We start from the raw sequence: 101,651 nt of genomic DNA, 5'->3' as shown, positions 1-101,651 counted from the left end.
GCATATACAAAGCAAGCTGAGTTCCCTAAATGGCTCAAAATCTTCTAGCACAACCTTTGAGTGTTATAAGTTGAGCAAAATATCCAGTAATGATAGTTTCTGTGTTTGAGTCATTCAAAAAAATGTATGTTCCACATAAACAGGTCTGGACTGGGTTTCAAAGTACGCCCTGGCATTTCATTTACATGAAGGCCCAAACAATTCCCAACCAGTACGATTTAAAGTGGACTGGATTCTACTTGGACTCCAGTCCACACGGTCATGCTGGCTCCCAAGGAGCAAAATTACTGTTGGCATAGAGAAGCAGCCTTATTTCATTTTTTTTTTTCTAAGAAAAAAATGTTTTTTTAAGCAGAGGTCTTAATGTTTTAAACACACATTCACACTATTGTGTGCATAAACAAGGTTTGCTCCATGTGAATAATTTATGGAAAGAGAGGAAAAGAGCAAATGTTTAATATCTAGGTATAAATACATATTACATCTGGAAACACTGTTTATAATTGCCAATATTAACTGACACATCTGTCCTTTGTTTCAACTACAGATGAATATAAGTCAGAGACAATTCACAAATAACAATTTATGTGAAGGATACTTTTATTTAACCTTAGATTATTTTGTGATCCTACACTCCAAGTACTGAGTTCTAAGCCAACTGCCTTTCAAGAAATGTTATATTTCCACCAGGACAAGAATTCCAGATGTGAAATTTCCCATGCAATTCCCCTCTTCATTCTCATGAACCTTGTCAATTCCCTCTTGAATGGTAAATGCAAAAAAGTGTAATTCAAAATGGCTGAGAGAACAAGTGTGGTTCACAGATGTCAATGACATGTTTCATTTTGTTTTCAAGATGCAGATAACGTCATGATTTGGTTCTGTTTTTTATATTCTGTAGACTACAAAAATTACACAATAACTCAGTTGATGAATAAATGAATCAAACCTTCATACATTATTTGAATCATTCTCAGGGTAGGAGGCTTAACTTGGGGGGAGCTTATAAATGGATATACAGTATAGCAGTTGGACCATTGTTGGACATTTGCCTTTTTTATCTTGAGCCATTCTTGTTACTCTGCTTTGTGTTTAGGGATATCGTCCAGTTAAAGGTACCTTTCTGTACTTTTACTTTACCAGCGCTACAAGGCAACACTTCTAGCCATTATACCACTGAATTACCCTTTTTTTGATGCAACTATTGTCAGAGTTATATTGGGGTCACATATACAGCAAGAAGAAAGAGAGTAAGTCCAGTGAAACACATTGAAGGCATTTTTCAAGACTTTTTCCAATCCCCTTTGACTCTATTCTATGGTCGTTTTTTTCATTGAAACCTGACGAAAAATGTTGCTCATCACTAAAGGTGGCCATATACGCACAGATATTATTGTATGAAATGAAGTTCGCCTTTGAAGATACCAGGACATGCTAATGCTAAATAGTCAGATAGGGGTAAAGAATTCCTTTGTTTTTACCTGCATATCTGACGATTCAGCTCTTAACGTTAGTAGAGTGGAAAATTATCTTTCCTATGACCAATGGTCGTGGGAAAGATTGTAATTGTAGCTTGTATGCCCACCTTAAGAGCAATCCCAATGCTAAGAAACCCCCTCACTATTCCCCCAGTGCTTACATCACATCCTCTATGAGTGCAGACTCAGGAGTAAATTTATAATGGTGTGTAAAACAACACCTTTAAAACACACAACAATGCTATACTCACACCACATTACACTGTGTAAAATTCCTCATGTTTATAAAGCCATGTAGAGATTTTGTGGACAGCCATTGCTGAGTGTAACAGTTCTGGCATAAAAAGGACTGTTAACTTTTTAAACCACTTTTTATGTCAGAATTTCTTTACCCTTTGGATTTGTTCCATTAACCTTAATGAGCTTTATCAGGTCTGAGGTGGTTTAACATAATGGCTCACAAATACTCGTATAATACTGTGATTACCTCTTGGTAATGGATGATTCTGTGATATAGGTTTTTACATATTTCTATATGCCATAAAAAATGTACACACCTTTATAAGACAGGTATGGGATCCCTTATTCAAGGGATAAGCAAGTAATTCAAATTTTAAAAAATAATTTACTTTTTCTCTGTAATAATACAAAGTACCTTGTACTTGATCTTAGCTAAGCTAAATGAAACCATATTGGGGGTAAAACAATCCTATTGGGTCTATTTAGGAACACACAATCTTGCATGTTTGGAGTGACACTACACACACTTGGGGGCACATTTACTTACTCACGAACGGGCCGAATGCATCCGATTGCGTTTTTTTCGTAATGATCGGTATTTGGCGGTTTTTCGGAAAATTGTCGCGACTTTTTCGTAGCCATTCCGAATGTTGCGCAAAATGTTGCGATTTTTTCGTAGCGTTACTACTTGCGCGAAAAGTCGCGACTTTTTCGCAGCTTTTGTGCCGAGTACGAAAGATTCGGATTCATTCAAGCTTCAGTATGGTGACTTTTCTTGGGCCAGGTTGGAGCTGCAGGGTGCCATTGAGTCCTATTGGAGTCTGAAAGTCATGCTAAGTCTGAAAGTTTCACCCGCCGCTTACGAGCGCTCAATACGAAAAAGTCGCGACAAGATACGAGTGAATCGTAATGGCTACGAAAAACTCGTGTTTTTTCGCGCAAATCGTATTGGTAACGAAAAAGTCGCGACAATTTCCGAAAAGTCGTAAAGGCGACGAAAAAAATCGCAAAAAATACGAAAAAGTCGCAAAATGTTCGTTTTCCAATTGGAATTTTTCCAATTCGGATTTGTGGGTTAGTAAATGTGCCCCTTGGTGTGCTCTAAACAGCTGTTGAGAGAAAATGAGGTTTGCCTATCATAGAAGCTGATGCTACAGGGCTGATTATTAAATTCTGATGAAGAATGCACTGGTTTCAGAGCTGTCATGTAATGTGAATCTAAATGAAATACTAATGAGCCTTATAGTGTGACATTTATATTCTGTATATACAGTATATCGGTCCCTAAGCTCAGTAAGTGACAGCAGCACAGAAAGAATCAGCAGAAAAGAAGATGGGGAGCTACTGGGGCATCTGTGGAGACACAGATCTTCCCTGCTAAAGGACTGTGCTTGCCTTGGGCTGGTACAGAATCCCAAAACATAATGTACAACATTTCTACCCTTCTTTTTTGTTAATCTTTAGTCCCATAACCGTATTTCCATTCCTCAAAACCTGTTAAAACAAGAATAGTTTCCATCTAGATACAAAATAGCCATGGGATGCATAAAATCCATAATATTTAGATTCAGCCCCAAAAAAAATAAACTTTACTTTGCATATTTAGTTTTGAGAAAAATAAAAAAATGCATCATCTATCAACAAAATATTGTCACATTCAGTTGTCCAGAACTGAAAGGTAGATGCCCTTTTTTAAATTTCTGACTTAAAGCAAGTTTTGGAAGCACAGAGACACAAGTTTACTCCTGTTTAACCTCCTGCAGGCTAGCAATCCACTAAATAGCCAATCACAGCCCTTATTTGGTAACCCCAAATAATTGTTTTCATTTTTGTGTGGCTCACCAACACTTTTTACATCTGAGTGTGGCTCATGAGTACAAAGGTTTGGGGATCCCTGAGGGGCAGGCCGAATCTGAATCCTTACCTAACCAAATCCTGAATTTAGTGCATCCATAAGTAAAAAGGTATAAGATGTTTTTTTGCATGTTTTAGGTGTACCTGCAGCATACTGTATACTGTATCTGCATCCATTCATAGGCAGACAGGCAGGATTTTTTCGTAATACCAGGATCACTTTAGCATTTTTACTATTGTAGTATCAAAGCTTAAAGTGATACTTACACAAAAAAACTTCCCTTCAAAATATTAATGTACATTTAAAGTTATCTATAGGTCATGTTGATCATTTTTCACCAATAGGCTTGCTTTTGTAAGTTATTGTTACTTGAAGTTCCTAAACCTGACTGTTTTGCCAACCTGACTGTGCCTTCTCAGCCAGTCGGTTACAGCTTCTAATGCTAACCGACAAATATGGCAGCCCCCTCATAGAGGAACATGGAGGATCTGATAGGTAATGTAAAAGCATTGGACAAATACTTTTAAGGCAAAATTATAAATAGCTTGCAAAAACAATGTTTTGATAGATGTAAAAAAGGTTTAATGTTTGGCCTCAGTATCTCTTTAATAAACATTCAATGTGTCTTCTGAAAATGCCCTGATTTTCTAATTTGGCTTTGTAAAAATAGTTTCTTGTTCTATAGAAATATTTTCTTCATTACACATGTGCTAGTTATTTAAAGCAGAGCAGCTTGAATTTAACTGTGATTTTCAGGTGGCAATAAAATATTATTTTACTTGAAATTAGTCCATCATCCCGAGGAGACTGTATGGTTTAATTAGCAAGTATAATGTGCATTCATTAACATGCATAGCGGCTTGTTAAAATAAGTTCTTGGCATGTCATGCTGTCAAATAAAGGTAAACTATCAGAACTATCAGAAATGATGAAATATATAATTGTGATATAAAGACTTGTTTTTGTTCCCATTTTACTTTAGTTTTCACAAGCTTAAAGCTGGCATTGGAAGGAGCCACACTTCTGCAAAGATCCATTTAACAAGCCCCACAAACTGATAAGATCAGTCCAATTTGGCAGTCCTTTATTTTTGGCAATAAATTTCATGTTTTCTGCCCCCTCGTGAGCTTTTGGAGATGTAGCATTGATGTGATGTGCTTGTACCAGAGTTTAAAACAGGACATGCATTATGTACACCAGGGTAATGTGGGATTTCATTACAAAATTTAATTATGTGCCAATGTTTTAGTGTCCTGAAATGTTGCCGTATTAATGTTTTCTCGTGGATTGCCAAGTTGCACTGATCTGATCAGGTCAGACTAAATGGATCTCTGCAGAAATCTGGCACCATCCTACTCCAGCTGGGAACTTAAAGGAGATGGAAAGATACTGAGTCATTTTATTGCCAATAGATTAGTCACAATAGCGCGAGCTAGAATTTATTCAGCAGAATGCTTTACTATACCTGAAGAAACAACCCTAGTAGCTCCCTCTGTTTGTTCAAGATAGCAGCAGCCATTTTAGCTTGATCTGAGTTCAGCAGCGTGCAGGCAGGGAATAGCTCTCAGCTCAGATTACAGCAGAGAGGGGGAGAGAGAAGCAAACTAAGCAGGCTTATGCCATGACCTGAAGGATTTTCCTGAGAAAAGGAAGTCTGATACAGAGGATGTGTCATGTATACAAAACAGAAAGAAAGAAATGTGGTGTTTCTTTTTAGAAGGGCTCAGTGTAACAGTTCTGTAAGTGCTTATGGCTGTATTTACATAGGCCTTTCTGATAAAGCTTACTTAGTTTTTACCTTTCCTTTTCCTTTAAACAAATTGCTGGGATTGTGTTGTCCAGAAAGCACCTGCCAATTATTGTATTTATAGAGTGCAGGTAATATTTATAGTTTCAGTTAGTATAGTTTGTTGTATAAAATCTGGTTGGCCACTAAAATCTAATATGGAGTTTTTAGGTGTAGGCTATATATATTTGTGTGTAAAGCAACATAGATAGTGAAACTACAAGAACAATTTCATTGACTTCAATGCAGTTGGCGCAAGAAAAAATGCAAGAAAATTCCCATTGACTCCAATGCATTTGGCACAATAAATATTCCAAGAAACAATGCCCATTGATTCCATACTCCTGCAGGATCAAAATCATAACCCAAGATTCTTATATTAGAGTGAGAAATGCAGAAGATTTCCTTTTGCATTTCTAGGATAAAAATTACCCATTAGCAATATATATTTTTTTCGCCAAAATATGTTTGGCGAAAATATGTTTGCGACAAAAACTGCTACAAATCTGAAAGCAAAAATATGGCATCTAAAACCTGTCGAAATAATGTAGAAGTTAATGGCAGGTGTCCTTTTTACAAGTAGAAGGTCTTTCTTTGCTTCGCGGTTTTAGACGTTGTCATTTGTTTGACAATACCAAGTTGGCATTTTTTTGTTGATTCGAGAAAAAACATGACCGCGAAAATACATTCATGTATTTTCTCGAACCTCACATAGTTGGTATTTATTAAAGAAAATATTAGCCAATAAAAATCTAAATCTTTAGAAATCAATTGGAATTGTCTCAACATTTAATGCTTGAGGGGAAAAAATGTGATTTAGGAAAAAATTGCCTTTTTTTATGTGCAATTTTTTTTCTTGCGACTTTCATGTATTACTTTCTTGATTAAATCCTGACTATTAAAAGTTTCATAAAATACTTGCACAAGTATACACACTCGTATTAATCAAAATCACCATCTTTTTTCTCGCCATCACAGGATTAAGCTGGAGGAGTGCTATTTACTGATGCATTTTGTAAAAACATGATTTCCTGTGACAAAATCCATTTAAGGAGTGATTTGCAAAAAAATGTATATTTTTTGCTAAAAGGAAAGTTACAATTACTGGCTAAAATGTTAGGTACCCCCAAGTGATTGTAAGTGCTTACCTCAAACCCCCAGCCGGTGCTCCTGTTGGAAGAAAACTGCACTGGCCGGGGTGTATGTGATGAAGCGATCCTCTTCTTCTTCTTGATTTTTAACCTTATTATTATAGGTTAAATGTTAACACCAAAAAATATTCTATAAAGATAAATATAATGAACCATACGCTGGTAAAAAATGAATGTTTGGTTAAAATGCTGAAATATATTTCCTATAATAAGCCTCTGTATAGCCATGGGGGCAGTCATTCTAGCTGAAATCGGGCACTAAGGCCAAAGTTTCCCCAGCAAATGAAAGATAAACTGGATAAAATACAATGGCTTTACAAAAAAAATTGTTTTCATATACAGTTGGGTATGTGTTTTTAAGGTATTGTTAAATGCTTAGTAAATGCTTGTTGGAAAAATACGATCTTTAAGTGTTTTATATAAACCAGGCCTTTAAAGTAGCTTGAACCTCATTTTTCTCAGCGTGTTTTTAAAATTTGCCAGAACAAGGAAGGCACTATAGCTCATGACCTCACAAACAAAATGTAATTCTGTTACATCTGAGCATGTCTGGTGCTCTAACCCACATGGCTTAATGGCAATGAGGTCATTAAAATGGTAACCATGTGTAGGTGAATCAGGTCACTAGCCCCAAAAAAAAGGAAAAGCATGCCCTTCCTGAGTCGCTAGAATGACAACCCCACCCCCAAATCATTCAGCGAAAGCCTTGCCAAAGGAAAATGTGTTGTTTTTGAACATCCTATTTCTGTTCTTTATAATCTTTATTGCATAGGAAGTGCTGCTGTTCAATAGCTTTAAAAAAAAAAAAAAAATCACATATACATCATATGTGTATATAGTACCTATGTGTACCATTGGGCTGCAGCCGGCCCTCACGTCCACATCCTAATCTTTTGCACACTAATTAACATTTTGTTCTTGCCAAAGTAACTGCAACTGGAAGCCAGGCAAGATTTCCACCATCCAACTTTTGTTGTTCTGGGTAGTTTTAGGAGCTGTGCATTATCTCCTTTTTTTCTCACCTGCTGAAGCACCATGCACTCACTGACATGCTGCGCTGGCAGACTATATTTTCAGTTTGGACAGATCATCTGTGATCCGACACAATGTCAAATGATCTGTCAAAACTGACTGTCAAGCACACGTACCTTTACAAGTAGGGTCTAAATTAGCCAAACTGCCTGACCAACCCTGTGCATGCATGGCTAGCTTATCCAATAGGGAAGCCCCCCATTCATAGGTAAAGGAAGCTGTTACAAAAACAGCACTCTTAGCCGCATGTGACTCTGGGACTAGTTTCCTTACACACAGGTTAGATTAATATCAGATGCCCCATAACATACCAACACCCAGAAACCTAATAAGATTATTCCCCTGCTGACAGATAATAGCTCATAATACACCAAACACTGCATCAAACACTCTCTTTCACTGTAGTCAGGGTTAGCTTCTACTAATTCAACAAGTACTCCAGCAGCCAAAGGGTTAAATTACATTCAAACACTGTCTCCTGCTAGCCGTACTAGTTATTAAGCATATTAATATGTAACTTCCTCTGTCCACACACACACACACACACACACACACACACACACACACACACACACACACACTCAGGGGCACATTTACTAATCCACGAATCCGAATCCCGAATGGGAAAAAATCGGATTGGAAACTAAAACTTTTTCGTCACCATCGCGTTTTTTTCGTAATTTGCGAAATTTTTCCATCGCCTTCACGACTTTATCGTATTTTGCGCAACTTTTACGACGCCGTCGCGATTTTTTCGGATTGAGCAAATGTAAACGGTGGAAAAACCAATACGATTTTTTCATGGGAAATATACGATAAAGCTGTAACGGCGACAAAAAAATCGCAGGACATACGAAAAAGTCGTGACGGCGCCGAAAAAGTCACAAAAATACAGATCATTACGAAAAAACGCATTTGGACACTTTCGGTCCGTTCGTGGATTAGTAAATGTGCCCCAAAGAGTTAATACACCTAGTCACAAGCTTTTATACAGGCAATGAGTTTTTTAGAGCACAAGGACAAAACTTATAACATTTTATATTTAATATTAGTGCATTTATAGATACAAAAAAAGATGTTACAAAGTTTGGTTGTGACCAAGTTAGGAATTTCCTTTGTGTCCTCCTGAGGCAAGTATTGGAGATTGGTTCCTCAGGTATGAGCAGCTGGTTAAAGGACATGTAAACCCCCCCACAAAAAAAATTAATCAGTGAAATATTTAAAAACCTGCCACTCTGATTGATCAAAGCTTAATAGTAAGGCTGCAGCATCCCCTTAATCATTTGGGATTCCTTCTCCTCCTTTAACCCACTTGGCCCTCTCTCTTTGGAACTGACTTTGGCTCTTGGTGACCTGAGCATGTTCAGTTCTTCTCAACTCAGGTTACCAAACATGCCCTCCAGCCTCGCAGTCAATGAAGAGATGGCTCTGCTAGTTTACATGAAGACTCTAGTTGTGCACTCTGCTGGAGAAATATGCAACACAAACGGTGTGGTTTGGGTGGGGGAGATGTGCCCAACTTATATACATGGTAGGAAAATGCAGGGTTTACATGTTCTTTAAGTCTTCCCATTTTTTATGGCCTGCTGGGACACCCTCCCTCTCCCTCATTACGTTATGTACCAGGTAGGAACCCCAGAACATGTCAGTAAGGACCCTCTATAGGTGTTTGTTGGTTGCAGGCTAGTTTTTTGTTATATAATATTGGTACTTGTTAGTATGCAATATTATAATTTAAATAGGGCCATGTGGTGATCCATATGTGTGTGATCAGAATGACACCAACCATGAGGGGTGTCTCATGTTCCATTCCCCCAAAACCCATCCTTCCTAACTGGTGATATAGGGTGGCTTTGTTTGGTATCATTAGGAAGCATGTGCTATCCTCACAGCCAATATGTGGCTGTAAACCTTATAGCAAAGGGGATATGGATCCTTTCCTATGTAATCATTCTGTTTTTCATAACTGTCCCCTGCAGCTCCTTCCTTTGAACTAACTGGCTCAGCTTCCTTGCCCAAATTGTCTCCAAAGCCAGATATATAGATATCACTTTTGCACAGCCCCATCCCCTTTGTGGACCTAAAACCAAATGTTTCCAGGTTTAACCCCTTCCAATGAAATGAAAGATTTGTTTCTTTGCATATTAAATTATATAGTTCCTTTTGTACTTGGATTATCTGTAGGTTTAGCAGTGCTGACAGAACACTCCTTCATAGCCCTGACCAATAAAGAAAATATATTTATGCTTCTTATGCCCATACTATCAATATAATGCCTCTAAGAAAGGTGGAATAAAAATGGAAACCCTGAATCCATCAGATAAAAAGAGTAGGAGATTCATTCAGCCCCCCACTTATGACAGGGCTAAAAATACTTACAATATGTCATTAATAGTCATAGTGCAATAATTTCCCAAGAATATGCATAAGAAAAAATTAGCCTTCACATCAAAGCGTATCCTAACTAGCCTTAGACTCCAATCTATTACTTGGGTTTGCCGGTTTGGAAGGGGCAGCCTCAGAGTCTAGGAACTTTTAACAAAGTCTTGCAGCAGGTCAGGACCTCCCTTCCTTTTGTCCCGCCATGTTGTTACTCTTCTGTTTTAAGTAGGGTGGCAGGTTGAGCTGCAAGTAAAGCTATTGCTGGCAGTTGGTCAGCATATCTAAAAATGTGTGTTGTGGGTGCAAGTCCTGCAAGGCCTACTCACTTCTTTATCTAAAATCGGGGGCATGAAACTACCTTCCAGTTACAACAATTACCATCCCTCCAGGCCTTAGTCTTTGGTGGGTTTGGTTTAGTCAGATGGAAATGACAATAAAATAAAGGCAATTAAATGACATAAAGACAAGAGTGTGGCAACCATTCTACATATATAACAGGTATCAACAATATCAGGTGGGTTCACTAAAACCTCTGTAATTTCCCCTTTGTGTTTGTTGTTTCTTTTTTTTATGTTAAATTGAAAAATTGTACAAATAAAAACTTTAAAAAAAAACCTCTGTACTTTCTAGACAGTGTATGAAAGCCCTGTTAACAGGTCCTACATCTATCAGACCAATACAAATAAAGAATAAAGACATCACAGAGTTTTGTTATGACTCACAACATATCGAATTTATTTTATTAATGTTTTTTTGTTTTGGTTATCTTTTGTTTACAACAGGTAATGCACATATGGAAACAGATGAACATTTGTCTATGAAGTGCTACAACCCATTATAAGGATCATGTATAAGATTATACAATGGCTTTACCATCTGTTATTCTGTACTAAAGAACTACTGATATTCCCTTTTTAGCATTGCTAGTTTCCATGTTAATATCAATACAATTGATGTTTACGGTATATGCTTAAAGGGGCAGTACACACCTTTCTCAACATGAACTCACAGAATACGGTGTGCTTTTGCAAACTGACACCTTCAATTGAAACGTCCTGCTTCAGCCCAGTCACTGTTTGCAGAGGAGTAGGTAGTAAACCAAATTGCCAGTCCACAGATAAGTCCCCTGCACAATAGCACATAGGAAATGTTGTCATCCACATGAATTTACTGGGTAACAAAGTGCCTGAAAAGTGCTTTGAATTGCAGCATGCAAATATCCAAAGCAACCCAATTCAAGTGTATAAAAATATAGCATCTTCAAGCAATTAAGTAATTGTACCTGCCATGTTTGTGGTGATTTAAACTGTCTGCGGTACAAAGGTGTTTTCTTAACTGTCCCAAAGTGGATGCCAAAAGCCCACATGCATCTTTGCCCTAAAGGATACAGCTTAGCGTTATACTGTATATAAAGGGAAGAGGGAGAGTGAGATCAGGGGAAAATATCCATTAACATTTAAGTTATCATCTGTGTTACATCATCTAACCAGGCAGTCAGAGACACAAGACTGGAAACTGATAAGGAACGCTCATAGTCTGGTACCTTTGGATTACAAAATATGTAGTACAGTCTAGATTTTAGGAATATAGACATTTTACCTTGGCATTATAATACACAAGACCCATGAATATCCTGTAAATTATATCCTTATGAACAGTGCTTAGTGATTTAATTTCAGTCACATGACTTGCAGAAACTTGTATATTAATAATAAATAATGTACCCCTTGGTTAAAAATATGTGGATATTTGAAGTCACCTTGGAGTTCCATGAGCTGTATAATAGTAATCAGCCTTTGGCCTCATGTCTTTTTATGATCACAAACCTCCTTGGTGACTTAGAATATCCCTGTATTTTACAATAGATGTAACATTATTAACTGTATATGAGAATCATTTTCCGAATACTAATACAAAATAACAAATTAACCTTTTTAATTCCCACACTATGAAACATGATGATGTAGAGTAACATAATTTACAATAACAGCCTAAATTAAGTGTCAATTTTTGGTCCAATCCATAGTACCTTATGGTAGTATTTAGGACAGGTATTTTTGCATATCATGCAAAATTGCTCTGTAAGTACATCATCTGGTGCTAAAGTATAAGCTCTCATGAGCGTGATCCTCTGACCTCAAGTCTTGTTCTGTCTGTCATCCTGTTTGTGTTGGTGCTATAAATAAATTAAAATAACTAAAATATCCTGAATGCTGTACAACAAATATTAAGCACAACTGTTTTCATTGACTATTAAAACAGTTAACATTGTTAATTTTTTTTTTTTAAGAATTAGCTATGCTGAAAAGGAATTTTGGCCCTTGGAAGTCTGTTTGCATCTTGAAAAGTAGAATTAACCAACTTATAATAACAAGCAAGTCAAAAGACACACTGGACCTTATTTACCATTTTTCTGGGGCAATGGTCAGTGTAGGCTTTACTCTGCACTTTGGGATGGATTAAAAACCCAATATAAGTTGCACAGTGCAATACTACAAGGCATAAAGGAGCCCTGGAGCTGTATACCCTTGAGTGTCTGAAAGATGCACAGACTAGTCTGGTGTCTTGTCAGATGCCTGCCTGCCTTCCACCTACACTCTGCACGCATCAATTCTGAACACAGGTAGTGCTACATTTAGAATGAAGTGCAACTATTCCAGTAGGCACTTTGCATCTGGTTAATTATGGTGATATAGCTTTTTGTCTCTGCAGAATATTAATTTTATTATACATGAATGGGCAATACTATATTGGCAGAATGCAAAATGGATGCTAATAAATTTACAGAGGATAATTGATCATATTAGTGTTTAGTTCAAGTATAATACTATTGTTTTCCTGCAGAAAAGTAATTTTGATCCCTGTAAGCTTTATAATTAAGCTATTAACATCTATTCTGATGGCCATAAACACCAGATCCATTTATTTGGCAAGGTGCATGCTGGGCCACACCAGGCTGATCTGATCATTAGTACTAGGGCCAACAATCGGATCACCTATAATGCGACCAATGGAGACCCACCAGACAAGGATCACACTAATGTGCCGATGCACTCCTTGTCAAATGAGATTTTCAAACTTGTTTCAAAGTTGGACAGACCATCGATGGGCCCCATACAGGGCAGGTAAACTGCTGACTCAGTTTGAAGGGAGCGGAACTGGCTACCTTTAGCATGTGATCATTTTTTTTTTTTTAAACGATTTTACCATAAAAAACTATTGAGAAAAAATATTTAAAAGCACTTGTAAATAGGTTTTATTTACAAACAGTAAGGCCTATAAAGTTTTAGGCAAATGCATTGTAGAGTGCAGCATGTAATGGACTTGCAGTGTAGTTAATACCTACAGCCTGGCCGCTTTAAAATAAAAATGAAACCTAAAATGAAATATTACCAAATGTGTACCAGTGAAATGTAACAATGCTTAAAAGGCTGAGATATTGTGTAGTGCAGTACAGATCTAAGTGCTACCACAAGGATTAAGGTTTCATAATAATCTGACCCTTTGTACCACAAAAGTAACATTTACAAAAGGCCAAGATGCAAAATTCTCAACCAAAAAATAGTTTTTCTACCAAATTATTTTTTTCTATTTATACATTTTTGTGCCTTTATACCAACTTTTTCTCCACTAATATATTTGAGGACACATTCAAACCAATGGTATAGAAACTTTCTTTCCACTTGCTTTATAATTCTTGTAAAGTTCTTTAAAGTCAGTGTAATACTAATCCTGGCACTATATTTGAAAAATATTCTCAATATTCTATTTTCATGCTCAAGAAAATCTAATCAACAAATGCTAATTACCCAACATTTTTAACTTGCCAGATTCAACAAAAAAAATTGATAAATCTCCCCTTTATTGAACTCAGTTACAACCACTTGGCTGTGCGCTTTTTGCTGACACAACTCACATTCCCAATGCATTCTGCTCCTCCCAAAAGCCTTCTAATCAATCTTTAGCCACTTTAACACTTTAGCCAACCCTCCTTCAACATTCTGTGGCATTAAGCAAAAGCAGTACAGGTATGGGACCTATTATTCAGAATGCTCTGGACCTGGGGTTTTCTGAATAAGGGATCTTTCCGTAATTTGGATCTCCATAACTTAAGTCTGCGAAAATTCATTTAAATATTAAATAAACCCAATAGGCTTGTTTTGCCTCCAATAAGGATAATTTATATCTTAGTTGGGAGTAAGTACAAGGTACTGTTTTATTATTACAGAGAAAAATTAAATTCTAAAAATGAAAATTATTTGCTTATAATGAAGTCTATGGGAGATGGCCGTTTCGTAATTCAGAACTTTCTGGATAACGGGTTTCTGGATAAGGGATCCCATACCTGTATTATTACTGCATATCATGAGTACTCAAGCATTTCTCAACAACATCTTAAAAATAAAAGCCACATTAGCTAGACTTAATAGGGATTTCCCAGAAATGTAGAATATGATACATTCATAATCTTTTCCATATCATGTTGTAAGCTTGTACTCATAGCAAAACTAATCGTATTGATTTAATAACTGTACCATTCGTAAATTTAAAACAATTTGATCAGAGCCAATTTCTTAGAATAAATAGAATTACTGATATGACAATAAACAATGCCAGAAAAAAATAATAAATATGGTGAAGTTACTTTACCTATAGGGTAGAGTTGGGCATTATAACAAAAACTGAAACTTACCATTTTTTAAACTCCACTTTTGTGAACCTCCCATTGTTAAATGTACTGATAATTCTGTATTATGCTACACATTCAGTTTGTAAACATAAACATATACTGGCTCATAGTGACCCTTCAAAAAGTTACAAAAAAAATCCACCATCATTATTTTAATATTTTTTCTTATATTGAACTTGCTTGAAAAAAAAAGTACTGATTAGATTTTTTTTGACAATATATTTATATTAACTGCGGCTAAATTAGATCAACATGTTTCTAGAAACCCCCTTATTTTGAAGTTACACGTATATGGGGATCTACCTTTTGGAATTATGACACGTAGACTATCTTGTTTCGGAAAAACTGTAAACATGATAAAATACACTAAAAAAAAATAAAGGAGATCTATAAATATTTCAGATATTTATGTACAAACTGTGGGTGGAATCTTAATGTTACATGTGCACCTTAATAAATATTAATGTTTATTTTTATGCTAAAAAGAATATATTTTGCAAGGGTTCTTGCCATGGTTTTGGTATATATTTATAACGTAGCAAATACATTTCAGCCTGATAATTACTATAAAACTAAAGTAGATGGGTGTGGTGCCTCTTAGCATAAATGAATACTGATAATGTATGTACTTGACCAACAATTTAATAAAGAAGACATCATTTTTTCAGTGTGTGTCTTTTTCTAAACATTTGTGCATTGGTACATGTTCTAGTTTTTGTTTTACAGATCACATAAGCCAGAAAATACTTCTTCGGTATCAATTACTTCATTCAGTACAAGATAAAGTCATTAGAGATGACCGCCAGTTACACTGAATTATGGCTAAAAACCATGCAAAAGGCTAAAATGATGAGTTGGTTGGACAAGATAGAAGAGTAACAGCTGAAGAAAAAAAAATGTTTGATATCATGATTTTTTAAAAATTCAAAAAAACGCAAATGATAGAATGAAGAAAGCCTTTCGTTTCTTGAAAAGGTCTGTAAGTGTATGTCCATGTCCCTTCCCCAGTAGACTTGGGCCACCACCATGTCTTAAATGCACTGTAAGGCAACCAGTAATATTTATTTTTTCCCACTACAGAGCTTATTTGCTGCAATCATTTCCTTTTTGAATGTAATATAATTACTTATAATGGGGAGTATATACAGAAAAGATGGAACACAATCACAATTAGAATGCCCCTTTGTGATGTTTTAATAATGACTGAAATGTGTTGGTGTTCCCCAAAGTGGATATTATTCTATTAGATTTTATTTTAATTCCCCCCCAATTTTTTTTCCCACATATCATGTTATGCAAAAAACACATGTAATGAAACCAGATTAATATTTCACCATTTCAGTGCAAAAAATCACAGTAATTAGAAAACCTAACAGAGTACATTACTAAATACAAAAGTATGTCTTGCATTTTTGTGCTTCATAAAAAAAAAATCTGTAGTATATTTTATTTTTCTAAGAAAAACAAAAAGAAGCCTGTCTGAAACCTGTCTGGCTGCTGGCTTCCAGATGAATTTTTAACCTTAAAAATGTTTAGACTGGCTTTTGCCTGAAGATCTCTAGATCATAATTTCCACGGCCTATATTGTATACATTAAAATAGGATTACTTGAAAATAATCCTATCATCTGCTGTTGTTGTAGGGAATGAAAAATCTATAGTAATGAGGATGTGACTGGCGAAATCATTTCATTTTAACCATTTGTCTGTCTCCAGCCAGTTAAGTGGTTATCAACACTAGGCTGCATGCTCATTATGAACCTGCAATGGGCCTTGTAGAGGACAAGGGAAGCTGATGAGCAGTAGAAGTGTTTTATTGTAGGAATTTATATATCATACTGTGGTGGAAAATAACACAAGGAATGAGTAGAGAATCGACCCATAGGATAATGATCTACGTGCCTCACCTAATAGTACATTTATGAAGACAACCTTATGAGATATGTCTAGGATATTTCTAAGCTCCACAGTACTTAAAAAAAAAAAAAAAAAATCCTGGCAAAGATCCCTTTAGACTAGTACGGTCACATCTCATAATTTATAGGAGCCATGTTAGGCAATCTGACACACAAAAAGTTACACAAAATTTGACTAAAGTAACAAATATGCTTTATCCTGTTTTATTGTCTATGGGTTATTAAAGGCTTTTTTGTTTCCTTCAAACTGTACAAATGCCTCTGCACTAGGAAAAGTTTAAAAAATATGAATATATAATATATATATAATAAAACTTCATATAACGGAGAAAGACTACACACAAAATTAACACATTTCTTTTGCTTATATTAGAAAAATATCAAATTTCTTATTTTTCTGTTTTTTTTTTTTTTACTTTAAGGCAGTGCAGCTACACAAGTGTTATAAAGTCACTTCAAAACAACGCCCATCACATGCATGCTGATGGGACTAAAAATGTATGGTTTATTTAATGGAATATATCTTAAAAAAAGACCTAGTCCTCTACATAAATGGCGGTTCAAAATGTAGAAGTTTGACACAGGTATCATATACAGGAAAACTGTTTTTTTTTCTCTTAGAGTCTGGCATATTTTATGTTGGTGTTATTTCCAAAAGTTCTTCAGACTTCAGCAATGGTTGAATTAGCTGGTTAGTGTTCAGGATTATTATGTATGTATTATCACAGCTCCTGTCCAAATGCTTGCTTGGCAGCTTTCAGCTATAAAGAAAAGGGGCTCATCTCGCCCCAGAATCATTGATTTCTGAAATGTATTGTTGCTTGTCAAACGACAGAATGGTCATTGCTGTGGACACCAGCCAATATAGTGTGGTTGAGAGATGAAGCTGAGCGGTCAGAACCTTCCGTGGGTCCATTTACATTCTCTGTTCGCTGACAACAAAGGATCTGTTTGAAAGTGGCACTCATTTCCTTATCACGATAGGAGTAAATAATGGGGTTCATAGCAGAGTTGAATTCAGCCAGAAGTAAAAAGAACTTCTCATAAGCGAGTATATTGCACTGAGGGCAGCATACGTCAAGTAGTAAGAGCACTAGGCCAGGAGTCCAGCAAACTATAAAAGCACCTAGAAAGAAGACAAAATGAGGTCAGATTTACTTTTTTTTGGTGTATGCATACATATGACAAGGAAACTGAACAACCAAACAAACAACATTTCAATGTACAAATTTCAACAAAATTTTTGTTTTTTTTTTGTTTTTTTTTTTATCAGTCCCAAAGGTTCATTCAATATAATATGCCACATCCTATGCTGTTTTGCTTTTACGGTGATGATATACATATTCTCTTTTCCTTTAATGTTTGACAGTATGGAAAAATGTACACAAAATAATCTCAAAAACCTTGCTACTTGTGTAGTAGCCCATAGCAACTAATCAGCGGCTAACACTCTCTTGTCAGCTGTTTGAAAATAAAAATATAATTGGTCACTATGGGTGGCAAGCTATGGGAAAACTTAATAATTTTATAACATTACCCCCTGCCCCCAAAGGTATCATGTAGTTGTAGTGCTGGGTAGCCATTCTCACCCAGAGCATGCCACATAAGGGTAAAGACACACAGAGCTTCTAGTACTAGCTACTTTTTCAGGGCTACTAAACACCAGAGCTGACCTTGAGTTTTCCGGATAAGGGATCTTTCCGGATCATAGTACTTTTAGTCTACTAAAAAATAATTTAAATATTACATAAACCTATTTCAATAGGACTGTTTTGCCTTCAATACGGATTAATTATATCTTAGTTGGGATCAAGTACAAGGAACTTTTTTATTATTACAGAGAAAAAGGAAACCATTTTTAAAAATTAAAATAATTTGATAAAATGTAGTCTATAGGAGATGGCCTTCCTGTAATTTGGGGCCTTCTAGATGACGGGTTTCCAGATATGAAAAATACTTTTTTGTTCTTTACGGCTTATTTTGTCTTTTATTGTAAATTAAAGTGGAGAGTGTAATCACATTAGTGAGTTTATGGTGCTATAATTAAATTATATATATATATATATATATATATATATATATATATATATATATATATATATATATAAATTCTGGCCAATGGGTCCCATACAGTGGAGGAAATAATTATTTGACCCCTCACTGATTTTGTAAGTTTGTCCAATGACAAAGAAATGAAAAGTCTCAGAACAGTATCATTTCAATGGTAGGTTTATTTTAACAGTGGCAGATAGCACATCAAAAGGAAAATCGAAAAAATAACTTTAAATAAAAGATAGCAACTGATTTGCATTTCATTGAGTGAAATAAGTTTTTGAACCCTCTAACAAAAAAAGACTTAATACTTAGTGGAAAAACCCTTGTTTGCAAGCACAGAGGTCAAACGTTTCTTGTAATTGATGACCAAGTTTGCGCACATTTTAGGAGGAATGTTGGTCCACTCCTCTTAGCAGATCATCTCTAAATCCCTAAGGTTTCGAGGCTGTCTCTGTGCAACTCTGAGCTTGAGCTCCCTCCATAGGTTTTCTATTGGATTAAGGTCCGGAGACTGACTAGGCCACTCCATGACCTTAATGTGCTTCTTCTTGAGCCACTCCTTTGTTGCCTTTGCTGTATGTTTTGGGTCATTGTCATGCTGGAACACCCATCCACGACCCATTTTTAGTTTCCTGGCAGAGGGAAGGAGGTTGTCGTTCAGGATTTCACGATACATGGCTCCGTCCATTTTCCCGTTAATGCGAATAAGTTGTCCTGTGCCCTTAGCAGAAAAACACCCCCAAAGCAAAATGTTTCCACCCCCATGCTTGACGGTGGGGACGGTGTTTTGGGGGTCATAGGCAGCATTTTTCTTCCTCCAAACACAGCGAGTTGAGTTAATGCCAAAGAGCTCTATTTTGGTCTCATCAGACCACAGCACCTTCTCCCAGTCACTCACAGAATCATTCAGGTGTTCATTGGCAAACTTCAGACGGGCCTGCACATGTGCCTTCTTGAGCAGGGGGACCTTGCGAGCCCTGCAGGATTTTAATCCATTGCGGTGTAATGTGTTTCCAATGGTTTTCTTGGTGACTGTGGTCCCTGCTAATTTAAGGTCATTAACTAACTCCTCCCGTGTAGTTCTAGGATGCTTTTTCACCTTTCTCAGAATCATTGACACCCCACAAGGTGAGATCTTGCGTGGAGCCCCAGAGCGAGGTCGATTCATGGTCATTTTGTGCTCCTTCCATTTTCGAACAATCGCACCAACAGTTGTCACCTTCTCTCCCAGCTTCTTGCTAATGGTTTTGTAGCCCATTCCAGCCTTGTGCAGGTCTACAATTTTGTCTCTGACATCCTTGGACAGCACTTTGGTCTTTCCCATTTTGGAGAGTTTGGAGTCTGCTTGATTGATTGATTCTGTGGACAGGTGTCTTTTATACAGGTGACTAGTTAAGACAGGTGTCCTTAATGAGGTTGACTAATTGAGTAGAAGTGTCTAACCACTCTGTGGGAGCCGGAACTCTTAATGGTTGGTAGGGGTTCAAAAACTTATTTCACTCAATGAAATGCAAATTAGTTGCTATCTTTTATTTAAAGTTATTTTTTCGATTTTCCTTTTGATGTGTTATCTGCCACTGTTAAAATAAACCTACCATTGAAATGATACTGTTCTGAGACTTTTCATTTCTTTGTCATTGGACAAACTTACAAAATCAGTGAGGGGTCAAATAATTATTTCCTCCACTGTACCTGTATTATGCAAAATTATCTTATTTGTTTTTCATGGTATTTTATTTGCATATGTTTACCTTATCCATCTAATCTTTAATATTGCAAATTCCTTTTAATACATGTTTTACATTAACATAGTGTATATTCCATGACTAATAGGAAACAGCTAAGTGTTCCATGGTTTCAGGTCTACAATAGATACCCATGAATACAGCAATATCACCAAGAAACTAGCCAGTGCATTCCAAGAATCCCCAGCACGCTATGTGTGAGGAATAACAATGAGGAATGTAGAATAGCTAATTTGTTCTGCATAGTCTGGGATACTGCAAGTCACTTTGCACACTACTCAACTCATTCTAGCCAATACAATGGCAATGCATGATTAGAAAAATTCAGTAAAGCTGAAAAGTGCTGAATACAGGATTTGGTTCAGTATTCAGATGAATCTCTGCACTCTTCGCAGAATTTGGATTAGGATTCAGCCAACTCACTTGCATTTAGCCAAACCACTAAAAGCATTAAAACCATTAAAGTAAAGGAACTTTAAGGTTAATGGCACACGTCGTTTTCTTCACTGGCGTATATAAACCAGTGTAAAAATGCTAATCCACTGCCTTGTGTGTGCACAGAGACATAGAATCAGCCTGTTAGGGTTTTAAGTAGATTGCCATCGCCAGTCATCAATATATTCCTAAACTGTGTGAAAAATAAAGATTTTACAACTTTTACCTTTACAATTTGAACTAGACAAATGATGAAGCAGCACTTAACGTATATTTCTCATCATCATTTATAGTATTTCCAGGATTTCTAGAGTAGAAGACCAAGGGAGCTGTGACTTTCCTATTAAATAGACCATATCTATCCCATAGACAGGATGTAGCACAGATATTTATTTTCTGCTTATTAGCATTCATACATGAGCTCACCCCTCACACTGAAACATCCTGCATTGCCAGCTAATCCAACACCGTCTATTGGTGACCACTAGGTGTGCTGCTCTGTTAATGTTTCTATACAAATGCTTGCAGTGAAGCAAGCCATATGGCAGCTGCCACTTATACTGTATATACACATACAGCTGCTGCAGCAAAGGGTCTGTGGAGATTAAATAAACATTTGTTTGGGGGATTATTAGACTAATTCACAAGTCCCTCCTACAGTATATTGTGCATTTGTTTAATGAATAAATTATGAAAAATCCAGCATACATTCCCTGTGTAGGGCAAGATCTCATCTTATATTGTCTACATATATTGCCTAAAAAACTGCTGAACAGACACAGGTTTCTGGGGAATTAGGTGGATTCTTCAGTCAGTTACAGGCTTAACCAGAGATGGGCTGCACCTCAATGATGATGATGATGATGGAGCAGCTGCTTTGGGGGGGGGGGATGGATAATGGGTTGGGGGAGTTTTTAAACTAGGCATTGGGGGGGGGGGACCAGTGAGTGATTCTGTGGAAGACAGGTTAGATGTTGTAGTGGGTATTGTAAGGAAAAATAGGGAAGGAGAATTGGTTGTGGGTACCGATATGACAGGGAGAACCGTAAATTGTATATGTAAAATTCTCATGCTGGTACTATAATAAATGTATGTTTACAAATGCAAGGATTCTGACTGGCAAAATAGATGAGCTGGAGGTCAGGTGATCCCAGTGGAGCCAATAAAAGGGCAAACATTTGGAGGTTTTAACCTTGAAAGCAAGCACGTTGCAGGTAAAACTCCTTTTGTTAAATGTATATTAAAGCAGTAGAAAGATGAAAGTGAGTGTAGGACTGGCCAGACCAGAGATGGCTATGACGCAGTTGGCCAGCTTGAAGTATATTGCAATATATGGCCAAACAATCCCTGTTTTGCTTAGAGGGGAGGGCATTTCTTGGTTAGGACAGTTTCTATTTGCTTTATTAAACAGGGCAAATATACAATGGTTTAATCTTAAACTGGCCATACACATGCCAATAAAAGCTTATGCTTTAACCCTCTTAGTCGCTCTCTTCCTCACAGTACATCCTTATATATAATGAACTCTTTATTCATTATGCTGGAGTGGAAACCACTGGAATCCTTTAAGGCAAGGAGAAGCTCATTACACAGCTGTTACTTTCCAACTGCATATTCTTGGAGAGAGGGAGTCAATGCAATAAATTAACTAGGAAACATTTTCTTTAAAACTGCAGAGTTCTATTTCCTTTACATAAAGGGAACAGACAGGGCACAGATACACTACAAGGCCTGTTTAATGGGCTGCCCTGTATTGTCCCTTTAATGTACCCAGACAAGTATCCAGTCATAATAAAAGCCTTTGCTGATGAAGTGACCTTTCTGTAGCAATGGGTATACTTGAAAAGCTCATCTTAAAAGCTTCAACCTTGGTGGCATTGTATTAAAAAAAAAGCAATTGAGGTTAGGAACTCTTTAGATGCAGAAACTTTAAAGAGGTGGTAAACCTTCCTTAGGGCGAACACAGATGGGGTGGTTAGTCGCTGCGATTTTTAATATCTAGTGGCAGCGACTAATTGCCACACTAAAAAGTCAAGGCAACTTGTACTGCACAGTACATTTCTCATGTGGCAACTTGTGTATATTTTAATGGAGGTATCACTGTGTTGATAAGTCACCATGACTCTTTTCATCTCTTGTATCGGTTATGGATTGCTTTATATGTTACTCTGTATGTCCTATGTATGAAACCCACTTATTGTACAGCTCTGCAGAATATGTTGGCGCTTTATAAATAAATGTTAATAATAATAATGACTGGATTTTAATTAAACCAGTCAAGGCAACTAATCGCGGTGACTTTTCTCCTATTAACTACAACTGCGCTGCTGTGACAAATCGCGCATCCACTCTTGTCGCGCGGATTAGTCGCCGCAACTTTTTAAAAAGTTGTGGCGACTAATAGCCCCGTGTGTCTTCGCCCTAACTCTAAGCATACTCCGCATAATAATAGCAAGGCTTAATGTTGTAGACCTACAAACACAGAGCTGTTTTTTTTTTAAAGCAACACTGCCCAATATAACTTTTCCAAATTCCTTTATGGCAAGTGGCCTATTCGATGCAAGAGGATTCATTCTATGGTAACCCAGACTGGCAGTCTGTGGATTCTGCCAAATGCCAGTGGGGCTGCTGTAAGATGCCATACTCACTATTTAGTTGCCTGGTGGGAGGCTGTTTGGACCTCGGTATCCTTGAAAAGCCAGGGCCTATTTTGAATCCCAATCTAGGCCTGCAGGCCGACACTGTCTGTCAATGATGCTATGGGGGTGCACATGATAGTGGATCCACTTTCCTCTGCCAGAGTTAAATAACACAGGCGGAGGAAATTTAGGCTTTAGTCTGACAGATACTAGTGGTGAAGGCCTTCTAAGTAATTCACATTCCTCATTCTTTATACATAGTTTTACCTTAAAAATAAAAATGAGGGACTTTCACTGAAGGAATTATGGGCAGAGACATGCAAATGACTCCTTAATATCCCTGTGCCCAACTATGCACCCAGAACTGCTTTTTAAAGGACAAGGAAACTCTGTAAAGCGTAACTTTGTCAAACAACTGTCCACCTTAGTGCCTTTGACAAATGTCATGAATTTTGTACAAAAAAGCTGACCTTTATTAGAGTAAGCCTGAAGAAAATGGCAATCTTTTATGATTGCGGTTGCCATATTCGTTCTGCTGACTGACTATCACTCCAGTCTCTTCACCCTGTGCATGTGCCTAACACGCAATCTCATAATCCTCACATCAGTGGATCTTACTAGTGTATGCGTTATGAGCAAAATTTGGAACAACCTTTCTGTGAAAGCATTTTATCTTGGTTTGACTCCCATTACAATTCTTGTACCCTCATTTTTAATGTGCTGTACCAGATGGCCCCAACTCCGTAAGGTTTCCATGTCCTTTAATAGCACAGATACAGTCTAATAATTCAAAGCCATATATTCAAACTTGCAGCCGGCCTGTTTCAGTCTCTTTATACTAATTTACAATGAAATACAAGGCCACATACAGATAAAAACCATTTAAGCGTTATTAGTGTTAAATCTTATTAGCAAAATGTATCACAATGGTCTACTGTGATTAGAAGCAGCATCGGCTTGCTTTGATGTTCTATTGATTGTTCCTTAAAGGGTAAGTATACCTCCTTTTTAACACTGGTTCAATGAATAAGACGTGCTCTAAATATATGTTATTAGTGAGGGGTTTAAGGCAGTGCTTTATGTGTTGCATGAGGCATGTGAATACCACCTGCTTTAACAAGAGTTTAGCAGTGTTGATACACACGGCTTTTTTGATTCGGTAATAAAAATGTCAGAAAATTCCTTAATAGTTAGTGCTGAGAAACACTTCGGGTTAAACACTACTGTTGCAGGTGGGCCATTGACTCCAAAACACATACATATAAGGATCAAAATCAGCCTGGCAGCCTGGTGTTTAGCTGAGGGCAGTCAACACTGCTGTAGTTGTTTTGTGGTCCCACACATGGACTAACTGCCAGCCCAAATCTGGTAAATTATTAAGGTGTTACCTCAGCACTGAGAATTGGGCAATCCAAAATGTGCTTTAACCAGAGAACTCGCCTAGATTCTCAGTACTTTCTTGTAGATCCAGAACCTCTCTTTGCTAAATTCCTCTAGTTATTACAAATAATTGCTAATAAAAATATTGTGCAGAAAGTAATAACAAAACTGATTTTCATTCAAATCAAGCAAAACAAAAAATATCTTTGAATAAGGAAGAGTGCTTAAAATAATGAGAATGTTTGCAGCAATTTGTCAACACAGTACAAAAGGATGGTTCCAGATAACAGCAAATTTAGAGCTTCCGACCTCCATTTCTTTGTCAGGAAGGAGACATGAAGAAAGCCAGATAACCTTTTAGGTAAGGAGCCTTCTTAATCTGTCTGCCCATTTGTTAGGAGACATTCTGATAGACCCACAGTAAGAATGGATCTCTTGGGAACGTTTATCAGAGAATGGAAGCATGCAATGCTATTGCTGTGCTATTTCAATAAAAAAACAATACGAGCAACATTGGCTTGGGTCCAAAGACTAATTTACAGTTCTAGGGAATAAAAATTATTATGATAATGCTTTTTACTTATCAGTTTCCAAGAGTAAAAATGACAGGATGTTAAAAAATATATATTATATATACACACACATACATGATGGTGGTCTTTGACCACTCAATTTTTGTGAGTATGATGGAGGCTGATTTCATAGGCTACATTAATGATTATGCAGCTTAGTTTTCATTGAGCTAACAAAGCTTCAGAGACAAAGATACTGAGCCTCTCTAGTTCCAGGGCAGCAGTAACCGAAATCTGAACTTAAATTAACCTCTGACAAACTGGAGCCAGGAATAAATATTACAGTCCTGCCATTTAACCCACAGGACAAAAAAATAAATCCCAATTTATCTCTACGGCACTGAAGTTGCGTATAAATAAATGTCAATGTGTATACCAGAAAGAATGCATAAGACTGAGCCCAGTTTATTAAATACTGACATGGTGCAAAGCACTATGTTTTTGCCCATAATGCACATTGCTTTCCCATATTTGAACCCCTCACTGTTAAACATAAATATTTACACTTGATTTCAATGTGCAAATAGTGCTGGTGATCTTTTGCGAGATCACCAACACACAAATTAGCCCAGCCTAGCCCTCCATCATTCACATCACTCCTTGCCCCATCACATTCATACATAGACTATGATCAATTTGATCATGAGACAATTAATCTGCTTTTATGATTTGGAAAGTGGGGAAAGAAGATTAGTGATCTGCACTGCACAGCATGGCACACACTGTCTGGTTCTGAAGGAATGAGGTAGGATACTTAGTTAAAGCATAGAAAATGTAATAAAAGCTTTCTTTTTGCACAGTAAATGATGTCTATGGGGTAAAAACTGTACCACCCATCCCTCACATAAAATAAAATATTTTAATTAGATGCTTGCAAGGCATTTCAAATGTCATGCCAGGTATTTAAATTGTGTTTTTCCTAACCATTGTGTTTTTCCCAGCCAAAGAACACAGTAAAAATCTAATCAGCTTAGAGGGTACTGGGAGTACTCTCTTGTATAGTAGTTGTGCATTATTGTATTGGAGTTTTTCTTCGCATTGTATGCAACAGCAGTGCTTGAATATCAAGAAACAACTGTGTTCTAATGTTGTAGCTTCATGGCAGCTGCTATAGCAGGAAATCACCCTAAGTCCCATGACCTTTATTAAAGTGTGAGGGCACAGGTCAAAATGCAACTTAACTTCAAACACAGATCACATGGAAAGCACAAAAAACAAGTTTTAAACAGAACTAAAGCTTTTTTTGTAATCATCCATATACTGTACCATTTGGGTTACATATTCCAAATGCCTTTATGTTTTTGGAGTGTGGCAGCAAACTGAGGGACCCAGAGGAAACCAGAAGGGGAGAAAATAGTAACTCATTGCAGGTACTCCCCTGTCCAGATCATTTTCTTTCATACTGGTGGCAAAAACAGCACAGCACATTTCATCTTAATTCTACTTCCTATTCCAGCAACACAAGGAAATGACTGCATACCACTGGACTTCCAGGAACAGGCAATACTTTCAGAGAAATGGCATGCCAGGCACTGTGATCACGGTTTTCCCCAGGAAAACTACACTGACGAAAAGGTAATTGCTTCCAGTTGTTCTGTATGCAAACTGCACTGTCTACGGCACATAAGAAACTATCATTGGAACAAAGCTGAGGAGGTCAAGGGGATTGGGGATTGTAGTTTTACAAGATCTGGAAAGCTGCCAGTTGCTCATCCCTGATGTAAGCAATGACGAGATACAATCTATTCAAACCAAGATACTCGCCAGTCATGTATGCACTGTGAAATTCTTCTGCACAAACCATTTGCACTTTCACAGTCTCCTCGTCTAATCCTTCAGTCCACTAAAACAGCTCTGGTTCTGACTCAGGGGGATACACTGTCATTCATGTACCTCACTGGAGATAATGCATCTTCATCATCAAGGGTTGTTTTTATTGGGCACACAGGGACCATTGCTTTGCTTTAAACAAAATCAGACAGTCATTGTTTTACAGACTTTTACACTTAATGCAGTCATATTTGTATAGCAAATAGTAAATGTAATAGTGACCATACATCAGTGGTTGTCAAACCTTTTCAGTTCAAGCCCTACTTGAAGTTTTGGCTTTTGTCAGGGTATCCATTATATCATAAAAGGAGTACATATATAGGAATATATTTGTGCATCAGTCATTCAGTCATAGTTGCAAGTATATAGCAATTAAGTTTTTGCCACAAATCCCACCCTATCAGGCTATAAAGCTGAGCTTTTATCTATATTATAGAGAGCATATATGACTGTTCTCCCTAATCATCAACCTAACAGTGCCCCCCCCCCCCCCACAGTGATTCATGCCAATCATGGGGCCAGCCCCACACTTGGAAACAATATATATATTATATTATATATATATATATATATATATATATATATATATATATATATATATATACATACATATATACATACATACATACACACAAACATACACACACGCATATACTGGCAGTTTGGTGGATTTCAACTACATTAGCATCTATTTGGATATATATAGCCTATAAGGAGGCAGTATTATGCCACTAGTCGGCCTGTCCAGACTGATGAAGTTTGTCTGCTACTGGCCCTTATTTCTCTTGTGTTGCTTTTTTCAGTTAAATAAAATGCTTAATTTTCCATGACAGTGCAACACTGAAGGTGGCAGACCCTGGTGAGCTAACTTTAATAAATCCACACATTGCCAAAGCAACATTTAACCATAGCCGTTATTTAATAACCCCTAAGGACTTTAATCACACTGGTGTGGCTCCCCATATCTTTCTGCATTTGGATGTAGCTCATGAATAAAAAAGGTTAAGGACCAATGGTATATACACTGAAAATACTTATAATCACTTAAAACCAGTAGTGCAAACCAGCTTTCCAGCTGTATTTACAGTTCTTTCAAAGCTACAATCATGGGCCTTCAAAAAGATATGAAACAAAAAGATTTGTGGCAATGGCAACAGCAACAGGTGGAAAGTGTTGGCCAGGAAATGCAAAGGAAAAGAACAGGGCTGGTTTATGGTACAACATTTTAATCTAGTTCATGTTTTAGACATTTATACTAAAATTGCTTATGGAAAGAATAGTGCAAAATTCTCCCAAAATTGTCCCTACAATTAAAAAAAAATAAAAATCTCCCACAATGACTATGTACATGGAACATAATAATAAGGTATCCAAAAAATGTAAACGCAATGGTGTAAATATGCTTCTTTTTAAGCAGAAATTTGGTCAATAAGGGGTATACACATTTACAATCCTAGCAAAGGCACAAAAATACAGAAAGTGAATACTTGTTGCCTAAGAACAGATAGTCATTGATAAGTCGTATAAACTGCACAGCACACATTCTGACTTTACAGTTACGCTTTTCAGCTACATAAATACAGAGACAGATTTACTGTACCACAGGGATGAAGCAGGGTTGGCACTGGGTTGGAGGGAAACCACTAATTTGGAAAAATGTAGTAAACGTATGAATACCTCATGCTCTCAGGCATTTAAATAGCTTAAATATTAGGCATCATATCTAAAAGAATGTACATGACCTGTACCCTGAAACTGAATTTGTATCTTTAACTACTATGATTCATTGAGTCACTCTGTGCCAAAAACAACACAACCTGAGGTACAGATCAATGTTTGGCAGCGCCAATGCATAGATTAATGTGGCACCAACAGATCCAATTTTCATTGTGGCAGTAGCATATTCCTATAAAAATATGTCCATCACTATTGCCACTTCATGCCAGTTTGTCCAATAAAACCATGTCAGCCCTGCTGTGGCTGCTCATATTAGAAAATGTGATTAGCAATGTACCTGTACCACCAACATGAGGTTCCACACTTCTAGCAAATTAATTACCCACCCAATATCATACCTGTTAATACACCAACTTGGACCAAACCAAATAACTGTCCCTTCCTCAGTACCTACAACCTGTACCCCCAAGGTTTCATGTAATCTGCTTTAAAGATGCCATATACAGTATATTTCCTTCCAAATATTAGTATCCCTTGCAGCACCATCCCAATTTCACAGAGCATGGCTGTGCACTGAATGGCGTTATCTCACCCTTGGAAGCGTTGAATAGATGACGCAAGGTGCCTTGTTCCTACTTCTCCGGGCAGCCTACTAGGTCATCTTATTCAGCAGTAAAACAATCCTGTATGTGAATGATTCTCCGCTGGAGCCGAGAAAACAAAGGCTGACATTTAATGGTTACATTTTTTTCCGGAGAGACCAGGGGATTAGAAAGTGGACAGACAGTGCTGGGCATTTATCAGAACTTACAGACACAGGCAGCCCTTTGTTTTGCTCTTCATACAGGGCATTACATATTTTACAATAACTGAAACACAAGTGGATGGCATTTATCTTCTGAAGAGCACCTAATATTTTCTGGTTGCCTGGGAGGGGAGGTGCAATTTTCTGTTTCCCAGCACTATAAATCAGGAGTTTTAATTCCCAGTTTGCCTAGTAAAATTCCTTAGCTATAAGCACATATAGTGTGGTGTTCTACTCTCATCCCAACTTCACTCAGGGTTCCCATCTGCTTCCCAACAGCTCCATTTTTATTGCAAATGGCCTCTAAAACTCATTGAAAAATGTCTATTTAATTAGTCCCGTAGGTTCCACATTGTAGTCATAGTGAAGATAAAGCAAATGCCTAAGAATCATGTACTCTTATAAAGCCTCCACTGTATTGCTTAATATGGATGTAACATGCATTCTGCATTTTAGTTCTGAGTGCCTGAAACTTATTTTAGTTCGGAGCTCTCATATTTAATTCTCATTTTAGTGCCTTTTACAGTGGTTATTTTAAAAAAATAAATAAAAATCAACAGATTGCCAGACTGATTTTGTAACAAATATTTAAAACAGAAGGTTCAATTTTAGTATGTTGCAGCCATATTCCAATGAACCTTACTTAAAGATGTGCATTTTGGAGAATTTCCTGTTGCCGCTTATTAGGTACATAATAAATGGATCCCTATCAACTTTTTACTCACTGGAGAGATTTCACACACTCTAGTACCTAGAATAAGGATTGGCATCCTCAATTTCTCCAGCAAAACTAAATTGCTCTTAGAATGTTTGTAGGTGGGGATACACACTTTGCTAGATCCTGGCTTAGACTTAGGTTGAAAAAGTAAAGCTGAATTAAATTTAAAATTACATTTTAAAATTAAATTTTAAAATAAAGCTGAATAAACTGCTCAATTAGCCCATGGACCCAAAGCAATTTGCTAAATGTAAAGATACATTACTGGACAACCTCAGATAACCTCAACGGAATGGGATCTTCTTTTACCACTGATAAACAGTAGAAAGTTTACCCTTGGACAACACATAGTATTTGGACCAAGATTTCTACTGGTCAGAAAAGTACAGATATCTGCTGCATAGAACACATGCTTTTGCAGCCACAGTGGTATACTTACCCAGATCCTACCTCCACCTACACCCTCAACATGGATCAGCAATCCTAATCTCCATTATACTAATGCCCATTCAACTAAAAATAAAGTACAAGACAAAATACACAGTGTAGGTGTGAAGACTTTCACATATCCACATTAGGACTTAAACACATAAATAAAAATGTCACATCAATTATCAGTTGTTAGATATTAACATTTATATCTTTGTATATGTTAAAATTAATTTTAAAAACAAATCATAAAAGGTTTATTAAACTTTCGAAATCTAAGGGAGAGAGCAAGTGGCTTAAAAATGCACATTTCTATTCCAAAATAAGGGCTCTGGCACACGGGGAGATTAGTTGCGACAAATCTCCCTGTTCGCGGGCGACTAATCTCCCCGAAATGCCATCCCACCGGCGAAAATGTAAATCGCCGGTGGGATGGCATATGCGGCGGCGCAATTTCAGTGAAATCGCAGAAGTTTCCTCTCAAGGCAACTTCTGCAATTTCAGTGAAATCGCGCTGAATACTGGACATACTCATAATGAAGCAACAATGTTTAAAAAGAACTCTTACCTAGAACAATGACCACGGTTTTCAGAAGGCTCATCATGGTATCACGATTCCTCCTAGGGCCAGAACTGTGCCTAGACATTCTCATAGTCCTCTGTCTTACGTATACAAAAATGTGTGCGTAGAGAACTACCATCACTACAAAAGTAACCAGGTTGAAAATAGTCCAGAAGATCAAATAGGAGTCACTGTAGAGAGGAGCCATATTCGAGCAGTGCTCAAGGTCACAGATGCAGTTCCATCCAACGCTTGGTATTGCTCCCATGACAATGGCCACAGTCCAGATAACAACAATTACTACTACCACTCTTCTGTTGCTCATCCTGGTGTGTAGTTGCATTCGAAATACTGTAATGTGCCTTTCTATGGCAATGGCTAGCAAATTGGCTACTGATGCTGTCAGACTAGTGTCAATGAGTCCCTGTCTCAACAACCACGTACTTACAGTCAATCTTCTGGTGTTGGGTCCTGTATTAAACATTAGGTAAAAATAAGCTAGTCCTGCAAAAAAGTCTGCAGCAGCCAAGTTGGCCATTAAATAATAAATAGGAAAATGAAACCGCCGGTTGACATAAATAGCCACCATTACCAGCAAGTTGGCTAACATGATGAATATACACACTGTGATTCCGAGTCCCATCACCAGCTTGCTGACTGCATTCCATTCTGTAGCTAGGTATTTTCCACTCCGGTTGTAAAAGAAGGCAATGGTTTCATTGTAGTAGCACTGGGATTCACTGGCTGCAGAAGTCTAATGAGGGGAAAAATTAAAGAAGTTTTTTTTTTTAATTTTTAGTAAACTAGAGAAGATAAGCAAATATTTCCTCTTATGGGGCAGGAAAAAGTACTCTGATAATTCAATCATTCCTTTCACACAACATAAAGATAAGCCTTCATAAAAAACATATATACTTAATGTTTATGTAAATACTTTGCTTTAAGGGCTCTGGCACACAGGGAGATTAGTCGCCCGTGAACAGGGAGTTTTGCCGCGGGCGACTAATCTCCCCGTGTGCCAGAGCCCTAAAAGAATATACAAAGTTTTTATAGAGTAATAGACATAATGTGCAAAAACGAATGCATGAGTAACACACAGCTTATATACAGTAGCAATGCCTTTCTTCTAGAACACTTTATTGCCACCCCCCATAATGGGTCTCTACCATTACTATTTCCCTTGTTCTTGGTCATGCCCCAAGAGAGGTCAGACCATACCATACCAACTTCTGGAATGTGCACTCTGTTTTCAGGACAATTTACCACTTCCAACAAAGATTACAAACATATTTATAGAGACACAAGGGTAAACCGAACATCAGGAATACCGGTGTAGATTCGGATTACCAGATTATAAAATTGCATAAGATTAATTAAAAGAATTATTAAAGCACATTTACCGGGCAACTGCAGATAAACAGAGTGAAGTACATATACATACTAGTGCAATGGATGAGAACAGTGGGTCCGATAAAGCATTATCTCAATAAGTGAAAACTGGAATCACTGCAAAATTAGTTATATAAATACTATTAACAACTACATGTAGTTCAACAACAGCTGGAGTACAGCAGATCCTTAACCAGTTCATGCTGGCACAGAGTTGACCTACTAATTGATTTTGTTCCTTTAATCTTGTTCTCCCTACAGCTACATTTCATATAACCATACAGTATTAAATTCAAAATCATTCTATGTATATTTAGAATAGTACTGAAAAAAGAGACAGAATAGCGTACTGTATAATGTAGGCTGGTACTGTAGAGGCAGAATGATGACATTGCAGCTGGAGAGAATGACTATTCTCCCTCACAGGACAACAGCTTTCAGATTTTGTAAAATTCTGAAAATTGTCACAAGAAGATTTTATGCATGCAATCAATGACCGCCCTAATCTGCATTTGCGAGATGTCCAGCAAAGGCAGCTCTACAGTACTCTGTCTTATAATACAAATGATGATGATAGCTGCTGTGTTGGTTATATAGACAAGCAAGTAACTAGAACATTTTTTTTTCTTATTGGTACAGGTATGGGACCCGTTACCCAGAATGCTCGGGACCTGGGGTTTTCCAGATAAGGGATCTTTCTGTAATTTGGATCTTCATTAAGTCTACTAAAAATCATTTAAATATTGAATAAACCCAATAGTATTGTTTTGCTTCCAGTCAGGATTAATTATATCTTAGTTGGGATCAAATACACTGTACTGTTTTATTATTACAGAGAAAAAGGAAATAATTTTTAAAAATGTAAATTATTTGCTTATAATGGAGTCTTTGGGAGATGACCTTTCTGTAATTCTAAACTTTCTGGATAATGGGTTTCCGGATAAGGGATCCCAAGCCTGTATATGGTTTTGTAACTTTGACCAAAAGCACAAAAGTGAATATAAGAACAAAATAAAGGTACTTCCGGAAATAATTGTCCAAACAAACAGAAAATACAATTGTCTTCATTTAAAAATGGAGTACGGTGCTACTAGATCACAACCAATTAATTACCCTTCACCAATATACAGATTAACGGATTCAACAGGATGCACTTTTACATCTTGAATATAGAAAAGAAAATTGCAGGTCAACCACTGTTTATTTTGTGTCTGTGTATGTGAGAAACTGTGTCCTCAGGGGTCACAGTTAACAGCTTACAAACGACTTAATTTTATTTTCAGAAGGCTACATACTATCATAAAACATAATTGGATTCAACTAACCCAACACTTTGGAGTATATTTATCAAATGGTTTCAACACAAAGAAATTACTTTTAAGGACGTTAGGTTAAGAAGATTAATGACAAATATGCTCCTATGAAGATATTTTTTATTGTTTATTTATAAAGCACCAACATATTTCACAATTCTATTTAATGGTGGAAGAAAACAATGCAGAAAGAAACATAACAATTACTAACAATATTAAGGTAACCTCTCACTGGGCAGATTGTCAACCTGCAGATTAGCGCACACCTTTTTAATTTTTATCTTTTGGTGACCTCGCCAAACAAGTATATCTTTCACTGCAGGGCCTGCTTAAATGAGAAGGCATTTCATTTTGGCATTTACTGCCAATAGATTCGCCACATTAGTGGCACCTAGAACAATATATTTATTCTGCAGAAAGCTTTACCATACCTGAGTAAAGAGCCCTAGAAGCTTTCTCAGTTTGTTTAAGATTGCAGTTGTCATTTTAGCTTGGTCTTCATAGCTTCCTGATGCAGCTCTACATTGCAGATTACACATTGCTAAGGGAGGGGGGAGTGAGTTTTATGAATTTTTAAGGGAGGGGGGAGCAGGAGAAGGGAGAGATCTTTGCAGACTCTAGCCCCGGGACTGAAGGATTTTTCTGAGAGAGGAAGTCTGATACTAAAGTACATGTTGACAAAAAATGAGACAAGAAATCCTGTGTTTCTTTAGATAGAGGATTCACTGCAGCTTTTCTGTGAGTTCTTATGGCTGTATTTACATACACCTTTCTGATAAAGCTTACTTAGTTTTTACCTTTCCTTCTGCTTTAACCTTGTGAGCACTATCTCCTCTAAACTGTGCGCTCCTGTGCATGCGCTCAAATTTTTAAACCGGCATTTATCCACAGGCCAAGAATCTGCATAGGCCTAAACTGTACTGTACATAGAGATTTGCAGATGTTGCATTTACTGATTGTAGCATGCTGTGGGAGCAGATTCTCTTTGCTCTTTGTGTCAAGGGAAAAATAAGTAATTATTGCATTATAACTATAATTAGTGAGTACAGACTGTTTATCTAGGCTTTTTAATGTAGAGATCAGGAAGACAAGCCTTTAATGCTCTCACCATGGGAAGTGCCTTGGTAGAAAGAAAAGGTCAACAGATTTACACAGTTTATTTAACAAAAAACTGTTCTAAAACGTACTGAAATGTAAGAACGTTTTCAGAATGATTAAAGCATGGAATCTGTTATCCAGAATGCTCGAGACCTGGGCTTTTCTGGATAAGGGGTTTTTCCTGTAAATTGGAGTACCATGACTTAAGACTACTAAAAATGTTTAGACCATAAAGAGGTACTCCACACAAAATCTATTCTTTGCACAGTGAAAGAATATATAGTTCCAATGTACATCAATTAGAACATTTCTAATTAATGTACAGAGTTTTTGTATCTGGAACTGCTATTGAGAGCAGCCTGGCTGCTTAAAGGGCACCTATCACAATCACATTGTTTTCTCCACCAGAGGTGTGGGCTAATAGAGCCTACAATGAAGTTTGGGGAAACAATAGCTTTTTTTGAAAAAAAACAGCCACCAACCAGCACAAAAATAAAATTAAATCAGACTGGTAATAAGTTTAGAATATACAAGTACCAAAAAAATAGTTAACATCCTAGGAGACAATGTTTGGAGTAAAGTTAGACCTTTCCCATATTAACAACTCTTTCATCACACCCTCCTATAAACAGGGTACTGTCACATTTAACTGGACACCCTGCTTAAAGTAAAACTATCTGGCTCTTGCCAGCAGATCAAGTTACTACACAATTGTGTTTATGCAGAAGAGAATGTGTGCTACACAGATGTGCAATAGTACCGCACACAATGACAATATCATGCCCAGATAATTTTAGGACTTTTTAGAACAATTTTTGACATACTATACAGCTGTGAATATGGGATTATCGGGATACCAAAACAGGGATGGTGGCCAATGAAATAAACATATGGATGGTCACTTTATAAAATTAACTTATTTACATGCAGATTTACCTAGAGACATGCAAGAATCAACACTGTAAATCCTCTATTACAATCACTTTCGTAAAACAACTACCAGAGAAGGAAAAAAAAATATTTTATTGTGCAAGCGCTTCCTTTAGAAAATGAGCAAAACAACGCTTTAATTGGAGGGGCCTTTGATCTGACATAATCAGTAGCAAGCACTACAATACGGTCTCCTTAATAAAAGGCCATCAAGCAGAAAATATACAAACTATAGATTTGGTAGCTAAAAAAATTCAGTCAGGGAAGGTAAAAGCCACAAGAGACTGAAATACTTTAGAAAGCAGCAATTAAAGTCCCCACAAATTGTTAGCATGAACCAGAAAAAGGGTGTGATCCTCTTCTGCACATTAATTGTTAGCATATATAGTAAGCAAGAGGCTGAAAATAGATTGCTCCTTTTTGAGAGAAAGCAGATATTCCAAACTGAGAAAGAACTTACATAGGGTCACTGACCCTAACTGTGCTTCTGGCAGAGACCATTAGGACACCCTCATCCCTCGTTTTCAACATGGACAGGGACTGTATCAGATATATAGGAAGCTCCAAGAAAGGGGCCATTTTTAAAGATTTTTAATATCAATTTTTATTCAAAAGTAAGTTCAGCACTATATATTATTCATTATTTCCTGCAAGATTAGGGAGGTTTTAACTTATGATATGAAAAAGGTAAAAAAAAAAATTATACGAGCTCATTCTGTTAGGCTCATATTAAAAATACTTGAAGTCCCTCTGCTTCTCATAGTGAGTGGTGCATATATTCTCTGAAAAGCAGCAGGAATTTAAGTCCCAGAAGCCATCATTCATGAAAAACTGAGGGGTGCTGCATGTTAGCCCAAGGGGGTGGGGAAATGGTATCTATGAGTCAGAGACAGACTATTATGGATTTTCTTTTAATGTGTGGAATCAGGTATGTCTGTGCAAAAAATATTCCTGTATATGGTTTTCCTGGAAATTCAGTATTTCTGTACCTTTTTCAACTGAATAGGTTGAAAAAAAGGGGGGGGGGGGGCTTTAAACTGGTAATATGTGCTACAATACAAAATAAATAAGTAATAATAATATACTATACATATATGATATGGCATCAGGTCTATCAATACTTGAAATGGAACTTGACTTTAAGTGAATGACTATTAAACATACACATGGTATTCATCAAAAGCTGAAATAATAATAATTGAGGTTTTGTCAACATAAGGGAATACAACCTCAGGAGGCAACGTTAGCTCCATAACAGAACCATCTGCACATGTCTCATGGACGTACTTTGAAATGTGCAAATGTTGCCAGTAAAAGAATACAAAGAGTAGGGTTACACAGTAAATATACCCCCACACTACCTTGTGAATATAAAAGGAGTAATAGGAGAAAATAGCTAAACCTAAAGGGCTATATAATATGCATAGGCAATAGAAAGACGCCAATTTACATAAAATGTCAAATAAGTAAATGTTATTGAGATTTTTACTTTCTTTGGAAAAACAATCAAGTATGAGGTTTATAAAGGGAAATGGTTTATCTGATTTTTCATTTTCACCTCTAAAGTCCTTATTAAGGCCTAAATGTAGCATTTACTTACATGGAAAGCATTAACAGATGTGAGTAGAAATATAATTTCTTTTAAAAGACAATGAACTAGTATATTTCTAGGTAAGCAGTCCCAGTGATTTGCATGAAGTTGCAACGTGTAGCACTTGAGTTCCCTTTATAATCTTGAGTCTCGTATTTTTATTCTTTTACAGTATAGATCCCAGTCAGTTTAAATAATTGTTTGTTGCATTGTTTCACATACAGCACTGTGTACAAAAGTAGCGATAAATAAAATATACAGTAAATACAGATTCTTTTCACAGTTTTAGTGACAATTTTGCCACCGATTTAAAAAATATCTGGCCCAATGAAGTTACGTAATGCTAGTGTTGATCTTGGTTCATAGGTAATGCCTGTAAACTGAGACTGCCCTGTTAATAGTTCTAAGCAAAAAAAATAGGTGATGACTTGAGAAAATCAATTTTCTTTACTTTATCAAGTGGAAAATTGCCTTGTGACTGCTCACCAAAGGGCCACAGTTACTCTGAACAGAGTTCAATTTTCAGGTGGATTTCTAAGTATTGCTGAGAGTACAAAGCTAAGCAGATGAATCACACAGGCTTTACATTTCTTCATGCCCTTGCCTAATTAGCTAAGGACCTTTAATGAGAACTGCATAACTACACAGCTGAAATGAAAGGAGACAAAAGGCACTATATCTGCGGCATGAAATCAGACATTGAACTAGTGTAGTAGACCATGAAGCTTTCAGTTTACTATTTAGTCAGCCTGGGAAAATGCGGACAGATTTACCACAGCATTCTATTATAGGAAGGCAGGCTAATCTATACTTGTTTCTATATAAAAGGGGCATTTTATTTGTCATGATTGTCAGGTTAGGTTTCTATGGGCAGAGCAAAAGAAATACTAATTCTGCCACTGCATTTGACTGACAAATATGGTTACTTACAAAACCATGCTGATTACCTATCATGATGTTATTCTTAGAAACACTTACTGTCTGCCCATAAACATGGAAGTTACATGGTCAGAGGGATGAGGAGGAAGGCTAGGGCCAGTAGCTTTGAGGAAAACAGAGAAGAAAAATCCATCTGATTCAACTTACAGGTCATTTAACTTTAAGTTGTAATCACAAATTTACAAAAAAAAGGAATACTTCTGCAAATATATTTAATATCATATTTAAGTTCTGAAACCTGTGAGGTTAGAATTCTAAAAAGGCATATGTGCTTTCCAAGTTTATGGGAAGACAATAAAAGTTTATTAACAAAGACACAAATGTCACAATGCAAAATCACAAGACCTATTTTTACATTTATTTTGCTCCTTATAACTATATTGTGTTTCTGATGTCGCTAATAATATTGGCTGGTTGCCTCCATTCAGATTATAACACTTGAATTTAGAATCTGCCAGCAACCTGCAGGGGTTATGCAATTAAACTCACAAAGTTTGTACTAAGTCTAGTAACCCATAGCAACCAATCAGCAAATCTCATTTGCTGATCACCTGTTGAGTTACTAGACAAGTGACTTTTTTTTTTATTACATTAACCCTGGAATTTTAATCAGCATGATAAACATATACAAGACCTGTTATCCAGAATACTAGGGACCTGGGGTTTTCCAAATAAGAGATCTTTTTGTAATTTGGATCAAATTAAATCAATAATGCAAACATTAAGGGGCACATTTACTAACCCACGAACGGGCCGAATGCGTCCGATTGCGTTTTTTTCGTAATGATCGGTATTTTGCGATTTTTTCGGAAAATTGTCGCGACTTTTTCGTTACTAATAAGATTTGTGCGAAAAAAACGCGAGTTTTTCGTAGCCATTCCGAAAGTTGCGCAAAATCTGGCGATTTTTCGTAGCGTTAAAACTTGCGCAAAAAGTTGCAATTTTTTCGTAGCGTTAAAACTTGCGCGAAACATCGCACCTTTTAAGTTTTACCGCTACGAAAAAGGCGCAACTTTTCGCGCAAGTTTTAACGCTACGAAAAAAATCGCCAGATTTTGCGCAACTTTCGGAATGGCTACGAAAAACTCGCGTTTTTTCGTGCAAATCGTATTGGTAACGAAAAAGTCACGACAATTTCCGAAAAGTCGGAAAGACGAAAAAAAACCAAAAAATACGAAAAAGTCGCAAAATGTTCGTTTTCAAATCGGAATTTTTCCAATTCGGTTCAGATTCGTGTCTTAGTAAATGTGCCCCTAAGTCTATTAAAAATAATTTGAACATGGAATCCCATTAGGATTGTTTTGTCTTCAATGTGGATTGATTATTTCTTAGTTCGAATCAGATACAAGGTACTATTTTATTATTTCAAAGAAAAAGGAAATCAAATTAAAAAATGTAATTATTTCATAAAAAATTGAGTCTATGGAAGATGGGCTTCCTGTAATTAGGAGCTTTCTGGATAACGGATCTCATACCAGTTTTAACATTTATATATTTCCCCCCATTTTAGTACATTTTCATTAGAGGGCAATTCATTCAAAGCAATTATACTAATCACAATAGTTTTTTCAGAGGCCTCAGTTGTCCAATTAATCCTGAAAAATAAAGCTTCAAGAGCTGTGGAATGCAAAGGGGAGATGGGGCCAAATGTCAAAACAGAAAGCAATGCAATCTTTAAATCTGTAAATAAACAATTTTCCAGTGATGTCAAAACTACGCATGATGGCTTCCAGGCACAGGCAACAGAGGCCTGAGAGTGTTTATCACCACTAAAAGAGCCAAAAACTCCCCCCTATCGAGAACTAAAGAGAAAAGGCCTTTTACTTGAAATGTGCCTGGAAATTCTCAATGATTGCAACTTCAAAGACTAGCTTTATGCAATTTGTGCCAAAAGTCAGCATTGTCCCTTTAGTTAGGAAATAGACTGGCATTTGTTACAGAAATAACAGTCCCTAATTAAATGGAGCAATAAAGATAATATCATAGCTGAACGAGTAGACTGTACCAGACACTGTTGTAAGTTTCCTTACCTCGGGGGGAAAACAGAGAGGATGCAAAAATGTATAGTGCACTAACAGGTGAAGAGCCACAAGCAGAAACCCCTTTTTAAAGGTTATTATAAGGTAATAAGGGTTGTACTTTTCTCTCACAAAAATATTTATGACTGGCCACTATAATGTTTATTTAATTATCAGTGATGTCCAACCTGTTAAATATAGCAGGCCAAATATTTTTCATAGAATATTCAAGGGCTGGATTAAATTAAAATGATGATGCTGTGTAGTTAAATCTATGAAGCCTTTAAGCAGACTGGGGCCATAGGCCTCCAATTGGACAGCCCTGCTCTAAAATATTAAGCCAAATAGCTTCTGAAGAAGCAAAGATTTGTGACCAGTGAATGGAAAACCTTTAGCCAATTATGAATGATACATATGGAAACAGACAGGATAAGACAGGACTGATTATAATGCCCAGATAACAATACAGTTGCACTTATTTACCGCTAAGGTGATGGCAGACTGGGTGCTTTACCATATTTGCGGAATCGCATCACCTGCAGCCAACAAAAACACCTGAAAATACCTTTCTGTCCAAATAAATTTAAATTGTTTCAAGTTAAACTGTTTACTTGCAACATGCACATTTTGGCACCATTGCGCATGTTCACCGCGTTTTACATTTGCCATTTTCAATTCATACGTATAGTAAGATATTTTTGGGATCTTTGCTGTCCCTGCATGAGGTTTATTACCTGCAGGCAATAAAGCGCTCCGTCTGCTATCACCACTGGGATGTAAAAGTGGCCATACACGTTAAGGTCGCCAAGCGAGCTGATGTTCTCCCAATATCCCCACCTATGGGTGGGCGATATCGGGCAAATGTAGGCTAATTCGATCGTTTGGCCCTGGGGCCAAACGATCGAATTACAACGGCGGCAATGGGTGCAGTCTAACTAAACTAAAAAGATCCAACTACATTTTTTAACCTGCCCGATCGATATCTGGCCCATTTCAGGGGCATGCCCCTCGTTGCTGCCCCTACACGGGCCGATAAGTTTCCGAAACGGGACCGATATCGGCAGCTACAATCGGCCCTTGTAGGCCACCTTAAGCCATTTCTTACACTGTTTGATTTTTTTGGCACTTCTCATGAAGTAAAAATGAAGGTAGTAAAACAGGTCTTATAGATACAAAAGTAATAGAAAACTATTCTACTTACACTATATACTTTTATTCTCATTTATTCACAGTTGGAAAATTAATCAGCATGAAAGATAATAAAAGTTTCCTGAATTCCTGTATACATAAAAGTTTATGACAGATACAGTAATATTTTCTTTCACCTTAACTTTATTTCTGTTCATTGCACTTCAGTTTAGCACAATGATGTTGTTTGTGCCTATTTGCTATTGTGCATACAATACTTCTGGCTGTCTAACGCATGAATGGCTTACATGCTTCTGTTAAAACTTGTGTCAATGGACTGGTAATGACTTGGTAAAAATAAACCTTTAGAAACCTTTCCCAGGCATACAGCAATCTCCTCTTCATTACAGAGGGACTATGGTGCTCTTTATTTAGTGCAGAATCAAAGTATTAATTTGTTCTCCCTTTGAAATGGTTTCCAGAGCTGCACTTTTGCTGAACACAATTTAAGGACAGAGCAAAGTAAATAGATAAAAGCTAAAAATAAAAAAAGGCTATTATGTATTTACTTTGTGAGGCTGTACATTGATAGCACCATATTAAACTATCTTTTAAAATATAAAAATATTATCCCCTCTTTCTTTTAATTTTAAAAAACAATAACCTCATTATTATTTTCCACAATTATTTGCTTAATTCAGATATTAAGACCTTAAAGTATATTTATTTGTACATTTTGGTTAATTCCAAAATTCTGTGAAAGTATTACTAGCTCAGCCTGCACTTTTAAGACTTGTCTATGTTGCCATTGTTTCACATCTAGGCTGGCTACAAGCTCCTCATCACGTTACATGGTATTCCTTTTGCATTTATGATTCAGTGAGAAGAAACCACAAGGTGGCAAGTTCATGAAGACAGTGGGCACTGGCTAGGTTTTCTTCATAACCTAAACCTGTAAACCTAAGCCAACACAAGTATCCCCTTGTAAGTAACGTTAGGCAAACAAATGTCCCGTTTACAGTCTAGTAGTTTAGGGTAGTGTTCTCCACCCCCTTTGATGTTGCTCCCAGTGGCCTCAAAGTAGGTGCCCATTTTTAAAATTTCTTGCTTGTGGCAAGTTTTGGAAGCAGTGAGACACAGTTTTACTGTAAAAAGAGCCTCCAGAAGGCTGGCAGTCCACATGTGGTTACCAAATAGCCAATCACAGTACTTATTTGACAACATCAAAGAACTTTTTAATGCTTGTGTGGCTCACAAATTGGGGATTCCTGTGTTAACTTTATTAATGCTTTTATCCAGCAAGCATTCTACATATAAGGACCAGCACATGTGGAATAATTTATTGCAAAAAAAGTCAACATGTATGAGAAAATGGCTTAAAAGTGCACTGGAACATTAGCTTTTTGTAAGATAATTTTTGTAATTGTAATCTAAATTGTTGCCCTCGCCTTCTTTTTCCAGCCTTACAGAAGGGATATTGTAGTAAAGCCCCTTGGGTGTAAATATACATGTGTCTGGTGTGTTGGTTGTTTGAGCATATTTTTAACTCTAGGCAGGACCATTGAGGGAGATGCCTAGGACACGTTGATTAAAATTGTCCTGTGGACTTTTTGGACTTTTACACTGAAGTTTACAGCCGTTTATGGCCTATATATTACATATGCTTGTATTAGAGACTAAAATTAACCCCTCAACAGCTGTTTTGATCTGATCATTGGAGTTGAGTTTATCTGGTTTCTTACACTAGCATTTCTAGGTAAGAGTCAAGCACAAGCTTCAAGAAACATGACATTTACTATACTATACCATTTACTATAATGGTAAGAAGTAGTTATTTATTTTCCAATAAACAATTATCATAAGCAAATATGAAACAAAAAGAGAGACATTTTGATCATTGCAGTCTTCTCATGCAGACTGCAGAATCTGGAACCAGAGCTGCTGTCCTTAAGAATATATGGGAATCATCTCAACAATGGCACTCAATAACGTGTATCAGAAGAGAGCACTCTCATTTGCTCAGTTATGTTACAGCAAAGACTGCCCTACAGTCTAAAGAAAAGCAGCTGTTAATGATTCCAGGTGTTCAGAGGCTATAGCTTGCTCAGAGAAGATCACAGCAATCAAAACGTCTGGTGTGCCATTAACCTCAAGCAAGTAGTTCCGACATTCGCATTCTTTTTTTCTGCAACATCTGGTTCCATATATGTTTACCTTCCCTGGCCCTTTGTTTATCTATTAACAGTATACAATTAGTAACTGGGGTCATGGCCTTATTATCACAGAACAGCAGAAAGATTTTAAATAGACAATTTCACCTGTACAGGTCTGCTCTGTTTGCACTGGTTAAAACAAATTGTGTTATGATGAGCAGAACCTTGTCCATCAAGCTCAGCTCTTAATTCATACAAATCATATATACCTTCCAACTAAATTGCAAAATATGGCACCAGTATGCCTCAGTTTAGGAAAAATTCCCCGCCCGACTTAATTCCAGTTTTTGAATCAACATTTTATTATATGTAATGATCATTAACAGTGCCAAATACACTTCTATTTCTTTAATGGATTTGCCCCTTATTTGGTTATAGAATGTTTTCCTATCACCACCACCTCTTCTGTATATTTAATTGATAGATTGATAGATTACACAGAAGTGTCGCAGTGTCAAACTCCAATATGCATCACTCTTCCAGATGATGTAGAACATACAATTGCCTTCTTCTTTAGCTAAGTTGCTGTTTATGTACAAGTAAACTTAATTTGACTATTTCCAAATATTTTGCAAAATGTAAAAAGTACCCATCTTCTTCAACACCAAGATCCAGGTCTCATGCTAATTACTACTATTATTCTCCAAAAACTTAATTCAGAACATTGTTGCTTCGACATTACAGATCAAAGTGACAGATCATTAATTATAGGGCTGAGACTATATCCTCTTTCTAAAAACCTAAATTACACAATACTAGAGAAGATGGGGTCTGAAAAGAAAAAAAAATTAGCGGTGTAGGTAAAACTGAGCTAAACTCTGTAAAGCATGGAGCCCATGTCCCCTTTGTAGGCCAACATTCAGACAGTCCCCTGCCACATAACAGGATTACAATACAGGATAACCTAAAAGGTGTAATCCAGCAGCCGCTAGAACTTTATTGATGTTAATTTTGTCTAGAGGTTTATAAGCTTTCTGCCCTATTATTAAGTGAGCATTTAAACACTTGCTTTTTTATTGTGGCCAAGAAAAAGGATGCATTCTATAGGGTCATGCTAGTTAGCTTGTTTTTATATGAGTTTAGCAGATGATTACTTGCTTTATAGTTATGTACCCATGAATAGCTGTTATGATGATGATGATGATTATTATTATTATTATTATTATTATTATTATTATTATATGTATGTGAAGTACATGTATTATTATGTATGTGAAGAATTGGCTTTAGTAGACATGCACATAAAGAGGTCAGATTTTACCAAGCAAGCAACAAGTATAGTACAGGAGTACAGGAATATAGTATAGTACAGGAAACACTGCAAACACTGTCGCCAAAGACTTTCAGTTTTCCAAAATATTTCAAAAGTTTCCTATTAAGCCCCAGCCTAGAGTGTCACTCTGTAAGTCCAGAAGAAATTTGCCATACTGCAGTGACAACCACTGCAGTGAACTGTAAACATTTTTCAATGGAAAATGCTCTCCATATGTCAAAAACCTGAACTGAAATTTAGGAGCTCCTCAGGAGCTCCACCTGTCAACGCTCAGTAAGAGGTAAGCAAGCATTTCTGACTAGTGCCCATCTGTCACCACCAGTGTGTGCCACATCTGCTAAAAGCATAATATAGCTTAGAGAATTCTGCAAGATTTTAGAGTTTACCTTCAAGAGCTTTTATTCAGTTTTCAATAGCAACATCAGAGGGTGAGCTCTTAAAACAGCTAGCTTGAAGGAGAAAACAAAACAGCCTTGTACATCTCAGCACAATTCAACTAGCTCATGTGATCTGAGCAAGAACAGAACAATGTTTGTCTGCTAGTCCAAACAGATGTTTAAATGATAGGTGGTTAATATAAAATTCAGACTACCCATACCAACAAATAATATAAATACAACCTAGTCTGGATAGAAATTGGATCCACGAGCACATAATTGCCATATTTTAAAGTGAACTTTCAATTATTTTTTTCCTCAAGACACACATGTAACCATCCAAGGGGTTTTAGAACAGGGATGCCAATACTCCCACTTCTAGCTGTCACTGACCTACAAATCCCAGAATCCCTCAGCAGCCAATGGCTGGGTGTTGTGCTTCAACAACAGCTGTCTCTTTTCTCTAGAGCAGGAATGTCAAGCATGTGGCTTTCAAGCTGTTGTGAAATAAAACTTGAATCCCCCAAAAGAGGAAAGCTAAAAGGTTGTAAGTTCTTGACATCCCTGCAAAGCTGAAAGTTTTTGAGATCCCTGGCATTCCATGTAAATATCTGTAAGGAAAAATTTGTGCAAACAGAGACATCATTCGATCATTTTCCAGCAGATATTGTCTAGCACAACAGAACACAATAATACTACTTTTTATAACAGTATACCACCTTAACTGATTTTTAATGCAGGACAAGCACTTTTCATTCCCCTTTTGAATGAGCAACTGTTTCTCTGACATTTTGTATTACATCTATTTTAAGGCCCACTGCTTTCTTAATTTAAAGTGGACAGGCACTACCTGGGTGGCCTGCTTGTTAAAAAAATGGCAAAGTAATGTACTTAAGTCAGCAGTCATGCTTTAAAAGGTAAGGTACTCAGAATATATAATGGAAAAGGAGATTTAGTTTATATACTAAATCATACAAAGTATTTACACCCATATTAGACCCTTTTCTAAAATACACTACCAAGAAACACAGAGACAAAACACTATGTACCCAACATAACCTTGGCCATACTGGGTTAATATAAGTATTAGCATACTGCATTCTTTTTTTGTCTGTTGCTATTAGACTAAGGATATATAAATAACAGGAAATATAATGCCAGGCAGGGCTGATTCTTTTACTGCAGATAAAAGCAGGGTGAGAATCAGCCCATAGGCTGGCATCAGCCTTTTCCTGTGCCCACACCCAGAGCCAATGCGTCAGCCCAGGTGAAGGCACACAAAGCGGATTTGGTGCTGAAATGCACAAGTATGCTTTTTGGGGCTGAAGTTCGCTCCATGTGACTGTGACTGTGCCTGGGCTGACACAGTGGCTCCAGGTGTGGGCACGTGGAACATTTACTTAGGGGGCAAGAATTAGTCCCATGTGGCATCAGCCTTAGGTGGCAGGCAAAAGTATTCCCAGGATGGGACACATTGCACAACTGCTCTGAAATGCTTGTGGCACCCAATGAATCCAATTAGTAGTTAAATTGTTCTGTGCACAACAAACTAACCATTACATCAAGTATTCTTATTACTAAACTTGTGCTAATTCCTGGCAACGGTTTTGTAATTTCAGCAGAGACAAATGTATGCTAGCTTTGCAAGTAATAAATTAACCATGCATTCTCTATAAACCAATTGGTTTGTATCAACGTTTTTCAAAAAAAGAATCTGCCCGAATTAGCATGTTATACTGTGCCATTCATGTCTAATCAGTCAGCACAGACACTTTATAATGTCTTTCCCCAGTGTGGCTTGCAGCATGATGTGTTCAACAAGATAACAAGTATGAGTTTGATGCCCTCTGCCTTTAAACACAGCCCCATCTGATGACCTACTCACATCAATGGAATTTCTCACAGACAAATGCTGTATAGGTCAAGGGCTTTGACCCTGAAAGAAAAAGTTGTCAGAAACAGGTTAAGAGTAACTGTGTTGAACAGGAAGTGACAAAATACAGATAATGTACTTTTACATTATCTTTACATAGCCCTAATATAATATGCATTTCCGTACAATTTTATAATTTTTTTTTTTTTTATAAAAGTATACACAAACATAAAAACTGTAATAAATATAAATGTACAGAAATAATGGGGTAGATTTATCAAAGTGTGTCATGTGGTAAAAAGCACAGAAGGAGGGAGGCTCCTTTCCTTTACAGCTTACAAACTAAGTAATAATAGAAATAATAAAGTGATATGGCCCTTCTTTGGTCTAAAACACAGGGGTGGTTACAAAAGTACTCTCAAGTGTAGCATCCCTGTCTCTGCAATCAGCAATTCCAATAACTTAAATAGGAAGTACTTTGTATAAAAGCAATATTCATCAGGACTATGTATATCCTGCCTTCCAGTGAGTGGAAAAAGTGTACCAGTTTACATCACAACAGCAATTACAAATCAAATCAGAAATCGCCCATGGGAGATAAGTCTTACAACCCTCGTCTACAAACTCTCTGTTTTAAGAGGCATTGCTAATATAGAAGATCACAGTTGAATCTTCAGCTGTCAGATAATACTGTGAACATCACTACACCAACTAATGGACATTGCATGTTCAATAGCCATATTAATATTTCTATAAATATTATCCCTTTATTTTTATTTAGGGTTATACATAATAACATAAGTGATATCACATTTCTATATCTTGTCTAAGTTCTTTGACATCATCACATCATGTACCGCAGCTATATATTCGCAAGGTGTGCAGAATCAGGGCCTTTGGCAATGCCTTTAGCAGTCAGCACAACCCACTGAGTTGTTACACAACCAAACCCATGAAATAAGGTTCCTAAGGGCTCTGGCACACAAGGAGATTTGTCGCCGGCGATTTTTAAAAGAGCGATTTGGCGACAAGACTCCAATGCTAAATCAATGGAAATCGCCAGCGTCAAAACATACGAGGCTACTTCAAGTCGCCTGCTGTTTCAAATCGCACACAGACCTTTTTCTGAGCGACTTGAGTAAACATGAGGGGGGTTAACTGTTGAGTGTACCATGGGTAGCAGATCGCCAGGAGCTCAACTCGCATGAAATCTCTTCGTGGGTATTATTGCCAAAGCGCCAGGGGGAAAAAACGAAGGCGACAAATCTCCTCGTGTGCCAGAGCTCTAAAGGGTAAAGGGGACATATAGTGTTTTGCATCTAATTTTCTTTCTAAAAGCAACTAGAAAATTACACAAAATGCTTCTCATGGTGGTTATGTAGAACTGCTGAACTTGTGGTACACATGACTATCTATGACCCAAAAAGGTTATAGTACCTTTGGCATGCCATAAACAATTTAGCCCACATTATATATGATGAGAAGTGATTAAGGACAATTCTTGGAGCTTTGCCTCTGTCTTTTGCCCTGACAAAACCAATGTGTAAATTGCCTGTACCCTACTATAGTGTAACTATAGGAAACAGTAATCCTTGCGGTCTTGTAGGCCCCATCACACAGCTGTGAATGTGTGATAAATGGTGAGGGAGGCTGTTGAGGTGTGATTTTCCTTATTATTCACAGAGCACAAGTTGCATATTGGTAATAAATGCTTCAGTGACAGAACATGTAACCCCATATTTAGCAGATAAATAAAGCAGTCATCCAAATCTATTGAGCTTAGAGGATTCACTTTCATCAACAGGATAGTATATGTCTCCCAATGAGTTTGATTAAGAGTTTATCCTACATTCTCATGTAAACGTTACAATTTTTTTTAGTCCCAAAATGAATGAAACTTTCTTGCAACTTGCTGATAAAACCAAAGCCTGAAATCTCTAGTGCGCGGAGGGAGAGATCTCAGGACTAGCCAAGTGTTCTCACTGCCCTGTGAATCTTTTACTTACACTCTCATGGTATCCAAGGGCTATTATTGATTTGTGAGGGGGAAAAACACAATTCCTACTGAGCTAATGTTCCATTAAAAGCATCCATTATCACCAGGGAAATAAGAAGAGTGGGACAGTGGAACAAAAACAGAAAGAAAGGATGGGGGAGCTCTGAATAAATCAGAGTAGAAAGGATTAGCACTAATGAAATAGGAGAAAGGGGAGTTAAAATGAGGGTGTCAGAATAAATCAGATAAAAATGGATTAGCGCTGGCAGCAAAAGGTGCTCATTGCATCTTTAACAGATTTACTTACCACTGTGTAAATGCCTGGTTAGTTAAAGGGGAAGGAAAGGCTAAGTCACTTGGGGGTGCCAAAATGTTAGGCACCCCCAAGTGACTTAGATCGCTTACCTTGTACCCTGGGCTGGTGCCCCTGTTAGGAGAAAAAAGCACCAGCCCAGGGTACCTGTGGGAAGCGCTTCCTCCTTCCTTTTTCTTCTGCCGGCGAAATCCGTCGGCCGGCGCATGCGCAGTAGAGTGAAAAGCCGACTTTCTTGTTTAAGTTCGGCTTTTCGCTCTACTGTGCATGCGCGCGCAAGCGAAAAGGAAGGAGGAAGCGCTCGCTGCTACCCTGGGCTGGTCCTGTTCTCTCCGTACAGGGGCACCAGCCCGGGGTAAAAGGTAAGCGATATAAGTCACTTGGGGGTGCCTAACATTTTGGCACCCCCAAGTGACTTAGCCTTTTCTTCTCCTTTAAATCATTTTAATCCACATTTAAAATTTGGACTCATTAAAAAAAGAAACCAAAAACATGTTCTTAAGCTGATGTCACAAGGGAGGTCCTTCAGATAGCTGAAAAGCACCCTGCTGTCTACCATAGACGTGAACTAGAAACACCTGACACCTTTACTTGTGTGCAATCAGACTTGTGAAGAGCTGCACAAAGCATATTTAGTTTCATTTAATTTGTTTGCTTATATCACTTATGTATGCACCAGAGGAAGACTGTTAAGCCGAAACATGTAGTGCTGTGATGTCTCAATAAAATTACACAAATCCACTGAGAAAATGTGTACTCTCTGGCTCATTGATATTTGAACTTGGAAATGTTGTACAGCCAGCATGGGGTCTGTAACCTGTTGAGGAGTACCTTCTGACGACATTGGAAGCTATGGCAGGACTGTTAACTTATACTGAGGTTCATATGGACTAGTACTCAGTTACAAAGGGAATAAGAAAGGAGATACTTGCATCATCAGCTGTGTGTGCCTTACCTGTGACATCATACCGATGGGTTCACTGACAAACTCTGAAAGCGAAGCCATTTTAGCCCAGGTCTTAGCAAAGGTGTCAGATAGGCGCCAGTTCACTTCAGATGTCAGTCATGCTGGCAAGTGACCCTGAAAGAAGTACAGATTAACTAGATTAATAAAGAGGGACACGGACTATAGCAAACAAAAAAAAAAAAAATACACCTAGCTTACAATCTAAGGTCCCTATCACATTCACACACAGAGTCAGTTTTATCAGGAGCTATTTAACTTGCCTCTGTGTTTTTGGTATAGGAGAGGAAACCGATGTACATTGAGTAAATATATGCTTCCAACATTTTGTGGGTGATTAAAAAAAATATAGTAGCTACTTGTAGCAGCAAGTATGTGGATTTACTCCACATGCACAGCTCTTGTCAGGAAATGTTTGGAGTTGCAGTTGAACATGCTTTCCAACTTAACACAAAAAAAAAATAAATACACACCCCTATCATCTTCTAGTAAGTTTCTGAATACGTCATATAAACGTGCTCTGTCACTTCACAAAACCCACTGCTATATTTGCATATACCTTAATGAAAGGATTCTGCATGACTACCAACACATTCCAGTTGTTTAAGAGAAGATCTTTGTAGCCTTTCAAGACTGTACAATGGGAGGATTACAGCCCATTATAGCACAGTGACAACTGCACTCATAGTACTAAGGAACCCAGAAATGATCATGTTTTTGAAAAGACAGAAATAGGTGACCTTTTAAGAGATCTCTCTAGATATTTGACAGCTGAGCAGGATGTTCTCTGCCACTTTTGTTATTGTTTTCATTTTAAAAGTGTCACCAACCTAAGCCAGTACCCTGGTCACTTCTCGTCACACCTTATAATTGTGTTCCGGTATTGATAGCAAGTTTTGTATACACATTACCCCAACAAAGAGATTGCATGCTAAAGCAGAAAAACATGATTAAATTGTGATCCACAGCCTGGGCTTGTCCTGTTGTTGCTGAACTACAATAGAAACCAGATTAGTTGTAGTTCAGCAACAGAAGAGACTACCCTTGCTGAGTAAATGATGGCTGTTAATATGGAATCAGTGTATATACACTTTCAAGAAGACAAATGTCAAATGAAGTAGGAGGCACAACGCTCCAGTCATTTACACAGTTGTATTTTACTTCTGTTCTTGAAGTTCCACACCCATACCTGCACATGGTACAGTTTAAGGTTAAGTTAACACCCAATATGAGTCCATTGCATTGAATGGTTCAGTGATTTACAGGTGTATCAGCACATTACAGGACTCAGTAACTGGATGGTTACTATGCCAAGTATTCTTTCAAATTATATGAATGCTTACAAACAGCCCCTAAACATCAAAATTCTAATTTTCCCCTTTAGTTACATACCATAAAACACACGGGACTCCAAGTTTCATGGTGACTCTAATCGTTCCCTCACTCTAATAACCGGCATAAAAGGTTCAGTGCGACTAGCAGAGTGGAAATATCCAAGCAAACATCCAAAAGTTAGCAGCAAATATCCAAAGTAGCAGGTATAAGTGCTAGAAATATAATTCCGAGGTCACAGGTCTGTAAGAAAGGGAGTTGGAATGGGGGGAGTAAGACTACACAGGTACCACAGAGGTAAGCGAGATCCGCTCATACACACACCAGCTTCTCCCAAGCGGCTGAGGGTAATGCCCCAAACCCTCTCATTCTGAGACTCAGAGCAGCGAGGCAATGAAGCGAGCCCCTAAGCCAAGGCCAATCAGAGCCAGCTTTTTCTCTGATGGGCGGGCTTGGAAGCCTATAGTAGAGTGACGGAACTCGGCGGGCGTGCAAGGGGGAGGGGCAGCGGTGCGCATATATAGTAGAAATATAGCGTGTGTGTTGTGAAGTTATAGCGGGAATGAGCTGTAGTTTAGGGAAGGTTGGAGCGGCTCCAAGTTCATTCACAGCTCGGCTGAAGTTTGGAATACGCTGGAAGGGTGGGGGAAAGTAATTGATTCTCAGGGGTAGGGGCGGGTCAGAAATGGGTTATAGTTTGTGCTAGTAATTGCACCGCAGCGTAAAATGACAACTTTAAAAATGTAGCCCTTATAATTGTTATTTTTTTCAGCAGTAGACTTTTAATTGTATGCATGTTTCATTGGCGAAGTAAAAAGTATATCGGTAGGAGAAAGTAGTGCAGACTGCACTCACGTCTTTCACGTCATACCGTCCAAAGGCCGAAAATTCAGATCGGCAAGAGTTAGTTGTAGTGAGTTGGGCAAACCAGGCAAGAATTCCCATATTTAGTTGAAGTCCAGCATTCTAGAACTACAACTGTGAGTTTTGCTTGCTACAACAACAAGAAAGCTCAGTACTAGTATAATTGGCATTAGTATTCCAGAGTTTTCCATTTTATAAGCAGCATTACCTTTGCTCTTTATTTGCTATGTTGCTTATATTTGTCACATTTGTAGACTAATCCTAAGCAACTTTACAACTAGTCTACATTGTGATTTTTTTTTTTCTTTTATTCGCCATAATTCTGTCTTTCCATATTGTAATGAGAAATGATGTCTGGCTGTTAGGATCACTGACCCAAACAACACAAAAAGTGCAGCTTCCCTATTATTGTTTGTTTTATATTTTTTTACGGCTCCCTGCTATACTTCTATTTTGATTGCATAGCTTACTGCGGGTTCCTAGGGTAATCAACTCCATTGCAAGAAGTTGGTTAAAGTTTCAAGCAAAAAATAAATCGTGACAAACCTACAAAGCAAATAAAGTTAAGACCAATTACAAATTTCCTTAGAATTTTGCTGTTTACATCATACTAAAAGTTCAATTTTTTTATGCAGATACTCCTCAAATTTTTTTTTTCCAAGGAGTTAATCTACATTGTGGTAGAGAAAAAACAATAGAACCTCTTACAAACATCCTTTCTGTTATCTTTAATGAATCCAGCATGTGCTTTTTGGAAAACCAGAGGAGAACCACAGCTGAATGGATGTTTGTTTATTTGGTCTTTTCTAAGAACTGTTTTAATTTTTAAAGCGTATGAAAATGTTTTAGAACAGAGGACTTATCATTTAGTTTGTGTCAGTAAATTCCAGTATTAGGCAGTATTTCTTCCAAACCATAATGTTCCAGATATTTGAAGCTTGTAATACTAAATACTTTAATAGTTTAAAGGTCAGTTAGGTTTCTGAGCTGCTTATTTATTATATTATTTACATATTCTTTTATCATCAAGCTCACCCTCCCATAGCAGTATATAGGCTTTTATTATGTTAATAACATAATAATAACATCAAGAGGCCGATTCATTAAAGTCCAAATTCGAGTACGATTTTCGACAATTCGCATTAAATACGAAAATTTCTGATGTGCATTAAGTCGCGTCATGCTTGTACGAAAATATTGTGGTATGTTCCGTAAGTTACAAAATTTTAGTATCCGTACGATCATAAACAGCGCAAAAACCTTTCTGACTTTGGTAAATGGGCCCCTAAAACTCAGCTTGTGACTGAGGCAACACATGGCTATAGCTAAAGCTACTGTCTTTGAAAACACTAGTTTAACAAAAGCTTGTGAGTGAGTTGCAGTGCACTAATTTTTTTTAAATGAAACCAATGTGTCAAATATGAAACCCCAGGGGCTAGTCTGATAAATGAACCCCTTCATACCTAGTTAGAAACAATGCTATAACAGTGCATCTTGAGTAAGGTGCATATGCATGTCAGCTAACTAGCTGACAACAACGGGCTGAAGGGAGGAATGCAAGACTACAGGACAAGTTGACTACACATGGCTGACCAATTTGCTGTAATCCAGCCCAAAAGGCCAATGAGTGAACACATGCAAAAAAACAGTCAATTGTACTGATAAGCTCCATCCTGTATTTATTTAGGTTATGGTTCAATTGCATATCCTGCTTTGCACTTTAATTGTTGCTAAATGCATAATTTGAAGGTAGTGCACCATGAAGAGTGATTGGGCAAATGATCGTAATTTCCACCTAACATCCACATATCACTCAGTGACCACATCCCATTTTACATACACTATTACAGTCCACACACTACAAACAAAGCATAGAAAATGTTAAAACACAGCCCCAAGCACTGTCTGGGATAACTTGCAAGTATTAATAGATAGATGCAAAGCAACTTGTGGCTTAAAAGAGCTTTAGATGCAACCATTATAAGAGTAATCTTATATCTCTATAGCCATGGTTTTCACTTTATAAACTGGATTTGACAAGAGCACAAAAGTAATATAACTCTACAGGATAATTGTGTTTCAAAATAGGCCAATTTTGAAATCATTCAGATAAAGTCACAATTAACCAAATGTATGAAATAATGGCGCCAGCCAGCATTAGTGCTGTGGGCTGGGGATGTTTGAAGAAATTCAAACAATATATGGCTGATTGGAGTGCTGTATGGTGATTCATTTTGACCTTTAGAATTATTCAAGGTGGCTCTTATCTGCAATTAAAATGCTATCTGCCCTTAAATTTAATGCAGCCAGCCCACCAGGTATATAACTTGACTTGCAAGTGGAATAGACATATAGGGGCCGATTCACTAAAGTGCGTTTTAACGTGCGCTATTTATAGCATGCGTTAAAAATGTTATCGCTTCTAAATTTTCGCGACTTAACGCACGATTCACTAATAGCACACTTGCGCTAATTTACGTGCGATACTGCGTGCGATATATTTGTCGCGGTAAATAACGCGCTGTATTTTTCGCATGCACGCTAATTATCGCAAGCGCTAGAGAGGTGCTGTATAAATGTTTATTTGCAACAAAAAACCCCCAAAAAACAATAAAAATATAAGTAACAAAAAAAAGTGCAAGAGATAATAAAATAGGGGGGGGCATTTAAGAATATTTAGCAAAATACTTAGGGGTCCGTTTGCTAAAGTGGCTTAAATTAAGTGGGAGATTTTAGACACAGAATAAATGGCAAATATGTTATGGGCACTTTATTAAACGGGGACAAATATAATATTGCAATTATTCTGGCAACAAAACATTTGATACGCTACGTACTAATTAACGCAAGCTTTACTATTCAGCAAAATGGCCTAAAGACGAAATTGTTGCCAGAATATTTGCAAACATTTAAACCATATGGCATTTTAATGCTGTTACTGCTAAATGTAAGAGTGGAGGAGAAACTACATGAAAGTATAGAATACCATATCAATGAAGGATAAATAATTAGACATTACTCAGTTCAAAAGTACAAAAATAAAACAACTTTTATTACAACAATAAAATTTTAAAAAATTGATAAAAACTTAGGGCTTGCTGCCCATAAATGTGTCCACTTTCTGCTCCATTCTGGCCAACTGGGCCTTCATGGAGGCAAGGTCCTCTTATATGGACCGAAGAGTGAGGTCTCTCCGGGATGGTGATGTCTGGGCCTCCACTTCTTCGGTCGGAGGACTTGCCTCTTCCCAGTCTTTGGCCAGGGGAGCAGAACTGGCATCTGGTGCCTCGGGGGCCTCAGGTGGCTCGAGTGCCTGTGGGGCCTGGAGAGCCTCTGCAGCCTGGTGTGCCTGGGGTTGGGCCTCTGGATGAGGCACTACATCCAGCTGAAGTTCTGTGAGATAGTATTGCAAGATGTTATTTAAATATATTATACATATATATATATATATACATTCATACCACCATCATAAATAACGGGGCCCCTCACAACAACATTTTTGGGGCCCCCCTCCTCCCACGCCCCCAATGGCCCCTCCCCCTGTGAACCCTCACATCAATACAAAGGACACACAGACATTGTTATATATATATATAACAGACATTGTTATATATATATATATATATATATATATATATATATATATATATATATATATATATATATAGAATATACATTTCTTCAATTTTTGAAAGTACAATAATTACCTTCCACTATTTCAGCTATTAATTCTGGACTCCTGCGCTTCATATCATATCTGCTGGAGAGTCCTGAGGTCCATTCGGAGGGCAAAGCGGTGTTGTAACCTCCGCATCAGCCTATGGAGGATTGCCCTCTTTCTTGCGTGGATGCCTACCATCCCCAGCGGCTGCCTATCATAGGATGAGCGCAGGAGATAGCGGCAGATGTAGCGCCTCTCCACCAGTCATAGCTCCGATACCCCAGGCATGTTGACTCTCTGAATCACTGCAGGCTCTGACACAAAATGGCCACAAGTCGCGCCTATCACGAGATTACAAACAGCGAATAGTCGCCAAAATATAACGTGTAGTGTATTTGTCGTGACAAAACGCGATATAGTAGCAAATATTGTGGCTACTAGATATATTTATCGCCTGCCTGAAGTAGGTGTTAATTTTCGCATAGACCAATGCGATATTTAGCGCGCCTAAGTGTTTGTGAATCATGCGATCGTATTCTTTTCAGCGCGAAAATTAACACATGCGTTAAAACTAGTGCATGCAGTCGCGCAAAAATTAACGCATGCGATATGGCGACTTAACGCACGCGATAATACTATAGTGAATCGCGCGCTAATTATCGTGTCTATTTTAACGCAAAAAAGCATGCGATAAATTTTAGCGCACTTTAGTGAATCAGCCCTATATTGTGCTAATTGGTGATCCACACAAATGACCAATTGCATTATTCTATGTGTTTGAACTGATTGTAAATGAGCAGCATTTGATAATGCCCCTTACAGGTGTCAAGAATTGGTATTAGAATTTGGGAAGATCGATCACCATAAAAGTTAAAACTAGATTACATAAATTATATCAATTGTTCATAGCAAATAAATAAGGGACAGGGTTATAAGAAATGGATTGTTGCAGTATTATGGGGCATTTACTAATGGCCCAGACAAAAGCTCAGGGGGCACATGACTTTTATCTTTTGCAATGTTTGTTTCAAAAGCATTTTAACAGGCAACTTTAGTATTCTGTACAACTGGGGTCCCCAACCGCTGGGCCGTGGGATTGGGCCGCCGGTGTTCCCCCGAGCGGCAAGCGACGACCAATGCAGGATGTGAATGAGACGCGGCGTGCAACTGAAAACATAAAACGAACGCGCTGCACATAGAGACGCAATTGAACGCGCCGTACACACATCCGTGCCTTCAATTTGTACTGCACCTGCACTAACGCCCCCCCCCTCCCCGTCCGGTCCGGTCTGGTCCGTGGAAAAATTTTCCTGTTAGTAACCAGTCCGTGGCGCGAAAAAGGTTGGGGACCCCTGCTCTACAAGAACGGCAGCATGGAGGTTTAGATATTTGAGTGCCATTACTAAATTGAATGCATCAGTGTAGGTACATGTGTAAAACAAATGCTGATTTGTAGTCAATATAAGGAAATGTTACACTGGCACTAGATTGAAAAAAAAAATCCATTTATTTGAATTTTCCTTAATGATAATCCCTATTTTGAATCTTTCAAATTGTAGTTTTACTTTCCCAGCTAGAGAACAGCCTATTAGTCTTGGTAATGCTGGTCAGGGGACAGCAGTTTTAACAAATTTCTCTGGTGGAATTCCATGCTAGACCTCTCTGTGACCCTGATCTCCCGTGCAAGTGACAGTAACAGACAGATGCAGCAGCAAGACAAAAATATACAAAAAAACATTTCTGTACAGATAGATGAGCATGCCTCAAAACTGGGTCTGACCTTCAATCAAGTATTTGTTTAATACAATAAATCACTTGTTACCTAAATTGGAAGACTAAGGTGTGCTACTTTTTTAGATTTAAAGTTCTTCAGTTTTAGTCTGAGAGTATATGTGTCAGTGTGTTTGTTATTCATCTGTCTGTCTACCTATATAGTGGTGTGTGTTAAAAAAACAAAACAAAACTTGAATTCACCAGAATAGCATTACACTGATCAGAAGCTAGTCAATACATGAAAGGGGAGGTTCACATTTAAATCAACTTTGAGTATGTTATAGAATGGGCAATTCTAAGCAACTTTTAAATTGGGCTTCATTATTTATTTGTTATAGCTTTTTAATTGCTCTGTGAACCTACAATTTTATTTTTATTGTTATTTTTTATTACATATTTTCCAATTCAGGTATGCTCCTATTCATATACCAGTCTCTCAATCAAACCACTCCTTGGTTGCTAAGGTAATGTGAACCCTAAAGCAACCAAATAACTGCTGAAATTCCAAACTGGAGAGTTGCTGCACAAAAAGTGAAATAAAAAAAACACAAGTAATAAAAAAATGAAGGCCAGTTGCAGTCTTAGAATATTACATCATACTAAAAGCCAACTCAAAGATGAACAACACCTTTAATGCTATAACATTTCTGTTCACCAAACTTTACATTCATTAAAGAATCCTCTGGCATTCTAGCAGTCGGTTCTTGAAAATATTTGAAGGAGATTCAAATCTGTCTAAAGGACTCGAATCTGCAGCTTAAATCTGCCCATGTATGGCCACCTTTACTTTGTGACCCAAGTAACATATAGTTCGGGCAAGATTATTTCAATATCCCCTTCCCCTTTTCTAGTAGGCAAAGTTAGGTCATTGAATATCCAACACAAAATGCAGCTTTAAGTGGCTGTACCATACTGCCAAAATGTGTTTTTTCTTTTTTTCAAATATGTTTGAAAATGGCGATAATAGTACATTTAATATCAGCCTAAAGTACATATACCTCATTCCTTCCTGCTCTTACCCAAGAAAAGGAGTGGGAAATTCATAATAAATATCTGAAATTTGTGGTCTTTAGAAATATGACCTGATTTCATTTTCCAAGCATTTTGTTTTTCATTTTAATGTAGTTCTGTTTTGCTGTTAATAATAGGGCGGTGCCTCCAGATTATGTAATTACATTTGCAAGAGAAAGCAGTGCTCTGCAATATTTCATATGAAAAACTCAAAACTACTAGGTTAAACTTAAGTCTAATAAAGTACCGTAATTCAATAGAAGTGCTGTATTGTATTATACTGAATTTGTAAGTAGTGGGATAAGAGAGGGAAAATATGCAAGCCAGTCCTTGTCTTGTTGCTAATTTCCTCCTATTGCTGCTTGCAAACAATGGTTCAGTATTTCAAAAATGTGTTATGTTTTTCCACCATAGCGCCCACACCCTTTTTCTTGTGATATGCACTTGTGAGAAAAGAGCACCTTAAAATAGAATCAGAATTATGTATTATTTCAATAACATGCTAAGTATTCCCTCTTTTTTCTAAAACAGTTAAATTATCTCCAGACTAATCCAGGATATTCTGAAATGGAATAACTGTGCTACCTGATCCTGCCCTTATCTACTTTATTATCTGCTCTGTCTTGTAGGGAAGTCCGCTGCAAGGCACCACTTCCATTTCTGAACTGAACCGTCAGGTTAAAATTGGATGATCAGTTTAAGGCCTTTGGAACATATGGCAAATTTTAAGCATTTTGCCCATCACACTTTAACCCTCCTTATGAGAAGTTGATGAAAATCACTGCATAGAACTGCATATATATTTCTAATGCTGGAGGTTTTGTCTAGTTCACAAAGCTGTGACAGGAGGGGGTGATTTGAGGCATTTTGTATCTGGTAAAATGAAATGGGTACAATGGGTACTATGTTTTAATGTTACTTGCTAAACTGTGAGGAATGTCACACAGACCGCAGATTTTAGGCCTTTTGACAAATTTTGGTGAGAGAAACACTGGAGGCAAAAAGTAAAAATAGACAGCACAATGTTTGTCCAGACGTATTAATCCATAGCAACAAATCAGATGTTTGCTTTCAAACAGCAGACCAGTAAATACTACCTGCCTATTAGTCTTTATGGTTTTTATATTACCCTCTACTAGTGCCACTTGCTTTTGGCTACATTTTGGGCCTTGTGCCTTAGGCTACTAGGCTCTATATTTCAACCCTGTAAAAATCTCTTTTCCTGAAGAGACAGTAGTGAGATGTCATCACATTGAGCTGTCAGAGGGAGGTGAGACAAGCATTGTATTATCAGCCCGGGACCCAAGGATACAGACCCACAGCCACTACTTTATATTTAAAATGGACCCAACCAAACCAGACTATAGTATTCATTAGTACATCAATAAGAATCTGTTATGGAAACAAGGTAATGGACTGCTGAATCCAACAGCAGTGTACATAAGACCATTATAACATTAGAATTTCAGGATATTGTCAATGGATTACTGTCTTGACTTCGTATGAGTCCGTGAACATGACTGTTTTCTAAATAAAAATGATTTACTTTTCCCCATGGATTTGTAAAGGAAAAAACACAATGGAAGGTCATCACAAGATAACTGCCCACTCTGCCAACAGCAAAAAGTGAAAATCTGGATGTCAGCCCAGTGTCCTGTGATAACTGTAGCATAGCTAACCTTGATTGTTTTTTTTTTTCAAAGCTTCAGCCATTTGAATTTAATTTAATAATTTATAAAGGCCTCTGATCACAGCATTGTCATTAGCTGAATGTTACTTCTGCCAAATAGAGTTGGTGCCTTGCCTCCTTACTAAGGTATGCAAAAACCTTGGCTAGACTTAAAACCAGTTTCTAATATACATTTAATGGTTTCAGACCTCTTTTATTGTTTTATCATGAGCTGCATTCAGAATATTGTTTTATACTAATTGCAAACTAATGCAAATGTGCATTTAGTGGTAAAAGCTATTGTGGTATTTGGGGTTAAGTATTGCAGATTTGTGCACTGCCTTTGCATTAATGTTCCAAAATCTGTGAAGACTTTTCTATTCAGACAAAAATAAAAAAGTCTATCAATTGATTTTTATAAAATCGAAAACATTGTTTATTCTATTTTAATTGCAAGGAAAGTTCAGTTTTACCCCTGAATGAAAAAAAAAATATTTTATATAAAAGAGTACAATGTAAACTAAAATATGTGCCTTCACCCTGCTGAATGCAGTTTTAAAAAGGTACAGTATATAACACAGCTTTGATGAGCAGCCTTTACAGCAGATTTTTGCACAGTGGACATGCCAGTCTAAAGGTCACAGGAGGCAGGGACCTTGAGTTTAAGATTTAAGTTGTGTGCTTTGAAGTCCACATCCCCCCTCTTTGGGCCTTAAGTTTGTCTACACATCTTGACATCTGTTCACAATTGTATGGGATCATCCATGTAATGACAATCGCTGATTAGTTACTTGATGTCTGTTTAAAAATGGGTCACTTTCCCAGGATGTAAGGCTAATGGATAGACCTCTGCTGCCCACGCTAAGGCTAATGCCACACGGAGTGTATTCTCAGCAAGCCGGGAAAGCTTGCAGAGAATACGCTCCTATGCTTGAAAATCCTCTTACCTGTGCCTGCCCCCAAAAGCATTGTATATGCTCGGGTGCAGGCACATGTAGCCAATATCCACCAATAATGCATAGTCTCGCGGTTTTTGGTGGATATCAGCTACACATGTAGGAGCGTACTCTCCCCAAGCAGTTTTCAGGCATGTCGAGAATACGCTCCGTTTGGCATTAGCCTAAAATGTGAGATAAGTGTCTGAGCAGTTTCAGAACAGCGAGTAAACACAGACTGAGAATCAGACCCTATGCTCTGATCAGCTTCAGATTTACCTACACCCGGAGCCACAGCAGACAGAGCACGGACAGAGCAGATTCCCGCTTTGAAGTATGCAGGTATGCATTTTGGTGCCAAAGTTTGTTCTGTGTGCCTACACCTGGGCCGATGCAGGTGCTCCATGCGCAGGCACAAGGAAAGGCTGTGTTTATTCACATGGGGAGAATTAGATCCGTATGGCCATATCCTGTTTAATATAAATCAACACCTAAACATGGTATATGGATACAGTGAGTACTTGACAAAGGTTTCAAGGGAGACTAAAACTATCTATCTATCTATATCTATCCATCTATCTATCATCTATCTATCTATCTATCTATCTATCTATCTATCATCATCATCACCTAGAAACATGTAAATTTGAATAATTTTAATATTACAATACATTACTATTTCCAGCATGCACTGGTATTATCTCATGCTGGGAGGTAGATGCTTAAAAAGTAAAAGTTCCCATGAAATGATATAGCTATCAGAAGATATTAATTGCTTGCAGTTTCCCATAGTAAAGTACATAATTTAAGGGCCTACACAGTTCAGGACTGTTTTCCTTCCTACATCAGTATATTGTTTTTACAGCAACAACTGAAGACCACCACATATTTTTCTGTCTACCCTGTCAAATTCAGTCTGTGGATACAATGATACTATTGTGTGCTAACTTTCCTGTCTCAAAAGGAATGTGTTGATAAAATCCCTCAGAAGTCATTCACAGCAAGATTTAGGAAGTTCATTTCAAAAGAGTTAGCAAGTCAATGAGACTGATTTCCCATAATCTTTATATTCATTGTATTGGATCATAGCTAGTTCATGGTCCTGGTGTAAAGTACACAGTATGACTAATTCTGTCACAGTGAAGTTGTTAGCACTCAAACACTAAAGTTGACACATTTAACAGTTATCTAGGAGGACACTTGAAAGGATTTATTTTACAGAATGAGACAATAGCATTTTGTCAGATGGAACTCCCATGTTGTAGAGAAACATGGGTAATAACACACAAAATATTGTCTATATTGTTACAACATTTGTTTGGTAGAATAGAGAGTAAAAAGTCACTTTAGTGCAAGGGTGGGCAAAGTTTTTGGCTCGGGGGCCACATTTACTCACAGGCGGGCCGGACTGGGCCGGGCCAATGTCCTCCCACCAGCTCCCCCTCCACTAGCATCCTCCATCTCTCCGACTTGCAGCTCCCTCCATCGTTCCGCTGCGTCTGTTCCCCGGCTCCCCGCTGCATCCTTTTTTATGGTTGCGCTCCCTGCGTATTGACATCACGAGCACGCACGAAGCGCAACCAATCAGGGCCCAGAAATTATTTAAAGGGACCTGGAGTCGGCGGGCCGGATTAAAAAGGCCAATGGGCCGGATGTGGCCCGCGGGCCGTAGTTTGCCCACCCCTGCTTTAGTGTAAGAGCCCACGGAACGGTTGATTTTCTCACGATAGATCTCTGCTATCGTGGGTGACTAACCATTCCGACTTCGGAAAGCAATGTGAAAGGCTTTCATCTGGCAGTGGAAAGCCATTTTGGAGCAGTTAGTCGCCCGCGATAGCAGAGATCTATTGGGGGCGACTCAACCACTCCATGGGTTCTTACCCTTTACATTACATTACATTAACATTTATTTATAAAGCGCCAACATATTCCGCAGCGCTGTACAATAAGTGGGTTACATACATGGACATACAGAGTAATATATAAAGCAATCAATAACCGATACAAGAGGTGAAGAGGGCCCTGCCCAAAAGAGCTTACAATCTACAAGTTATTCCTTTATGAACATTTATGTCTCTATAACATACTTTAAGTTTAGAAAATGTGTTGTGTAGTGATGATCACAATTCCTTGTAAGGTTTTACTGCAAAAAAACACCCATAGACTCAATGAAAAATAATTATGCAGTATGAAAAGTTGCTGTGAAAAATGCCCATTGACTTCAATAAGTTTTGTGAATCATTGCTGTTTTGCTAAATTTTCAGCACAACAGGACAGAATTGCTGATCAGTAATCATGTGCTTAGTTTTAATTTTATAAAAAGACTTTATACACAATGGCATTTTTTTACCTATTTATTATTTTTTGTCAGTGGCTGCTTAGTGAAAATTGGAGCCTTGACATGCTGCAACAATGACTAGCAACAAAATAGAACAAGGCTGCAAATAAGCACCCCTTTATGGGTCATTCATAATGCACCTGAGCCTCTATCATTTCAGGTATGGTCTGTACCTTGCTCTGGTAAGTAGAGGGCTCCCCAGTGCTTTGCAATCCCTGACACTCCTGGATTTGAGGATAGATAATTTACATTCTTTACTTATTATAAACAGCATGTACTGTTTCCCAGTTGTATGAAAGTTGAGTACTATTATTAGTTTTTAGGGCAATGACAAAGAGGCAATCAAAACTCCCTGAATAACAGATATTCACGTGATTATGAAGAAACATACGATTTATCACAAACAGGAATACCAATCATCCACATTTACATTTCCTGACAAAAATCACTTCCATGTGCCATAAACTGTACATTTGAGTAAACATAATAAGAGGGGAATGGCCACAATTCTGGACAACAGTCAATAAGCATGCCTATACAACATTGGCCTTTGATCACTGTGTGGTGCAGCCTGGCAAGCAAGATTTCAAAATGTCATTCTTGGTATTAGGCATAGTTTATGGTGAAATTAAGTTCAAAGCAAACAAATTGCATTTTGCAATGAACACATGCCACTGGTGGATGCTGCAGTATGCACAGATTTTTGAACTTACAGGTGTTCCTACCGCACTGTATATAGCAATCCATCTAAGCAGATTCCACCATATTCTACCATTTTCAGAAGATTCATCTATCAAACGTTATTGCAGGCCAATGGTCCTCTTGTGAGACTTTACTGCCATGGTGGACCCTGGAGAAATTCCTCTTTGCTTCCCAACTTTTTCTGACTGGAGCAGGTCCAGCAAATAAAAGAAAGCATGTCTCAACCATAGTATGTATGATAAATGTTGTCTCAAAACTGAAAGATGAGTTAAATTTGGTGCTTCTAATCAACTCTGAGAAATTCACCAGCTATGTAAATAGATCTACTTCATTTATGCTTCATACGTTAATTAGGGCAAGAATGGCAAGGGTTACATTCATAGCTTGATCATTACCATATGTGCATTATCTTCTTTTCATATTGCTTTAAATTTTTCATGAATACAGACATATATGCTTATTGTATGCTTAGTACATCCCTTATAAATGCATTTGTACAACTAAAAGGTGCCTTTGTTCAAAAACCACCTAGTGATAAAAACATAAGTTGTGACAAACCCTTTAATGCACACAAGCTAAAAACTGCATACATAAATAGAATAAGCAAAAACATCCTGATTACTGAAAACTAAGGATGAGGAAATAAAAAATCACTTTTACATGAACATTCTTTCATTATACTTATTATGTGATGTGCCTTAGAATGTGCTAGGAGTCACGTGGTCTGTAACTATTGCGTATATAAAAGAGAAAAGAACAATTCTCATAGGCCAAGCATACATTTTCTTTACAACTTTTATTCAGAGTTGTTGAATTGATATTCCAGTACTCATATTTTGTCAAGCTAGCACAAACAATTTCCAGATTTCCACTAAAGGGCGGAACAGCTCATATCCTATACGCTGATGTCCAAAGGGATCCTAATATCCAAGCCCTGTGAGAGTGATTTTTCATTGCAACATAAAAATTATTTTCTCGTGCTTAAAGTGATGTTGTCATCCCTTGTCTAAATAAGCATTTCTGTTTATTAAACTATGTTAAACTGTCACAAGTATCTCCTAGTAATTGTAAAAACAGGAAAAACAAATGGTTTCAGGCCCTTAGTTATTACATTATAAAGTGTGTTCCACACAAATATTGTTCAGCAGTGTCAGAGTTACATTGTGGGAAGATCAATAACAGGGCAGCATATTCCTCTAACTGAATGTGCTTAAATTGCACAAATAGATATATTGCAACACTATGGACAGTTCAAAGTATTTTTTATCAAAATCAAGAACAAAAGCAAAAAAAGCTTACATCGAGTGAATCTGAAAGTACTTCATTTAGCAATGACTCCGGGCACAGTAAAATAATAAGAATTGTTTGGTACAACAAAAAAAAAACTGCATATGAAAGAACATTTACTGAGTGATTACACAAACAGGGATGCAAAAATGTTAAGTCTCAGCAAACAATCACAACAAAAATTCACAATCCCAAGGACCTTGTTGTTCGTTGAATCTTTGTAGAGCCCCCATGACTAGACTGAAGTAAACAATCATCTTTTTAGAGGAAGATGGTTTAACTAAACTCATTGCTGGGTTACTAAAAAAAACAGTACCTAAAGGGGCAGTATACAACCTTGTTCAATATGAATTCAATAGTGGAAAAAAACTCTTGCAATGTAGGTAATTAGATTACCCTTTGCTGTGACTTTTTTGTTAGCTTGAGTCCATTATGCAGAGGGGTTATTTGTGATCTGGTTCAGTTAAAGAAATAACAAAAAAACATGGATTAATAAGATACTACATTAGAACATAATGTTATTCACAACTGATGACTTTTCATAAGCCTTTGCACATTTTAACAAGTAGTTTAGTTCCTTTTGTGCATATAATCAAGGTTCAAGTATTAGGGTTATCAGTTAAATCTTTAAAAGTAACTTTTATTAAGGCTTAATAAAATTTTGTATTTTAAAACTATATTGATTTGATTATAGCTTTTCCTTTGTTGGTTTTCTTTAAAAAATGTACACCGTTGTTCTTTCTCTAATGGAAAACATGACTTTCTAATTACATAAGCAGCCAGTTTCTGTTAACTAGAATAAGATTTTTTTTGTCTGTGGCACACATTAGGGAGTATTTAAGTTACAGTCAACTGACCACTACCCTCAGTTATGTCCAAGCACACCCCATGAACTGCTAAGCTATTCCTATTAGTTTCTCGAAAGGTGTTTATATAGTAGATAATGTCCTCCTACTGTAATTTATAAAGATAATAGAAGTCAAAAATGAGTTACATGACCATACAATCCAGCAGTCGTTATGGGGGCAGGAAATCCAGCTGCAGTAGTTTAGAAACAAGCAGCAGAGGTGGGGATGAGGTTCAGATGCTAGGAAAGAAACTTTTTGTTTCCTAATGCAGTTTTTCAGGTACACCCTTACAGTAAGCCTTTCTTAGTAGAGACAAGCATTGCACAGCAAACCAAAAGATACCGCCAGTTATGATTATTGGTGTTACCAGTTTATAAGTGTTGTCACACTGCTATTTGTATATGTACTTATATATACTTATGTATTTTACCATTTCTAAGGGCCATGGTAGATGGGGAGATTAGTCACCCACAACAAATCTCCCTTGTTGCGATCCCACCGGCGATTTACATTCAAGCCGGTGGGATGGCATATCGGGGAGATTAATCGCCTGCAACAAGGGAGATTTGTCGCGGGCGATTAATCTCCCCGTCTACCATGGCCCTAACATTTGCTTTGGGGTCTGTCACCTGCCGTAAAGTGTTGAATTCTGATAGCGTCATTGCCAACAATCTTTTAGCCTCTGGACTCGCTAATTGGTTTGCCAAATGGTGTACTCATAGAGAGATAAATAGAGCAGACTGTACTGAAGATGCCCAGGGCAGTTCTTTGCATGACAGACTCTACATAGGCACAGATGGCTGAAATTTCCTTTTAACTTTACTTTGTGATTTCCTAGTTGTGTATTACAATTATGTCAGTAATCACTGGCAAAATAAGTTAAAACAGAGGTAGCTTGAGGACAAACATCATATGGAAAGATGTATGTTATGGGATTAAAGGCATATAAAATGAATGTGGGCTTCAGCATCCACATCAGAGATGTAATATATTATATATTATATTTTGGAAAAATCAGGCAATGTGAGCAAAAGATATAGTAAAGATTTGGAAATAATGCTATGCCTATTCGCTCCTTATACTGTATATGGTAAATGTTGTCAAAAATATCCAGGCACTCCACCTTTGTTTTTGTCCAGGTTTATACCAATAATGCTGTCAATTAAATTTTCTTACCTATCCCTAGTAAGCAAAGTCTATGGTAGCCTAGAGCCAGTGCAAAGCCGCTAACTTTTTGTTATTTTTACAAAATATGTTAAGGCATCAGCAAAAAAAATAAAGAAAGTGCATCTCTTATTAAAAACTAACAAAACGTGTGATACAAGATCTGATGTAGTTTAAAAAAACTCTTACCTAATATTTTAAAGAAAAGAACTGCAACAGCTGGAAAGTGCTATACTTCTTTTATCTTTGTGGTAGCTCATTAGAGAATGCTAAACTACTTTGCTTTCACCAAACAGCAGAGAGAAAAGCCACATACTTAAGTCAAACTGATATCTGTATTATAGGTTAAAGACACATATTCTGTATTAATTATTGTAATGTTTCATTGACAAATAAGACAACTATCATGAAACAGAATGGTATATATGATCATCCTAGCAAGCAAGAATATACAGCAGCCTTGTAACTATGACTAGGGTTAAAAAAGCATTAATGCATACGCATTTATATTTTCTATTTTTTTTATATGAAAATATTAAGAAAACATACATAAAAATATTCCTGTCACATGAGTTTCCCTTGCTTATTTAAATGGATTAGCATAGAGAAGCCATTGCCAAACATGTGTTATTACTTAAAGGAACAGTAACACCAAAAAATGAAAGTGTATAAAACTAATTAAAATATAATGTGCTGCTGCCCTGCACATTTACTTCAGAAAGTCTACTATAATTTATATAAATAAGCTGCTGTGTAGCCATGGGGGCAGCTATTCAAAGGAGAAAAGGCACAGGCACATAGCAGATAACAGATAAAATACTATTGTATTCTACAGAACTTATCTGTTATCTGCTATGTAACCTGTGCCTTTTCTCCTTTTTTCCAGCTTGAATGGCTGCCCCCATGGCTAAACAGCAGCCTATTATATAAATTATAGTAGGGTTAGGGCTCTGGCACACGGGGGAGATTAGTCGCCCGCGATTAACTCCCTGTTCGCGGGCGACTAATCTCCCCGAGTTGCCTACCCCTGCCATCCCACCGGCGGACATGTAAGTCGCCGGCGGGATGGCAGACGCGGCGGCACGATTTTCGCGCAAATCGCCTAAAAAGACTCGCGAGGGGGTAGGCAACTCGGGGAGATTAGTCGCCCGCGAACAGGGAGTTTTATCGCGGGCGACTAATCTCCCCCGTGTGCCAGAGCCCTTACTGTAGCAAACACACCAATTTTACGAGTGCAGGGCAACAGTGCATTATATTTTTATTACTTTAAAAAAAACTTTATTTTTTGGTGTTACTGTTCCTTTAATCACAGTCTGTTCAAAGGACATGAACAATGGAAAGACAGGAACATTTTCTCTCTGCCCTTTTGCTGCTTGCAGCTTACAGAAAATTAAGGGCACAGCTTCATCTGTACAGGTTAAGGGTATTAGATGGAGGCAGACAAGGGTGTACATATTACTATATAACACTAGGCTACTACACAAGATAATGGCCAAAATATTTGTACCCCCTTACCAAGGCTAATGGGGTATATTTATCAAAAAATGAAGTTAGAGCTTGCCACAGACCACTCCGCCACTCTCCATTCATTTCTATGGCATTTTTAAAATAGTATTTATCAGTGAGTGAAAGTTCATTCTTTGATAAATATGTCTTTAAACATGCAATAGAAATTAATGAAGAGTGGTGGGATTTCACTTTCACTGTGGACTGTGGTGAGCTCTAACTTCACTCTTTGATAAATATACCGCCTTATCTTGTGCCTCTCAATATACAATATATAAATTTGCTTTGTACAGTGTATACAATGCAGAACTCGACATTCTTTTAGGCTTTTAGAACTGATTAAATGAAAACAAAGAAAGACTTGTGTGAATTATGGGCACACGTGGATGGCGAAAGTATACCAATATGCTGGTTTACTTAACCATACTATAAACTGGCCACTCTTCATGGACAGCGTCACAGATATAAGCGCCATGTCAGATGAGGCATTTTCTCCAGCAGCATCTACTCCTGGGGGAGAAAACACTGATCTGCCTGCTATTGCTGACATTGATGGACAGTATTGCACAGACGGGATGGATTTTGGCCTGCAAAAAATGCAGGCCAATGCTGTGTCTATAAATGCAGAGAGATGTTTTCCATCGCCAAGGCTGGGGTTTTAAAAAATCGCTGCAACTAGTAGCCCTGTCTGTCTCTACCCCAAGAATACTTCAAGGTTTTGCCTTTGTACTATAAATTTTATCTACTAAAATGTCCAGGTTCCTTTTCAGTCTGCCCATGACAACAAAGGGGATGGGCTGCAAAGGGAGCAGTTCTCAGATTACTTCTGTAGAAAGTAAGATCACTTACCCAAGCTAACCATTCCCACTTTAGACTATAGCAAGTAGCGATCATTTAAACAGGGTTACAAAAGCTGGTTAGCAAATGTACAACATCAGTATGGCACTTAATTCAAGATCTGTGATTCTGATGATAATGATAGAATCCACTTAAATAGAAGAGATACATAAAAATATCTAGTACTGATCTGATATTTTTGCTCAGTTACCGAACATTCAGCTAATTACTGCCAGGACTGGTTCTTTTTCCTTTCTAGAAATATATTTTGCATATATTCAATGTCAGCATTTCTTAAGACCTTCATAAACATAATTGCTTTTCATTTCTCTTCTCAAAACTCCTACAATATCAGTAATAGTTAAATAGTACTGGCTTGTGCAAATTAAGAAAACCACATTGCTGCATTTTGACCTTGTTTTTAGTACATGATGTCCCAAGGAGATCATTAGACAAGCAGCTCTGAACATTACACATTTTAACATTTGCAGTATGCCTGGACCAGGAGGGGAGATTATTTATGTAGATACACTGACATGATAACATAAACTGATGTTACATATGTCTGATTAAAATAAATATGAAAGTATTGCAATGAAAAATAAACCGAGAGAAAGTATAGACCAAAATCCTATTTCTGTCACATTTTCCTCTAGATGCAGGAAAAGGTGATGTAACGTTCTAGCCAGTCAAAATGTTTATGGTGGTATAAAGGTGATACCTTTATTGGCTAACTAAGATAATCGTAGCAAGCTTTCAGAACATTTTTAGTTTCTTTTTCAAGCTGATTACAATGAAGCTATGGTGCTCTCTGATATATATACAACATTTTCCTCTAGGAGACAGGGGATCTAAAGCTGCCATACATGGGCAGATTTAAGCTGCTGATTTGACCCCTTCAAACTGAGTTGCAGTTTATGTGTCTGTGTATGGGACCTCTCCGACTTCCTCTCTGACCGATATCTGCCTGAAAATTATCCAGATATTTGTCAGGCAGGTTTAATAATCCTGTGTGACCACATAGGCGCATTAGTGCAGTTTTCTTTCGAGATCCTGCATTGGCACCTATTATAATCTGGTTATTTGGTCCTATCAGCATGATATGGCTCAGTACATAGGTGGGCAAAGATCCACTGGTTTGATGACATCTTTAGATGTATGGCTACCTTTACTGTTTAATTAATGGGGGTGATTAACCATGGTCCTTGTTTACTTTGACTACTAGAAGGGGTTAGGCTTTAAATTACTGAAATTTTGCGGCAAATATCAGCATGTTCTTTTAGTGTGGTACCTCTTAAGAAAGTCACGTTTGTAATGAAATGGATGTTGAGGGAGTGCGGCAGCAGTTGGGAATGGAGGGCCCTCCTTTAAGATCCTTCTAACCCATTTAAGGTCTAAATGCATGCAGGCTTTTAGCAAGGTGCTGTGTGGAAACATCCAGGAATACAGAAGTGCTGTCTCCTGGAGACGTTGGAGATCTGGTCTGAGGGGGATCTCCACCAAGGAGCGGGAGCAAGCTAAGTACTGTTTGCACATTAATTGCACATGCTAATATTTGCCGCAAAATTTCAGTCGCATTTAAGGTGGAATATAACATGATTTTCAACTCTATAGCATACACTTCAAAAATGTATACCCTTGCCTTTTGGATAAGCTGGAGGACAGTTAAGATACATGCCTATTGCTGTAACATACAGTACTGGAGAACTTACATTAAGGGACTGCCTATTTGCTAACATTCACAGACTATTTTTTAAAATAGCCTTTCTCTTCTGTATGGTATAATTTAAATCAGTCGCTTCATGGTGGTACATTTTTACATTCTATAGGAGGGGTACACTCCTACTGCTACTTTATTGTGTTTTTATGGGATAGGGATGTTTTTAATGAATTTCTGTGATGCTGAAGAATAAAATTTATATCTTTTAGATTTTGTATTTACATTACTTTTAAGTGAATGTCACGACTAATCACCCTGTGTGCCACAGCCCTAATGGTTGCACTTATATGTTTACAATGCTTATCAACAAAACAAGTTTGTTTGGCATAGGATGATATTTGTTATGTTATTATGGTTAAAAAAAAAATCAAGCTGCAGGCTTTCCAGCCAATAGGTTTTCTGTATGTATATTTGGGTGCAGTGTATGGGGGACTGGGTATTCAGATCAAGTGAAAACATGATATTTAATTTAGACAAATGCGCTACAGCATGCCAAAAAATATATAATATAATAAAGTAAATGTTAAAGTTACTTAGAGATACTCACTTCGCCCCCTCATGTAGATGTTGAAGTTTGCCTGGGGTTCTGCAACCTGCCCCCACCATCCAAATACCTCTAGTTTTGGCAGCCAGAAACTGGTTCCTATAAGTACAATCAATTTACAATCACTGAGATATTATATCATGTAATACACATATACAGTCTTGGTCTAACTTGATTACCGTACTGAGAGAACAGAAAAATTCATCAATAGTTTCTGACCCTTACAGTAATTGTTGCTGGAAATGTATTGCGTTCACCACGGTGCCAGTCATACTATAGCTGTAGCAAGTTATACCTATAAAGGCAACTGTCACCTGAAATAATTGCTGGTAGCCATTATAGTGACTCCTCATACCTGGGGAAACACTGATTCTCTGGATTATGGGGCAGAGCAAAAAGCGATATCTTGGAATCACTGTTAAGGTCCCCATACACGGGCCGTCAGTAGCTGCCGATATCGGTCCCTTGGACCGACTCGGCAGCTTATTGGCCCGTGTAGGGGCAGAAACGAGGGGCCTGCCAGATATCGATCGGCCAGGTTAGAAAATTCAGTCGGATTGAACCAATTGCCCCATTGACGCCAATATAATTACGAAACAATCAAATTATTATTATTTTTTTTTAACCTACACGCTTCCCGATATCGCCCACCCATAGTTTCCGGATCTCAACGTATATGGGGGCCTTTACACTTGGTGGCAGAAATGTTAACAATGATATCTTGGGTGCTCCATACATGATAAATTCCTCTGGTGCTTAGTAGCAAACCAAATAAATATTTATAGGCCAGGAGAGATTCCCGGACTGTGAAGAATTTACTAATACATTTCTTAAACAAAAGAAGTAGCTGTCTAGAGACTGTCTGGTTTAAGATTACTGCTCTTAGATTTTAGTGATACATTTCCTTTAAACACAGATCATATAAAAAAACAAACACCATTTCAATTCCTCTGCTTTAACCCATATCAATTGCACATTGCCTAATTTAACTAAAGTAACATTTTGTAGGACTCAAGCATTTTATAATGGTACTTAAGTATCAAATCCACTCAAACACTTGCATCTAGAATGAATGAATTACTTGCAGCTTTGATGATAAGATCAGCTAATGATTTGTCAACATTAAAGGAATGTCTTTAGAGTAGCAAATGGATGAATAGGAAAGATAAGCTTTACTGCTACTGTATCTATGTTCCCTAATCAATGTTCAAGACTCCTTTAGAAGAATTCATTATTTGTAGTGCCTTGGCTATAGGCAGCCCACAAGGGGCTGATTTTGGCCTGTGCATACTCATGTGTTTAGGCACTGAAAACTGCCACTGCAGTCACTAAGGGGCATATTTATTATGCTGTGTAAAACGGCAAAAAGCAACTAATTCGCCGAAAAAATGGAGCAAAAAGCTGTGTAAAATAAATGGAAAAGATCGCCATCTGAACACCGGATATTACGCTGTTATTTTTCATAGGTTCCGGTGGAAGAAAAAATGCATAACAAAAATTTGTTATTGTTACACCGTTATTGTTACATTATTGTTACGCCAATTTTACGCCGTTTTTACACAACGAAGCCTGGCGATGTGTGGCCAATTTTCTCGCCATTTTTTACACAGCATAATAAATATGCCCCTAAGAGTGCCGACAGTGGGAGAATAGGAGATGGAGGCCTGGTTTCTCAGCTTGCTCTTGTACACAGAAACTGTTCTATGTGGCAATAGCCTACTTTTGCCTAGGAACACAAAGAAATGGGGGCTTTGGGGGAGGGTCATTTAACCCACAATAATGTGAATCGCCAGTGGCATGGCATACTCGTTTCTTCGTTTTCTTCAAAGTGACCCAAAGTTTCCTTGTGAGGCAACTGTGGAAAGCTGAAGCAACAATATGCCATCCCATATTCGATTCACATTATTGCTGATGGGAAGGCATTTTGGTGAGATAAGTCGCCCGTGATAAAAAACATTTAGCGCAGGTGCCAATCTTCCCATGTGCCAGTGCCCTGACATACGGTGCTACTTGTAGCCAGCTACTTGTATTTAGCTGTGATAAGTAGCTGGCTACAAGTAGCCCTGTGTGTCATTGCCCTAAAAATGTGGTGTTTACAACATCCCAATTGCCCCAGGGATTCATTATCATATTCCAGGCTCAGCCCTTATTTTGCTTTGTAAATAGACCCCTGCATTTGGCTAATCTCGTTTAATTCAATAGGGAGCAAGATGTCCCTTTTCAGGCCAACAACAAAAGCATAATTTTTAATTTTGTCTATTAAGGCGCAATCTCTAGAGGATTCACATAGATCAGACAGTATTCTCATTGCTGTACTAATATTGTTGTACTACAGTATATTTACAGTTGGCATAGTATGTCACACAGCCATAAATATATCAATTAAATAATTTTTCAGTAACTCTAAGTTCCATCGTATGTGCAAAGGACTGATTTGCGATAATATTATTTTGTAGCTGCTCTGTTTTATAAACCTGGTACCACTTAGTAAGCACCACTATGGTATTGTGCAATGAGAGGCTGGTGCTGAAATGTGGCCATCTACATGTGGTTACTGCTAATTTAAGAAAACAGTAGTCTGGTTTCTTCTCAAATTACACTATTAGTTATAAAGGATTAGATAGAGGGGCAAATTATTCAGAGCATGTTTTTAGACGGCAAACACTGGGTGAGGAATTTGCAAGCTTCTTGTTTTTTGCAGTTAGCAGCATGCTACCCACTGCAAACATTGCATGTGTGGTATTATACAAAATAGTGGCTGAAGGTAAAGGATGTAAAAGGGCAATATTTAACAATATATATATATATATATATTTGAATTTGGTAACATTTTTAATAGGTCACTTAATATGATATAAACTGTTGGCTGAGAATTCTGTTGGTTGGCAATTCATTCTGAGGGTATTGTTTTCAATTAATAGTTATGTTTCCCTTGACTGGAAACCTATTATATGTCTCTGAATTATGGAGCCATTTCTCATAAAAGGCATTTTAAACAAAATCCATATTGGTGGCAAAACAATGCTATTGGTTTATTTTAGGGATGCACCGAATTCGGATCCGAATCCTAATAAGCATATGCTAGCATTCGAAAAAGGGTTAAATGGTAGGGGAAAAAATCTTTTCACCACGTGCTGCGGGCGCAGCAACTTTTAATCCTTCCCAATCCTAATTAGCATATGCTACTTCAGATTCAGTTCGGGATTCAGTAGAATCCGCCAGGGTGGGTTTGGGGGGTTCAGCCGAACCCAAAAAAGTGGGTTTGGTGCATCCCTAGTTTATTTAATGTTTACATGATTTTTAACAGACTTAACCAAATTACTGAAAAAATATTTTATCCAAAAAAAACCAAAAATCCTGGAAAATAGATCTTATACCTGTACAGGTAATGTGTTTGATTTTAGCTTATGGGCCTTACCTACAAAATAAAGCTATGCTTGCAATATGGGGGTAGAGCGAGGAAAGAGAAAAAACGGGCAATGGGGGAAATCAGCCAGGTGATGCACCCAGCTAAAACTGCCTGGGGAGAACGCTGGGCAGATTTATCAAAATGTGAGTTAGAATTCACCAACTGAAGTACACTTCTAAAAATCCCATAGGAATAAATAGAAAGTAGGTGAGCTTTTCTGTGGTAAACTCTTATCTCACATCTGCCTCTATGTGTATGAGTTTTCTGCATAACAGAACATACAGTATATCAATAAAGATGGGCCGGAGCGAAAGTCTGAATCTCTAGCAAATCTGGAGCTGTGCTAAAATAGCTGCACTAAAGACAATACTATGTTAAAATGGTTATAAAAAAATAATAATCTTGTTTGTTCTTAATTTTTATTACCCATATTTTTCTCCCATGCAGTTATTTGCAAGATCCTATGAATATAATTAACTGATGACTTGTTATTATTATTATAGTCTTTGGTGTTTGTGCCAAAAAGCAATCAGTTCCCTTCCTTTGGGATATGTGTTTTAGATGTTATCCTGCTGATTCTTATTTCCTTGTTGCTTGCAATAGGATGCATAGAACTTAAGAAACATTTCCTACAGTCAGTGTTAAGGTTATAAGTCAGAACAATGATGCCTTGGCTTCTGCTGGTTCTAGAGACATATCCTCCCAGCTTTGGTTATGTGGTAATAGATAGTATCAGAGATATATTGGCAATATTTAACTTAACATGTCAAACTATTTACTCTTTTACCAGTTATCATAAATATTATTGTCATCAAGTAATTTCCAATATTATTACCAATAGCAATTTAACTGCAATTATTTCTAGTAACATTTTACTAACTGCATAGTAATGGAAAGTACAGGTATGGGTTGCATATTCTGGAAACCACATCTTATCCAGAAAGGTCCGAATTACTGGAATGGCATCTTCCATAGAATTCATTATAAGTAAATAATTCAAATTTTTAAAAATGATTTCCCTTTTCCTTGTAATAAAACAGTACCTTGTACTTGATGGTAACTAAGATATAATTAATCCTTATTGGAGACAAAACAATCCTGTTGGACCTATTTAATGTTTAAATTATTTATTAGTAAACTTAAGGTATAGAGATCCAAACTACAGAAAGATGCCTTAGCCGGAAAACCCCTTTTCCCAAGCATGCTGGGTAAACAGGTCCCATACCTGTATCACACACAATTTGTACATGTGTTACTATATCAAAAAAATTTAAAGGAAGTGTTGGGGTTATTTTCTCTGGTGATAACGCAGTCATACAGAAGCCACCATTATTGTTATATTATCTGCCAGTTTACACTACCAACTAAACTTCTAGATTAAATAAATCTTTAGAAGAAAAAACTATTGTTCCTTTGAGAATCTTCTAAATACATGGTTGTGATTATCAGAATGGATAGTGTGCAGATAACATGTTCAAATTCCTTTGCGAATAAGTGAATAAGCAAGACTTCCCCATTCTAAAGCAAACTCACTGTATTCCAATGTTGGCACTCACAACAGTTAACTGTAAATATGAGATTCTCAGAGAGAACCTGCGAGAGCGTGCAAATCAGCTTGTCACATATTGACTCATTTGCAAACTAACACCCACATGCTGGAAAACTGTTTAGTTTAGAGAGGTTGAGAAGCATGCAATCATTAGTCATATGGTTAAAGATAACAGCACATCTTATCTTATGCAAGAAAATATAAAGTCAGTGCTTGACATGAGGGACACAAGAGCAATATGCCCACTCAATTACTTTCTCAACTCTCTCTTCACTCATGTTACAGCATATAATCATTCGTAATGGTAAAATTTGCACAAAAGAGCCCTCCAGTGTTACAGAAACTATACAAGGATCCACTGCTATAAAACAGCACAAAATCCAGGATGAGGCTAAGCCATATCCTAGCTCTTTTTATGGGATTTAAGCATGTCCTTAGTGTTAAGCTGAAAATAATATGAAGGCTAAAATTTATGTGACATTAAAGTATGGAACATCTAAGGCAACAAAGTTTTTCTGCATGATGTCACTTTTTGGGGCAATTTGTTAAGTGAATATGAAATTTGGTTTTGGACCAAATTGGTATTTGGCTGAATCCAAAAATTGTGGATGTAGTTATATGAAAGTTATTAGAGATTCCAAAGCAAATGTCCCACGGTACAAGCTAGTCACCTCACTACAGCTTTCGCGACTCCTATAGTTGCCGGTGGAAAGGCATTTTGGAGCAGAGATCTATTGCGGGCAACCCTCTCCGTGGGACATTAGCCTAAGTGATACGTAAGCACTAGAGGATCTGTTAAACCTCACTAATTAAATATCTGGTGTTCGACAAGTAATAATTGTGATAATTTACACTATAAAAGTGGTTATCTGACATTTTAACAGTGGTGACATGTAACCTGCCAGACATAGCCACCTCTTACAATTTACCCATAATTATTGCTCAAAAGCATATATTTAAACTGTTTAAGTCCTTCTAATTAGAAAGGTATGAAGAAAAATCTGAAACGCAATATATATGTTGAGGTTTTTGTCCTCATCAAAGCCTTCATCCAAATATGAACCCTAATGAGCGCTACAACTTAGATAGATTGGGCAGGATTCATGGATAAATATTAATTACAAGAAACGCTTTTTATATGATAACTATCATTAGCACATGTTACAGGCCTATAAACACATTAGTATTTATTCTTACACTTGCCTGACAATATTTTCTGCTTTGTGCTCCTTGACTATTCCTGAGAGTGCTGGTTTGAAGTGATCGGCACCCTAACATTAATGTTTTGTACACCAAGAAATGGGATCGGAATCAGTATAATTAACCTTTGAGGATTCCCACTCTGTTTTCTTTAACATATTGTACTGAAATGCGGTAAATCACAGTAAATCCTATAAAAAAACATTGCAACACCAAGGTAGATACTTAAAGATATCAGATTTCATGCCCCATGGCTATACAGTAATGGGATCACATCTCTAAATACTTGTTAAACACATCATGCTCAAACTGACTTTTTCACAGTAGTTGCTAAATATCAAAGGCACCAGTGGGAATGCATATAACCTTATTTGTAAATATATAGAGAGCTAAAGTCGGATTATGAATGTTGTTACTTCACCTGTTATGGTATATTAATAGTAAAAGGGTTCTTGAAGCCAATGTTATTAATAGGGTAGACTTTTTTTTCATGAAACGGTGTAGTTATTACAGCGTAGAGCTTTAGATGACACAATTCCTACTGAAACTGAGGGGGCACGTTGTCACAAGGGAATAGAGCATTTATGAGAAACACTGTTGTCAAGGGACCAACACAAATTCCTACACGCAGGGGTTATGGATATGGCATATTGGAGGGGTGATTTAGGACATGGGAGGTGGCTGTGGCCCAGATTTTGTGATCCTGTGGGCCTCTAATTATGCTTTTGGCTCCAACTGGGATAATAAGGAATTTTGTTTTGCACTGTATCATTTGTCATAGTTCTGGCTTGATTATAGTGAGATCCTGTAAGCTTCCTATATTTTTTAATAGTTCATGGTTTGATACTGCAACTGTATATTTAGAAAGAAAAATTACTTGTGAGGCAGATGGTTACATAAGTGATATGGACAGTTGTAGCATTTTTTTTCTCTTACAGATAATATATATATATAACATATATCCTACCTCACCCAGACAAACAGGTACACCTGAAGATGGGTGTTAATTTATTTAGAATGTCCTGCGCATAACTTCCATAGCACTGATCTTTTTCCAAGAAATTTTACCAATATGGTGATCTCTCATATTTGACAGTCAAAATTGTCACCCAATTCACTTTTATAGATAAGAAAAGAAGGTAAAGGCAACTTCCATACAAGTGAATGGGGGGGTTGCAGCATTTTTTACAGAGCTAATAATTGCAAAGGAAAAATTATTAAAATCACCCAAAAATATGTGTATATGTGCTTGCAGCTGACTGCAATGCAAGTTAATAGTGGGGGGACTTTAAAACTTTGTCATCATCATCCAGTATTTATATAGCACCAGCAAGTTACACAGTGCTTTACACACAGGGGTCTTACAATGATTTAACAAATAAGGGTTAAAGAGTAAAAATAAGGTTAGAATGCCCTACTCACAGTTTAGTAAAGAGTATATAAAATATCTAAAAAATATTTTTGAAATATTTTGTGACCATGTAATATATTTCTCCTCTCACTAGATGCCTAGAGCCACTCCTGCCATGAAGCAAGGTGAGAACTTTGCATCAGGCAGTAGGGAGTGGCCAGTTTCCAGGGGCGGTGGAGCTGGGGGATAAGAATGTTCAGAACAAGATTAGACCAAAAGTGACATAACATGTGACATCACTTTTTCAGCCTGAGGGACGCATTTAGGTAAGTTAACTAGGGTGACACTGATAATGGCCTCATGTTGGATAAATGCAGGCTAAGAATCCACCCCTACACTCATAACTGTGTTAGCCTGGGTGCAGACACACAGAGTGGATTTCGGAGTGGAAAGGCTTGAGTATGCATTTTCACACCAAAATCTGCACCCGGGCCAAAGCAGTGGTTTCGGGTGCAGGCACATCAGAAAGCATTTAGGAGCATAGAGGTGCCTGGTGCACACTAGCCTTTGTACTTCATTGTTGCAAGGTGTAGCTACTTATTTGAAGGTGCACAATATGGAATTTTCTGTATCTGAAAAGAATGTCATTGTTTAGACTAAACTTGTGTTTTCTTGATGCTTTACAGTATAATGTTAAGCAATGTCATGTACTTTTTCAATAGGTATATTGAATTAGTGCCTGTTATATATCATATTGTTGTCTCTGGGCTTCTATAGGGCATCAGGCTTTTAAAAAAAATGCCCTCCTATCTTTTATATGCCTTTACCTATACTTTTAAAACTAATTTTAAGTGGTAGAAAATCTTTACCTGCAGTGCTCACCACTATTATTCACACAGAGTAAATATATAAGTACAGTGAGTGTTGTTGGTATAACAGAGTGACATTTTTCCTGCATCCGAATCAAATAAACCAAATGTTAATGCTAACATGTTAAGTAAATATGACTGTATTAGTAAGGCCATTGTTTGCTGGCAATATCACGCATTGTTCACCCTGCTGAATACAGCCAACATTATCTAGAGAAATATTGATAACTACATGCACAATCCCTGACCAATGCATTGGACAGAACTCAACAACAATTTCCCTTTTTAAGAAGGTTTTTTATGCATGTTATTTCCTAACACAGTCATATGTAATTGCAAAACACTGGGTGTGTATTGAGTGGTTTCTTTATTTGCCTGTAACATATTTTTGACCTTCTAACAAAAACAGACTGTAAAAAATATCTCAAATTATTGTTTGGAGGAGAATGTTTATGGGTTATGGCATAGATAGTGTTTTATCACTGCATTTTCCAGAGCAGCAAAAAAGAATCTGAAGCACTAAGAAATAGCTTCCCATTAAGGCTTAGGCACACATTGCATTTGGAAATCAAAAGAATTACACCCTCTGCTTATCACTTTCAATTTATGTGGATAGAAAGTGCAACAGGTCATCATGTGCAGGAAATTCCCACTCAAAAGACAATGCAATGTGCCTTTTCCTGCAACACTCATCAGTGCAGGGTGACGGCCAGTTTCTCCCATACACATGGGAAGCAATTGTCAGCAGGAAGCAGTACTGTGTGCGGCAACAGTCAACATTCTCAATGAGCCAAAGAGTAAATGAACTTCACAGGATGTTTTACTAGGGTATGATCAATACCCCAGTACAGACATTTAACCTTGGGTTGCCAGGTGTTCTGCTTTAGGAAGGACCGCCCTGCTTTTGACCACTCTGTCTGCCTTCCTGCCCATTTATTTGTCCTTCTGTTTGGGGCCTGTCTATAAAGAATCATATAAACTAGTTATACTAATACAGCTGTTCCAGCCAAAGTACAAATACATATTAATTTCTTCCAATGCTTTATTTTTACTGGATGAATGCATGTATGTAATATATGCAGTGTGTTTTGAAAAACTATTTTAGAAAAAACACCACAAAATAAGCATTCATTATATTATAATAATATGTAACAATCAAATACATCTCCCAGTATATTTTGTAAATATATATGTACAAAACCACTACTTTTTGGCGTGGATTTGAAAATGGCTACCTTAACTTCCTTTGGAAAGTTCTGCAATCAAAATGCTTCTAGGTAATAAACCTCACTGTACTAGAGTAGTGTGTCCAACAAGTTGATCACCAGCAGCAAGAGTAGAACACCTGTGCCAAACCACAACCTTATATGAACAGAAGGCAATGTAACGTTATAAACAGCACATAGCGATGCCAATTTTGTCAATAATACTAAACCTGCTTTATTATAAGAACGATTATATAACAAAAATTAGAAGCTACCATGGAGTAGAAAAGCACCTATCCTTTATTAATAGGGAGGGGGCAATGATTATATTAGGGATGCACCGAATCTACTAATATCCACGTATAGGGATCCATGCGAATCCTTTGCGATGCTAGTCCAAAACTGAATCCTGGATTGGAAGCATGCCTAACCTATATATTTGTAATGTGGGTGTGGCAGTAGAATAAGGGGAATTAATGATATCTTAATGCATAATTTGCTGAAAACTGTGCCCTTCTCTGTTGAATTTACAATTACAAAACACATGGGGGATAAACATAAAACCTGTGTAAAATCCATGATGAAACCACTTTATCCCCATCAGGTTGCTTGGGACCACAACTAGCCAACAAAAGGCTGTGTTCACAAACTAACCCCCAGATAGAGATAAATCTTAATACTAAAACCAATAACAGCATTAGTTGGGGGAGAATTCCTTTATAACTAAAGGGACACTGTTATGATTTTTATGGTATACTTTTTATTTCTAAATTACAGTGTTTACATAGCAAATAATTCACTCTACCATTTAAAATTGCGTTCTTTTACCAACAAATGTGCCTTATTCTGACCTTTTGGTTTTCTTACTAAACGTAACTGAACCATTGAGTGCTATTCTGATATTTACTGAGAGCTGATATCTTGCTACCTTCCCATTGTTCTGCTAGGAGGAGGGTGATATAACTCCAACTTGCAGCACAGCAGTAAAGTATGACTGAAGTTTAACAGGGGCTATGGCGCCCTGGGAAATGAAGAATATGGCTAGCCCCATGTGAAATTTCAAAATTAAATATTAGGACATCAGCATGTGCTTTTAAAACACAGATTTTAATGCAGGATTCTGCTGGAGAAGCTCTATTAACCAATGTGTTTTGAAAAACACATGTTTTCCCATGACAATATTCCTTTAACCAGAACTCAACGCAAGAATACTTAAAAACAAATAATAAAACATTATGTATAATAGGAATTTCTGTTTTATAGAAAGTTGTGTTATATTTAAAAAGTAATCTAGTGTAGTTAAAAGGAATGTATTCAAAGCTCTAAAACTAAACTACACTTGAGGACAAACTATGCAGTAAAGGCAATAATGGAAGGCCATGCCAACAACTTGGTTGATGGATGTATTCCAGCTGCTTGTTCTGTCTGCTGCTTGGTGACTAACAATGCTAATTGCATGTTGTTTTATTTTGGGTACCTATTTTAGATGTCATTACCATTAACAGAAGACTTTTTTTTTTCATACTTTTTCTTGCCTTGGGATATCATTTCATGTTTAAACAAATATCTGCAATCACGAAACATAGCTGTTTTTATGATACCTGTGGCTGCCAAAGCAAACCTATTTACTTAAACTGGGTCTACAATGTAGTGTAGGGCTGCCAAGGATTTTAAAGTCTGGGCCTCCTCAGAAGGGCAGACCATGCCACATCTGTTCAAGAGGTACAGTCAATGTTTTACATTAGGGAGTATATTATTGCCTATTTTATCTTTATGTTAAGTGAAGCTGTACAGAGGAAAATAAGACATTACTATTAACATAAAGGGGTAGCAGGCCAGGATTGGGTTGAAAGTTCAGCTTTAATAGGTTATATTTGAGATTGTATTGATCATGTAGGAGGAGATAGCTAAATGGAAGTTAGAAATATGGGTCTGAATTTTAGGGGTTAGTGAAGGAGTGTCTGAATATATAGACTGTCTGCAAGCAAATGATATTAAAAAAACAAATTAATGGAAGAGGTCTCCCACAGAGTGGGTGCAAAAGGTGAAACAATAGCCTAGTACAGAGCTAGTGTGGAGAATCTACTGATACGTTTCTTATTAATATATGGTCTGCTCCAGTACTCCGTTTAGGACCTATATGATAGCATTTCAAAAAACACTGACTTTATTCTGAAGGGTAGATTGTAAGCTCTTTTGGGCAGGGCTCTCTTTACCTCTTGTATCGGTTATTGGTTGCTTTATATGTTACTAAGTATGTCCAATGTATGAAACCCACTTATTGTACAGTGCTGTGGAATATGTTGGTGCTTTATAAATAAATGTTAATAATAAAGGGTGAACCTACTTACTTAATATTAATATATTGTTGTAGGTGTTTCCATCATTTTGTCCACACCCTTATAATCACTTATATTACCATTTTGCTTATACAAAGCAGAATCCCACTGCATTCCAAGGATGCACTACATGAATGCTAAACAGATACAAAGAGATCAACAGCCAATGTTTAGAGCTAGTGATGAGCGAATCTGTACCGTTTCAGTTCGCCGAAAAACTTGTGAATCTTTGAAAAAATTGTTTAAAAAATGTGAATATGTCCCCAAAAACACTTTACCACATCATCTAAATTGTAACTACTCTAGCAGCCAACTAAAAATCAAATCAGGTTATGTCACTGTATCATGGAAGTCAGGCTAGTTACAGATTTGTCAGCAAACATCTCCTCGTGTCTTGTTAACCCTTTAAGTGCCAGCCGAATTCGTCATTTCGGTTCCCCCCAGTGCCAGACGTTTTTTAAGCATTTTGTACTCATTCACTTTAACAATGTTTTTTGGTAGGAAAACCTCCATGAAACTAGGGAAATTATATATCGTTTTTTTCGTCACTAATTGGGCTTCGACATACATATCAAATTTTATAACTTTTCTGGAGATATGATGTGTATTTTGGGTGAAATATGTAAAAAAAAAAAAAAATTATGAAAAATTTCTGTATATTTTGAGGTTTTTTTCCATAGAAAAGTTAATTTTACACACTTTTTTTTGTCGTTTGTAAAAGCCCTGATACTCCCAAGTCCAACGATACCAAATATGTGGTGGTACCCCACAGTTCCTGTCCAGAAGTAACCCCCAAACTAAAGCAATACTTAGTACAATATCACACCAGAACAAAGCGGAAAAGCGCTTGTAACAGTTGATGCAGCATAACTTATATGTAAATCTAAAATATCCCCTCATGTTCGGTATCTTTAGAAACTACAGACCTTCAGGTTTCTAGGTGCAATGTAGTTTTCTCTCAAAAGCCAAATACTTTTTGTCAGTGCATTGTGCAATTTGGAGCTTTTTTTGACATTTTTTTTTTTTTCTAAAACGTAAACTTGGACGCATGATCAAATGTGGATTTGACAAAAAAAAATCTCATAAAAATTTTCTAACAAAGGCAAATTTGAAAGACAAACTTCCCCTGAATAAAATGATGCCCCATATGTATGGGTGCACATAAAGACATGGGCACCAAACACTCCAAAGCAGGGGCAATGCATAAAAGCAATTACAGCTAAAAATTTGGGGGCTGCGCTCTATGTGCACTACCTGCAGTTTTTCAGTGTTAACCCCCCCTACCTGTGAAATAACCCCCACAAACTATATATTTCTGAAAAGTGCACACCTTCAGCTATTCAGAGACACCACTCTTCTCTTTCTACATGGAAAATTGTGGATGCAGTCCCTTGCAGAATCAGCGCTTTGGTCAGAAATCAAGGAAAAAAACAGATACAAACCTAGATTTCTCCCCAAAATCTCCATGGCAACTACCAAAAACTTACTAAACATCAATCTGCAAGTTCCCCTGAATAAAACGATACCCCATATGTATGGGTGCACATAAAGACGTGGCCACCAAATGCCCCCAAACAGGGGCAATGCATAAGGGCAATTTCAGTTGAAATTTTGGGGGCTGCGCTCTATGTGCACTACCTGCAGTTTTTCAGTGTTAACCCCCCCTACCTGTGAGATAACCCCCACAATCTATATATTTACGAAAAGTGCACACCTTCAGCTATTCAGAGACACCACTCTTCTCTTTCTACATGGAAAATTGTGGCCGCAGTCCCTTGCAGAAGTCAGCGCTTTGGTCAGAAATCAAGGAAAAACCAGATACAAACCTAGATTTCTCCCCAAAATCTCCATGGCAACTACCAAAATCTTACTAACCATCAATCTGCAAGTTCCCCTGAATAAAACGATACCCCATATGTATGGGTGCACATAAAGACGTGGCCACCAAATGCCCCAAAACAGGGGCAATGTATAAGGGCAATTTCAGTTGAAATTTTGGGGGCTGCGCTCTATGTGCACTACCTGCAGCTTTTCAGTGTTAACCCCCCCTACCTGTGAGATAACCCCCACAATCTATATATTTACGAAAAGTGCACACCTTCAGCTATTCAGAGACACCACTCTTCTCTTTCTACATGGAAAATTGTGGCCGCAGTCCATTGCAGAAGTCAGCGCTTTGGTCAGAAATCAAGGAAAAACCAGATACAAACCTAGATTTCTCCCCAAAATCCCCATGGCAACTACCGAAATCTTACTAACCATCAATCTGCAAGTTCCCCTGAATAAAACGATACCCCATATGTATGGGTGCACATAAAGACGTGGCCACCAAATGCCCCAAAACAGGGGCAATGCATAAGGGCAATTTCAGTTGAAATTTTGGGGGTTGCGCTCTATGTGCACTACCTGCAGTTTTTCAGTGTTAACCCCCCCTACCTGTGAAATAACCCCCAAAATCTATATATTTACGAAAAGTGCACACCTTCAGCTATTCAGAGACGCCACTCTTCTCTTTCTACATGGAAAATTGTGGCTGCAGTCCCTTGCAGAAGTCAGCGCTTTGGTCAGAAATCAAGGAAAAACCAGATACAAACCTAGATTTTGGTCAGAAATCAAGGAAAAACCAGATAAAAAACCTAGATTTCTCCCCAAAATCTCCATGGCAACTACCAAAAACTTACTAAACCTCAATTTGCAAGTTCCCCTGAATAAAACGATACCCCATATGTATGGGTGCACATAAAGACGTGGCCACCAAATGCCCCAAAACAGGGGCAATGCATAAGGGCAATTTCAGTTGAAATTTTGGGGGCTGCGCTCTATGTGCACTACCTGCAGTTTTTCAGTGTTAACCCCCCCTACCTGTGAGATAACCCCCACAATCTATATATTTACAAAAAGTGCACACCTTCAGCTATTCAGAGACACCACTCTTCTCTTTCTACATGGAAAATTGTGGCCGCAGTCCCTTGCAGAAGTCAGCGCTTTGGTCAGAAATCAAGGAAAAACCAGATACAAACCTAGATTTCTCCCCAAAATCTCCATGGCAACTACCAAAAACTTACTAAACCTCAATTTGCAAGTTCCCCTGAATAAAACGATACCCCATATGTATGGGTGCACATAAAGACGTGGCCACCAAATGCCCCCAAACAGGGGCAATGCATAAGGGGGGTCTGTGCTCTATGTGCTCTACCTGCAGTTATTTAGTCTAAACACCCCCATACCTGTGAAATAACCCCCACAATCAATATATTTACGAAAAGTGCACACCTTCAGCTATTCAGAGACACCACTCTTCTCTTTCTACATGGAAAATTGTGGCCGCAGTCCCTTGCAGAAGTCAGCGCTTTGGTCAGAAATCAAGGAAAAACCAGATACAAACCTAGATTTCTCTCCAAAATTTCCATGGCAACTACCAAAAACTTACTAAATATCAATCTGCAAGTTCCCCTGAATAAATCGATACCTATGTCTGGTTGCACATAAGTACATGGCCGCCAAACCTGAAAATGCATAATATTGGGGCTGCACTCTATGCACCCCTTTTTTTTTGCCTGCACCCGAATGAATGGAATACGCTCGGGTGCAGGCACATGTAGCCGATATACGCATGAAAACGCGTGAGAATGCAAAGTCTCGCGTTTTCATGCGTATATCGGCTACATGTGCCTGCACCCGAGCGTATTCCATTCATTCGGGTGCAGGCACAAGTAGCAGGCGTAGGGCTGAATTTTCGGCAAGCGTTTTTCCACTTGCTGAAAAAAATCAGCCCTACGCCATGTGTGGCATCAGCCTAACCCTTGGCAATAGAAACTACCAGAACAATCTTAGCCTTTCTAGAACAACTGAAATCAAATGAAGTTAAAATGGAATAAAACCACTAAAAGCAATCAAAGAACAATAATTGCAATGAAATCGGTGGTCAGAGCCCTGGATCCACCAATGTCACTGCAAAAGCAACCTTTTTGGGGGCACTAAACACACAATAAAGAACAATGCAAAGATAAAACACCATAAAATCAGTAAAATCCAATAAAACCACCTAAACCAACAGAAGAACAATAATTGCAATGAAATTGGTGGTCAGAGCCCTGGATCCACCAACGTCACTGCAAATTCAGCACCCAATAGCAATAAAAAAAGTTACAATACAATACAATAATAAAAAAACAGAAATCAATTATGAAAATGCCAAAAAAACACTAAAATGCAACCAAATAAATCAGATAATTATAGAGCAAGATCAGAAATAAAGTTTTAGTAAAAAAAAAGACTGCCAAAGAAAGCAAAGAAAGAAAGAAAAGAAAAGAAAGATAGAAAAAAAAAAAAAAAAAGTGTAAGTGTGTGTGTGAGTGTCTGTGTGTGCTTGGGAAAGTTGTAAATAAGTGTGTATGTGTGCAAAAGTGTAATAATGACAAAGATAGAAGAAAAAATTGAAAAAAAAAAAAAAAAAATTTTAGACAGTTGAGATAGAAATAAGCAAAATAAACAGTGGTAGAGAGTTGTAGTTCAGCTTACCCAAGGCAGGCAGGCGATCAGGGCGACCAATCTGGCAGGAAGGCAGCAGGAAGGCAGCAGGGGAGCTCCATCAGGTCCGAAGTGCGCAGCAGGAATGAGGAGCCGACAGTAGGTGGCGCTATTTAAAGGGACAGCAGTGGACACGTCATCATCGCGTGTCCACTGCTGTCATTGGCTGGCGACGCGATCGTGGGACCGGATCGGTGAGTATGATCCGCTCTGCTCGTTGCCTAGGGGGTTGTGAAGGGTTTACAAGCGCTGCGCTGCTTTAAAAGCGAGCGCAGCGCTTGTAAACCTCATAGTGCTGTAGGACGTAGATTCTACGTCCTGTGGCACTTTGGTCCTTTGCTACCCAGGACGTAGAATCTACGTCCCATGGCACTAAAAGGGTTAAATTATGTCATTTGTTAGTGATGTGTATTATGTGTAATTTTCCTAAAGCTGTTCTTTATATACATATGCTCGACCAGCATGCATGTACCTGTTCATCATACTTTTCACATAGTTTTCAAACTGTTTAACTTTCTATCCTACTTCTTTGCCAGAAATTGAAAATCTTATCTGGTTGCTGGAACACCTGACACTAGCAACCAAAAAGCATATTAAACCCAAGAATAGGTATTATTCGGTATTAATATTTAATCATTTTTCTGTTCATACACTTTCCTTTTCATCTTCCAGTGTGTAGCAATTGAAATTCTAAACGGGAGATTTGGTGTACAAAAACAAAAATAAAAAAAAAATATTTTAACAAATATATTTTAGAAACCACAGATTAAATAAATATAAAGTTAGAACCTTGTTTAGAATTCCACTATCTACATTACACAGTCTAAAGCTTCATTCAGACACACCCTGATCATTGTGAAATAACAAGAACAGATACAAAAGAGCTGCTATATTAACTTGGCAGAAAGCATAATTATGCAGTTTATTTTATGACAAGATTCAATTCGTTAGCCATTAATTTCTACAAGCGTTTGCTTCCATTTTCTTATGCCCTCTATTGTGAAAGCCATATGTCCAGAAACTCCAGGTTCTCCTCTAACTATAAAAGTTAAAACTGATGTGTTTTGTATATGGGATCTTATATCCGCAAACCTGTTATCCAGAAAGCTGGGAAGGGCTTTTCCCATTGAGACCATTTTAAGCAAATATTTCTAATTTTTAAAAACAATTTCCTTTTTCTCTGTAATAATAAAACAGTACCATGTATTTGATGATAATTTAGCGGCATGAATCCATATTAGTGTCAAAATATTCCTATTGTGTATATTTAATGTTTCTATGTGTGTCAAATTCTAAAAAGATTCCTTATCCTGAATACCCCAGGTCCTGTGCATTCCATATAATAGAACCCATACCTGTACCATACTCCAGAAATGACCCCTTAATGCTACTCCGTTAATGGATCTTACAATCTAATTTTCCTTTACATGGAGACACACAATATACATTGTATATATTTTTATAGAAACCAATAAACTTTACAATATGTTTTTCAGCAGTGTGAGGAAACCAGTGCACATAAAGGAAATTAATGCCTTAGTCAGAAGTCAACACAAGACCCAAGTGCAATGTACAATTTAGTGTACCATGTGTGCTCAGAGCTCTGCATGCACAGCTGTTTAACAAACATACAGCAAAATTATATGCTCATGCTGTTTATATACATGGCAGTGGAATATGAACTAGCTAAGGGAAACTAATCCCTTCTGTTCTTTTTCAAAGGTAGGTAACATTAATAATAGCTTTGTTTCTATCTTTTCACCAAGTCACTTTGGTAGACTGGTTTAGGGGACTGATCCATTAAAAATGTTTCTAACATGCCCTAGCTGCACAAAAGAAAAACTGGAAATAATTAGAAAAATATTTGTCAAGAAGTAAATGTAATGTAAACTGCACAAAGTCAAACACTGTAGCCCAATTCCAATGTCCTAAGGGCATGCTCTGGCTGCACAGAGCTGGAAGGAAGTCTGCTTCTGAGCTGTTAATGTCAAACAGAAATATGATGCCTAGTTCAGCAGAGAGAAAGCTCTCTCTTTCCTTAGGAAACCATAAAAAATGCACATTGGGAAGAGGCCGGGCAGGGCTTTGAAGCAACTCAGTGTGCATTTTTTTCCATTAGAATCAAATCCCTGGTTAAGAGATTATATGATGTATTAAACAAAAGTGAGGATCGTAGCAGTGGGATCATCCAGCAGATTTTAATTGAGCACAATTTATATTCTGCCAGGACTCTCAGCTGTGATATCTGAGGCTAACTGGCCTAAAAATATTGTCATGAGATATTAAAAATTACCTTATGCAGCACACGGTCACTATTTCCACACAATATAATTACAGGTATTGTATAAAATGTAACATTTCCATTGAGTCGAGTAGAAGCTCATTGTATGAATCAGCTATAATATACTTATTATTATAATGTGTCTGATTCCTTTATTTCTAATTATTTTGTCTGTTTTACTTTACGTTTAAATTACATTTCATAACAGGGTTACTACCATTTCTGGGGGAAAGAAATATGCTTTCCTATTCACCATTAGATTAGAATGTCCAAGGCCCATCGGGGCTGCTATCTCAGTGGCCTTTACATTCCCTCAGGGGCCCCTGCAGATTTGTGAGCTCCTCCACAGGCCATATCTGACCTATACCCCCCACCCTAAGGGGCCCATTTACTTACTCACGAACCGGCCGAATGCGTCCGATTGCGTTTTTTTCGTAATGATCGGTATTTGGCGATTTTTTCGGAAAATTGTCGCGACTTTTTCGTTACCAATACGATTTGCGCGAAAAAAACGCGAGTTTTACGTAGCCGTTACGATGCACTCGTATTTTGTCGCGACTTTTTCGTAGCCTTCGTGCCGAGTACGAAAGATTCGGATTCATTCAAGCTTCAGTATAGTGACTTTACTTGGGCCAGGTTGGAGCTGCAGGGTGCCATTGAGTCCTATGGGAGGCTTCCAAAATCATGCTAAGTCTGAAAGTTTCGCCCGCCGCTTACGAGCGCTCAATACGAAAAAGTCGCGACAAGATACGAGCGCATCGTAATGGCTACGGAAAACTCGCGTTTTTTCGCGCAAATCGTATTGGTAACGAAAAAGTCGCGACCATTTCCGAAAAAGTCGTAAAGGCTCCGAAAAAATCGCAAAAAATACGAAAAAGTCGCAAAATGTTCGTTTTCCAATCGGATTTTTCCAATTCGGATTCGAATTCGTGTCTTAGTAAATGTGCCCCTAAGGGTACATTTTACTTCCTTCTTTTGCCCTGTGATAAGGAAGAGGTCAGGGGGAGTGCCTATTGTTTCCAGGGTGGCGGGTCTGGGTTGCTGTGGCCCTCCACTCTCTAAGTTACCTTTCCTCCCTATTAATTAATATGGAGAAAGGTAAAATAGAGAGGAATAGGGTCAGCATCAAGGATCAGTTTTATAGACTGGGCCAGTAAAATACCAGCAATCCTGGGTGAAAATTAATGCTGGTGCCAAGCTTTTCCACCTTATTAGCTGCTCCTGTTTAGCTCTACCAGTGTCTCCACCAGTTGCTTTTAATCACCACAAATAACTGGAAAAGCCTTAAAAACTTGCAAATGTGTTTACATCCCCTTTAATCATTATTCAGAAATCTGGCCATACATGGGCTGACAACTTCCTGCCAGCCTCACAGTTTGGGGACCACAGTAGTGGGATAAAAAAATTCTCTGATGAAGCATTCTATGTAAATAACTATTGGAGGGTTCACAGAGGCAAATGAGAAATGGGAATGTAGGGGAAATTAAGTAAACCCCCTATTTCCCAGCAATTTAAGAGCCAACACTCTGAGTATCCTGTAGCTGGATCCTAACTGGAGCATCAGAGTCAAAAACAGAGTGTTAGTCAAACATGAAATTAGTGAGATTAGTAAGTTCTACATGACGCTGGCTAGACAATGTTTATTGTTGTCTTCGGACAAAGCTGTCCTGCAGAGAACACCAAACTCTACTTCTAGGGGCTGATTTACTAACCCACGAATCCGACCCGAATTGGAAAAGTTCCGACTTGAAAACGAATATTTTGCGACTTTTTCGTATGTTTTGCGATTTTTTCGGATTCTGTACGAATTTTTCGGATCCAATACGATTTTTGCGTAAAAACGCGAGTTTTTCGTATCCATTACGAAAGTTGCATAAAAAGTTGCGCATTTTGCGTAGCGTTAAAACTTAACGCTACGAAAAATGCGCAACTTTTCGCGTAAGTTTTAGCGCTACGCAAAATGCGCAACTTTTTACGCAACTTTCGTAATGGATAGGAAAACTCGCGTTTTTACGCAAAAATCGTATTGGATCCGAAAAATTCGTAAAGAATCCGAAAAAATTGCAAAACATACGAAAAAAATCGCAAAGTACCGATCATTACGAAAAAAACGCAATCGGACTCCATTCGACCCGTTCGTGGGTAAGTAAATCAGCCCCCTAGTCTTCTAGTACCAGCTATTAAGCTTCTTGAATAACATACAGTACATCTTGGCTCATGACTAGACAAAAGAATTTCACATCATTCCCTCATTGATGTCACAAATTCTGTATAGTAATGTACCTATCCCATGACTAGAACTGTACACTAATAACATGGATTGCTATGTGATTCTTGACAGTATAGCTTATCATCCTTCATGTGATGTTCTGGCCTAACAGAAAATGGCTCCATTAGGTAGGCCACACCAAGTGCTATAGCAAAGAGGATATTTTGACTGCTGCAGCTGTAATCAGCTGTCAAAACTCCCCTACCTGCCTGCCACAGCCTCCCATTGTGCCTAAAGTGGTAGTAAAAGAAGGTCCTGTGTTTGTGAATGTGTATATTAAATGAATTTTGTTTTCTTTATGCTACATTATTTGTGAACCCTACATAGATGTGAGTATTTATGGTATAACAACACCTAGCACTATTTTATTAATTTATTAGCAGCCTTTAAATCAAGACAATGCTTATTAGTATCCAACAAGGCATGAAGAAATGGACCACTGTGGAATCTCTAAAATCTCACATTTTTATTTTAGCCATTAGGAGAAGCATCTCAAGTCCTTCTTATAGATTTTGAGATGTGTAAGAAGTGCGAGTCAGCTCAACATTAATACAGAAAAACCTTATAAAGGGTCAGTAACAGCAAGACATATATACCACTTATATGTATGCACACATGATGTATAGTTAATCAGCACATTGAAAGTTCTGCATTATATAAAATCATGTCATTTATGTAGCTCTTAGCAGATTACAGATCATTCACATTAGTTCCTGCCCCAGTGGAATTTACAATCCATGATCCTTATCATATTGACATACACTATGATCAGTTCAGTTACAAGCCATTCAACCTGCTTGTATGTTTTTGGAGTGTGGGAGGTAACAGGAGTACCCAGAGGAAACCTACACAGATATGGGGAGAATATACTTTTAAATAGCACCCAGCCCAGAATACTGTTACTCATGTTTTTACTCATGTTTTTAGGGCTTTCTACCAAAAGTCATTAATGTGCATTATTTAAGGCTAGGGCCACCCAGAAGACAAGGTTCCCATTATGTATGTGCTTCTAAACTAGAGGCTGGGGATGGGCAGAGAAGGCAAGCCCCCACAACGTCATTTCTGACATCACAGGAAAGCTCACGGTGGTTGGCTGCTCCATCAAGTATCGTAGTACAATCAAGGCTGTTTTTCTTCATGCTAACAGCAGCTACATAAACAAACTGTAATACACCAAGTTAAATTAAAAATTAAAACAAACTGACATGCACCCAAAAGAAATTAGGGTTAAGTTTAAATGAATCATTTTCACTTTGGTTACTTATTCCTTAATTCACGATGGCAAAACATGATTTTACTGCACTGCGTTCCTTTTTTTACTTTGCATACTCCAAGAAAGAGATACCTATCCAAGGATCTGGGTCTCAGCATTCACAAAGAAAGTTGTAGAACTTTTAAATGGCAAGTAGATGGCACCACTAAGAGTAAGAAGCTGCTGTTCTCTTACATATTTCCTAACATCTGGATGGTAGGGGGGTTAAGTGGAAATTAGGCAACCACTACAAAGCACAGTCAATGAATATTTGGTGGCGCGTAAGGGCTACATTTATTCCGGCTGTGGACACAGTAAGCACATGGGACTGATGCTTCATGGAGCGCAGCACAGAGATATCAAAGCACAAACTGCATCAGTGCAAATATACATTTAAGGTTAATTTCACAAATCTCAATGCAGGGGCAGTATATAGCCTATACACCAAGAGGTTAAACAAAAGGTGTTAAGTTCTTGCTAGGATAGGTGCCTCAATTCATTCAATTTTACATATGACAAACACAAATAAATTGCACAAATAATTTGATATGGCCTTTAAGTACAGGTTGTTTCCCAGGGATAGGCAATTGACAGTGTAAAAAGGGTTAATTCTGTGAATGTCACTGGCATTCAAGATTCTGTTTGTATTTTATAACAAAGAAAGACTTGACTTCTCTTTCTGGTCACCACAATGAGTCACAAGATTGAACCACTTTTTGACATGGAGAACTATAGAAACTACAAATTGTACTGAATCAGTAGTAATGAATATGACACCCCAAATGCACCGTAAAATGAAATTCAAGTTGCAGGTCTCCTTTAAATGTGAGCCTGGGCTTTCCATGCTGTAAGGGAAGCGCACCTTGGTTTGGTTATACCAAATGCCTGCAGGGCATCCAAACTCCACGTAGACTTAATAGGGCTAAATTACCTTTAAGTGAAATCACTCTGCAGTGTATGAATAGTCCCCCCCCCTTTTTTTTTCTTATTTCTAAGCAGACTGCATTGAAATGTAAAGTCTGGGCTGGATCTATCATTGAGTAAACACATCTGCAGCAAATTGGTGGTTTTAATCATGAACAAAGAAACTAAACTGATCCTTCCCTTGCCCAATAAATGACACCTTCCCTGCAGCACGCACATGTAAGGCTGGCTACATTATATATACATTATATATCTGTCTATATATAGAATGTAGCACTAGCATAACATTCAGCTTTATTACTATTAATAATAGTGCATGTATCAGGAGACAATAAAAGCCACAACGTTTACAACCAATAAGTAGGGATAATTTCTTTAAAGCAAACATCACGTTGCTATGGGTTACTAGACTCAGAGCAAACTTTGCATCTTTTATTAAATTACCTCATTAGAATGCACTTTCTATTCCATCTCCATTAAATTGATTGGCAACTGATGAACATATGGAATATTTTTGCACACTGTCTCACAAATGTAACCCCCCCAAGCATCTATTTGCAGGAGAAGAATCAGTGGCTTTACCTGCACTTACTCCGGACTCCAAGGTTCCACGTTGCACAATTCCTCTCTCAGGACAGAAAGCTGAAAATAAATGTCTCCTTAGTCTGTCCTTAGTGCTGCTCCCTTTCACTTTTTTTTCCCTTCAGAAAGAGCCTTCTCTTAGAGCCTTCTCTTATTTAGCAACTCGTCTTCTAATTTCAACTTGTCAAAGTTTCACAGCAAGAGAGATCCATAAAGAAACCCCGGCAGGACTGCCCAGCATCGGCAGCTAAATCAGCTACAAGAATGGGTACCAAGCGGAAGCAGTCCTGCCAACGTGTAATCAGGGCAGTGTAGTGCCACTTTGCTTGTTCTTTCCCTTGTTCTGCGCCACTTTGTATCCCTGGTAGTCCCAGCTCCACCAGTGCCGTGAATAGATTGTAACACACAAGCAGCCTGTGCTGGAAAGCCTATAGGGTGTGCAGAGGCAGACTCCTGAATACTTTTCACTCTGGGATCTGCCACCTCCCACTGCTAGTTTCACTATGTGTAGCTGCAGGCACAGCCTTAAGCTGTTATGAATGAACAGCCTCTCAGCCTGTGGAACCGCTGCTCGGAGTGCAGTATAAATAGAGGTGGCACGGAGCCTGATGTAGGGAGAGATTACAGCACAGCCCTGCTTTCTGCCTGCCCAAAGTGTTTATACTACTGCAAGGCTAGGCTACAGAAGGGGACCTTGTATTTGTTTAACCTGTTTCAAACCCCAGCCTTATTTTATGCTGAGTTTAAGCAATCCATAGCTGGGTAGTCTATATATTGCTAACATACAGCATGAAATTACATCAATATACCAGCAAGTGTGATTTATATCAGTTTTGTGCAGCAAGTACTTATCTATCTACATCTATCTTTATCATCTATCTATCTGTCTGTCCATGGAGTTTAGTATTTTGTTTTCCTTTGTTTTTCCTGGTCCGCTAACGGACGGCAACTGACACCTTATAAGGTGGCCATACGATTTGCTCGTTTGACAAGGTTGCCAAACAAGCAAATCTTTCCCCCAATATGCTCACCTTGAGTAGGCGATAGCCAATGCCATCCTCGATCCAATAGGAAAATCAAGACTGTCCAATTGACATCTGGATGATTTTGGCCATATATTGGTTGAGGAGACCTGTTGATGGGCCCCATACATAGGCAGATAAACTACTGAATTGGTCTTAAGGCCCCGAATCAGCAGCTTAAATGTGTCCGTGTATGGCAACCTTTATTTTCTGTTGTTTTGCTATAATTGGTTGCTATGGGTTACTAGACCTGGTCAGATATTGCTTATGTTCCATCTTTAGATTTTAAAATCTTCAGAGGCAGGGGCAATCAGTGTGAGTAATTATGTGTACAATAATATGTATTTCTTCTTTATTACCAGTATAAAGCTTATACAAATATAAAAAATCTATAAAACATTAATCAAACCCAATAGGATTGTTTTGCATCCAAAAAGGATTTTTTATATCTTAGTTGGGATCAACAACAAGGAACTGTTTTATTACTACAGAGAAAAAGGAAATCAGTTTTAAAATTCTGAATTATTTGATTAAAATAGAGTCTATGGGAGACAGGCTTTCTGTAATTCGGAGCTTTCTGGATAATGGGTTTCTGGATAAGGGATCCCATACCTGTCCCATTATACCTCAGCCTTATAGTGCCATACAATTATCCTTCCAGCATGCATAACAGTTAGATTGGAAATGTAGAGTGAATATTAATAATTATATTATTATTTTGAAAACACCATGGGATCCACGGTCAATAAAAATATGTTTCATGCAGTTTTGTTTTTGTCTATATTTCTGGTTAAACGTATAAAAACACTGCTGCACATTTATAAAATAAAGTCCAACTTATTTTGGGTATGCTTTCCCTTTAACAAGCTTATTGGTTATCAGATGTATGCATGCATGTTATGTAGAGCAAGAACCAAGGCAATGAGAACATTCACAAACCACAAACATGAGTCTAGGCAGTTATCTCAAAAATCCTCTGCCTAAGCAATGCTGCAGGACTGCTAATATTCACATGATCACTAGATGTAAGAGGAATTAGTAATCACAAGTATCTTCAGCAAGTGATGCCAACATAAGCACTCTTCAATATACAGATTCAGCATCCTTAAAATACATATGGCAAATATGTTGGCAGCATAACTTGATGTATTTAACAGCACAAAAACATATTAAAAAGAAAGTTGCTCTTTTTCAAATAATGTGCTGTAAAAGGCATGGGATATTTTGACAAGAAGTAATTTCCTTGTACACTATAAGGGAACTGGCACTGCTACTGGATGATTCACTGCAGATTTAGCGTTGTTGAAAAAGGGGATTATCTGAATGCTGGTAAGGTAGAATGTACATTTCTGCATTCTATTTAAAACAACTGGAAAACTTAATTGCTTAGCAAGCTATTATTCCCAGTGCTTTCAGAGAATGCAAAGTCTCACGTTTTTATGCGGGTTTCAGCGACATGTGCCTGCACCAGAGCGTATTCCATTTATTTAGTTGCAGGCACAGGTAGGAGCGTATGGCGTGTATTTTTGGCAAGCGTTTTGGCTTGACGAAAATATATGCCATACACATGGGGGCTGATTTACTAAGACACGAATTCCGACCGAATTGGAAAAATTCCGATTGGAAAACGAACATTTTGCGACTTTTTCGTATTTTTTGCGATTTTTTCGGCGCCTTTACGACTTTTCGGAAATTATCGCGACTTTTTCGTTACCAATACGATTTGCGCGAAAAAACGCGAGTTTTTCGTAGCCATTCCGAAAGTTGCGATTTTTTCATAGCGTTAAAACTTGCGCGAAAAGTTGCGCTTTTTTCGTAGCGTTAAAACTTAAAAGGCGCGACGTTTTGCGCAAGTTTTAACACTACGAAAAAATCGCAACTTTTTGCGCAAGTTTTAACGTTACGAAAAAATCGCAACTTTCGGAATGGCTACGAAAAACTTGCGTTTTTCTGCAAAAATCGTATTGGTAACGAAAAAGTCGCGATAATTTTCCGAAAAAATCGCAAAATACTGATCATTACGAAAAAAACGCAATCGGACGCATTCGGACCGTTCGTGAGTAAGTAAATGGGCCCCATGGTGTGGCATTAGCCTTAAGCAGTAAACGCCACCTTCTAATTGGTTGCTATGGGCTACTGCACCTGGGCAGAAATATATTTTATAATGGCTTTTATTAGTGTGGTGGTGGTAATGGAGACCTGACAATAAAGCCTCAATTTCTTTTTTTTTTTTTCAAATTTCCTCTTTAAAGACTTCTGACCCTTCTCTGCATGTAAGCTGCTTCCAGTATGTTCTTGATCAGCTTGTTTAAATATCACACTTCTTGAAATTGTACCCACAATACAGACATGAGATCATTTCCTGAGCCATGGCTATATGAATCAACATTTCTAAATAGTAAAATTAATATATCCCTTCATCCTCTTCTGTTATGTATCCAATCTAAACTAATTGCTAAGAGGGAATTATGGGACACTAGAGTCATTAGAGTTTGATACCTTTTGCTTATGAAATTCTATACAATGTTTACAAAGGTTTTTAAAACAAAGCCCGCAACCCACATTATTTTTGCATAATGAAGTTATATTTGAAGTATATTTCCAATCTAAATAAATATGGTTTTAGAGTTATTTGTAAATGTAATTGCTAATGAAAGCATTTTTTCCAATGTAGTAGAAGCCGCACAATTAACAGATCTGTAAAAAAGAAATAATGGGGTAATGGGAAAACTTGGCAGTATTAAGGTGTGCAACAGAAAGCCCCTTAGTGCTCATGCAGAGAACCCTTCTGTTAGGCAATTGTCTGTGTTTCGTACCTAATTCTAATCCTAATTCTAATCCTAATTCTGGATACAATTCCTGTGTGAGGTTTAAGGCCCAGTGTCAATGGGCAGTAAGTACAGGCAGGGCTGCCATCAGGGGGCAGAGGGGGTACAACTGTACCGGGCCCCGTGAAATCTTTATTCTTAGAGGGGCCCTGGCGCATCGGGAGAGTCATAGGCTGCCCAGAAAAAAACAGCTTTGGGTGTCAACTTTATCTGCATTAATTTTACGCCTTTGAATTCTTTTGAGTGGTTTAAGGTAGGGTCTAAGCTCAAAACAAGACAAAAAGTAAGAATGAAATAGTAGTCCTTAAAGTATTAAAGTTAGAAAAGGGGGTGGCTTCAAAGTGCCATAGCAATTTTTGTTGGCTGGTCATCCAACACTAAGGGGGCAGATTTACTAATCCAAGAACACTCCGAGTATATTTTCGTCGCTTGCTCGACTTTTTTGACGCTTGCGCGACTTTTCGTACTCTTGCACGAAAAAAATCGGAAAGCTTTTCCCGCTGTTTACAATCGTTCGGTACGAATATTTCAGAACTTTCGGATTTCTAATATGATATTATCGTGACTGATACGATTTTTTCGTAAGCATTTCCGTGATATTTGCGATCTTCAGAAATTATCGTATCCAATCCGAATTTGTCCCATTCGGGATTCGAACTCGTGTTTTCATGAATGTGCCCCTAAGTATGGCAATAAAAGACTCTCTATTTCTAAGATATAGGACAGCACTAAAATAGATAAAGTGATGTATAGCTGCCAAGCAAAGATGTCCACAGTTGTTTCGCAAATCTACAGCTTTCATTAAATGTATTTGCATCCAAAGCTGTTCCTATGACTTGCATGCATTGGCACCAAGCATCAATGCACCCCAACAGTGAATGAATCTGACATACAGGTACAGCTAAATACTTTAACAATGTTCAACATTAGTAAAATGAATACCACTTGCATCCAGTAACTTTCATTTACCTAGCAGAAAATGTCTGGAACATTTGAAAGAATCTAGCTGTTTCTGTTGCATAGAAGAAAAGGTTAAATTTAGTGTAATTAAACTGCTGA

The 101,651-nt window shown here is 37.6% G+C and overlaps 1 protein-coding gene across 3 annotated transcripts; it reads right to left on the bottom strand.

Annotated features, from left to right (window-relative positions):
* Positions 1–14,421: 14,421 nt before the first annotated feature.
* On the bottom strand, positions 14,422–97,287 carry lpar1 (lysophosphatidic acid receptor 1). Of its 3 annotated transcripts, NM_001102843.1 has the most exon segments (5): positions 16,930–17,655; positions 31,383–32,130; positions 50,783–50,908; positions 72,986–73,081; positions 96,743–96,787. In NM_001102843.1, coding segments are annotated over 3 exon segments (1,101 nt in total). In that variant the 5' UTR covers positions 50,834–50,908; positions 72,986–73,081; positions 96,743–96,787; the 3' UTR covers positions 16,930–17,353.
* Between the last annotated feature and the right edge of the window lie 4,364 nt (positions 97,288–101,651).

Source organism: Xenopus tropicalis, chromosome 1, assembly GCF_000004195.4.
Source record: "Xenopus tropicalis strain Nigerian chromosome 1, UCB_Xtro_10.0, whole genome shotgun sequence".
NCBI lineage: Eukaryota > Metazoa > Chordata > Amphibia > Anura > Pipidae > Xenopus > Xenopus tropicalis.
This window is presented reverse-complemented; position numbering and strand designations above follow the sequence as displayed.

Excerpts from the sequence above, each read along its gene's own strand:
- lpar1 (XM_012963778.3), bottom strand. The coding sequence starts at position 50,833 with ATGGCTTCGCTTTCAGAGTTTGTCAGTGAACCCATCGGTATGATGTCA. Across the intron at positions 32,131-50,782 it reads CCATCGGTATGATGTCACAG|ACTTCTGCAGCCAGTGAATC; the intron begins GTAAGGCACACA and ends TCCCCTCATTAG. Across the intron at positions 17,656-31,382 it reads AACCGTGGTCATTGTTCTAG|GTGCTTTTATAGTTTGCTGG; the intron begins GTAAGAGTTCTT and ends TCTTCTTTCTAG.